Here is a 144179-nt window from a genome sequence, read left to right as displayed (position 1 = left end):
CACACACACACACACACACACACACACACACACACACACCAGTTTCCTGTAGGGTTCCAGCATGGTCTCCCCAGTGAGATGTGTGGGAGAGGAGTGTTTGTTTCCAGCATGGGTCGTAGAGCCACGGTGCAGACCTGGGAAGGGGTCCCTGCGAGCTCCCCGGGGCACAGAGCTATAAGGAAGGGGCCTCAGAAGGCAGGAATCACAAAGCGGGGGGCAGACAGAAGACAGGCACCCAGCTCAGGCAGGGCCTGTGAAGGTGGGACTCTGAAGAACGGGCCAGAGGCCTTGTTCCTGGGCGGCAGAGAGGCAAAGCTGGAAGCGCCAAGTGCAGGATTTGAGTGGACCCCCTAAACCCCCTGGTTCCTCCCAGATCACGTCTCCCCAGCATTTCTCCTCATTGGGCCTCTCTGTCCCTCCTCAGTTACACGTCTCTATGTTCTTCCTCCTCCCCAGGCCCTCAGCCCTTCTTCAGATTGCAGCTCTCTTTCCAGCATCCTCCCTGTCCCAGACCCTCGGCTCCTCCAGCTCTGGGCTCGGCGATGCTGCTTTGTCAGGCCTGTGACCCGAGGGCCACATTAGTGCCCGGCACTTTAGCATGGTGAGGGCACAGGAGCAGTGAGACCGGACACTAGCCGTGAGTCAGCCACTGCCTGAAGCCTGACAGGTCGGCTGTGGAGTCGGGAAACCCTGTCATCTGTGCAGAATATCAGCTCCCTAGGGCTTGAGTGACGTGTCTCCATCTGTCACCCTTCACCACACATCTTGTCACCTTGGCAGCCACCTCATTTGGTCGTTATTCTTCCAACGTCTTTATATGCCAAGCCTTAGAGATACTGACAGTGTATGCCCGCGCGCGCGCGCGCACACACACACACACACACACACACACACACACACGAACACACACACATATGCATGCACACACACTGAGACCGTCTTCTGATGTTGTGTGCCTGCACATGAATGGTGTGCAAAGAGCTGTTTACCATACTGTTTTGCCCTAACTATTAGGGAAAAAAGTTCACATGAGTTTGATACAGGAACAGTTTTAGGGTACATTTTTAATTTAGGGTTGGTTGAATCTGTGGGTACAGACCTGTGAGTGTGGAGAGAGAGGGTTCTGCAGGTAGCTCAGTCCCTGGAAACTGGGGTGAGTGGGCAAAGAACTAATGGCTGATCCCCTGACAGCTGAACGCCATGAGGTTTTGGTGGCATGAAATGTCACCCTTAAGAGAGGAGGGGAAATCAGGCCTCCTTAGGCTCTGAATCCAGCATCCTGTCCTCTGACCCCAGGTTTGGCTCCTCAGTGTAGAGGAATCCTGCTCATGGTGGATTTCAGGAAGTTGGTGAGCTTGTGTGCACTGGACTGGGCTGGCTCGGTGTTGCTGGGAGCCTTTCCCAGAGAGCTCTGCCTGAAACTCAGCCTTGTTTTACCATCCTTCCCCACTCCTGCTGACTACGGGCACAACATTTATCACTGTCACTCGGCAGAGTCATGTTATTGTCCTGTCCCACTAGAGGGGGTTGGAAGTTTCCAGGTGTTTCTTTGAATTGGCTTTCCTTCAAGGATTAAAAGGCTGGAATTACTGACTTCTTCTAATGGCCATTTCAGTGTGGTACTTAGAAAACCTCTATGGGGTCCATTCTGGAACAGTAAACACTGTGGAGTGAGTGATGGTCTGCCCAGGGCCCTGAGTGGAGGAGCTCTGCTCAGCCCACATTAACCCAAGAGGCCAGGGGTTTGAGAATGGTGCCAGAGAACAGTTTGGCTGCATTCCTGGAGCCAGAGGAGCAAGGGGAGAAGGCTCAGGATGCAGGACATTAGAACCAGAATTGGGTGGGAGGATTCCCTGCAGGACCCAGGACGGCCATCAAAAGTTGCTCCTGTCTGGGACGGTCTCAATGACATTGCTCTTACACATCATAGGTACCTTCCAGGCTGTAAAGCCAACTTCCTCTGCTAGTACCATTCTGTCCACTAATATGCTCTAGAATTGGTGGCCTCTCATTTTATCAGGGACCACAGATCCCTGCCAGGGACCACACACCATGGAGACCCTGGTAAGTGGCACAGTCCTACTGTTGTACTGTATGAACACTTAGAGGACCCAGGGCTCATCCACAGTTGCAGGGTCTGAACTCCCACCTTGGCTGATAGCCATTGATTAGCATTGGACAGAGATAGAGCAGCTGAAGAACTGAATACGGTTCAATGCAAGATGGAGAGCCTGTGGTTAGAAACACCCTGAACCCGACAGGGACGGCACCGATGGAGCTGCCCAGACTTGTCTCTCCCTCTCCGTGGTCAGTTACAGTTCCTGCTGCTGCAGAGCCAGTGAGGTACCAAGAACCTGCTCCATGAAGAGCTGGTCACAGCCAAGTGTATTCACTGAGTGTCCACCTCTACTCAGATGTGGGAGGGAAGGAGAGGGGTGCTCTCCTGCTCTGTCAGGTCAGCAGATTTCCTGGCTATGCACTGTGTGGCTAGATGCTCCTTCATGTGGAAAGAGATGGGGTGGATAATGGCTGTGTTTTCAAGGGTTTGTTAATTTGGTGTGGCAAGGTCAGCATACCAAGAGGTCTCTGAGAAGAAATTCTGTACCTCACAGACCTTGGTAGATGGAGGGTCACACGGGGAGGCATGAGGATAGGACACTGGTATATGCTGGCCTTTACTGGTTTCCATGAAGTAATACCTGAGGCAGGTAAGCAGGCTCAGGTCAACTGGTGAGTGGGTTCAATGGTATGGGACTGTATTTAGGTGTCAGGCACTGGCACAGTAACCCAGAATATAACAGCCCATGGAGGAGGTGGTGTGTGGGTGTGTGAAGGGGAACTGGCTAGGTTCTTTAGGGCCTCAGAACTAAGTCGGGAGCATTTAAACACTATATTACATGCAGTTACAGAGGGATTAGAAGACCTGAGTAATTCCTCAAAAGCAGTGTGTGTATAGAAGCTCCTAATAAGGACATAAGACAAAGGACTGGAGAGATGGCTCAGGGGTTAAGAGCACTTTGCTGTTTTTGCAGAGGACCTGGGTTCAGTTCTCAGCACCCACAAGGCAGCTTACAACCATCTGTGACACCAGTTCCATGAGATCTGATGCCTTTTTTCTGGACTCCATGGGCACCAGGCTTGTATGTGGTGTACATACACACAATGCAAAAACAGTTATGCACATAAAATAAAAATAAATATTCTTAAAAAATACATGGCATGTGCACATTTTATAGTTAATGGAACATATTTGCATACTGTATCTTATGCTTGCAAATACACATATCCTGCTGTGACCAATACTGCTACTTTGCAAATCCTTTTGGATTTTAAAGAAATCTCTTTCTAGGAGGGGATCTGTAATCAGGTACCTCCTTGAACACCTCATAATGAAAATTATTCAGCCCCTGCTCTGTAGAGGTGGTGGCCTGGGAAGTAAAGCCAGGCCTTCATGCTTCATACTTTTGAATTAAATAGAAACTTGATAAGCAGAAGAAACCAGGGTGAGAGGCATTTCTGATTCAGTTTAATTTGGGTGTTAGAAAATAAAACAGACTGAAAAAAATTCCTTCTTAAGCCAGGTGGCAGGGGCACATGCTCTTAATCCTAGCACTCGGGAGGCAGAGACCGGTGGATCTCTGTGAGTTCAAGGCCAACCTGGTCTACAAAGTGAGATTCAGGACACACACCAAAACTACACAGAGAAACCCTGTCTCAAAAAAAAAAAAATTCCGTCTTATTAAGCTAGAAACTGACCCCTGGAATTCTAAATCCTATCCTATTGCTTAAAAAATAATGTCACCCCCCAGTCAGGCAACCAGACCACTATCCAGCCAGTCAGCTAACTAGCCAGGCAGCCAGTCGACCAACCAACAAGACAGCCAACTAACCAACCAGCCAACTAGCAAGCCAACCAACCAGCCAAGCAGCCAAGCAACCAGTATCAGCCATATAGGTAGGTACCCAACCAACCAGTGAGCTGGCCTGCCAGCCATGCAGTTATGCAGGCAACCAGTCAGCCAGCCAACTCAATAACCAGAGTGCCAGCCAACCATCCTACCAACCAAGTGGCCAGCCAGCACACAGCCAATCAACCAGGTACTGGTTGAAAGGAATTTCCTTACATGTTGGACCAGGTTTTCCTGTATGTTCTGTCTGTGAGCAGAAGATATGTGTGTTGGAATGGCCACAAGACACAAGCTGGAGTTATTTTAGAAGTGAGAACCTCAACTGAGAAAATGTCCCCATCATAATGGCCTCTGAGCAAGGCTGGGGTGCATTTTTCAGATTGATGATCGATGTGGGAGGGCCCATATCACTGTGGGTGATGCCACTCTTGGGTCAGTGGTCTTGGGTGCCATAAGAAAGCAGGCTGAGGAGGCCAGAAGGGAGCAAGCCAGTAAGCAGCACCCCTCCATGGCCTGTGCATCAGCTCCTGCCTCCAGGTCCCTGCCCTGCTTGAGTTCCTGTCCTGACTCCCTTCATTGAGGAACAGCAGTGCTGAAGCTGACAGACTGGTTCCAGCAGATGTGTGATGGGTGGGTGACAATACATCCCAGGTTCAGAGTCATGATGATGCAGTGACCACAGCAGCACACAGCAGGTGCTGAGCACCTTGCCAGGGCCAGCAGACACCTCCCCACTCCACTGTCAGGATGTCACATCTGGGCCTGAAGGAGCCATCATGTCACATATGAAGCAGGCCTCTATCTCCTTCTGTGGAGCCCACTGTAAATGTCTCTTATCACATATACCACTGGCTGAAACTTCTCCTCTCTAATGCAAACACATCATCATTTGATCACTTCACTGGAAAACTCTAGAATCCAAACCACCCCACAGTTCCCTTTGGCATCCCATGTACAGCCTGATGCCTCACCATGCTGCTGTGGTTTCTAAGATGGCAGAACAATGTGACCTCTTTGGCATCTGGAAGACGGTTGGGCTTCCTCCTGTCCAGGCACAGCACTTGGCCCTCTCAGCTGCTCACTGCTGTGTGTGTTTGCTCTGAACATGTGCCTTTCTGTTATATTCCACAGGCAATCCATCCCTTACTGGCTTATGAACTCCTGTGGTCAAGCAGACTTCTGAGCCTCATCAGAATCAGTATTTATCAATCACAGAAAATAACACTGATTTCAAAGCATCATTGGAGGTAATACTATGTGGTTATAAAAAAACGATTTGAATGTGTTGGTTTCCCTGTTGGTTACAGGGCTAACTAATCAATCTTCCATAAAACACAGCAGAAAATCACATAAAATTCAAAGGTAATGGACAGTGTAAATAAAACCAGTTTAAGATTCTGACAAATTGTTTGTTTTGTTCTGAAAAGCAGCAAAAATTTCAGACTTTGACAAAAATCAGTTGCCATGTGTCTTAGCTCATGCAGAAATGATTATTTCTAGATGGGTTTATACAGAATTGCCAAATGGACCCTATTCTATCATTTTGCCGGCTCTTAACTGAAGGGCCCTGGGTCTGTACCACTGTGGTGCACAGGACTGTGATTGTTAGCAGGGCAGGATGACTTGCCATGTGTGTTGTGCACAGAGCATCTTCTTGTTTTCCTAGTGCAGTGGGGAGTGTGTCTGTTCCTTATCCCACATTCTCAGGAGGTGACCTCTGAATCCTTACGATTTCCAGAGAGGATGCTTTGGTTATTCATATAGCCTCTAGAAATCTTAAGTTTAATAGGGGCTTGTCACACCGAGAGACCAGCCACATGACCTAGGAAGGTGCTCTGTGGTGCAGATTGTCAGCTGGGCTCTCCATGACCACAATGGGATGGGAGCTTTGTCCCAGGTCAGTGGGTTAATGAGGAGTGTCTATCCAGTAAGTATTTGGTGAGGGCGTCTTCGTGGACACACACATGGATGAGCTGGGAGGGAGGGGTCCCTGACTCCAGGAAGAGAGGGGGTTTCAAAGCCCTACTGTAGGACTGTCCTCTTCATTTGGTTTGTGCTGAGCTGTACTTGTGACAAGAAAAGTATAATTGTGAGTTGAGGGTGTTCCTGGGTGTGGAGAGTTGCCTTGGTGAATTGTCAAAGCGAGAAGGTCATGTGACCCACAGTTTATAGATAGTTATTGGAACTGTGGATGAACTGGGACCCTAAGCCTGTGGTCATCATCTGAAGCCAGCCCTGGGCTATTGGTGACCCTGTTCTTTATCCTGGAGTTTGACACTGACCCCAGTACAGTGTGGTCCCCGACAGTCTCAAGTCTTCTAGCAAGAAGACAGACAGTGAGAAGAAAGAGTGTAGGAAACACCCAGGCAGCATATGACAGAGCTGGTATCTGTCTGTCAGCCTTCAGCCTCCATTACAGAACCATGCATTCTGGGAAAGGAGCAACCACCACCTCCAGGCTACGGCATGGCAACGGCACCCAGGAGAGAGACAAAGGTGGATGCCTTCCTGATGCCCGTGACTTCTTTGTGGGTATAGTACACAGGCTGAGTTAAATGGCATTCCCGCTTCCCCCTCAAATAACAAAAACAAAAGAGTCCAGTAGACACAGGAGAGTTCTGAAAGACACCATGGGAGGTGACAAAAGCCACCCCAGTGATATACACTGAAGCATCTGCCTGCTGCAGCCACTTCCTCTGCTGAGGCCTGCTTCTCGGGCTAACCGGGTGGCCGCCAGTGGCTTTTCTTGTGCTGTGTGGAAGGCAAGGTATTTGTTTTTGTGTTTATGTTCATGCATTTCCCATGATCCAAGCAAAGGTGTAAGCTGAGCTTTAACTCAAAAAGGTGCCCATGGACGCCACGATGTGTTTGAACCACGGGCTGCCGAGCAACTGCTGCGGCTGTGTCTGCCCCGTCCTGAACCGCTCATTACAGCCCCAAGAACCTGGTATTAAGCCGCTCTTTGAGCCTTATCCAGGCATAATGTGCTGCTCGGCTGAAAGGCTGGCACTGCGAAGAGGATGCAGAGGGTGTAATCACAGCCATTACCGAGGGCCATCAATGCAGCCAAACCTACACTTTCCGCAGTCAGTAGCAGGCAGCATGCTGAAAAGGAACTATTAGAGGCCCAGCCTGGCCCTCGGTGTGTGATAAGCGGCGGAGAGGAGACCTATTAGAGCCCTGTTTCCACAGGGCAGGGGACATGCTGTCACCCTCTGAGGGGACGAGACCTGTGTGTGTTTAGAAAGGTCAACTTTTCAGGGTAAGCTGACAACGTGGGGATTGGAAAGCCGCCACGCCATCACTGCTACAGCTCATGGCTGCGTTTGTCCTCTGCTGAGCATTCGATCCATCCCTCTCTGGGATCATCTAGTTCATCTGGGTCACTGGCAATGATGCAGGGGCAGTGAGCAAGGCATTGGTATCCTGTCTACTACCCCAAGGTTGGCTTTTTCTGGACTCAGCATGTGTCAATGTGAGCGGGCCAGCATCCTCCAATTACCTGTCTGTCCTGGCCTAGAGTTCCTGGCCTCACTAAAGATGTCCTGAAGAGGCTTCAGGTGATATGTCTGAAGCAGAGGCCAGGTCAGAGGGTACCATAAAGGATGGCTTTCTGCACCCAGGTCAGATGCAGCAGAAGTCCATGTTCCCTGTGACATCCCATCTCTAGACTGGGAACTCTGCTCAGGAACCTGCGTGTGTCCTGTGCCCGTAGGAAGGTACCAGGTAGTGGTGTCTACACCTGGTTTGAAAGGAGAAATTTTGCTGATAAGAACAACAAGCATCCTTACAGCAATGACCCATATCAAGGAGGACTTTGAAGGTTCCATTTGCTAGGATGTCAGGTGATCATATAGCAATTGCCCCCAACTCCACCCTGAATGTGGCCCAGGTGACATCCTAGTCTTTCTTCATTTCTCCCGTGGACCAGGACATGGAGCTCCAGAAGCCTCTATCTTCCAGGATGTCAGACAACCACCCTGGGATGTTCACCCACATCATCCATGGGATCCTTGTGGCTGGGATGTAAAATAAAACCTCTGGCTGCAGGGTGGGATGGCCTTGCATCTCAGAGTTCCCATCTTACAGTGGTAGATCTAAAACATTAAACTTCTAAAACATTAAACTACTGGGGAAAAGGAGCCCTGGGTAGATCAGAGGCCAGTCCCATGATGCCCAAGGACAAAGTGACCTCATAAGAAGACACACATGAAGGGCGCATGTCTAATCTAGCTGCCTCTATGGAAAACAGGTCTCACTGGTCCCAAGTTGTCCAGTTTAGGACTCCCTCTGCCTCCCACTCCAGCCCCCTCAGAGCCTCTTTTCCCTTCTGGAGGCTTCTGAGTTCTCAAAATGTCTCACCTAGGGCATTACCTTTTCGTATTTCTATTCAGTTTTGGGATGTACCTCTGAAGTCATGGTCAGGGCTGGCTCTCAGAAGACAAACTTCAGCATTTTAGAATATATTTCCTGACCTAGCTAAGTGACCTCCCCCACGCTCTGACAGTCCCTAGACCTGGTGGCCGCTGCATTTCAGTGGCGGTCTCAGCGCCACTCACCAGAGCAGACAGGGACTCATGACACAGCCATGGCTGCTGTGGCTGGTCCTGTGGCTTCTGCTGCGTGTTCTTCTGTTTTTAGGAACCCCAGCTCCAATACGTGGCTACTAGGTCTCGGTTTTATTTTAGAAAGTGGAAATCCACCTGAACTCAAACTGAGACCGTACATCATAAAAGCACATGGGAAGTGTGTTGGGGATTTATGGTTGCTTCTCATCCCTCACACTTTCACACAACACACATATACACATGTCAGTCTGCACCCAGATGAGTGTACCCTGAGCATCGCTTCATATGCCCACCGCAAAGGCTCATGATGAGCGCCTGGCCCTCCCCTGTCAGTGACATCCCGCCTAAAACTTAGCCCTTCCCTGTCTTACCATTTCTGCTGACTTTTCTCAGTTTTAAACCATGTCAAAATGGCTACCGCATGTTGGCACCCAGGCCTCCTGGAGCTACAGGACACTGTGCTGCCCTCAGAAGGGGCTTTGAAGCCCAGCTCCTCATTCAGGGTCAGCCTCCTTGCCCACTCCCGACCTCTGAACCCGACCTTTTGAGCCTCTTTTCCCTTCTGGAGGCTCCTGGTTTCTCTACAGTGCTGGCTTCTGATTTGTGGTTGAAAAGTCCATTGCACACAGAGACCAGCTACCTCTACCCCCCACTTCCTCCTGCTCCGGGGACTTCACCACTCGGGTAGTTCCCTCCCCTCAAAGCTGGCTTAAGATTGGGTCCTGACAGGAAAATGGCATACAGCCAAACCCAGGACTCATAGTTAGAAACATTTTCTGCCCGAGTGTTTGCTTCTCTCTAGCCTGAGCTCACTGATGAATTAACACAATGAAGTGACTGAGGGTCAGAAAGTTCCTGATGAGGAGACAATCCGCCCAGGTCTCTCACTGGCAAGGTCCCGACCCCAAGGCGCTTTTCAGAGGACAGCAGCCACCATGGTATACTAGGCTCAGTCCTTTCTGCTCTCCCGGGGGCACAGGGAACATAGGAGAAGCTGTTTCCGGCTGCCTCTCCCAAACACAACACAATTCCTTCTTCTGTGGAGTCCAGGGCTGGAGAGGAGAGAAGCTGAAATGTGGGCCCCTCTACTCCAAACCCCGGCTTCTTGCTCTCCCGGAAGTGAATTGGTACCATTCTTCCTGCTTCTGGACTAACCAAGCCTTCAGCACCACCCTCCCTCTGCCTCCCCCGCCCCCCAGGACTCCAAAGTAGCCCATAAAGCTTCCTCTGACCCCTACAGAAGCCAGGTCACTTGGCCCCAGGGTGACAACTTCCACATGGTCTCAGGGTTCCTGCTTCCTGTTTCCTGGGGGATCACCCTTCTTCTCTCACTGTACCCAGAACTGACTGCCACACCGAACATTCTCCCCCTCACAGTTCCCTCTCTGGACTTGCTGGACTCCCTCAGTGTCAGGAGCCACAGATCCAGGTGTAAGTGCCTCCTGGACCACCACTGCTCTTTAGACCTTTCTCTTTAGCACATGGAGGCAGCACATTTCCCAGTCCCCATCTGAGAAGCTCTGTCAGGGCCAGAACCCTACCAGGCTCCCTCGCCCCTCCTGCAAACCGCCCACTCCCAACCAGTCATACGCCATGTTAATTTTATCTTCTGAACTGCTCTCCCCTGAAGCATCCTATCTGTACCTCCTGTGCTGCAGAGAGATGGGCCACTCCTAGGGTCCCCTCTGCCCAATGCATTGCCCCAGGAATGCCCAGGGTCAGCAGGGGCTCATTCCAGGGAAGGCATATTTCCCCGGCTCTCAGGAAGGTCGTTAGAAAACAAATCACTTACGCAAGAGGCACAACTGTGCAGGAATTGGATCCCTTTGCTGACATGGCTAAAAATAACGTGCCTCGTTAGCACATTCAAACAGTGCGCAAAATTACATAGGACAAGCTAAAGACCAAGTCGGCGCTCGGCATGGGGTCGCCTTCCCTCCCAGGCGACTCCATGGGAATGCTTAAATGCACTTTCTCCCAGCGCACAGAGGGCCTCTGCAGAGAGCAACTTGTTCTTACCCTAATTATGCTGGTAATTAGACCTCAGGTCTTTGAACCCCAACCGGCTCAGGAGCCTCCTCCCCCAGACCCTTGCGGAGGATGAGAGTGGGACCCGGGGCTGCTGCTGGCTCCAGCCAGGCATGAGCTCCATGGTGAAGAGACTTAAGAACAACTCAACCCTCATGTGCTTGTTTGCTGCTTGTTTTTCCTTTCACTGTGCCATAACCCGCTGGCGTCCACAGCGCTATTTTGTGCTCTGTGCGCGCTGAAGCTGAGAGCTAAGAGCATTTCCTCCTGTCCCCGGTGATTTGATGTAACACTGTCATTTCTACTAATGCTTGCGATAGGGGCCACTGATTCCAGGACACAAACACAGGGTGTCCCTGAGTCTGTTCTGTGAGGCTTGCACTTGTATGCACATTTCATGAGGGGACATCTTTGATTTGTTAGTGAATCTCTCTGTATTAAAATTCTCAAAATATAAACAGCCAAATAAGCGGGCTGACCGACAGCCATTTCTATAGAATGATTTACAGCCTTTACTGACTTCAGGGCAAATCCTCTGGAACCTTAGATACATGACATGAAAGAACTAGTCTTTTCTTCAGATGAACAGCTGGCCTCTAACTAAGCCAGGGAAAGACCTGGAACAGGAAGCCCATCTCTTATCTGCCCCCATGAGGGGCATCCTGGGGTGTCTTATGAGATGGCGATACAAGTACTTGTCCTCCATGGCCACCACCCAGTGAAGGTGTCCCTACTACCCTGGAAGTGGGGATTCTAGGAAGCCCATGTCAACTTCAGTGGCCATGGTGTCGCCCAGGCTTGAATCAGGCATAGAGGAGACACCGCCTGTCTCCAGACCCAGCAAGGCTACTGCTGACAGCACAGCAATCTCACGCCACCCAGCTTCCTGTCGTTTAAGATGAGGTCATTATGTCCATCTCTAAGTGTAAAGAGCTGGCCCATCCCTTTGTTCCCTCAAGAGACACGAAAGCTTCTTGATGGAAGGAATGAACAGAAACCTTCAGCTAGAAAAGGTAACCCTAAAATCAGAACCAGTTCGGTGTTTCGTCTTCCTGAGTGTGGGCACAGACTGAACCTACAGGGCTAAGGAAAACACTGATCCCTGGCTCTCAGTAAAGCTGGGGGACAGGCTGACTCCAAGGGCAGGAGGGGCAGCTTGCTTAACCATTCACGGAGCCCTGATCTAGCTGAGTAGAGACTCAGCCTTCGGCAGCAAGAACTGATGTTACAGGATTAGTGGGGAAGGTCCACCAAGAAACAGGAGCAGGAAGAAACTCTGAGGGAGGGAGGTCAGACTCTCAGAGCTGGTCCAGTGTGTTATACAGGATGTCCACTTGATAACACAGACAATAGAACCATGAGAAACACACAGAGAGACACACATATATACACCGACATAGACACACAGAGACACACACATATATATACACATATAATTACACATAAACACACAGAGAGACACATAGACATACACAGAGACACACGCATATATACATAAACACAGACACAAACACACATATATATACACAGAGACACACACATGTATACACATATATACATACACAGACATAGACACAAAGAGAGACACACATATACACACATGTACATATACATACACACAGACATAGACACACATATACAGACACATAAACATATAGATACATATACACCAGACATGCATAAACACACAGACATACAGGCATACTCATACACACACAGAGACACATACACCTTCACACACACATACACATAGACACACATAGATACACATAAACACTCACACACATATAAACATGAGGAAGTTGTGTTCCCTACACAGAATGGGAACAGCAACTAGAGGAACTCTCCCCAAGGAAGCTGAGACCTGGGATTTTACACACTCCTTAAGTCAGTGTGTGTTCAGCGGCATCCTCCAGTGGGAGGAGAGACAGGAAAGAGAAGGAAGACCAGTCCAAGGGCTTTAAAAAGAACAAGACAAATCCACCGCTGTCTAAAAACACGTGCCTTCCCAGAGGGTAATTCCCTAAAGTGCCACCACACTTCAAGCCTGGAACCCAGCAATTTGCACACAGGCACACACTGCAAGTATGTCTACAGAGAGAATGCAAGAACACGCCACCACACAGAAGATGTCAGAGCAGACACAGGAGTTACTTTAAAAGAACCAACTAGAACCTGGGGCTGAAAAGCACAATGCCTGAAACAAAAATTCAAGAGGAGTTTTCATGAACAGGAGAACAAGAATAGTGGCTTTAGATGCATGGCACAAGGCTGTCCGTTCTAGAAACATCCTAAGTAAGGACACTATAAACAGAACCTCTGAGTAGACCAAGTTCCATGCAATGGAGTCCCAGGACAAGACAGAAAGGGCAGGGGAAAATGTTTGAAGAAAAGGCCAGGAAAACCCTTCCTGGTGGAATGAAAAAATTAGTCTGCACAAGTAAATTAAAGTAGAAAGACTGGGAAAAGATGCACGATACACACAGTAACCAAAAAGAAGTTTCCATGGCCATAGTTCAAATACACTTCAAACTGTCACTATACAAAGTAGGAAATTTGTAAGTAACTTTAGAGCCTAGAGTGCATGAAGTAACAGTGGATAGAAAAGAAGGCAGAAAGGACAAATTAACAGTGGTCAACAAGACCACAACACCTCACTTCACATAACACCACACAGGTTCGTAAAGGAACACCACACAGGTTAGTAAAGGAACAGAACACTGAGAAACTCTGAAGAACCAGTACTGGGCAACAGCCCCAGTGGCATCAGTCAGCAGTGAAACAGGCCCACTCTTCTGAAGTGGGGTGGATCCAGGGCAGGGTGGCATGCAGGAAGAATGTCTTCACACATTTGTGAAGATCAGAGTGATAGAGTGAAATCAGAAATCAGTAACAGAAAAGATGCTGGGAGTACTGAGAATGTTGGGAACGAGTCTCGGTGCCTCTAGGTAATTGATGGGTTGAATTATTTTGGGGATATCACAAGAGAGCTTTGATATGAAGAGCAGCAACAGTGCAGAAACTCACAGGGTGGAGTCAGAAGTGACCAGCAGAGTCCCCCCTCCACCAACATCCACGCTTGACAGAGAAAAAAGGCCGTGGGATGCTGGGAACTGAGGAAAGAGCAATACAAAATGAGCTTGAGGGAAAAGATCTTTAAGCTCAGAGTGGAGCCTGCATGGAGACTGTGTCTGTGTCCCAGCACCAAGGCAATGGAGGAAGAAGGATCACGAGTTCAAGGCCAGCCTGTGCTACCTAAAAATGTTTCTCAATAAAACTAAACAAAGAAGAAGAAAGGTTAATGTAGAGGTGAATAAAATCAAGAGTGAAAACTAAAAAATAATCAGCAAAGGAGAAAATTGCTCATTTAAGAAGGTCAACACTACTGATGGTAAACTTTAGAGTGCTAAGGAATTAAATGAGAGATTTAAATCTCTGTCACCAGCACCAGAAGGGGACAGCACTGTGGACAATTAACAAGTGATTGCTTTAATGATCAAATTTCCTACCAGGACCAAATGATTTTCAGAGTTAATTCTATTGATTCACAGACACAGAGGAGGTAGGGGTATTTAACATTTAGTTTGTTCCATGTGACCACGAGGACTCTAGCACAGTAGCCAGATAAAGACATTGTAGAAAAAAGAAGCTGTAGACATGTTGGTCGATTCACAATACAACACTAAGAGAATAAGAAGAAATACCACACAACCAGGTCAGCGCATGAAGCTTCTAACAAGCTCTCACACCTTCCCTTGACAACAATGCTCAAGAAATTAGAGATGGAAAAGAAAGTTCTCAGCCTGAGAGGTGGAAATCTCAGAAGCAAAGCCCTGAATGATTTTCTCCAAGACCAAAAGCAAGATGAAGGGCAGGATGCTGTCTGCTTTCCACTCAGCACTGCACTGGAGAGGCTAGCCAAAGCCAGTTGGCAAGAAAGATGTTCACATTGTAAAGAAGGAAATAAACTACCCTCCACTCACAGAAGGCCTGATTGTCCTCATATAATCTAAGAGACATACGTACAAATACACGCTAGTACTAGAACTAATGAATGTACCTGTGTTATAAGATACAAGGTTAATATACAAGTACTATCAACCGTGTACAACTAGCAACGAACAATCTAAAAGTGAATTCTAAAACCAATTATGTTTATAATAGCAACAAACAAGTGTCATTTATATGTTGAAAACTACACGTTACCATCAAAAGGAATTGGACAAAACCTAAATAAAATGTGTCTCGTGTTGGCAGACTAGAAGGAACTGTTCAGATTGGAAATGCCACAGGTTCAATGCAGTACTTGCCAACAAACATCCCACGCTGGCTGGGCCTGGTGGCATATGCCTGTAATCCCAGGATTTGAGAGGCTGAAACAGGAGGATTGCTCTGAGCTAAAGACCAGCATGGATTGCACAGTGTGACACTGTCTCAGTTGAAAAAAAATCCAGCTGAATTCTTTCTATCAATGTAAAGGTAAGACACTTCACATGGAAGAGCAAAGGAACTGAGCATCTAGGCTACCTTGAGGAAAAACATTTTGATCTCAAAACTTCCTACAGAACAAAAGCAAATAGCATCCTGTGCTGGAATGCAAACATGAGTCAGAGGAAGGGAAGTGAGGGTCCAGAAACAGATCATCATTCTTACAGAAAGTTGACCCTCAACAAGAGTGCCAAGACAAGTCAATGGGAAAGAACTGTCTTTTCATAATAGTTGAAAACAGGTTGAAACAGTGCTGGACTGATTGAGATCACATGCTAACGAGCACAATGGAGGTCATCTCATACCATACAGGAACTTGATAAAAGACCTCAGTATAGCAGGAATCTTAAAGGTCTTATTAATAAAAACAAACCTGAGCCAGGTACTGGGGTCAACGCTAGAAGATGAGAGAAGCAGAACCGGCCACAGCCACCTCACCTCGCCAGTTCCTCAGCTGATCCTGTTTCCTCAGACTTGATGCCTCTCAGCTGCTCAAGAGCCTAAAAGCTTAAACGACCCTAGTTCCTGGTTTTCACGCTTTACATACCTTTCTGCTTCTTGCCATCACTTCCTGGGATTAAGGGCAAGAGTCACCATGCCTGGCTGTTTCCAGTGTGGCCTTGAACTCACAGAGATCCAGGTGGATCTCGGCCTCTGGAATGCTAGGATTAAAGGCTTATGCTACCACTGTCCAACCTCTATGTTTAATATTGTGGCTGTTCTGTTCTCTGACCCCAGATAAATTTATTAGAGTGCACAATATTTTGGGGAACACAATACCACCACACTTCAGTGAGAGAGATGGATCATTCCTGAGAGAAACTTGCGTATCAACACTTCTCCCTCTCAATTAGCTGCCAGACTCTTAGATGTGGCATAGAAAATACAATCAACAAAAAGAAAAGGTAAATGAAGTGTAAAGGACATCAACAGGAATCCTAATACAGTTTATAGAACAGGAGATTATACATCTGATAAAGGCCTAGCACCTTGACTTTATATATATATATAAAGCATTCTTGCCTTTCAATAATTACAGGACAGATAATCCAGTTGTAAAATGATCAAAGGATTTGAGTAGTAATTCCTCAAAAATATATTCAAAGAATAAGTACACAGAGATGTGTCAATATTCAGAACATCATTGGTCATCAGGGAAATTCAAATCAAAGGCACAGTGAGGTGAGACTTCAAACCCACTGGGTCTTTACCAAAGAAAGCCCTGGCCTGGATACAGAAAACTACAAACTGATTCTTGAAATTCCTGGAATTCTTGAAATCCCAGATAGGTCAGTGACTATGGGAAGCAGCTTGGTAGAGTCAACAAAATTTTAATATAGACTTATATGACCCAGAAAATTTACCCCTATGTGTATAATCCAGAGAATTGGGAAAATGTGTCTATGCAAAAAAACAAAACTATGTACATTTATGTATATCAAAGTCGTGTACAATAACCCAAAATGGAAGCAATCCAATGCCCATAAATTAATGACTAGCTAAGCCAACTGTGGTATGTCCATACAAGTGGAGTATTATGCTGCTATAAAAGGGAATGAAGTATTGATAATCATTACATATGGTGAACTTTATAATAGGTAACTAAAAGAAACCAGATAAAATAATCATCACATATTATAGATTTCCATTTAAATGAAATGTCCAAAACAAGCCAACCTATGCAAACAGAAACTGTATTTATGGAGTGACGTTAGGAGAGTGGGGGAGTAGGGATTGACCTCCAACAACTATGGGTCTCCTTGGGGGACATTGGAAGACATGGTGGAGTCACCCACCTGTGAGTTTATGAACATTGAAAACACTCAGAACGTTGTAACTTGAAAGAGTTAATTGTATAGTCTATGAATTGTATCTACAACAATCATTGTCAAGAAGTGAAAACAATGGGCTAGAATATTGAGCACTATGTGTGTTAAATAACAATGCAGCACATATATGTGGATCACGGTCCAACAATGTACTGCATGCCAAACGGGCTGTCACATTTCTAGTCATTGGTTTATAGAGACAGAGTAGAGTATTTTGAAGGAAACATCATACAGCATGGTTTGATCATTTTCCATTCAGACACCTAATAGACACAACCACAACCAACCAGCCTCTCTCTCTCTCTCTCTCTCTCTCTCTCTTTCTCTCTCTATCTCTCTCCCTCTCTCTCTATCTCTCTATCTCTCTCCCTCTCTCTCTTGCACACACACACACACACACACACCTAATCTTTTTTTTTTTTTTTTTTTTTGAGACAAAGTCTCACTGTGTATCTTTGGCTGGCTTGGAACTGACTATAAAGACCAGGCTACCCTTGAACACATAGAAATCCACCTGCCTCTACTTCTCCTGAATGCCAGGATTAAAGGTGTGTACCCTAACACCCAACCTACTTACCAATCTTTTTAAAAAGGCACTTTTATTTTATTTCATTATATATGTGTATATATATTTGCATTGTGTATGTATAGGAGCCTGTGGAGATCAAAAGAGTACATCAGGTGTCCCCACCCCCCCCCCCCCCCCCCCGGACTGGAGTAACAATTAGTTGTGAGTCACTATGTAGGTGCCGGCAACAGAGCCCAGGTCCTTTGCAAGAGTATCCAGTGCTCTTAACTAATGAACTGTTTCTCTGGCCCCTATTTACTAATCTTTAAAATATCTATATCATTTGGGGAGCTGGAAAGATGGCTCAGTTAATAAGAGCATCACCTTACAAGCATGAGGACCTGGGATGGGACATCTAGAAACCATATCTTAAAAACTGATGTGGTAGCCGGGCAGTGGTGGTGCATGCCTTTAATCCCAGCACTTGGGAGGCAGAACCAGGTGGATCTCTGTGAGTTCGAGGCCAGCCTGGGCTATCAAGTGAGTTCCAGGAAAGGGGCAAAGCTACACAGAGAAACCCTATGTCGAAAAAAACCAAAAAACAAACAAACCAAAACCAAAAAAAAAAAAAAAAAAAAAAAAACCCAAAAACAAAACAAAACAAAAAACCTGATGTGGTGATACTTACCTATAATCCCTCCCAGCAACAGTGAGAGGGGCGTGGAGACAGGAAGCCCCCTGGAGGCTCAAGAGCCTGGTCTGTGTGAGGAAGTTCCCGGCCAGTGAGAGATCCCATTACAAACAAAAGGTAGAAGGCACCTGAGGGTGTCCTCTGGCCTCTACATGCATGTTGTGCAGACATGTGCCCCAACACACTCCTTTTGCTATTTCTGCATGGGGGGGTGGTCTAGGTGGGTAGTCCTGAACTGGAAAAGTGAGTGCTGACAGTGGTGAAGACACAAAGCTTATGTTTCTATTTCTCATCCACTTCTGGGACTTGTTTGACCGAATTCAGCCCTTGACTGGACTTCCTTTCAACTTTCTGCCTGTCTAGTGTCCAACCAGCACAAATGGACGGTCTCAAATCGTGAGTGCTCTTGAAGTGCAGAGACCAAATGTGTCTTGTGATCAAAGAAAGGATGGTGACTGGTATCTACAGACTGGACTGTCCCCAAGACTTGGCTTACTCAGGTAGAGGAGCAGAGCTGAAGGACTCATATCTCCTGACTTCAAGACTCATTAGGAAGAAGGCAGCACTCACCACCATGTGGGTTTTGGTGAAAAGACAGATATGTTGTTTGATATGACGGACTAGATCCAAAGGCAGAGCCACACAGATACAGCTGATGGATACTGGATCAATTCTGCTGTAGTTTCACACACTCCATAGGTTGGCTGCCCTGTGACTTTTATTTCCTAGAGGTCTGTGAGCCATAGACAGGCTTCAGCATCCTTGAGATTGTAGGCTGCCTAACCTGCAGGCTGTGCACCTGTCTTGAAGCCTTTGAAAGTGGTGTGTATGTGTGTGTGTGTGTGTGTGTGTGTGTGTGTGTGTGTGTGTGTGTGTGTGTTTGCTGTTCATGTAGTGTGGGTGTATGTGTACATTTCTGTACATATGTAGTGTGGTATGTGTATGTACTTGTGGAGTGTGTTGTATATGTTTTCACTTGGGCAGTGTATGTATACATTTGTGTACCTTTGTAGTGTGGTTTGTTTGCATGTGTTTGCATATGTTTGTTTTATTTTCCAACATAATATTTTTATTGATTATTTGGGAATTTCACACAATGCTCTCTGATCACACTCACTTCCCATTCCTCCCAGGTCCACCCTCCCACCCTTGTGCCCTCCCCCCCCCCCCCCAAAAAAAAGAAAAAAGAAAAAAATATACACCAAGTCCAATTTGTGTTGCCCATATCTTCACTGGGGCATGGCCAAACTCCCAGTGTCCAGCTTCTCAAAGACAACTGAGTCCCTCCCCATGCCCCAGCCCCCACTCCCAACCAGAAGCCATCAGCTGTGAAAAGCTACACTTCAGCATCTTTATCATAGTTTTTAAGGACGCTCTTTAATGGCTTCCTGTCTGGTCTGTTTCTCCTTTTGGGGGGAGGGGGAGGGAAGGTTGGCACAGAAGCCTTCAATGTCTCTCATTCTTGACTAGGAGTCTACATTCACTGATACCACTGCACAAGAAGCTTCCTTGCCCATAACAGCTGGTGGCAGAATGGATCATGGACTTTATCATGGTTTCCAGTGGCAGCACAGACCATGGACATCAACACAGCCCCTGGCTGTGGCACAGACCATAGGCAGCTGCTGCTTGGATTCTAATGGGTCCCTCGGGGGGGGGGGGTGAGAAGGCACGGTGTCAATGGCACAGACATTGGGAGTCAACTGGGAAGGCAAATAATGAACTCTTTTATCCAATAACGGGGAAGACCTTATATACCCTCCTCCCAGAACCCATTCTGCATGGTTGTCTCTAATTAGTTGCACATGATCAGGAGCTCTGACAGCTCCTGCTGCTAGGCAGGAGACTCAGTTGGCTCCAGGCAGACTCCAGGTTGGCTCCTAAGGAGTATGTTATGTGCATGCCTTGACAACTGGTCTGAGCCAATTTTCTCAACCCCGTGGGCCTGTCTTACTACAGGCATCAACATGCCCCTGTCAGCAGCATGGACCACAGACATCCACGTGGCCTCTGGCATCACCACAGACCAAGGACATTAACCCAGACTGTGGTGGCAGCATGGACCACAGACACCAGGACAGTCCCCAGCTGTAGCACAGATCATGGACACAAACATGGCCTCCAGTGGCAACACAGAGGTTTTTAGAGGAGTTGCAATCCAGAAAATAAACCATTCTCCATCTCAGACCTTCTGTTGCAGCCCAGAGCCAGGTGATTGTGAGGCTGGGCAGCATGTTCAAGGGCATAGCCTGAGTGAGCTCCAGGCTGCTGCACACCACCCTGCCACCCCACTCAGCAATGACATGCTCCCCCATCCACTGCAGCCTTGCGCCCACACCTGTTTCCACTGCCTTATCTCTAGTTCTGTGTCTCTTTGCCATGCAGGCATCCAGCATTCCAGTCCATCTCCTTTCTCACCTGTGGTAGTTTGGATGTGATTGGCCCTCATAAGCTCATAGGAAATTGCACACCTCTCTTCCCTAGGTGCCAGCTGCCCTGCCTGATCACCAGCTATGACCCTTGTGCTTGAAGTCCATGGGCAGCATTGCAGCTCTCTGCTCTCCTCCCTGTATCAGTACTGCAGTAGCTGCGGCTCCATGTTGTAGGCAGGCCAGGTGGGCCAAGGACCAGCTCTACTCAGCAGTGACATGTTCTTGTCCACTGTGGCCAGGCTCCCATACTGTCCCAACACCCATTGCCACCGTGTCTCTTGTTTTGCGGTTCTCCACCATGTGCTCGGCTCTGCTCCACCACCTCTCCTTCCTATTTGATGTTCCACGCTTTAAAAGCATCTTCCTGTAAGACTTACCTTTTTTCAGTTCCAGAGATACTCCAGGCTCTGTAGACTCTGCCAACGAGTCTCTCCACAGAGCCTATGCTCACTAGCAGGTAGGAGAGGAGGGTGTGCTTGCCCAGGCTAGCCCTCTCACATTCTGACGGGGCATGAACTCTGACTAAGGGGTGGGAGACAGGTGCAGACATGGGCCCAGCCTGCAATGTGGAGCCTAGCAGAGTTGGACCCAAACACATCTGACAGTTCCCCTGAGTTGGATGCCGGAGTGGAGGCTGTCAGGGGCACAGTCCCAGGGCAGGCAAGCGGGAGTTAGTGCAGAGGCTGCGGGGTAAGTGCCTTCTCCTCACTTTTTGCCACAGTGGACAGACATTCTGGACTCCTCCACATTAGCCAGAGCACACATGTATGCTGACATTAGCCTGTGTAAACTGTCTTCACAGCAGCATGGAGCTTCACTGTCAATTAAATGACCACGTGCCCCCGCTTACACTTGGTGACACGAGACTGACCATCACAGCCACAATGCACAGTGGCTGCCTGTCAAGTAGCCCAAAGGACATGTGAAACCACCAGTCACGGTGAGGATGGAGTTATTCCCACTTCTGAGTTCCATGGTGGCTTATTATCCAGCCTGAAGGACCACCGGCTAACAGAGCCAGAGGGCAGCCACGCCTGTCAGGAGCTTCATCCCATCTGCTCTGTGCACACAAAGCCAGATACAATAGGCAGAGCGTTGTGAAGCAGAACAAATGGTGTGGACCCGTCACTCCCCAGCACAGTGACAAACAGCCCTTCATAACAATTATCTAGTTAAAACACCATTAACAATTAATGACATACATCACAGAACTTATTGAACCCATTAAAGACTAATTTACTGGCTATAAAAATATGGCATTAAGAATTTATGGATCATTACCTTTTATTCTGGAATGAAATATTGGGGAGAGAAACTCTTAGAAACGGTGGAAAACAATTACTCATTAAAGCCGTGTGAAATGAGACGGCGGGGCTCAGCACCGAAGGAAGAGAGGAAGCCAGGCAAAGTCGGAAGGTGTTTTCTCAAGCAAAAGCACTAACTTTTGTCTGACTTTGAATTGGATGAAGATTTTATTTTCAAACAAGATTAAGATCTACAATTAAAGCGCTCAAACAAAGTTATTTTAATATGCAACAAAATCTTCTTTTGGGAAAAATGTATTAGATTGTGACTGATAAAAATTCCAATCATGATTAATCACAGCGAGGTATTTTGGGACACTATTAAGGAGAGTGTGACAATGTGGAAATTAATTAACTAGTCCCTCTTAAGGGTTTTAAAATATAATACATGTAACAGCTGTTTCAGCTTTAAAAATGATTTTTTTTCTCTTTTCCACTTGCAACCGAAATTTGACAGCCAGAAATCGGCTTCATTTCATTGTACTTTCCAGTTTATTTCTTTGTAAGGGGACCCACTGTGCAGTGAGAAGGTCCTCGTTGTGTAAGAACAAATCTGCAGCAGTGAACTCTGAGGTCTGAGTGCATAGGCTGTGTCTTCTACCAGCTGGGGGGCGTGGGGAGGGGGCAGTGGAGGATGGGGCTGGAGAGATAGTCCTCAGCCATATGCATGAGGAGTTCCTGGGTTCACAGCACATTTGCTCTGAGTTTGAGATTCTAGTTGTACAGAGGTGTTGGTCTGAACCAGCCGCAATGTTCCAGAAACGTTTTGAGCTTAGAATTAATCTTTGCATCTATGAAACTCAGAATTCAGAAACATAAGAGATTAAAAAAAAGAGGACCTTCCAGCCCCTTGTTCCATGGGTCAGCCCACTCACTGGTCATATTGTTGCTGTGATCCAGCACTTGAGAAAAACAACTCATAGGAAGGGTTTTTGTTTTATTTTGCTTGCTTGTTATTTTTTTTGTCTACTGTTTATTTTCTTTTGGTTTTGGCTTACGGTTTCAGAGGATGCAGTCCATAGTCCTTGGCTCCATTGAGGGAGTACCTCATGCCAGCAGAGGTAGAAAAGGAGAGGGAGGAAGTGGGGGGGGATGAAAGGGGGGGGGGAGGGACCTGGGACTGGGTACAACTTTCAAAAGCATGTCCCCAAGTGATCTATTGCCTTCATCTAGACACCACCTCCTAAAGTTTCTACCACCTCTCAAAACAGCGCCACCAACTGGGCGCCAAGCACTTAACACCTGAGCCTATGGGGTGCACACCATAGTCGAACCTTAACCATAAGAACACTGGTGCACAGAGAGGCTGGGCGATCTGTCTGGGGTGACACAGACAAGCACAGCAGAACTAAAGCCACTTCCGGAGCCCTATCCAGGGTCTTCAGATGGCCTACAGGTGGCCACTGACAAGCGCTGTCTCATCTGCTTGCCCCATCAGCTTGCCCCAGGGTGGCCATCCATGGCCTTGTTCAGTTGAGCATTTACATACCATTTAGATTTCTATCCAGTGAAAAACCTGTCGAATGACCACAATACATCCTCTCCCATGAGCTCCCAGGGTTTGGTACGCTGCTCACTTCCACAGCACTCCTAACCCTGCTGATTTCATAAAAAGAAAACAAAACCTTCAACTCGGGCAATTACAACATAGCTTCCTGAAGGGGCCACCCCCACCTCGGCAGGACTGTGGTCCTGTCAAAGCCTCCATGGGGATCTCTGTGAAGCAGCAGTTGTGTCCTACCACACTGGCATCCCGAGGCAGACAATTCTCTCCCAAAGCAGGAAGATGGCAAGGATTTGGGGGTCTTGCCTGCTCCCCAGGACCACTATTCTTTCTTAAACATACAGCTGCTATTTAGTCTGATCCCGGTGGCCCGGAAAGCCTGGTGTCAGTGTGATGACAGGAAGCAGCCACCACATTGCAGCATGCCAGCTCTGGTTTCCGACCAACTGGCTGGAGCACTCTCAATGTTTTCAGACATTAGACATTAGGTGGGAAACAAATGTTCAGTGTGTGGATGGTGCTGGGGCATTCTTACACTTATTCTTCCTCCTCATGTTTGCGACCACATGAGGACAGCGTGTTGAGGGCTGTGAACAATCTATAATTCTTAATGACTCCACGCCAACTGAACAACAAAGAAGTAAATTTTCTTCCAAAGCCATAGCCATTTATTTTCACTTGGCTTTAATTTTTCCTAAACGTAATTATAATTATTAATATACACTCTTGCCTTGAAGTTTATATTCTAATTGCTAAACAAAGTAGGTGCCAGATAATAATAATAAAAAAAAAACAATCCAGTAAATAAAAGACAGATAAATTCATAGTTATTCCAAACTGAATTCTTATATACATGTTATAAATTATAATCTGCTTACAAACTAATTAATACTTGGAAGATTGCTAGCTGTGTTTTTAGTAAAGTAGAGCTCTGAGGCTCAAATGTGTCATCAAGTAACAAGACGTTCCCAGTCCTGGGGCACCTGAGCAAGTGCATGCTTGGGAACTGGTCAACATGACTCATGACTTGGGGGCCAATGCAGGGAATGTGCATTGGAAATGCATGTGCAAGTGTACGGCCATCAGTGACCACAGAGAGACACAGGCAGAGTGCTGCTCAATGGACTGTTGACCGACATGCTAACTTAGTGGGTACGTTACAGTCACTCATGTTAGGAGGTTCTGACAGTTGGTCTGGATGCTTGGGGTGAGCATATCCAGATTCTCAAATGCTATGGTACAAATCACATGCTCCAACATTGGGCACTGCCATTTGTGATTTGAACACACAAAGGTGGGGGGCAGTCAGAGCCACTCAGGAAGCCCCGCTCCCTACCCCTCCGCCTTCATCTCCATCAGCAGCAGGTAGAACTCTCTGTAGCAGCTCAGGTGCAGTATGCTCAAAAAGGGAAGGTCAGGGTGTGGCTCATGAGGCTTCTTGTAGAGTTCTGCCTTACAGTCAGAAGATTAGAACCTATGTTCAAGTAAAGTGCAGCAATGGTCTTTTCCACTTCTCAGAACCACCATGCAGGATTTCCAAAATGCCCCATCCTGCCCTACAGGCTTCTTCCTCTCTCCGTACAGCTGTAGGATGAAGCTAATCCTTCATGCTCAGGCATGCTGAGGCCATCTCATGGCTCCAGACTTCCATGCCCATCCCTCTTTCAGGAGGTTTCTATCCTTTCATCTGGCCAGCTGTGTTTACCGGGTCAGTATCTCAGAAGCAGAACCTCCTGTGTCTGTCCCACCCTTTCCCCAAATCCCTGCTGCAAAGAGAGCTCCGGAGCCTCAGAGCTGAGATTTTCACAAAGGAACGACTGAGGGAACAGGCTATCGGGTGAGCACTGGAGGTCTCTGCAGCATGCTGGACAGAAACATCATGGTGGGGATGCACTAAGTTCTGAGAATGAATGCCTTTATCTTCAGAACTTTTTCTCTTTTCTTAGCCCCGTGCCATTGTTGAGAATCCTGGCAGAGTTTAATCACCTTTGAAGCTTTTGCTCCAAAAGATATTTATGGGCATTTATCTCTGTCATTAGCCTTTGAACAATTAGTCATTGTACAATTAACACACATCAGACTATCTCCCTCTTCAAATCTCCATGCACAAACCATAAATCAAACAGTGCTGGATGCTTTAATCATCCACCTCCCCTCCTATGCCCAACACCCACCCGGCACCTTTCCATTTCTAAGGCTTGTCATAGGAATTTAGGAAGACCCGGAGCCAAAGACACTCAGGTCTGCGGGCTTCTAGCAGGGCTGCTGAGGGGAGAGGCACCATGTCTGACCCCAAGCCTCTCTCATGGGTCACGGGACAGTTCCTTCCGACGGAGCCTTGATGTTCAGGGTTGTTAGAGCACAAAGTGTGTCCATGCGTCCCTCAGGACAGGCTTACACTAGAAACACTCACTACTTATTTAAATTCCAAATTTCACCTGACCTCGGACCTCACACCTGTGTGAGAGGATGCATGTTCTCTGAGGCAGCTGGTGTGTGTGTGTGTGTGGGGGGGGTACTCCCTGTGCCATGAGGCCTCCTGAAGCCATTTTGGTGTAACAGTACCCCTCTCCCAAGAGGTGGAAGCTGCACACAGATGAGCCCCACAGAAGTCTCTTACCCTCCCCATTGACTTTTTAAGGACACTCTTTGGAGGATGCTCTGCCTTCTCGGGAATGCCACCCAAGTGAGAGGAGACAGTGTAAGCATAAAGGTGCTCCACATGGCACCAGTGACAAATGGATGCCCCCCCCACACACACACACACATGGATTCTTTCCCACCTGTCCTGTAAGCTCCCTCTTATCCACTGTGTCTGATACTCTAGATGACCAGGCATCATCCACCTGAGTGAGGCAGGCAGGGACCTGCCTCTGTTGCTCTGTTTGCATCCACAGCATTCCCACTCCTAATGAATCCCAACTGCACCTTCCCCAGTGGCCTGGAAACTACAGGTGGGCAGTACAAAGAGAGAGTGGCCCAGTGCAGAGAGGTGCAATCATCCCAGATCATGCACGGGGCCAGGGGTGTGTCTTGGGTATCCAGGGAGGGCAAGACTAAGTTTCATAGCCACTTAGGTGTGAGATGCTGAAAGCTTGGTGACTACCCCACAGGGCTGTGACAGCTCAGGAGCATCAGGAAGAGCATCTCCAGGAATGAAGCTCAGGATGGGGCTCCCACAGGGCCCGTGGGATGATGCTTCCATAGGAACCACAGGACAACACCCCAGCAGTCATCATGCTGGCCACATCTATCCCCCTTGTCTAGGAACTTGGTGTTTTCCATTACTCCAAGGCAACCCAACCTCCCCGGCAATATGAATTCCAGTGCCACCTCACGAGCTTGCCTGACTGTGGGGGAACACAGATATTTCTGTCCATTGTCTTCAGGTAACAGCTCATTCAAGACTTCATTTACTTTAAAAACATCATATCACTGTTGGCTGGGGAGATGGCTCAGTCAGGAAAGTACTTGGTGCAGAAGACCAAGGACCTGAGTTAAATCCCTAAAACCCAGGTAGAAATTCTGGTGGTGGACTTATAATTCCAAAGCTGGGAAGGCAGACACAGGCACGTCCCCGGGACACACACACACACACACACACACACACACACACACACACACACCACATGCACATCAGTCAAATTTTACAAGGAAATGTGGTGACCTCTGTGATGGAGATTAGGTGGCTGAGGCTCTCTGTCTTCCCAGGGGGTGTTTTCCCCTTTGGCTTGCTACCTGTTTGGAACCTCAGCATCCTCCAATGTCTGGACTGTCCAGACTTCAGGCTCTTTGTTGTGAAATGACCTGCAATCCATTAGCTGGGCTTATTTACATCACAATGGAACAGGCCCCACTCTCCTTGATTGGATTCCAGTGAGCCCCTCCTCCTGAGAAGCTTTTATTTGAAGATGCACTGAGGACTGGACTGAGTTTGGGAGCCCTGTTGATTCCAAGGGTGGGGAAGGACCATTACCCTACCACACGTGAAAACGACCGATAGACAATGGTTGCATCTTGCAGAAAGGAAGAGGACCCGTCACCTGCCATGGAAACCTGTTCATTCTCTACTGACCAGTGTCACTTGGAGGAAGCCAAGCTGCCGTCAATAACAACATGGAGTCAAACACGGTTTCCTAACCGTTGACTCCATGTGACTAAGAGCCCACATCCCAGCAGCCTCTGTAACTTCTGACCCTTTTTCTATCCCAGGGCCAATCACAGAAAGTAAGACACACACAGCCTCACCATCACGTAGGACTAGCACTTCTTGTCATGGACTCCAGTGTGCACATGCCAGTAATAACCCAGGGACATCCCTTTTCCATCATGAGACCTTCCCATCCTCTGACTGCCCTGGAGTCGCTGCCAACCCCACTGTGGGACAAGTGCTTTTGTCTCCTTCATCTGGGTAGTCTTCACTGACGTTCATAGAACTCCTCACTGGAATGTTCTTGTCCTTAGAGGCTGTGGGACCCAAGGTCAACAGCTGCTTTGTGCCTTGCTCTGTGTGGTGTCTACAGGAACTTTCACACATCAGGGCAGAGTTGGATGCAAAGTGCCTCCCTCCCTGAAGGACGGCATCTTGGGCTGTGCTCTTGCCACATTCAAAGTTAAAGCCATTCTTCCATTGACTTCACCACACAGACTTTAATTTCTTTCCACTGGATAGAACTTTTTAGGAATTTGGAGATTCAAGAAAATACCCCCACCCCCTACACACACACACACACACACACACACACACACACACACACACACATACACACACACACAACCTAACGAGCCTGACCACCATGCTGCTCTGTTATGCATGACAAGTAGATGGGACCATGACATTGCAGGCTCACAAGTGCCACGTGCACAATTTTGACATCTAAGATCCCTGGGAAAACAGCAGTCAAGCATACATATTCAAATCGACCACATCTGGCTATCTTTTATACCAGCTGAACTCCTCAAGTGTTCAGCCCTCACGTCAACTCTAATGACTGCAACACTCTGTGCATAGCAATGAAGTCTCTAGCCACAGAATGATTCTGTCAGTCAGGAACCTTCTAGAAATCATCCCGCCCAGCCTACTCTCATACACAAAAGCTAAAACTCTGGGACATAGGCTCCACGCTAGCAGAGCTGTGACTGGACCAATCTTGGGACCTTTCCCTACCATGAAACTTTCTCCACAGTGTAGTCTAAGTATTTATCTGGCGACCTGCCCCTTCTTCCTCTCATTTATACCTTCTTCCACCCACACGTCTCCCATCTTCTCATCTGCTTACACACTTGGCGCTACCCACATCTTTTCTTCTATCCTCACGCAGTTTGCCCTGGAAGGATGCAGAAGGGTCTGATTGGCTTATTGTCGAGAATCCTCATCTCTTCTGAATGCTTGTGTTGAGGGCTGCTCCCTAGCTAGACATTCCTGACTTCTGATCTGCTATAGAATTAAGAGGAATTGTAGAAGACCCTCCTGGAGGAGATTTTAGCAGGAGTGTAGAACTCTCTCAAAGATATTCTGTCTCAGACACGTGACTGGGTTCCTCTGCAAATGTTACATGTTTGGGAAAGTATGTTCATCTGCTAGCTTTCAGCCTCTACTCATGTCTATGAGTGGGCAGTGTCCGTCAGTCAGATAGGTACTGGCATGCTGACCATGAGGTCTCCGCAAGTAGCTGCTCCTTTCCCAGCTGTCCCAACCTGTGTGTGACTGGACCCTTAAGGAGATAACACCTAACAGTCCCTGGAGTGTGCATCTCAGTCCCATTAACTTTAGAGGTCCCTTCACAAAGATCTTGTTTGGGTCCCCCCAGCCAATCTCACCAGCAGAACACAGAACACCGGTTTGCGTGTGTGTGTGTGTGTGTGTGTGTGTGTGTGTGTGTGTGTGTGTGTGTTCATCCCCCCCTTGCTGGTCCTGTCTACTTGTCATGCATAGCAGAGCAGCATGAGGAGAATCCCATGCCCTAGAGACCTCCTTCATAGCTCCTCCTGCTGCAGTATTTGGCTACACAGAGTTTCAGAGTCTCTGAAGCCCCAAGCTGCCTACTGACATACTCATTGGCTAGCCTAACTCGTGTGTGTGCTGAGAGTTCCCATTTTCTTGCCTTGGTGCCTCCATATCAGCAAAAACCTGAAGGCATGGCACACAATCCACTCTGCTTTAACTTGCTGAACCTGCCAGGGTATGGCCCTCAACTCCGGCTACTGAAGAGTAGATAGCACATGGTGCCATGGCATCTTTACTTGTGCTCCCTGAGGGAAGCTGGCTGCTGCGTGCCAGCATCCTATGCAGCTGCTACCCAGTGGAACACCAAACTTGGTTTTGTGAAAAAGGAAAGTATCATACCGTGCAATATGACTCACAGCTGTGTGGCTGGAGTGACAGGATACCACACAGTCTGAAGTCTGACTTGTAGTTCCTGTTCAGAACTCATCACCATTGTGTATCAGGATTGTTGGGTAACATGTTTGAAGACCCAGGGACCAGGCCTGGGGACCGTGGTGCAGAGATGGTACCAGAAATGCAAGCATCCCACTGAGGGCCAGCGATGGGGGTGCCAGAGGGTTCAGACATAGCACACTGGATGGATAGAAGGGAGGCTTGGTGCCCCAAACCCTGCTGAAGGAAAAGAGGTCATGGGCTCCCATTCTCTCCCAGTCTTCTCACCACACAGCCAAGTTTCCAAACAACACATGCTCTTAAAGTACACTGTTGGAAAGCATAATTTTATGAGTGTCTAGAAAAATGTTTGAGGCAATTACTAGGCAATTTATCCAGAGCAAATGTCATCATGCCTGTACTCATAGAGAGGGGTGTGCCATGTTCTCAAGTCCACTTCCTCTGTGGAAGCACAAATCCCTTTGGAAAATGGTGCCAGGAACACATCTTCTCTTGTGCCTTTGTTCATCTGCACGTGACTTATGGTGCCTAACACAATGACGGTGCCCTGTGGATACTGAAGGTGTGGTGTGCAGGGGATGAGAACAGGGTACATGTCCGGTTGTGCTCAGAATCAATGCTATTTTTTTTTCCAGAATATTTCCTCTCATTGGGTGATTAAATGATTGGAGGTTAACCTGCAGATGTTGAAGGCTGGCTGTGTACAGAAGGAAAAAAAAAACAGAACAAAATCATCACATGACATCTATGGAAATATTTTTTCTATACGAAAGGGATAAATAGAATATTCCAGGGAGATTAGCATAGTTTTGCAAAAAGCTTAGCTGTAGGATGAAGGGGAAAATCATGTTCCTGCTTTGAACCCTCTGTGAAACATGAGCCAACATGAGGCCTATGATCTCAAGCTGAAAGCCACAGAGATAAGATCGAAGGCTAGAAATGCAAACTTTTAAATCCTGCTGGACGAAAAGGCAGAATTGCAGAGCACTGAATAAGAGCTGGGGACATGGAAGGAAAAGCTGTCTGAAAGAAGGTGATGGCTCAGAGGAGAGAGAATGAACAGCAGAGGTGGACCTGAGAGTCACAGATCCAAACCCAGAGAGACACAGACTCAACGGTGCTCTCCAGCAAGCGTCTCTGAGTTAAAACCTGAGTCTGTCATTTAAAATGACACATTGTACACCAAAGGAAGTAAGTAACAATGGAAGACATACAATTAAAGATATCCCTGCCAATTTGACTTCTAAGCATAAAACACGTCCACATACACTGAACAGATACTTATAAAAATACTCACAGGAAGACACACCAGGCGGGGTTTGATGTTAAAATATAACAAAGAGCCAGGACAGGACACTGAGATTAAAAGTCAGAGGCCAAGAGTTCATTGTCTAACTGGGATATGTTTTGTAGATAACAGTGACAGAAGGATGTTTGTGTGACTCCAGGAGATTCCTGCACAGGCCACTCCTAACAGCGCTGCAAAGATCACCCAACTACAAGTGAATACAAACCATGAATCAAGACCAAGGAATGGGGGTGATACGGAGGCAGCCATGCATGGAATACACACCAATAATCCATGTGACCATCAACCTCATGAAATGAGTTCACAGGCCAAATGTAAAACTCACTGTGATTTCTACTGCTTTTTTAAAATTTTATTTTAGGGAAACAAGATGCTTCTTGCTTAAAAGACGTTTTTGGAAATTCATAGCAGATATTGTTCTAATAAGGAGGGGCCATACACACCAGCAGCCAGTCACATCAGATTGCTAGAGGTGAAGACATTGAGGGGCTTCCTGGAGAAGTCAAAAGGGGGACCAGAGTGCCTCCTCTTCTTGGTTAAAGGAAACGATGCCACCATTGTTTGAAAAACCATGTCCATGGCAGGAGCATCAGTAACCACGGCAGTCATCAAGTTTTTAGTTCATGGAAAGGATGTGGATCACTTTGGTTTTACTGACGAAAAGGATAAACACATAACAAGAGTGGCTGTCTCCATCGTTTGAAAGTGACTACCAAGCATGTAAAGAGCTTTAAGATGTGAAGAGAACCCAGCCTCACCATGTAGCTGGAGTTGTCCACAGCATCACTAGGACAAGAGGCAGGCAAATGGCAGCTTAGCTATGTAAACAATCTTCACATCACAGAGCTCAGGAGGGATGAGGGGTGTGCAGGTGAGAACTGGAGAGCTCAGGAGGGATGAGGGGGTGTGCAGGTGAGAACTGGAGAGCTCAGGAGGGATGATGGGGGTGTGCAGGTGAGAACTGGAGAGCTCAGGAGGGATGATGGGGTGTGCAGGTGAGAACTGGAGAGCTCAGGAGGGATGAGGGGGTGTGCAGGTGAGAACTGGAGAGCTCAGGAGGGATGAGGGGGTGTGCAGGTGAGAACTGGAGAGCTCAGGAGGGATGAGGGGGTGAGAACTGGAGAGCTCAGGAGGGATGAGGGGGTGTGCAGGTGAGAACTGGAGAGCTCAGGAGGGATGATGGGGTGAGAACTGGAGAGCTCAGGAGGGATGATGGGGGTGTGCAGGTGAGAACTGGAGAGCTCAGGAGGGATGATGGGGGTGTGCAGGTGAGAACTGGAGAGCTCAGGAGGGATGAGGGGGTGTGCAGGTGAGAACTGGAGAGCTCAGGAGGGATGATGGGGTGTGCAGGTGAGAACTGGAGAGCTCAGGAGGGATGAGGGGGGTGTGCAGGTGAGAACTGGAGAGCTCAGGAGGGATGAGGGGGGTGTGCAGGTGAGAACTGGAGAGCTCAGGAGGGATGAGGGGGGTGTGCAGGTGAGAACTGGAGAGCTCAGGAGGGATGAGGGGGGTGTGCAGGTGAGAACTGGAGAGCTCAGGAGGGATGAGGGGGGTGTGCAGGTGAGAACTGGAGAGCTCAGGAGGGATGAGGGGGGTGTGCAGGTGAGAACTGGAGAGCTCAGGAGGGATGAGGGGGGTGTGCAGGTGAGAACTGGAGAGCTCAGGAGGGATGATGGGGGTGTGCAGGTGAGAACTGGAGAGCTCAGGAGGGATGATGGGGGTGTGCAGGTGAGAACTGGAGAGCTCAGGAGGGATGAGGGGGGTGTGCAGGTGAGAACTGGAGAGCTCAGGAGGGATGATGGGGGTGTGCAGGTGAGAACTGGAGAGCTCAGGAGGGATGATGGGGTGAGAACTGGCATAAGCACGTCCTCTGTAGTCTTTACAGAAGACAGCATGATGGTATCACCTTCACAACCAGATTGAACCCATCACTCTCTACTATCACCTTGACACAACCTAGAGTCACCTGTGAAAAGGGAGTCTAGTTGAGGAACTGCCCAGATGGGATTAGCCTGCGGTCGTGTCCATGAGAGGAAATGCCAGGAGGGCCCTCACCAGCTCACGGTGGACCAAAGGGCCGAGACAGAGAAGAAAGCAGGTGTTGCCAAATGCCTCTCCCTCTAGCACAGAAGGAAGAGTATACTGAGTGTTACCATAGCAACACCATACCCCAAACTCAGTTCACATCCTAAGTGTCCTTACCCTTCATCAGCCAACTAGAGGCTCTGCCCTTCCTGAGAGAGAGGAAAAGGGAAAGCAATGTTAGCAATGGTGAATCTATACACACATACAGTAACGCCACCTTATCATGTCTAAGCAGATACAATGTGTAAAATATGAATATGAGGGCAGGTGTAACAAAGATGGGAAAACAGCTGCATATAACTTCAGAAAGGGATCTAATAATTAAAGTAAAAACTCCCCTGATGGGTTGGAAAACCTGTTAGGCCACAGAAGAGAGCCCGTGGGAAGGTGTGTGGCAAGCAGAAAGAGAAACAAAGGTAACAGTGCCAGGGAGGACCTGATGCCACCCCAGAGTGTCTTACAGGGACCTAGGCTTTCCGGAGGAAGGACAGGGTAAGCCTGGACCAATGGGTCTTGAGGGAGAGAGCAGCTGAGAGCTTCCAGAATTGGTGAGAGGTTACAGAATGAGGGACCTGGATGATCTGTAACACAAATTCAAAACAACAGAGGCCAGAAGGACACAGCTGAGGACAAGTCTCATAGCACCACTGAGAAATGGGGGGGGGGGTGCTTTAAGGGAGTGACCACAGCAGGATCTTCTGCCACAGGGACACCAGAGATGGGGAATTGTTGCCTGTATGCTGACAAAGCGTCGCTGAAGACGCTGTGCCCAGTCAGACTATCTCCAAATGTCCAGGGACACAAAGAGGCACTCAGAAACCCCAAGTCAGCACATATGCTCCTCCATGTTCACTGCAGCTCTCTTATCACAATAGCTGAGGAATGGAATCAGTCTAAGTGTTCATCCACAGAGGAACTGATAAGGAGTATGTGCATGTGCACGCTTGCACACACACACACACACACACACACACACACACACACACACACACACAAAGGAGGGGAGGGAGAAGAACAGTAGGATACCATTATAAAACCCACTGACTTGCACTTTGTCAATTGAAGAAAAGCACAGCAGAAGGTTCGCTCTCAAAGAAGGAAGGCAATGCAAGCTGGGTGGTGAGAAATGGATGGAGACAGGATGGAGACAGGGCAGGAACCTAGGAAGAAGAGAGCCAGAGCGGGGGAAGAGGAATGGTCTAGTGTGTACCAACCTGAGGGGTCAGAGGTCAGGGGTCAAGTTCTGAAGGCACTGTGGGAGTAGGGGAGGGGCTCTGCCTGTAGAGCAACAAGTTCATATTCCTATATTAATGTCTGTGTTAACCCCCCAAAGGATGGAAAATTCCTGTGTTAACGCCTATGTTAACCCCCAAAGGATGGAAAATTCCTGTGTTAACGCCTATGTTAACTACCCAAAGGATGGAAAATTCCTGTGTTAACACCTATGTTAACTACCCAAAGGATGGAAAATTCCTGTGTTAACACCTATGTTAACCACCCAAAGGATGGAAAATTCCTGTGTTAACGCCTATGTTAACCCCCAAAGGATGGAAAATTCCTGTGTTAACGCCTATGTTAACCCCCAAAGGATGGAAAATTCCTGTGTTAACACCTATGTTAACTACCCAAAGGATGGAAAATTCCTGTGTTAACACCTATGTTAACTACCCAAAGGATGGAAAATTCCTGTGTTAACGCCTATGTTAACCCCCAAAGGATGGAAAATTCCTGTGTTAACGCCTATGTTAACTACCCAAAGGATGGAAAATTCCTGTATTAACGCCTATGTTAACTACCCAAAGGATGGAAAATTCCTGTGTTAACGCCTATGTTAACCCCCAAAGGATGTTAACCAGCCGATGGGGTCTAGGCTGACAGAAGGAGAAGAAACAAAATGAGAAAGCACCATTGGTCCAAGACCACACAAGAAAGGGAGAGGAAAAAAAATCACAAAGCAGATGAGCAATGTGTAGGATGCGCCTGTGCTCAGCATCGCCAGCCCGAGAGAGTCAGGGCAGCTCCTTGGGGTATAACTGGGCTGCAGCCATGGAATGGGCAGTGGCCTCTGTCCCATTGGAGGCTTGGGCCTGCTCCCAAGGTTGCTAGTTGTTGGAGAAGTTGGTGCCTCAAGACCCAAAGGGCTGTTCATGTTTGAGACCAACAGCCACTTCCCAAAGCTTCACCTACCCTGGCATGTTGGCTATCCTGCCTCTGTACACATGGACAGAGGGCCACAAGGGCCACATCCATGGGACTGGGAACCCTAACTGCAGCTGGATTCTTGCCCTTCACAGGCAGGACACACAAGATGCCCGAAGTAAGAGCCCAGACCCAAGTTCCAAATACCCTCGAGTATCATGACGCCTGCTTACAGGATGAAACACGTTTTCCCCTCTCCTGCTTTCTCCTCAGGATCAGGATCTATGCTGTCCATTCAAGCCACATTGGCCCCTTACGTGTGGTCCTGTGGGGTTTCCATAGCGTTAAAATCCTCAGAGGCACATATGATTTCTCATCTCCCCTCCAAGATTGTCCATTCTCTTCTCCTTTGTGACAAGGGTTTCACCAAGCATGGATATAATAGCTTTCCCTTGGAAGAAATTCCTGAGCATGGAACCATAAGGTCAAAGGTTATAGCATTCAAGAAGTCACATGTCCTTGATCTGAGGATGGCACCAGAGGTGCTGTATCTTCTAAGATACCATGTGTTACCATGTCTACCTCCCTAAAAACTGTTCCCTATGTTTTAGAAGTGTGTCACCCATTGACCTGGAACTAGGGAGACAGTGAGGGGTCATGAGATACCCAGGTTTAACTTCCCACCTTAACTCTGGAAAAGTTGCCTTAGCGACAGCTTCTCCCAGCCCCGCCCCCCCCCCCCCCCCCAACCTTGATGCCTGGCTGCCACCCTGGGCCTCACATCCTCTGAGCATGTAGCATGCAGGGCTTAGGGGTGCATAGGCAAGTTACAGATGAGGGTGCCCAGAGCAATGCTGAAGATGGTCTTCTTAGTGTCTGTCTATTCCAGAAATACGCCCTTTCCCACTCACTAAAAAAAATGGCTTCCACATCATCATACATTCCAAACTGTCTCCTCCACCTCGGACCAAGAAAAAACTAGATTCCCACCAGATCCTCAATCTACTGCAAACGTTTCAAAACACTAACTTGACATAATCCTGAACTTTTCTATCTTCTATGAGCCAGTCTTGCCCAGGATTGGCTCTTTCAGGAGCTTATTTTCCAGTCTATGAGGAAACACAAATGTGAGTCTGCCCTCTCCCCTTGTGAATTAGATTTTCTAGAACATGGTGGAGTCCACCTGAGCCCAGGCCTCCACATCTGGAGAACACAACACAGAGGCAGCCCGCTGTGAACACAACACCACGGTCCTTACAGAAACTAGCATTTTCCAGAACATTCTGTGGCCTGCACATACCATGACCCACTTCCCCGGAGATCACAAGCACCTTACCTGTCAGAAAATGCCATTTTCCATCCTGCAGTCCTCTATGGAGTTCTCTGAAGCAGATCCTGCCTTCCTCTCTGGCTGTGGCAATTTGTAATCCAAATGGGCTCTGATTGGTACCACTCTCCCTGGGCTTGGGCTCCGAAAGGGAAGCAGGTAAAGTCCTGGGTATGGCCACTGGGTGTGGAGCACAGGCCGCCCTCCATGGTTCTCTGCTGTCTGAGACTCCCTCCTTCTTATAGTCTGGATCTTAGCAGAAAAGAAAAAGGCTCCTTGGAGGTCTGGATGTCCGATGGCCAATCAGAGCCCTACTTCTTGGGAAGCAGAGTTCTGACATCCGGGAACACCCCACAACCTTAACCAGAGGGACCAGCCTGAGATACAGAGGAAAACTCTGTCTCGTGTGGGGGATACCTGCTCTCTCACAGACAGGAGCATGTGGAGAGTGGCGGCATGAAGGAGGACTCAGCTGCGCTGAACCTGAAGACACTGGAGTGCTCCCTGTGTCTCTCATTCCATGCCTGGTGCTCCTGCCTTCCCACACCCACAGCTTCGTCTCTCCAGCTACACAATCACGAAGTGGTGACAGTGTGTCTCTGGGTCATTTGTTCCCAGCCACAGTTGCCAGTCAGCTCAGACAGACTCAGGATGTCTCCAAGGAGAGGTCTGCCCCCCATATTGTTTGATTTCCATCTCCAGCCACCCTCTGTGGCCAGTCCAGGTTCTAGAAACTGTCTTCTGTGGCTGCAGCCACTTCCCAGCAGCCTCCTGGGTACACAGCCTCCCGCTGTGTTCAGCTGTCTCAGGATTGCCCAAGCCTAAGCCGCAGAACTTGGTCTTTGCAATCCTCCAGGGACTTGGCTTCCTTCTGCCCGAGGCTTCCATGTTCACAGGAGACTCAAGTATGATGGCTCATTTCAACCTTCAACATCGTAGACTTCCAGTGAGGAACTGTCTAGACCAGGTTAGCCAGTGGACATGTTTATGGGGGATTGTCTTGACTGTCTCAATTGATGTGAGAAGACCCTGCCTCCATCTGGGTGGCAATCATTCTCTGGTTTGGGGCCCTCAATGGAATAAAAGCAGGGAAGTAGTACTATGCACGTATCTCTTGTGTCTCTGCTCTTGCATGTGATATGACTAGCCGCTTCCAATTCCTGCCTGGTGAGGCCTCTCCAGGCAGTGTCTTGACAGTCTTCAGAGAACAGTGGTGGAAACCAAAAGCAGCAATGGCCGACAAACCTTTCCCAGGATGTGCAGAGCTGCTTGTACCATGTGACTCCATCAGGGAACCGGATGTGAGCCTTGCGGTGTGAAGCCCATTCTCAGACTCCCAACCTCAATGGCAGAAGATGGAGCCAATATGGATCAGGAATCAAGACTAGGAACACACACAGAGCAGATGCTATGCCTTCAAGTGGGAATACAAACGTCTTGAGAGTCTGGCTCCCTTCCTCATGGGCACCATGTGAGCTGAGGACCAAAGACATGGAGAAGATCCCACCAGTTCTCGGTAATTTGAGTCTGACAGCCAGTGCCAGGCTCTACGCATGGTGTAGGGTCATGTTAGCAGCTGAGGGCAGCTGGGCTGCTGCCAGCTCAGGTCTACTACACTGGCTGGATGGTCCTGCTTAGCTGCATTGCGACGACCATTGGGCCTGCAGAGCAGAAAAATTATGTTGTAAGTCAGGAAGTAGATTTTGGTGAGCAAACTGAATATTTGTTAAAAACAACAACAACAACAACAACAAAGAAAACCAGCAACACACCACCTCTTCACACCACCCTTCCTACATAGAGAAGAGATTCCTCAATTGTGGAGCAACACCTCATTCTTTAGGTATAAACACATGTTGACAGACATACCATCAGAAATAATGAATGAGCAGACCTCACTGAATTGTTAAGGACAGGTGTGGCCAGTCACCTTTCTTCTTTGGGCTACATTGCCATTACAAAGCTCATACTCAAGGGCCTCTCCAAATAAACAAATAAATAAACATCACAGAGATAATCTATAATGCTTTAAGTAAACTCATGGTTTCGTGTCGGGCCATATGCAGCCTTCAGGCCATGGTTTGGATGTGCCGGTGAGGTTCCCATTGGACCTTGAGGAAGCTGAGGCATGGCCAGCAAAAGTATGGAATCTACGGCCACTCCCAGGGAGGCAGGATCTCTGAAGAACTGAGGAAGTGCAGGGCTGTAAATGGTGGAGAATTGCCATCAGTCTGGGAAGACCTGTCAATCACACCCTAGGGCAGGGGCTTGGAAGTGGAGCCTTCGAATAACACGCAGAAAAAACCCAAGAGGGAGCAGGAAAGACGAATTTATAAGGAAACTAGAGATGCTCCTTAGGGCACAGAGTGAGCTTGAACACATGAAAACTGGAAGGAATGCTGGTAGGGTAATGTGGGAGTCCAGCTCTTACTCTTAATCCATAAATTGAATTATTCTAATGAAAAAGAACACCTTTCTTTTCAGAAATGGGGAAGGATAATCTGACTCACAGAAAAGTAAGCATGAATGACTAGCTAAGAATTATTTTTAGATTTATTTTTATTTATGGGTTTGGGTGTGTATATGTGTAGGTGTATGTGTATGTATGTATGTAAAGGGGTCCAGAAGAGGGCACCAGATCCACTAGAGCTGGAGTTATAGGCAGCTGTGAGCCCCCAGACAGGGTGGTACTTGGGCTCTCACTGAACTTGGGCTCTCTGCTAGAACAGTACATGTTCTTAGCATGTTCTTAGCCATCTCTCCAGAATAAGAATATCATTTTAAAAGAAGAGTGAGATAACCCTTCTCCATGGACAGTGAAACATGTCATATGACCCCACAGATAGACCTGTGACATCTCTGAAAGTCCAGACTAGACACACACGCCTATTGTCATTTAGGATGTGACAAATGGGGTCAGTCCAAACAAGTAAAGGAAAGATGGATGGCTTACAAATGGTGTGAACTGCTGTCAGCCAGATGCCCATCTTTTACTGGCTAATGTCCAAGTAGGTCAACCTCTTAGACACAGTAAGCAAAAATTGCAAGTGCGGAAGAACATACCACATATAGCAGAAAGAATCAGATGGAAGTCGGATTCTTTCTGTTTTTTTTTTTTTTTTTTATATCCCAACCAAAGTTTCCTCTCCCCCCTCTTCCCTATTCTTCCCCTCCTCCTCCTCTCTATCCTCCCTCCCTCCACTGTTCCTTTTCAGATACAGGTAGGCCTCCCATGGACATCAGGCAGCCAGGCTATATCAAGTTGTAGTGAGACTAGCCTCCTCCTCTTCTATTAAGGTTGGGTGAGGTAACCCAGTAGGAGGAATGGGTCCCAAAAGCAGGCATCAGAGTCAGAGACAGCCCCTGCTCCCACTGTTAGGAGTCCTACAAGAGAACCAAGGTTCACAACTGTAATATACATGCAGAGGGCCGAGGTCAGTCCCATGCAGGCTCCCTGGTTGTCAGATCAGTCTCTGTGAGCCCCTGTGAGCCCTGGTTAGCTGGTCCTGTGAGTTTTCTTGTGGTGTCCTTGACCCCTCTGGCTCCTCCCTCCCTCTCTTCTGTAGGATTTCCCTGAGCTCCACCTAATATGTGGCTGTGAGTCTCTGCATCTGTTTCCATCTGTTGCTGGGCGAAGCCTATCAGATGGAAACTGAATGTTGAGATGCTTGGCCCAAAGCTGTCTCTACGCCAATTTACATTTGGTCTAAAGGTTTTCCATGTCCCACAACCCATAACACATGGTAACCCATTGCCAGAAGGAGAAGGCGAGTCTCAGCCAATCACAAGTTAGTAAACCTTGTTCAAGAGAGGTGGGTGCCGGGAAACCAGACAGGCTATGCCATTACAGCTTTGATCAGGGTCTCACCGTGTACCCCCAACTGGATAGAACTTTCTCTGTAGCAGGCTGGCCTCAACTTGAGCAGCTCCTCATGCCCCTGCCTCCTAGTGCTGGGATTACAGGCGTTGGCCATCATACCTTCACTTCCTTTTTGCAAATGTCACTTCCTTTTCCTAAAGTGAGTTCCGGGTGCTTCATCAACGCTGGGGGTTTGCCAAGGGGGCTGTTAGTATGAGAGTGCCAGGAATCTGGTCCCATGTGTAAGAGAAAGTCTGAAATATTGTGTGAGGCCATCTTGCTCCCCTAGCAAAGACCAGTTGTTAAAATGTTAACACTTTTAGGACCTACTCATCCAACTGGGCCATCATTAAAACTCAAGTTCACAAACTTCTGATTAAGTAAACTGCACTGAAAGGGAAGACCATGAGTGCTGTCTTCCTGACTTTTAGATCCACTCACTGCTACCCAGAACTTTGGGGCTCATGTCTTCCAGGCAGGGCTGTTTCTACCCAGTGACATGCTGGCAGCCTGTGCCCACCGGTAGGAACACTCATCTGTGGACCGTGGCAAGTGCTCACGCCCCCTAGCTCAGGCTTCAGGGCCCTGTGGGGGTGAGGAGTGAAGGCTGAAGCCTGAGCTAGGGACTTGAGCGCTTGCCCAAAGTGGCTGCGCCAGCTTCCTTTGGGCCACTAGAGGGGTCTCCTTGTCCCTTGGGCCCAACGCTGTGTCCAGCTGTTCTACTTAAGTCCACTGGGAATATGCTGTTCCTGCAGCGGCAACTCCCCACACTGGGGTGCTTCAGTGGCAACTCCAAGAACCCAGCAAGGGGCTTCCCCTGGGTTCCAGCCCACAGCACCCTTCTGTGGGGTAGGTGGGGTTCCCCCTTCCATTGAAACAGCCTTTATGGCCGTCCCCAAAAGCAACTTTCCTGACCGCCGATTCCTAAGTGATGGATCCCTCCAAATGCCTTCTCATCATGTCTGCCGTCATCTCTTTGGTATGGCCTGGGAGCAGGTCGCGGGTCCAGATGATGGCTGTGATGCAAGGACTAATGGCCACACCTCCCACTCACCCTTCTTCAGTGCAGGAGATCCCGCTTACCCTACATTAATGGCTAGGCTCTTGCTCACGCCCCAACCATTTTCTCCTAAGACTCATCTTCAGGTAACTCCAGTGTAGATGTAACCAGCTTGTTAAATAAGAAACACAGAACAATTGCAGAGTTAAAAACCACGAGGTCAGAGCAATAGCTGAGAGCCTTACCCTTCACTGCTTCTGCTGCCTTTCCTCTCCGCAAGAGACCTACTTCTGTGTGTCCTGTCTTTTTTTATAGACTTTCTGTTCTGTTTTCTCATTGGTTGTAAACCCAGCCACATGACCTCCTTGTCACTGCCTGTCTGTACAGACCTCCAGGTCTTCTATGGTTGGTATTGAGATTAAAGGCGTGTGTCGCCATGCTGGCTGTGTCCTTGAACACACAGAGATCTGCCTAGCTCTGCCTCCCAAGTGCTGGCATTAAAAGTGTGTACCACCACCACCCAGCTTCTGCTCTGGCTTGCTCTGACCTCAGGGCAACTTTATTAACATACAAATAAAATCACATTTCAATACAAATAAAATATCACTGTCCTCCAGATCCACCCACACCTCCTGCTCCTTGGAGTCTGTGAAATGCTCTCCCCTTGTTAGGAATTCCTTCTGGATGGAGGCAGATGTGGCTGTCTAATAGGCACATCCCTCTCCTCAGCCTTAACTGAGCCCGGGTTCTTGACCAGTCAAACTGCTGCAGGCCTCCTTCCACACTGTGTGGCCACGGGACCAAGGTTTCTCAGTGAACTATAAGTAGAACAGGCTGTGTAGATCTGTCAGTCTTTTGAAAGGGCAGCGCTATAACTCCCTTCTACCATCTGTCTTGCTGCTCAGAATATGGATTTGATGGCTGGAGCACCAGCAGCCCTCCTGCACCCTGAGAACCAGGGCCTCAAGCATGGCAGTCAAGACAGGAGTCAGGAGACTGAGGATATGGCAGACGGTGAACTTGGTGTGCCGTTTCTAGGTCCCTCCGTTGTAAAGTCTTCTCTCTCTCTCTCTCTCTCTCTCTCTCTCTCTCTCTCTCTCTCTTGCAGGATTCTAAAACTTGTCACAACTGATCAGGGCTTTTTTCTAATGAACATGTTATTAGCTCCTGCTCCAACACTAATGGTTGACTTTGCACTATTTATTCGGTTATGAATATTTCCATTTCTTTCCAGAGTAAATCCACATCCCTGGACCATGTTGTCTCTTTTTGAAACATGTACGATCATGTCTGACTCCCATAGTGGTTCATGTCACAGGACACCAGGTGGGAGGGTTGTTCTCGGTTCCCTCCCTCCTCACATTGCTAGCCTCCAGCTCCAGGAAGGCTCAGCAACTCACATGCAAGGTCTGATCATTAAATCCCAGTGGGGTGCTGGGGGTTGGCATTGGAAAGACTGGAGATGAATAGAGAGATTCATTCGTGGTACTAAATTTAGACAGGCTCTCTATATTTAGTTTAGATATCAGTTAGGAAAGCGTTCAGCCTGGAGATGTGCAGATAGAGGGAGAAACAGGGCATCTGCTGAAGCCATGGGCTGATGGGCCAAATTCTGGCTTCCAGATTTTATTATGTGATGTCTGCAGTGATGGCCCATTGGCAGAGTGAGTCCTGTGGCCCTCTCCTGTGGGTGGACACCATGTGCCATAGTGATTGGGAGTGCCCACATGAGCAGCACCAATATTTGTGATCCACACTCAACTCAGCATGCTCTGAGGGTATGCCTCTCCCAGACCTTACAGCGCCCTGTCTGAGGATGGAGAGGTAACTCCACGTTACAACATGGAGCACCAAGAGGCTAGTGGTCCACCCAATAGCAGTAGGCAGGGATGGCAGGGCAGCTAGCTCAGGGCTAGCCTGATGTGGCCCTGCCTATCTTTCTTCTCACATCTTCACACTGAGCCGCCTAGGTATGGGATGGGGGCTTCTTCCCACTATGTCTTGGGACTGTGGATCCCCAGGAGACAGTAGGGTGTCCTTGGGCTCCAAGCTTCATGGTGGCCTCAGTGCCTGCTGGGTTTGTTTGGGACTACTGGGGATAGCCAAGAGGGTCATCCAGGCTGGCCCTGACATGGTCCGCTGAGGATACACAGGCCAGACTTTTCAGGTCTCCGTATGCTATGTGTTATGTTAGATCTAGAATTCCTTCAAAGGCCCATATGCTGAAGGCTTGTTCGGTCCTCAACCTCTGATGCTATAGGAAGGTGGTGGAACCTTTAGGAGGCAACCTTCCTAGCAGCAGGAAGTTGGGTCATTGGGCATTTCCTTGAAGGAGACATAGGAAACCTGGCCCTTCTGCTTCTCTCTTGCCTCCTGGGTACCTTGACATACCCACCTTCCTTTACCTCACATGCCTGTCCTGGGGCACTGTGCTACCACAGGCTCGATGTAAGCCTTGGGCAGATACCTCCAAAACTATAAACCAAAGTAAAGTTTTCGTCCTTGTAAGCCAAGCATCTTTGTCCTATCACAGTGATAGAGAGCTGACTGGACACACTCTACCTGCTTAGGTCTCAGCTTCCCCGAGTGTGCTGGGCAGGGCTTCTCCCCGCTGCCACGCCACATTCTGATAGGTGGTTTTGAGGAACTCAGAAAGGAGCTGGCCACTGCCACACTCGGGAAGGCCCTGGATGAAGAGATATGCTGAGTGCCCCCACTAATGGGAACAGGATGGTTTCTGGGCTAGTCCTCCACCATGTCAGTTACTAGAACATTCTGTGTCCTCCACAGATACTTCGGTGCATGCATGCAGGTCCCGCTACCTGTGAGACTGCACGGCAAACTCACATACCACACAGACACAGTGCACCCCAAGTTCCATGAGATAGAACTGTCGGAGTGTTCCTCACTGTGAAGAGAGTGAGTTTTCCTACCACAGGAGCATGACTCTCTTCAGGCTGCTTGCCCAAACCCAGCCTCAAGTCCCTTCCTCTCACGCTCTCTTCTACGGAAACACTTCCAAGTCACTTGGTGACTAGATGGTCAAGGGCCCCTGTATCCTATGAAACAAGAAATTGTAACACCACACCCTGCCTCCTCATGACTGCCATGACCTCTTCTTTTCTGCCTTGAAAGTAGAAAACATGGGGGCTGGAGAGATGACTCAGCACTTAAGAACACTGGCTGCTCCTCCAGAGGACCCAGGTTCAATTCCCAGCACCCACACGGCAGCTCACAACAGTCTGTAACTCCAGGGGATCTGACACCCTCACACAGACAAAACAACAATGTACAGAAAAATAGTATTTTTAAAAATAATAAAAAGAGAACGTAGAAAACATGGATGTGGAGGTCACACCATCTTGTGTCAATATCAGAGCTGATGTGTGAACGGCATCCTCTCCCTTACATGTTCTCTTGTTTGGATTTGATGTTCCTTGCAGGGGAATCTGGCTGGCTGGCACATGCTCATCTCTGCTAACAGGATGGAGGGTGAATGAGATGGGGAGAGCCCTTGCTATTCACAAACTTTCCCTGTCTCTAAGTGACATATTGAACACTGCTTATTTGGCATGAAATTTATCCCCACAGTCTCCCGGGAAGCTTCTGGTGGGTTTGAGAAACCATTCCCTTAGTTTAGCAACAAGCCTGGGCTTAGTCAAAAGATGGTAGACAAAACTCCACAAAGGCCCAGCTCCCTTTAGAGGAAGGAACAGCAGATCTGAATCAGAAAAGATGCTTCTAGCCTCCTGGATGGGAGGCCCTGAGATGTGGGCTGCTTCTTAAAGCCTCAATTTCCCAACCAGTATGGGCTGGTACAGCCATCTCAGGCAGGGTGTAGAAGAAGCCTTTTGTATGGGGCCCATGTGCAGGAGTGTTGGAGCCACTGTTCATTCTGGGTCTTCCTAGCTTCTCTCTCTCTCTCTCTCTCTCTCTCTCTTTTGGTTGTTGTTTTTTGTTTGTTTGTTTGTTTTTGTTGTGTTTTTTTTTTTTTTTTTTTCAAGACAGAGTTTCTCTGTGTAGCTTTGCACCTTTCCTGGAACTCGCTTTGGAGACCAGGCTGGCCTCGAACTCACAAACATCCGCCTGGCTCTGCCTCCCGAGTGCTGGGATTAAAGGCATGCACCGCCGCCACTGCCCGGCTCCCTCTCTCTTCTTACTGGGAAATAATCTCTCTCTACTTCAGGCCCCAGCTTCCCACATGCGAAGGCAAGGCTGAGCCCCGAGTTCCCAGCTGGCACTGAGCAGGAATGACCTGGTCATGGGACATCCTGCATCCTACTCGACCGTACATGGGACTTCTCAACGCCCCCTTAAGTTGTTCCCCTGGAAGTAGGTCACCAAGGCTGGGAACCTTACGGCTAATTCACTTGCCGTATTTTAACCCAAATCACTGCCCCCCAGGCTGGCCCCACGAGAAGGAGTGGAGGAAGCCTGGCTTCTGCTTCACCACAGAGGTGACTTTGGAATGCTGTGGGGCCAAAGCCTCCTCAGCCTGATGGCAACCCTTCTATTTCCACATGAAGATGGGCATACCCAGTGATGGGTGAACCCTGGTGGACAAGGCTTTTCTTCAAACATCCATTAATTTTTCAGGGTCACTCCATCACCTTGTCACACCATGTGTAGAGGCAGATATACTTTCTCTGATGACACCCTGGCTCTGGAGAGCCATCCTGTCAGGGCCTCACCTTAGAGGTCACAGGGGCGACTCAGAAGGAGCTAGTGGTAGGGGGTGTGGTCAGAAGAGAGACCTACAGAAGGCCTTTTTCCCAGAGCAAATAAGGGTCCCCAGGCATCTTCCATGGCCCAGTCTCCCACACAAATAGGGGCTACCCCAGTCTCACCAGCCCAGCTCATCAGGGTTGACCTGGGCTCCATCTGCTCCCTACTAATGGAAAGTGGAGTGGGGAAACACAGATGTGTTTTCAGGGCCAGAGGACTGCCATTGACTGACCACTCTTTATGTCCCTGGCTTTCTGCCGTGGACCCAAGTTGTGTGACTAATACCTGGCCGCATTGTGTGCAAAGGCTGGAGTGCAGCTTGTGTGAGTACCCCATACTCCTGCAAGTGTGGCGGTGGGCATTCACTGGCCTATTTATAAAGATAATTGTTGCCTACAAGGGTTCTAGTCAACCACTTGTCACACTCCAGGGAGAATCGGGGCTCTTTATCACGTCTGGACTTAATAAAGAAGGAATAATGTGGCTGGAGCTCTGGGACAATGGCTGCGCCCTACGGTCCCCCTGCTGATTTTTCTGCTCAGCGTTGTGTGTGCCACAAACTGCTTGGATGTTCATTCATTGCTGCTCTACTTTCCTCTAGGGGACACAAGGAGAAACTGATGAGTTTGTGACACTCCCAAAGAATGGCCTCCTCTCTCCCACCCTCACCAGTTTCAGCATGGGGACTTTCTGTCCTCACCCTCAAATGTCTGGCCGGATGGGGAGTGCCCGACTGTCACATTCAGCATTGAGGCCACAAGACAGAGGTGGTTTCACAGAGAGCTGATGTAGCCTTAAGGGAGATCTGCTGGGGTCAGGAAATGGGGAAATGTTTTCCCCAACACCATATTGGTCCTTGTGGGAATTTAGAGGGTGTTAGCCATAAGAACCCACCCATGCATGGGAACTACCGGTACACAGGACCCCCTTACCAAAAGTGGGAGAAGTTGCCAGTGTCCTTTGCAGCAAAACAGCACCCTCCTCCACAACGGCTGCCCCCGTCCCCTGCCCTGATCTTGGGGAGGAGGAAAAAACCCTCATGGTTGCTATACTTTCATGGGTAAGGAGAAGACAGCTGGCTGGTGAGCTCCTGGTCATCAGCTGGCTCTTGACCAGGCAGTTTGGAGTGAGCTGACTTCCACAGCTCTGTGTATGCCTGTAACACAGAACGAGGCTGCCAAAATGGGAACCTACTGCCCTGACATACACCAAGCAATAATAGTACAGATAAGGAGTTATTAAAGTTATATGTCTTTTTAAAAAGAGCTAATTTCTGAAGAACACACGAAACCACCAGGGTCTCAGAAGTTGGAGTCAATTGATAGCATCCCCATGCAGCTAAACATACTGTGCCTGCTGTGTATGAGCATATGCTTGTGTGTCCAGTATATTTCTGCGTTCCTTTAGGCAGTGAAAGGAGCATCTTTTTGGTTGGGTATTTTCTTGGAGTCAGTAACAGAGGCTTCCCATCTTATGGAGATGCTAAGGGGCAAAGATCAGAGGGAGGAGGCAGAGGCAGCCTAGTGACTTCACATTCACCGTGTACCTGCAGAAGCCTACTCCTCTTGAGTCTTGGGCCGTGCTGTTATCAGGGGGCTGTGGCACACGTTCTGGTGGAGCATTTGCTCTGTGTGTACATCTGTGTCAGCATGCCTGTTGGCTTCCTTACTACTGGTCCCCACTTCTAACCCAGAAGGACAAGTGCCCTTGTATTCTGTGCCCAGATACACATCTAATGAGGGGTAAGTAAGTGAACTAGATAAGAATTAAAGCAACCCAACAGCAAGGAAGGAAATAACTCAGTTTAAAATGGTCAGACTGGGTATGGTGACTCGTGCCTTGTAATCCCAGCACTCAGGAGGCTGAGGCAGGAGGATTGCCATAGTTTGAGGCCAGCTTGAATGTCACAAAGGGAGTACCAACCAACCAAAGCTGTGGAGTGAGACCCTGTTTCAAAAAACTGAAGGGGGAAAATGTCAGAAGATTTACACAAATATATTTCAAAAGAAGAAACAGAAATAGTCAACAGGTATGGACAAAATGTTCAAAGTGACCAACTGCTAGGAAAAAAAAAATCACATTAAAACCAGAATGATCCGCCACCTCACAACTGCTGGAGGAACTGTCACACAAGAGACAGAAGATGGCAGTGCTGGTTGGCACAGAGAAACTGGGCCCCTCATGGTTTGCTAAAGAGAATGGGGACTCCTACAGTCTTCAGGGAAATAGTATGGAGAACCCTCAAAAAGTTATCAATAGAACCACATGTGAATCAGTGGCTCTGCTCCTGAGTTTGCCTGTAGAAAAACTGAAGCCAGTATGTCCAAGAGACTCCTGCACACGCGTCTTTACTGGCAGCCAACAGTGGCACACCAAGTGTGGTGGTCTGCGTGAAAAATGTCCCCATAGACTCAGGTGTTTGAACACTCAGTCTCCATTTGGTGGCTCTGTCTGGGGAAGCTACTGAATCTTTAGTAGGTACAGCCCTGCTGAAGGAAGTGTGCCAATAGGAACAGGCCTTGAGGATTGATAGGTTCACCTGCCTCACTTCCTGTTCTCTTTTCTTTCTTTTATAAAAAAAAAGTATTTATTTTTATGTAGATGGATGTTCTGCCTTCCTGTATGTCTGTGTACCATGCTCATGCAGTCCCCACAGAGGAGAGCCTCAGACCTCTAAGACCGGAAGTGTGGATGGTTGCGAGTCACCATGTGGGTGCTGGGAATTGAACTCTGGTCCTTTGGAAGAGCAGTCAGTGCTCTTAACCACTGTGCCATCTCTCCAGCCCTCTCTTTGCTTTTCATGTACAGAGAAAATGTGAGCAATCAGCTTCCTGCTCTGGCCACCATGCCATGCCTTTTTCAATATAACAGTCTTTCTCCCTCTGGAACCGGAAGACAAAATAAATCCCTCCTTCAGGTGCTTTTATTCACATTGATCTATCACATTGACAGAAAAGTCACCAATACACCAGATGTCCCTCAACTGGTGGTTAGGGATGTGGAAGAGAAAGTAAATCACCAAATAGGACTCAGTTGGTGGAAAGAAGGCCTGTCATTAGTGACAACATGGATGAGCCGGAAGGAAGCCCTGTGAAGTCGGAAAGAAAATACTGCACTATCTCCCTGATACATGGAATGCAAAAAGGTGAAAGAATGAACTCAGAGGAGAGGAGGGGGCAATGGTGTTGCCAGGGGCATGGTGCAGCTGGGGGTGGGCTGCTGGCGAGATGCTGGTGGGTCCACATAAAGGCTTGAGGCTCGATGGGAAAGTCAGTCAGAGGGTAGTTCACTGTGATGATGGCAGTTATCAATGGTGCATTGGAGTCTTGAGAGGTGCCAAAGAGTGGACCTCACGTGTTCATACTATAGAAATAAGGCAAGTAGGTGATATCACCTCTGTGGAGAACAGCTCTAGTATGTTCTAAGACACAATAGTCATGACAAACATACCCAATTTCTAAAGCAAGAAAGAAAATGTTAAATGAACCAAAAGCCAGATTTCAGAAATAAATATTGTCCCCTTGTCCTAGATACTGGGACACCAAAACAGGAAAGGAAACATGAATGAGCTGTTTCTGGCGCAGCCTTCCATTCTGGTCAACAGAGGTGGGGAGGGGGGGCTGTGAGTCTCAGAGCTGGCTAGGTTCTGACTGCGGCTCTGATTCTTGTATTGATGAGGGTGACCTGCCTATTACCTGTTCTCTTGGGCCTCAAGGTCTCAGTAAGCCAGGACAGAAATAAAAATGATGTTTATCCTGAGGAGTAGGCTAGGGGCTAAGTATTTGCAGAAACGTGAAGCTGAGCGTAGAGGCGTCTGCCTGTGGTCCTAGCACTTGGAAGGTTGAGGAAGGAGGATGGTCATAAGCTTGGGGGCAGTCTGGGATGCGTGGTGAGTTCCAGGGTTGATGGAGCTACAGAGTAAGAAAAAAAAGCACCAGCAGCAGTAGCCACCTAGCCGGTGACCACAAATGACAGATGCGTTCTCTGGCAGAATGGAGGGACTGTGATGGACTTACCTAGAACACCTCATAACACTAAATCTAGTTCTGTGATTGATCGACACTGTCATCCTAAAACTCACCTGTATGTCCCTGTCAGGCAGCAACTTGCAAAGCATCAAGCACCACCAAGAAACACACATTGACCAACAGAATAAATAATAAGCAATGCACTAAGCCGAGCAGTATCGCTCACGACTCACTCTCGGCCCAAGCTAAGAAGACCTCTGCATGTAGGGAGAAAGAGGAAGCCTCCAGGCACCTTCATAGGATCCCACAGAAGGCAGCAGGGAGGATAAAGACTCACATAAGAGCAGCAAGAGAACCATAAGGTGCCTGCAGCACAGGGGGCCCTGCCCTTGCCAGCTCCTCCAGTATTCGTGGGCTGGCCCCACTTGCTTGGGACGTCAAGGATCCAAGGATGGCATCCATCTCACCCCTGCAGCACCAGGCCCTGAGGCTGTGTCTGTGGAGGAGCTGCCTCCTCGGGCATCTGCATGTTTTGCATTTGTTTAAGGCTTGCATCTGCTTCACACAATGAGCAGTAATTTTAAACCTGTTTAGCAGGCATTTAACCAGATACTTCTTTTGTGACCGCTTCACTTGCATCTGGGTTCCAGTGCAAAGAAACAAAGGGAGAGCAGAGCGGCGCCAGCCAGCAGCTGTACGGGTGCACGCAGGGGCCCTGAGGAGGGCAGGGACCTGCTCTGAAAGGTACAGGGCCCTGTCACTGGCCTGCAGCCTCCTGAGATGCTCTCACAGTTCAAGGTTATGGGTCCCACTTGGGGAGCAGAGCTCCCTAGTGAGCTGAATAAGATAAGCACCAGGAAGGAAGGAGCTTCTACCTGACCCTGTGGAGACAGCAGGCACATCTCCACCGTCCACAGGAGGCAACACAAACAAATGGCCAAGCTGAAGGGCTGGTACCCAAGCAAAGGACACTGAGGTCTGTGAGGGGACTGTCATCCAATATCTGCCATGTCAATATGTCCCCACCGTGGTTCTGTGCGCTGCTCTAGAGAGGTCACATTGTGTGAGCCTTGGAGTGGTCCCTAGGGCTCTGGCTCCTTATTGTGACCACGGCTGTGGTATCTCACTCAGCCTGTTGTCATGCCAGAACTAAAAATGGAGACACCTTCCAGGGGCTAGAGTCTATTCTGAGCGGGACATGGCATACCCTGGGATACAGGTGAGGGAGCCTGGGAACCTCCAAACAGCTGATAGGTCTCAAATTGAAAACACATTCGGGTAAGTCCGAACTCGCTCTCAAGGCATTAAAAATGACATTTTTTTCTTCTACCAAAGGTAGACACATGCTCCTACATACATACATGCAAAGATAAGCAGACTGCATAAAAAAAGTTTGTGCCACACCATGATTTGTGGGATAATCTCTACTAGAAGTTTGAGTTCTGAGACAGTGGCATCAACAGGCCCTTGTGTTAGAAATGTGCATCATTTCCAAGTGCCGGGTGGTGGCCCCGAACCACTCAGGGTGACACGGGGTGCCACAGATCCGGCTCAGAGGAGTTTGTAATTTTATTTGATGTTGAATGTATCAAATTCATGTTTAAATCTGAAAAGATACGCATGGCTAACAGCAACCCTGTTGGACAGTGACTCAAAACATCTATTGGTACACACCACTTCCCCGCCCTGCAACAGAAAATCCACACAGCAGGGAGCGCACACAGTCACAGTACTGACTCGCAGAAACAATCGATTTTTATAACTTGAAGATTTACTTTTCTTTCATATGATTTGTTTGCCCTTCCACTGACACACATGAAAACCATCTCCAGAAACTTAAGAGAGGAGCAGAGTCTGATGGCTGCCCTTCTGCCTCTGCCACAGTCTCCAGGGACAGACTTTCATCCCGATGTCTTCCATTGCTCTTAAAATGCTGTCTTATGCATTTTGCATTATACATGCAGATTTTTTTTTTGGAAGCCACAGATCGATAAAAAGGCGATTAGCAATGTTTTTAACCTTTAAAAACAGAGCAATAAGCCAGGTCTTTGAAAACAAAAGATTTAAAAATTTGTCTATTACCAAATAAAATTTATTTGGGCCCCAGCGTATGTTCAATCAGTGGCCACAGCCATTTCTACAGAAGCTGGTGCATTTATGGACTGCTTGATGGAGGGCACTTGGCATGAGCCTCTTTCATGAGCAGAGAAAGTATTTGCTGTTACTCCATGGCCTTGTTTGCTTACTGATAACGACACTTGAATCGACTGATTTCTGCAGCCATAAAGTAAATGCAATGATAGGATTTTCTTGGGGATGCTGATGAAATTAAGTAAGGTGACAGAGCTAAATATGGTGGTGCAAATTTAAAATCCCAGGGCAAGGCCAGCTTCAGCTTCATTGTGAGTTCAAAGCCAGCCTGGACGACATGAGATCCTGTTACAATCACACAACCCCCTATAAAGCTGTATTTAAATAACATGTAAGAAGCCTATAAAAGATAATTTATTAGACAGATCACATGGAGAAATGGCTCCTTGGCTTTTTTTGCCCAATCCCTTGGAGTATCTCCTCAGACCTTGTACTTTAGGGTCACAAGGATGTCACCACAGAGTGATGGTAATAAGACACCAGTATCAAAATGCTCAGCAAGAAAGAGTAGCCCCTGTACCTGACATGATGCGTGTTCCCTGGGCCCCTTGCTTTGTAGGCGATGTCCCTGCTTGGGCTAAAGTGCCCTTCAAGGCTGATGGCCTTTTTCCACAATCCAAGAAGCCTTTCAACCACTTTTTAAAAATGGGATTGTTGAATGAATGTGTAATCTTGCCAGGTGCTGGAGTCCAAAAAAAGCTACCTGGCCTCTGTGCAGGGTCACCCCGTGTTCATTCCAATGTTAGCAGGTACTTATTAGTATGCAACACAAGGCCTGGTCTTGGCACACAGTCCCCAAGCTAGCGTTCCCTGGAATGTCCCACGGAGCTTGTGAGCAAAGGGGGCTCATGGAGTTTGTATCTCCTGCTGTATTTTGTAGGGCTCACTGGTTTAGTTAAAGGCCCCTCGGATGAAACTGCCCAATATCACGGTGTCAGGACCTAAGGAAAGAGCTGAGGGAAAGCTAAACCGGACCAGGAAGGAGCCAGCATTGAGAAGGCCTCCTCCAGATCGACCCACAAGCCACAAGCTTCTATTTTTCCCTCGTGCTCTTAAGACAACAATTATTCCTTAAAACTGAAGAATAGGTTTCACAGACTGGCATGAGAGACAAAGAGGCCCTTGTCGGAGATGCTGTTCAATAATAAGCTAATAAAATGTTTGAATGCCGGTGTCATCGAAGGCGGGTAATAACACATCTCCTGTTTCTCTTTATTTTATTTTTATAGGCCAGATAAATTAAATTAAACCGGCTCTCCTGTTTAACGGCTTGAGATGTGCAGTTAATAACAGCTCTCTCTGCTCCCTCCGCGCAGGATGGGCTGCAGGGTGTGGAGGTCATCTTCCAGAAGGAGGCTGTGCATGACGTGGGATGCTGTGATGGAGAGAGGAGGGAAGGAAGTTGCCTGAGTTTGCTCTAACAGGAGAACTGCCCACCGAGCAAATCATAAACTCATCTGCTGTCTGGAGCCCAGGACCTGGGACACCCCCCCCCCCCCAAGCAGCTGGACCTAAGTAAGCTGCAGAGTCCTAGGCACTTTCATCACCAGTTCGAGTACAGCTAGAGCAGATTCGCTTGCAACCCAGCCAAGACTTCAAGTTAACAAACTGTTTAAAGACATCTTCGCCTCTCATTGGTAAACAGCGCGTCTACCGATATATATTGAGAAAATTAGTGTTTTCATGCCGTGTTTTCTGGTACATTACCTAAACTCAATGTGTAACCTACACATGGCGTCTCGCCGCTCGCTAGCGTTGGATCGCAATGTTTCGCTACCAACTATGGGCGTCTCAGCAATAATTTGACAGGTGATTAAAAAAAAAAAAAAAAAAGAACAAGCTCGTGGTGCAATTTTTATAGTCTGTTCTTCCCCATCTCCGTCATTGGAGTGGAAGGAATGAAGACATACAATTTAACCAGTATGTTTACATGCATCTAACTGATACTTTTCTTTGGAAAATTAATTGAATTACACCTATAAATACTTACATTGTATGCTTATCAAGCTGAGGTGATTTTAAACAATTAGAGGAAGATGTTTACATTGCCCATAAAAGATTATTACCTTAGCACAGGGAAAGCTGCCACCCACCCGGAACCTTCTCACTGGCTTTGTGACAGCCCATAGGGAATGTGGAGAAAGACCTGTAGGGTGACGTCCTGGCTGAACATGTGCTGTCCATGGAGTAGGCATGACCCTTGTCAAGGACTCTTCCTGACCATACGTGGATGTTGATATGTGCAGATGATGTCCACGACAGCCTTCTCTTCTGGATGTTTATGGCCTGAGGGCTGCTCCCTACAGAGACTGCTCCTACCAAGATTAGTTAAGTGGGTTCCCTAGATCCAGATCTACACAATAAACCCTGTCTCCTTCTTTATCTGTATGTAAGGATCTCCTCCTTGTCCTGCCGTACGCAAAGACATCATCTCTCTGTTCAACTCTATATCATAAGCACGCTGAGCTTCTGGGATGCTGCAGTTTTTCTAACAGAGAGCCCAGTCCACCCAATCCCAGCTTCCTGTCTATCTGTCTGTCTGTCTGTCTGTATCTGTCACCTCTTCATTCCCTCACTGACCCAGTTGAGTCTGTTCCTGGAGCCATATGGGATGCAGCAACTTCAGATCTCTCACTCTTGTCATCATAGACAAGTCCTCAGACCCTGAACCTGCTCCCTTCCTTATGCTCTGTGGTCCTGAGTAGGGCTCCTTAAAGGAGCCACGTGAGTGGGTTAGGTGGGATGGGAACAGTGGTCGTGTTTGGCAACACGCTTTCGAATAATCAAATGCAACAGGAAACAAGCAGAAAAAAAAAAAAAACAAGATAAAAAGAAAGAAGGATGCTGCTTCCTGAGGCGGAGGCTTTGCCGATTTCCCTGGTGTGAACACTCTTTACAAGATGATTGCAAGGTACCAGGGTGAGGTCCTTGACTATGCCATTGGCAGGGCTTTTCACCTGGCCCTTCCTTCTAGAGCAGACCCAGTGAGGCAGTGTGCACAGTGTCCCTAGAGCATGTCCCCACATGTGTCTTTCCTGTCTCAGCCACAGGAGGCCCTCTCACAGCCAAAGCAGGGTGCTGTTTACTGAGTTAAAGGAGCGTGGCTGTCACAGCTATGGCTGCCAGTGCCATTGTTGGGTCAACTCAAGGCACTAGCAGGGGCATTTCTGCCTCCGGCTTATGTCCCTCAGGCCGTTTTGTAGAAGTAGAGTCTGTTTGGTTAGTGTGACATCAGGGTGTCCATAACCTCTGTACCAGGAGTGTTTCCACCTCTGCCTGCTGTTTTCAGGGTGGGTTACCTGAGTGTTTCACACCAGTATACAGATAGAAGTCCAAAGTCCCCAGAGGTTGGAGGGACAGTGGTGGCAGGTGGGGACAGTGCTATCTCTTATCATTTTCTGCGTCCTCCAGCCTTGTCCACCAAGAACAACCCTGGATAGCTTCTGGGTGGGTCATCCCTTGCCTCACATCAGAACCACATGCCTGCCAGCCTCACATTATAGATGTATCCGGCTTGTTAAATAAGAAACACAGAACCGATTACAGAGTTAAAAACCAAGAGGTCAGAGCAAAAGCAGAAAACCTTACCCTTCACTGCTTCTGCCGTTCTTCCTCTCCGCAAGAGACCTACTTCTCTGCGTCCTATTTAAAGACTTTCTGTTCTGTTTTCTCATTGGTTGTAAACCCAGCCACATGACCTCCTCGTCACTGCCTGTTTGTACAGACCTCCGGGTCTTCTATGGTTGGTATTGAAATTAAAGGCATGTGTCTGCCATACTGGCTGTGTCCTTGAACACACAGAGATCCATCTAGCTCTGCCTCCCAAATGCTGGGATTAAGGGCATGCACCACTATTGCTCGGCTTCTGCTCTGGCTTGCTCTGACCTCAAGGCAACTTTATTGACATACAAATAAAATCACATTTCAATACAAATAAAATATCACTATATCACATGGTACTTCTTGCCATATCCTCAGCTCCACCTCAGAGTACCAACACTAGCAGCTGACCTACAGTGCACAGTTTGCAAATGCTTGGCAACCTTAGGTCTGGTGTGCACATCTGATGAGTGTGGATTGATAATAATGTATAGTGAGTTAAGTCTGAGTTTATGGCAGACAGAAGCTATTCATTGTCCGTTCTGTGTTGGTGTGTAGTGACAGACTCATGCCCTGAGTACCTCTTGGTTGAGGGCCCACTGTATGGGGAGTCCACTGTGTGAGCCTTGCACTCCACAAGGGAACAGAAGCAGGCAAGTCACTATGGTCTGTGTCTGGGATGTTGACGGGAACACAGAAGAGCCAGGCAGGGGAACCATGAGTGGTGTTCAGGTAGCGACTATGGGTGGTCCTTCTGCAGAGGGATGGAATCTGAGCCTAGGCTGTCAGGCAGAAGGGCTGGGTCTACTCTGACTCAATGCAAGGAGGCCTGGTGTGGGTGGGTAGAGCCAGGGCTGGGTACACAAGAGAGAGCTGGGACTATGGAAGAGGGAGGTGGGTGGGGTGAGTAGGTGACCCTGTGGGCCCTGCTGGAGTTTGGGTCCTAATTAAAGTGTCATGTGATAGCTCTGCAGCCTCTGGGATATAGGGAAATGCCACCCAAGTAAAAGGAGGTATGCTGGAGCATCGTGAGAGGGCTGGAGACAGTTCCTCAGAGAGGTTGGTAGTAGAGGTGGAGAGAGAGGAGAGTGGAAGCTCAGAGAAAGTGGGGCAGGGGTAGGGATGAGATACTGTGGGGCTCAGCTTATTCTCCGTCTTGGTACAAACAGCCAGGACAGCTCAGTCTCCAGGGCAGAGCAAGGAGGAAACAGAGCAGGAAGTGCAGGTAAGGGGGAAACAGAGTAGGAAGTGCAGGTGAGGGGGAAGCAGAGCAGGAAGTGTAGGTAAGGGGGAAACAGAGCAGGGAGTGCAGGTAAGGGGGAAGCAGAGCGGGCAGTGCAGGTAAGGGGAAACAGCAGGAAGTGCGGGTAAGGGGAAACAGAGCAGGAAGTGCAGGTAAGGGGGAAGCAGAGCAGGCAGTGCAGTTAAGGGGGAAACAGAGCAGGAAGTGCAGGTAAGGGGAAACAGAGCAGGCAGTGCAGTTAAGGGGGAACGGAGCAGGAAGTGCAGGGAAGGGGGAAACAGAGCAGGAAGTGCAGGCTAGGTGGAAACAGCTGCAAGTGCAGGTGTATGGGCTGGGCTGGGGCCACAGAGCTCAGAAGACTGCTGCTGAGGTCACTGTATGTGGTGGTCAGAGATGGATGGGCCAGGGAGGGTGGAGAATATTCCAGATCTGGGTGAGTTTGGGGGATCATCACAGATTCCAAACAGTAGGGCCTCCTGTCACATGAGGGTAAGGCTCTCACTCCTCCCTGAATGGCCTAGAAGTTTCTCTCATTCACATTAGCAGATAGATCAGGATGGCTTGAGTGTTGGGTTCAGAATGATGGATCTTCAGCCCACTATGACTAAAAGGGATTGCGAAAATAATGTATCAGGGACTGGATCATCCAGTGGTCAGGAGTACTAGCTATTCCACAGATGTAAAGACATGGATTTAACCTTGTGTGGCCACTCATGAGTCTGTTAACAAACTGCAGAACAAAACTATTTCTACTCATTCTGTGGCCTCCCACAGCATATGACATGTTCTGGGTGACAGCTCTGTATTGGATCTGTAGTAGAAGACTAGGCCTTCAGGATACTTAAGGCTCTCCACTCTCTGGAGGACCCTGACATGACCACATCCCCAACCTGTGATCTGAGCTGTTACCAGTTTTCAGACCAAACTGCTACTGGGCCTAGTGTGACTAATCACACAAATGGGTGAGCACATCTAGAAGAAGTACGGCCTAAGAAAATATGGGTGATTCTCCTGACTGTTCTCATCAGCACAGACCTGAGCTCCTCCCTCCCACAGGCCTGTGGGTAAGGGCTGGGAGTGAGACCCAGGTCCTCTGTGTGCCCGGCTCAGCACCCACTGATGGGGCAGCCCCCAGCATCTTCACCTAGATGCCCAGCACTGCCATAGCCTGGGCTGCAGACTTTGGCACTGTGTACCTCTGAGGGGAGTGTGTGCCCGAGAAGCACATCTGCATGAGGGCCATATCTGCACAAGGGTGCTTCATGGGAGCCTTGAGTGCTGCTTCGTGGGCGGCCCTGAGTGAGCACCTGGCACACAGCTCCAGCGGCTTAATTGAAAACACATTCTTTACAAAGGTCCCCATGACCCTGCTGAAGGGCCCTGAGCTACCTTGCAGCAGGAATGAAGAGCAGAGACGAAGGCTCACATTCCCAAGTGAGCAGGGCATCTTGGGGATGCTCCCTCCATTTCCCAGGTGCTGAGATAATCAAAGCCAAGAGGCTGCCTGTATTTAGGCTATTTCTGGACAAATGTGACTCTCCGTCCCACTGCCTTCTGGCTCTACTTCGGCCTGGAAAAGTCCAGGCAGTGGTTTTCAAAGTGGCTTCTGAGCCCCTCAGTGTGAGGGGACTCCTGAGCCCTGCTGGGTCAAAACCTGTGCTGGCTGAGCCTGCAGGGACTAATTTGCCATGTCTGAGGCTAATATGTAGCTGTCTTTTTCAAACCGAAAATCCCTCCTGGAGGGAGAAGGAAGATTCATAAGCCTTAGGAAGCTAGGGAAATGCCCAAGCCTGACAGAAATCTCCAAACTCAGGAGACTCACAAGGTCCCTCCCAAAGCAATATTAATGCTGTAGAGATAAGACTCTCCAAACAGGCCTTGCAAGCCAGGCAGGGAGCTCCAGGGATGCAACTCTCCTGTCACCCAGCATGGACATGGGGCTACCCTTGAGTCATCCATACATAAGTCATCCATGGGTAACCCCAGTAAACTCACTGATTTGCCATGCTGGACTTAGGCAGAACCCTTCCTCGGGTCTGTCATCCGTGTGGCCTATTTGGGGTGACTAGACATCTGCTTACATCTCCCCAGTAAACACCACACAACAGGGTCCCTGGTCTGTGAGTAGGGACAGGGCAGGGCAGTCTTGGCTCCAGGGGAGTCAGTATGATGTTTCCAAAAGAAGAGAATGTTCCACACCCCTGGGATCAAAAGGGTAGGGTGTATGTGTCTTCAGAGACACCCAAACAGAACTGCAGCCCTCATATGTGTATCTTATGCATTGCATGCTTCCCTCTGTTTTGAGTGGAGCCTCAGAGAACATAAACCCCTGGAGAGCAAACCTCCATGTGTTTCCTCTCAGGAGCTAATCAAGTACTCAGTAAATCCTGCCAGGAACCTGTTCCAGGAAGCAAACACCAGGATGGCTCCCTAGGCTCGGATTAAACCGTCTAGGCTCTGGTCTGCATCATCACATTTAGGGGGGTGCTCTAAGACCCCAGGGCCTGACACCTGGCATGGGATGAAGCAGTGATTCCCCTAACCTGCAGCTTCAGTTGTATGGTGGTTTAAATGAGAGCGATTTCCAAGGCTCATGTCTGAACGCTTGGTTCCGAGCTAGTGGAACTGTCTGGGAAGGATGAGTAGGTGTGGCCTTATTGGAGTAGGTGTGGCCTTATTGGAGTAGGTGTGGCCTTTTTGGAGAAGGTGTGTCACTAGGGGTAGGCTTTGAGGTTTCAGAAGCTCAAGCCAGACCCAGTGTCACTCTCTCTTCCTGCTGCCTGGGATCCAGATGTAAGAACTCTCAGCTCCCTCTCCAGCACCATGTCTGCCTGGGTGCTGCCATGCTCCCCACCATGATGATAATGGACTAAACCTCTGATCGTGTAAGCCACTCCCAATTAAATGTTTCCCTTTGCCATGGTCATGGTATCTCTTCACAGCAATAGAACACTGACTAAGGTAAGGTGTTAACAGTTTTCACATCAAACTGCCACTGGACTTTGTTTGAACAAAGATGTCACCATAAGAAGTGGTACTGATTTCTAGGGTCCACAGAGTTACCCCAACCCTGCAAAGAACACTGAGGCACGGGGTCCTGGCCTTTAGAAGGCCCTAAGAGAATTAGTTAAGTGCTGAAGTCTACCTCTAGAGCTGAAACTCCTGGGAAAGATGTCTCACCCCTGATCCTGGGGCTCCTGATGACTCTAGGCTGGCTGCAGGTGTTTTCTCCAGAGCTGTGCCCACATGGCTTGTCAGTGCAGAGAAAGGGAGTCCCTTACATGATGTTGACCCCAGCCCACATGGCATCCTGGGACTCCTTAACTTAGTGTGGTGGATGTCTCTGTGGTACCATCTTAGGAAATGCAGAGCAAAGGCATGTTCCTCTTCCTCTCCATCCTGTATGCCTCCTCCTTTCCCTGACCTAGGCATTTCTCAGCAGCAGCCAATTCCTATAAAATCTGCAGTTTCTAGTCAGAGAGAATCCTATGCTTTTCTCCGTGGAGGAGAGAAAACCAGGGATGTGTACCCTAGTGGATTTCCTATGACTACTGACTCACTGACCCCTTCTAGGACTAGTTAGCCAAATGCCTCTGTACCTGAGATTGGTGCAGCTTTGAGTGCCAGAGGTTCTGGAGGACAGGGACACAGACAGGTGACTTGCCAAGGGCCATGCAGTGACAGTCCTCAGGCTACAGGACCCAGGCTCCATCCCTGTTTCCTAGCATTTGCTGTATGACTTTGGACAAGCTACTTCACTTCTCTGAGTTCTGGGTGGCTGTCTGTCAAGGGACAGAGCTGAGGGGTGGGGAACACTGCTTTGTGCTGTGGGGCCTGAAATAACACTGGGCCCAGGCAGGACTTGCTAAAGGCTCAGTGAAGGCTGAGAGCCTGGCTTCCTGCTGCTGCACATGCTCCCCAGCTCAAAGGTGTAGGCCTCAAACCCCACCATTGTCTTTCCAGGGAGGAGAGACCAACTTTCTGGTTAAATATATATTCAGAGAGCTTTAAATTGAGCATGAATGCCTTAAAATCATTCAGGTGGAAGTTTCACCAGTGCTGTAGCACAGAGGAATGGGGTGCTGGCTGAGACAATTCTCCCTGCTAACTCTTTGAAGCTGGAAACCAAAAGCCAAGCATTGCCAGTAAAGCTGGCCTCCTCTCCCTCATGTGTTACCAAGTCCACAGGCAGTGCAAAGCCCACACAGGTAATTAGGGAATAAGGAATAATTAGATAATGAGGTACAAAAAAAAATCAGTTAATTATTTTTAGCTAATTGCAAATGAAAAACAACCATTTATGGCTCAGAATTTTTCATTCTGGTCAACCATGTGCCAGGGAATGCAAGGAAGGGCCAGAGACCCAGCACAGTTGGCCGCTGTGCTTTTTCTATAGTCATTAACACGGAAAATATATTTTTTTATTCTTTTTTCCAAGCTTCAAAAATGGTTTTACCAGCTCCCACTGGTATAATATAAAAACTCAAACCGACCCGTGAGACTCAGGGCAGAGAGGGCTGCGTTTTGCCCAGCATCTCAGAGACACGACCAGTCTGCAGAGGGCGTCCTTTACCCCCTGCCACTGCCTCTCTTTACCTCCACATTTCTAAGCAACAAGGCTCCCCCCCCCCCCCCCCCCCCCGGCGCACACTTCTTGGCCTTCTAACCTTCATTTCGTCTCTTGTCATGTACAAGAAAAGGAGAACTTGGCTACAGGGGCTGCACCGACTCTCAGGCAGTCCTTTCCTCCCCTGCCATCTGCTGTAGTGTGTGATGCTTTAGTTCAGCTGTGTTTGTTTGTTTATTTATTTGTTTGTTTGTTTATTTTTTGTCAGGTTTGTCTGTCACTCAAACACTGTGAGAATCCTGTCTTCTTTTGCAAGGTAGAGAGTCAGGAAGTCCATGGGTGCCAAGGACAATTTTAAGAGCCATGCCATATTGCCTGCCTGAGTTAATTTTCTGTTGTCTAGTACTGAGCTACTAGCCAGAAACTTTTGACATGCCTGGACAAGTCTTGAGTTATTAGAAAATAACTTAACATTTCCTTATCTTTCTGCTGTAGTGACCATTAGTAACAATGATTTGTGGTTAGGTTGCTTGGTTGGTTGCTTGGCAACTCAACAGTCCTCTGATCTTTTCCCAAAGAAAGTTGGTCTGCTTACTATAAAACCCACCTGAGAGAAATAAAATTTTGCAGCTTGATCAGAATACTGTCTTGCTGTCAATTCTTTGTGTCTCTTGTCCCTTTAATTCACCATTCCCCATTCTAGGGTCTCTGCTGAAGATCCCACCAGCCGGGACACATGGGTGTTACACTGTCCTGTCCTGGGAAGATGCCCTCCTCTGGCCACCTCTTCCTCCACACTTCCTCCACCCTGGCTCCTCTGCTGTCCTCTGGGATGTGTTTACTGACTCTCCTGGGTAGAATTCTGTCCTGCGTGACTGGGTTAAAGTTTTGACCATGAAGCTGTCTTCCTTACGCCATCTTGGAAGCGAGTCTCCAGGTTATTAGCCTCACATGCTCAAAGGAGAAGTCTGGAGAACTCTATTTAATTCTGCTGGACGCTTGCTTTCAAAACTCTAAAAACATTCAGAATCTTAATCACTGGAGCCCCAGTCTCCCCAGAAAGAAATCATCCCCAAACTATGACCTGGGGATAGACATCCTCCTGTAGCTCTGCAACAGTCTGTCCCAGGTCATGCTCTTTCCTTGTTGCCCAGCCTCCCGCTGGACTGGTCGTGGCTGTCTTCCTGGGAAAATGAGCATGGAGGACCAAAGTGCTTCCAAAGCACACTGTGAACCGGCCCATGTCTACTCAGCCCCAAGCCCTAGCCTCCCATCAGGACCCTCCTAGGGATCAGTGGGTGGCTCTGCCTACTGCCGCTCCCTGCCGCCTCAGCCCCCCCCCCCCCCCCCCCCCCCCCCCCCCCCCGCCCGCCACCTTCCTCACTCCCTGTTCTTTCCAGCCTCCCAGGGTCGCTGTTCCTGTCACCACCTACTCAGTTTCCCATCTTGGGCTTACGCCTTTTGAAACAAACAACACGTCACCGGTGCTTTGAAGAGGCCAAGCCTGGCTGTGAGGCCATTTGTGCTCTTCCTGCATGGAAAACCTAAGAAAAACCATGGCCATCCCATACCCCACAGGCAGTGAGGAGGTGGGAGGAACAGACCTTGGCAGTGCCTAGCAGGGACCTGCTTCAGACACTCCAGGTTTATGGGCAGACAGACCATGGGGGATGCAGCCTCCAGAACACATGGCCCTGGTCATCTCCATCTGCTAGCACCCTAGTCCCATGACCTGTGAGGACATTCCCTGCAGGACCTTTCTGGCTCTTCTCTGTAACACTTCCCTAGGATCCCCAGGACCAGCCTTTAGGAAGAGTCCTGTGAATGGGCACAGTCACAGGCCAAGCTATGGCTTGGCCTTGCTCTGGTTCTGTCCTTGGAGACCTACCAGAAGCTGGGCCTGGCTGTGGGATTCAGCAAGTCAAGGAGAAGACAGTCTGGAGGTGGGGGACAAGGAGGAACATGAAGGTATGAGCTGGGACACAGTCCCAGAGAAGGAATCACGAAACCCCCAGGTTTGTTTGATCCCTTTCCCAACCAGAAGTTCCCAAATTGCCAGTGTGACATCACAAGACAGGCCTCCTGGCAAGGAGACTGTGGGCCTGCTGAATTGGCCCAGTCACGTGATGGGCTGGGAGGCAGGGTGCTGACCTCAAAGCTAGAGAGAAGCTGTGATGGTGGATACAGGTGCAGAAAGTCCAGCCCACACCAGCAATAGAAGGCTAACTGTGCAGCGTGCTGTGACCCAGCGTGACCCATGGAGCAGCAACAACAGGCCGGCCTAAGGTACCAAGATCCAATCCAGAGATTTGTCCAGTTAGACAGAGGGTTGGGATTGGCCAATTCAAAATGGGAACACGGCAGAACTTTTCTTGACATTTATCCACAAAGCCTTGGATGCTACCTCATCCTCAAGACTACACTAAGCTTGCAAGATCCAAGCCTTGGGACTTAGCAAGAGTTGGAACACAATGACAGACTGCTGGTCACATTGAAGCTGCTTAAAGATGCTTAGGCTGATATGAAAAGACAGACAAACACAGTCCTCACATTCCAAGCTTGAGATGGCTTCCTCCCGGAGCACAACTCCTGAACCTTACACTAATTCACTGAACATCTTTCCATTTTAAACTTCAAGGCTTAATGACCCGAGGGATAGAAATTGATGAGGAAGAACATGTCACCCCTAATCTTAAAATATAATTGTCATCATGATCATTAATCTAAGATTTTCTCCCTTGGGAAGAAATGCACAATCAAGGACACAGAGGCCCTGCATCCCCGGCTGTCACTCTTAAGTCCCTTGGTGTAGAAACTGACTTCATAGGCAGACGTGGGGCTGAGCAGAGGATGCCCCCAGTGGGTAGTCAAGTAGCGTGTGTGTGAAGCCATCTTGAAGGGAGGGGTGACTCTGAGCCTATCGTCTCTCCAAGGGGACACTGAAGTCAGCAGGGTGGAGCCCGGGCTGAGGCCCTGAGCCTGGCCTGACTGTCCGGGACTCAGGCTTGTTTGGTCCTAGGATGTTGTTCTCCATTTCTCTATCTCCATGTCTGCTGGCTCTACCCACCCCAACCTGCTTCCTGTAGGACTGGAGTGGTAAGTTTACCCTGAGCACTCGGGCTTCACCTGCCCCATTTCCTCTGCTTCATGGGACCCATGGAGCCATGCTGCCCAATCCGGCTTTATTGCAGGGGGTTGGGCCAACCACCTGACATGCCTCCACCTCATTCTGTGTGGTGTCCTGTTTTCATGGACAAAGCCAGCAAGGGTTTGGATGTCAGTGAGGAAAACGCTCTCTAATGATGGCAGACTGTATTGGGAATCTGCTCCTGGTCAGTGTATCCCTCAGGGTTTACAGAATGCCTGCTACATACTCGGCCCCTCTGAAGACTGTTGCCTATGACTGTGAAGGAAACAGATAACTCGGGGACTCAGACCATTGAAAGACTCTTCCCAGACAGGGGACATGCAGACAGCACATGACTGCAGAATGTGAGAGTTCTGTGAGACTCACACCAACTGCAGAAAGTCAGACATGGACTAAGCTGCCCACTTGGCTGCTGACCTCCTGGGTTCTGAGGCAACCCATTTACCTTCTCTATACACCCATTTCCTTATCTGGAAAATGGAATTAGGAATCCATGAGGGAAAATAGTTACAAATTGTGGCCCTGTAAGGTGCCCAGGCATGGCGAGCCCTGCTGTAGGTCCACTTACCTCACACCTCCCCCCATCTCCAAGTATATGTCTGCATGCGCTGTACATCCTCCACAGGGCTCTTGAGAATACAGAGAGGTTTCTGAGGTACCGCTGACCACTGCTGAGAGGCCTGGGGACAGCTCTTAACAGGACCTCAATGCAGCGGAGTCCTCAGAATGAGCCCATTGCTCTCTCAGCTCTGAACCCAGCAGTTCCTATGGTCTTGAGTTGGTGTGGAGACTCTGGGAACAAATGCAGAGTTTCTCACTTCTCCTTTGGCCACTCACACTTGGGACTCCTGACATAATCACAGCCTTGAATGTCTAAAGAAGATCCTGGGTTAGAGGTATAGAGTCTAGGGCTGGGATGGGACACCCACGTGCCTCTGCTCTTGAGCCCAGTAGATTGAGAGTTGGGACAGAAAGGATTCTCATTAGAGAATTAGAGTGGAGGATTCTGGTCAACCCAGGTCTCTGTGGCTCCACCTGTTCCCGTAGGTAGGTGGCAGGTAGGGCAGGAAGAAGAGGTTCTTCAGAGACAAAGAACCCATGCTGCAACCTAGATGTGATGTTCTCTATTTTACAGAACAAAATAGTTCCCACTGGGCACATTCCTTTACACAAAGCAGAGTGGATGGAAGTGTCCACTGAGACCCAGGCTGGCTGGCCTGAACGAGGACACAAAGGTGTGTTCAAATAGAAAGGAAGTAGAGGATCAGCCTCAGGGATAGGGAGAGCCCAGGAGGGAATGAGAGAGTCAGGAGGGGATAGGCAATTTCCAAATACCAGATGAAGCCAGGTACCAGATCAATACGGACCTAGCCAGGAATATTCAGGGACCACAGATAGGAAGGACACGAGAAAAATTCTAAAGACGTTAAGAGGAGAAAGAAAGATTACAATAGGAGAAACATTGGAATGGCTTTAGATTTCTCAACAGCAATAGAATCTGAAAGCTAGAAAATTCCAGAATAATGCATATAGCCTATGCAGGGATGAAGACAGTCCAGGAGTTGTCTCCATGTGCAGTGACCAGTGGGCCGAGGATGTCGCCTATACACAAACACTCAAGCACACAAAACTCTTCCCAGGAGAAGGTACGTGGGAACCCAGTGAGCAGTGGACCCTGGGATCGGCATGCAGAGCAGCATGATGCTAACCTACCTGGGTGTGAGAGACCCAGGTGCTAAGTGGTTCTCCAACTGCAGAGATGCCACAGTGAGTTGGCTGGTGGTCCAGGAGGCAGAGCACTGAGACTGGGTTGTCAGTGAGAGTCAGCGGGGGAGTCAGTGTTGCAGTGCTCCAAGGACCCAAGATGGACCAGAGCCTGCAAGTCATGGCCTCCAGGATGGGGACGGTTCAGGGCCCTCGTGAGAATGCCTGGTATCGTGGTCCTTCAAGAAGTGGTCAGAACCACAAGAGAGTGACCCCCTTGGGGGCAGGGTGTCATTAGCAAAGGTGGCACGTTGCTGACACCCCAGATATGGGAAGAACAGCTGAGACAGCAGTGCCTGCCAAGGCAGCAAACAGGATGAAGGGAAGGGCAGTTACAGGGTAAACAGAGATCCTAAAGCAGCAGGGGACAAGCACTCACTTAGCCCCGTCTCAAACATAGTGCTTATGCAGTCAAAATACAAAGATGCTCACATGGTCAGACGTGGGCTACAAAACAATCTGTGAGCCATGTTCTATGGGCAGCAAACACCATAGAAAAGGCTGAAGGCCAAGGAAGGCACAACAGACCCTGGTCTATAGGAGGCCAAGGGTAGGAAGGACTACAGAACGGCTCTACTACCCTGCACTAGACTCCCCATCCAAAGGAGTTCTGTTTTCAGACGAACCAATAATGTGGACAGCAAGCTCTATCCTGACACCAGTGTGGGAGAGCTTCGGGCGCCGATAGAATGGAGAATGAGCCTGCAACTTCCATTGTGTCTCAGCACAATGAGACATGGGATGAGACTGTTTCTAACACTAATACATGGTTTGAGATAAGGACACAAACTTCCAGGGACTTTTATGTTATGTTCCATGGACTTTTCTACAGACATTGGAATGGACTGAAGGTATGGTTGGTATCCTGCCTCTAGAACTGATGATGGATGGGATGGGGAGTTATCTCATTGGCTCCCCTTAGACCTAAGGTATGTGTTTGTAGAAGCTGGGCCAACTCCATTTTTGCTGGCACCATGGCCCATGAGGAAGAATAGATACTTGTTTTCCAGGGTGAATTTTTCCCCCCAAAGAAAAACATAATCCTCTGAGTCACTTGGGATTTTGGATTCAAAGCAGCCTAATACAAGAGACGAACAGGTATGAAAATGTGTTGCTCTCAGCTCTGGCACTATCAAGGGCATGGAAGATTCAGAGTAGACCCGGAAGAGAGCAATGGGGGTGGGAAAGGCAGGGAGAGGCTGGTCTCCACAGGAGGAAGAGGGTCTGCTCCCTCAGATGCAGGCTGATGGAAACTTTCTGGGGCTCCAGAGATGGCCCCTCCCCATTGAATCCAAGGGTTCTCAACAGGTGTTGAGCTCCAGCTTCTCTGGCCAAGTAAAAACAGAACTAACTTGCCAGACTGGTGGGCGTCGTTAGCAGATGATGATAGTGACCACAGTGACTACACACTAAATGGGATGGTGACTGGAGTCAGGGCCACTGGTAAGAAAGAGCAGGAGCTGCCTGAGCCTGCTGTTCCTTGCAAGGGGCAAGCAGTTCTTTCTGAGGAGAGATGACATCAGACAAAGGAGAAGCTGGGGGTGCAGGAGTCTACACACACACACACACACACACACACACACACACACACACACATATATATACATACACACATCTATATATATACACACACATCTATACATATACACATACATATCTATACATATACACACATGTGTACATACATACATACATACACACATCTATGCATACACACACATACACATATATACCCACACATATAGACATACACACATACACACATATATACATACACACATACACATATATACACACACAGACATACACACACATATATACATATATACATACACACACACACACACACACACACACACACACACACACACACACACACACACACACTGCTCTTGGGCAGGGCTGGCCCATCTTACCCTTGGCAGGTAGCCCCTCTGAGCACCCTCTGTAATAATGCCCCCAGCACCTGCCACTCCCAGTACCCCCAAACAGCACGGTGGCCCTAATTGTTTCCTGGAGGAAACAGTTTGCTATGAAAACTCAGTTTCTAGGCAGAAATAGCCACTTTTTTCAATGTAAGTGACTAACCAACACAGCTCTCAGTGACCTTGGGTTCCCTTCAATGCTACATTATCATAAAGGCATACAAAAAGCAGAGCTAGGCTGGGAGGTGTGTGTGTGTGTGTGTGTGTGTGTGTGTGTGTGTGTGTGTGTGTGTGTGTGTTTGTGTGTGTGTGTGATGTCTGCCCTGTCAGACAAGGGCAGGAGGGTGGAGAGTTTGAGAATAGCCTGAACTACATAGTGAGACACTGTCTCAGTAAAAACCAAAATGAAACACCAAGACCAAACCAACACACACAGAAACAGGCACACAGAAAGCTGATCCTCACACAGCACCTGGTGTAGATTTCTCAGAAGGCATCCCCCCATCTTCCAGAGTTCGCAGCTCATATAAGGGCCACCTCACAGGGCCAATGAGGTTGCTACCTTTCCAGGTAGCTCTCCTGGTGGGATAGCTCCTTTCCTTGGCCCTTCTGATCTTGGCTCTTCCTATATTCATCTTCAAAATGAGACCAAACCCAGCAACTCCATTTCCAAGAAAACAGACAAACAAATAATCAACAGCATGGCGGCCAAGACAAAGGTACGTGGAGGCCAGTGCTGTTTGATGGGGTCACCCAGCCAGGCCACATGCAAGCTCTGAGGACAGTTACCCTCCTGAGGAAGAAGGGTCTTTCCAGAAATAACAAGCCAGCTACAGTTACCGTGTACCATGAGGCATTTGAGCATCAGGCCGGACTTTGTGAGGAACATGGAATGTGGGCTTATTAGATGGCAGGCGGCTGTAGACACAATTATAAAAGTGTAACATAGCTACAGGGAGTGTCTGGGCATGGCTACTGTATGAGTTCCCATGAGGAGAGGGGAAGAGGAGGGCCACGGGAGGCCTGTGAAGCCTGGAGGGCAGCTCTCAGCCAGTGGTGGTGGCTGCGGTTAGTCCTGGTTGTGGAATCATTGACTCAAGAGCCAGACAAAATAAAGAGATACCGGAAACTCACCTGCACTGCTGAGGCTAGGGGGAGGTACAGGCTTGGGCCCCCAAGATTCTCCCACCCAGCCAGTGAGCCCACGTCTCGGAGCTTAGAACCCTGACCTGTGAAATCTGCAGGACAGAAGCAAAGGTCGCTGGGCAGGTGTCCAGCCCGATCTCCACAGGGACAGCCCAGAGGTGGCATTTCAAGGAGCTTTGCTGCGGCCCAAGGCCCAGACTTCAAACAGCAGAGTCAAGACGGGCCCCCGCTTTCAGAAGCTTCTGGGGCGCGTAGAAATTCTCAAATGTCAGCCACCCAGCATGCAGTACGCAGCGCTCTCCAGCCAGGCAAAGCGCTTGCCCCGGCGCTGCGCTGCAGATGAAACGCCCGAGCTACTGTCTAACCCAGGCCCAATCAGAGCAGGAAGCACGCTCCCTGAATTAGCCATCTTGTGTATTATCCTAATAGAGTATTATTTTTAAACCACCACAATATTTTAATTGCATTCTCAGCATGAGTCATTATGTACCTGAGTGAAAAAGCACTTCTAACTGTAATTGCACACTGGAGTCCCACGACAGAGTCAGTGAACTTAACCCAGGGAGAGATTGACAGTGAGATGGCGGCTCTCCCAAGGCCACCCCCATCGAATCAGCCTCTCCTCCCTCCCTTCTTCCCTTCCCTCTGTTCCTTGCCACCCCTTCCCCTGTTCCTTTGTTATCCCTCCTTCCCTCTTAATTCCATTCAATGGTCTTTGCTGAGTACACCCCCACACATACACGTCATTGGTTCTTCTGGCCTCCAGGTCCCCAGCAGAACTCCAGGCCCAGCTTGGAGCTTGGCATCAAGGCCAAGTCTGATACGGTGGATGCAGGAAAACATACAGGATGATGGCTGAGGGCTGGGGCATGGAGGAAGAGGAATCCAGAGTAAACGCCCCATAATGGACTTTGCAGATGCTGCAGAGGTACCAAGTCTCAAGAGGCTCTTGAGGGGGTTTTGAAAAAGGCAAGACAGGACACAGCTTGACCACGGCCCTCACTCAGCTCCCATATCAGTTTTCATTTACCCACTCCAGAGGCACAGAACGTCAGGAGGTGCCCCACTACTGAACAACATACTAGGGGCCTGGGTAGATGGCTCTGTAAGCAATGTCCTTGTTCTGTAAGATTGGGGACCCGAGTTCAGATGTCCAGCAAGTGTGTGAAAAGCTGGGAACAGCCATGAGCCCCTGTAGCCACATAAAAGAAGAAAGCTGGATGTGACTACACATGCTTGTAATACTAGCTGGTGAGGTGGAGAGAGGGGGCCATCTGTCGCCCACTGGCCAGCTAGCACAGCCAAGTCTGTAAGCTCTAGGTTCAGTAAGAGGCCACCTTAGAAGAAAAATTGGAGAGCAAGTGAGGAGGACACCAGGAGTTGGCCTCTGTCCTGCACAAACACATGAGCATTCATGCAAGAGTACACACGTGCGCGCGCATGCGCGCGCGCACACACACACACACACACACACACACACACACACACACACACACACAAATGAACAAGAGAACAATACAAGAAGAAATGATTTCTCAAGGCCTCAGATTCACAGCACCTCATGGTCCTAACACAGGACAACAGAGACTTACAACCAACAGATCATAAGACACCAAGGGCCCCCAGTTAACTCCCAAGCAGAGAACATCAGTGATCAGGAACATGTGTTTGGGGATCACAGGACAGGGTGTGCAAGGCAAAGGTGAATGCTGGCTATGACAGTTATGCTGTGGATGGAGCACCCACTACATCTTACCTCATCTATGGATCTTAAAACGGGCATGACCAGAAGTGTGAGGAATGATGGTAGTCACATAATGACCAAGTTCTGGGAGGGGGGTTGACGTCATGTGTGGTGACCATGGGGGTCCCAGGGCCTGAGTTTTCCACCCCTTCTCCCCGCCCTCCCCTCTGATGCTCTCTGTGATGGGTCGTCATCCTGTGGGGCTGAGGTCAGCACAGTGGCCAGCAAGCTGCATGGATGCGTCATGCCTCACTAATTAGGACCGTGCCTTGGAGAAAGTCCCAAGCAGCTTAGCAAATCTAAGAATATGGAACAGGGTTTATTCCTGTCTTCTCTGTCCCTTTCTTTCTTCCCAGCTCTCCATGTTCAGGAGGACTACTTCCTACCATTCAAAGTGTGTGACATGCCGGAGAGAGGCTCTTGTCCTTGGCATGTTATACCTCAGTACCCACCCCAGGCTAGACGGTACAGGGGAGGGAAAGGAATTACCGCCACACACACACACACAACCCTTACTTTCCTGCCTGCTCCATTTTAGGATCAAGGGCTAGCAAGATCAACTCATGTCCCACTGCTGAATTAGACTCACTCCTTGAATCAGTACTAAGATACCTGGAAAACAGGTATTAAAGCCAAGAACCTGGGGTACCTTGAGCCCTGAAATGTCACATACCAGGTGACTCTGCTAAGGAAATCCTGGCTCTCCATGGCTGCTGCCAATGTCCCCTACCCTCCATCCCAGTTATAAAGACTTGGTCCTCCTTTGAGCACATGGAGATGGTAACAGGCAGATCCCCAGGACTCACTGGCCCACAACCTAGTCTAATTTATCAATGGCAGGCCAGTGAGAACCCTTATTTTAAAAAAATAAATAAATAAATAAAGTAGGCTCCTGAAAAATGCCACCTAAGGTTGTAGTCTGATCTCCCAATAATGTGCACACACATGCACTCCCCACTGCCCCTGCACAAACGATTAGCCCCAAATGTTTTCTCTCCAGGGTCTCACCTCAGAAGAAAGATTTTGATCCATCTTCAGCCACTTGAAGCCAGGGAGCACAGGGCTCTGAGGCTCACGCCACAGCTCTGCCAGCGCCATATTTAAGGGCTTTGAAGTTCTGCCCCACAAAAGTGATGGGACTGTGTGCACATGAGTGTGTTGATTCTAAATTCCTTATGGAAAGGAAAATGAAAGCAATGAAGAAATGACTGAACACCACTCTAAGCTCAAAGATACAATGATGATATTATTGAGGTATTGATATAAAAAGAAGGGAGAGAGAGAGAGAGAGAGAGAGAGAGAGAGAGAGAGAGAGAAGAAAGTTAAGGAATGGTACAGGAACTTCCTATCTGTAGCTGGTAAGTAATATTTCAGAAACCTGTAGAAGAGATTTGTTTTTCAAGACATGTTGGCCCAAATGGAAAAAAAAAATCTAAACTTATGTGTTATACTATATATCCAAATGAATTTCAAGTAGATCAATTTTATATACAAGAAAATATATCTTAATTGTGACAGCTGAGGAGTCTTTGTCTAGGCTTACAAAAAATACTAGAGAAAAAAAGTAGAAATATTTTTCATAACCAGAGTGAGGAAAAAAATGACATGATCTAGAACTCACAAAACAACAGATTGCTAAGGGCCCGTGGGACGGCTCGGTGGTAGAAGGGGCTTGTCGCCAAGTGTCAGGCCCTGAGTTTGATCCCTGGAACCCACATGGCAGAGGGAGAAAACCAGCTCTCTCAAGTGGCCCCACCCCACACAAAACAAACAAATAAATGTAAAACAGCAACGTGTAAAAGATTGCTGTTACACATGGCTTTCCTAGTCTTTGAACAAAATTTCATGAGGGTATACGAGGTATATAGCAACCTCACATATAGCAAATGATTGACAGCCCTAAAAGCCTGTGCACATGTGATAGCGTGACAATCAAGGTGACAGCCTGCCCATCAAACCCGAAGTGCGATCACACCATGTCTGTTAATAAGGCCCAGAGTGCTTTTGTGGCAAATTATTATAAACAGACATACAGTGTACTTTTGTCTCCTCTCTTTTCTATGGCTTGCAACGTTTGAAGAATTGGTCGTGACACTGTGTGCATCGTTCCCCTGTTCCTTGTCTTGCAGAACTGCACTTCACACTGTGGGTTGTCCACATTTCCTATATCCACCCCCCTGCAGACCAGACACCTGAGCACTTCACAGCTTGAGCTCTGCACACCGAGCAGCCACTAGCCTACACTCCCGTTTTTCTCCAGGTATCCCTACCCCCAGGATTCAGAATCCCTGAGCTATATGGTCAGTTTGCTCAACCCTTATAGAGGGTGTCAGGTCAGGTTTCTTCCATCCCCACCCCAAGTTTGGGAGACATTTATCATCTGGATTTTATTTTTTAATAGTGTTGCCATCCAATTGGGCACAAGTATTTTCCTGTAGTTTTTACATCATTTTCCTGTCGATTAAGAATGTTGAATGTCTTTGCAGCTTCATTAGCTGCTGCTAAAACGTCTTTGGTGAGATTCTATTGAAACCTTTTGCCTATTTTTAATTGGGTCATTTGTCTTTTTGTTACTGAGTTTAAGAATTCTTTACGTATTCTAGATGCAAGCCTTTTTCTTTCTTTTTTTCCCCAGTCAGATACACGATCAGCAGACACTTCCTCCTGGCCTGTGTCTGGTCTCTCACTCTCTGTCCCTTTGTAGGACAGAACTTCATAATTCTGGTGACATTCAATTTGTCACTTTTCTTTTGTCTTTTATGGACCATGCTGTCTGTGTCATACTCAAGAAATCTTTGCCTAACCTTACATTAAAAAAAAAAATAGAAAATTTTGAATTACAAGAAGTGGGAACAAAGCGAGAAGACAGATGGCTAACTGAGTCCAAATATTTGAATTCCTCCTGGGAAGTGCTAATTTGTCTAGGAGATAAAGACCTCCAGATCCGTGAGCAAAAGACCAGCCATCCAAGAGAAGTCACCAAGAGATGCAAGTAGACACTCATGGAAAATGAAACTCAAATGCGTCTCACCCAGAAACTCCCAACTTCAACTCACGAAGAGAGATGCAAATTTATACGGACTGACATGCCACTGCTCTCTCAGTTCAGCAGAGGAAAAAAGTTGGGAGGCAGACTAAGCTGGTGTGTGTGGGGGTGGGGAGTGGGGAAGCCACACTCTCATGGGGTCCCTGGTACAGATCTACAGAGAACAGTGCTCAGTCACTGGGGTCTTGGTGACAGGTGCCAAAACAGTCGTCTGGAAGGACTGGGTTCTTGCGCATTTCAGTGCAGCAGGGTGGTTTGAGGTCACAAATCACTTTGTAGTTTATAAAGAACTGTAGTAAAGGAGCTGAAAGGCTAGAAACAGACATAGGTGGTTCCCGAGATCATAGTGTTACTGTTGTTACAGACATATCCATGTACTGAATAATCCGTATGTGTCAGTGAAATCTTCTAAAAATACAAATGCATGTAATCTTGATCTAGAAGTACTTCAAGAAACATATCTTTTAAATCTCCTGACACGTGAGAAATACATGTGTCCAAGGGGACCCACTGCAGCATCAGGCAGAATACGAACAAGTTAATGAAGGAATTGACCACAAAGGCAACCTAAGGCTTGTCCACAGATCAGACAAAGGCTGCTCCCAGGTGAGGCCTTCCTCCACAGCCCAGAGCTCAGGGGGAGCTGAGCTCCTGGCCTAGCTCTCTGTCCAGTCCAGAATGAAAAAACAGGAAGGGCTGAGCTCAGCAACCAGAAAGGCGGAGCCCCAACTGTTCAGGTTTGCTATCTTTTTGTCTCCTGAAATTCGTACTTTCGTTGCTCATTCAAATTAAAAACAAGAAGGGAGACAATGTGGAAATGAGCTTGAGGAAGGTCTTTCCCACCCTGAGCCAGCTTGCTAAAGGAAGCACATAACACATAGAGTACCTACTACATTCTGGTAGACCTACTATGTTCTGGGCTCTTTGTGTCTACCCTGTAGCCATGTGGCTGTGTGAGGTCCAGGATAGTTATCAATATATCCCGATTCAAAATTACAAGACTAACCTAATGAGCCTGAATTTTGTAAGTGACAATGGCATGCTGCAATGTCAAAGGGTGGGACATGCCTAGTGGCCTATCGGGCAACCCTTCAATGTAGCTCTCTACTCTTCTTTGTGGTGTGAGACACCTGCTTGTATCCTCACAGGTGCAAGGGGTCACCATGGAGCTCAGGCATACTACTGAGCTTCCATATACTGGCACCTTCCTGGGAAGTCTTATTCTTGGTAACGAAGAGCACATGTATTCATGCATGCTTCCCCAATGTCTTCTGCAGCCTTCCCCAAACGGTGGCTCTGCAAACTCACAGAGGGCCAAAGTGATCTGGCCACAGTGCTCCTGGGTCTTGTTACCTTGTTTCTGCCACAGACACAGAGGCCCACACAGTTCTCAGGGTAAACTCAGGGCTCACCCACCCTGACAGGAAGATGGGACCATTCTGCCTCTGTGGTTCGCAGGTGGGCTCTCTACCTGCTCATTCTTCTGTTCTGAGTCCAGGCCCCCTGACTTCTGCAGGCCTCTCTCCCTGACACCAGTTATCTGGAGAAGTACAAATAACCAGGACTTTCTGTACACTCAGGCCAGCCAGTTTTCTTCCATGATTGTTCCAGAATGTTCTGTGCCTGCTCCCCCCTCCAGTCAGTGTCACATGTCCTAGGAGCTGTCCTGACTCAGAGTGTGATAGATGAGGATGTTGTCCCCTTGGGCTCTCAGTGACACAACTGCCTGCCATAGACCTGTACAAAACTGGGCCCACTAACATTCCACCCGGAGAGTCAGGGGCATGAGGCCCTAAGCCCCACCCTCTACATACACACTCCAGAATACAAAAGCAGTTACCAGTTACTGAGACATTTTTCTCAGTGATGCAGCAGCTTGTAAGTTGCCCATGTTCCTGTATGTAGCCCTAATTAAACTCGGGGTTCACCAAGCTACACTATAAGTCTGTCCTCGGTAGCCTATCTGCACGCTCCCTGTCCTTCAACGTGTTCCTGCCAGAAGGTGCATGGGAGCTTGCATTGCATCTGGGGTTTGGTAGTCTGAGGTTCTTCCCCTTTCAGGGTGGAGTGCAGGGGAGCACACCCCACAGAAGAGAACCCATGAGCTGGGATGTTGTGTAAGCACACCATTGGGCTGCTTCCCACCTCCTCTCCTGACCCGCATCACCTTGCAACTGCATCCCACCGCTACGCAAAGGCTGCATGCTTGCGTAGAATTGCAATCTTCACACACACCCCCACCCCTCGTTTAACTCTTGGGCTCCTGAGCACCCCATGGGGCACACCTTCCTTCCCACCCCCACAGAGGCCCAAGTGCCTCCTCGCTCCTGATTACACAGCACATGAATCACTTTTTAATGTTTGCTTTAATACATACAGATTCTTTAAACAATAATGAAAAAAAATCAGCAAACAGCATCAGAAACTGGAAATCTCTTTCTTAACATAGAAGCGGGTTTCTTAACGTCACGGGGGAGAACTGAACAGCGAGCCTGACAGCATAATTAGAAGATTGTTACTGGGAAGGGAATGGCATTCTTTATACAGTTCTTGCTCTCTCAATAAGATTATTCTCCCTGAATAGCTAATCAGCTTTTCTCCAGTTCCCCAAATCCGGGGCTTGTGCTGCTCTCCCGGTTCCTCCTACTTACTAAATGGCAAACAGTGACACCTCGGAGGGGAAATTTCAAGTGTTAACGGAATGTGAGCAAACAGCGCGATGGAGGGTGCAGAGAGAGGGAGCTCCGGAAGATTAGCAGCAATTTAGGAAGACGGCATTGTCACACCTGGGTTGACAGCGGCTGACAGGGGCTGTTGATCTCTGCTCCCATCTCAAATTTGAGTGTCACGCTTCAACAGAAAGGAGTGGAGTGAGATGATGCTTCCAGGAGTCAGTGTGGCATGCACAGCCTATGCTCCAGGTACTTACAAAGAGCCAGGGATAGATGGAACAAGGGTCTACCCACCCACGCCACCCATGCACCCAGCTCCCCTCCAGAGGACAAAGCAAGAACTAAGGGTCAGACAGTTACATTTCCCAGAGTAACCATACTCTTCCAGCAACAAGCTGCTTCCAGAAAGGTGGTGGTGTGGGGGTGTGTATGTGTGTGGCAGGGGGGGGGGTGTTTCTCTGCAATAGTTCCCACTCTGGGATCTCACTGAAACTACTCTCCAAAGCTCTTAACTGATGAGCCGCCTGCTCAGTCTCCCTCTTCCAAGTCTGGTTTTAAATATGTAGCTTTCTTCTGGGTTCTTCTGGTGACTCAAGTCATGTTGAAAGACCACAGGACTGGCAAGAAACATTGGGGTGTGGTCAGGACTCCACTGTGGGTGCTGCTGAAGACAGATCTGGGTATCTCTCGTTCCAAGTATGACTAAGTTTGCTCCCAGGGCCACTGCTGAGCAGCTCCACTGTTGACCGCCTGTGTGGGGGAGGGCCAGCAATGACGGAAGCTGCCTGACTCCTGAAGCAGCTTCCACACACACTGGTCCCTCTTACTCCTGAAGGACGAGAGACATCATCACTCTCTGGACCTTGGTGTTTGAAGAGCATCCATTTCGGTTTCAGAGCTGCTCAGGTTTGACTGTGAGCACTCACTTCCCGTGCTTCCGGTCACCACCACTTCCTGTCCAGCATGTCCTAGTGACTGATACTCTCTCCTGGCACTCCAAGTCTTTCTGTTCCTCATCTCAAGGATCTGCCTGCCTGCCTGCTACAGAACAGCTGTGAGCTCACAGCTGGCCTGGCCACAGGCTGGAGTGAGCATCTTTCCCCAGGTTGTTCTGCTTGGTGTTTTCCCTTGGGGAAATTTGATGGCAAAGGCTTGGCTGACACCATGTCTACACTATGTGAATCTATACCACACAAGCTGGCCCTACCCAAGAGTTTGACATGGCTTCCTGGAATCAACTTTCATCTTGTCACTTGCCCACTGGAAGCTCATATTATGTAGGCTCCCAATCTTACCTTGTACCTTTCCTAACTCCTCGATTTTCATGGTGTTCTCAGTGGTCCAAAGGAATCGCTGGTGGAATGCCCTCTGTAGTTCATCAGTGTCTCTTAAACGCAGTCCTTCTGAAGGGTACACTATATCCCATATGGGAGGGACACCCTCACCCAGGAGGCAGTAACCCCAAGCCGGAGGAAACTCCTCACACCCTTTCTCAATTTACCTCTTTCTGCCAGCTGTGACTGATATCAACACTCTAGGCTCAGGAGGCAAAATTCAGGCAGAACCATGTTATGCTCTAAAAAGTTGGCCTACCACTTCCCAGTATGCCTCTGGAGAGCCCTTATCTCAGAACTTCCCTCTGGAGTGACTAAAATCAGCTTCTTGGCCCAAGGTAAAATTCATCCAATTCTGAGACTATATATAATACAAACACTCAGGGAAGGTTGGCCTTGTTCTATGTGTTCATGCAAGTCAACACCATGGTCTACCAAAAAAGTCTCCCTGACTTGGGGCACAAACAAAAACAAACCTAGCTGAGAACAGTCAAACTGAGCATGAAGCCATACTCTGGGAAGTTGGCCACTGCCACAGGATGACTTTGCCAGCTGCATCAGTGGACAGAGGAAATAGTGGCCCCTCAACTGCTTTCTAAGGCTGGGGGTCTCAATGGGTTTAGGTTACCTCTGAGGGTACATAGCAAAGTAGACACTCTTCATACATGCAGGAATTGGGGCTACTTCTGAGTATGCCAGGGCTTGCCTAGGCTGAACCTTGATGGCCCAAAGACCTCAAGGCCTGTGACCCCAGTCTGAACCCTCAATGTCCCTCAGTAACTGCTGAAGGAAGTCTGGCCACTGTCTTCTTTGGAGAAGCCCTAGAAAGGTACCAAGACTTTGGCTCATCCTCAACCTGCAAGGACTCCCCAGTAAAAGTGGTGTCCTCGGCTCCTCCTCACATGTATCAAAACTCGTTTAAACTTTAGCCAAAGGTGATGAAACAGACACATATACTGCCAGGTCTATATGGAATGGGTTCTCGGGACCGAATGGGTAATGGAGAGGATGGGGTACACCCCAGGTGGATTCCTGACTCCCTCCATGACTGAGCATTGGCTAATCGGCAAATTAATTGTTAGGTGTGTTTTGCCCACCATGAGAGCCCCTCAGTTACAACACAGAGGATGACCTGATTTCACACACTTAACACGAATCACCCGGGAACATCTCCTCATCAGCCAGCTCCTCAATTTTAATCAATTGCTTATTATTTCCCCACACCGACTTATTTCCATGATTCCACTGTGTGGAGCAATCATGAGATGCTCCACCGAGTGTGCCTGGCAGGATGTGAAGCCCCATCATTGACTTGAGATGACACCCCGCTAAGAACCCACCACGTCCACCCCCAGACCCAAACCCACACCTGCCAGCAGCCGCAGACATCGCCACCACATCAGGCTGCTTAAGAAAATTATTAGCCGAGGGAGGAAGGTTAAACTGGCAGAGGCTCTGCTCATCATCATGGAGATGGGTAGTAATCAGCTAGAGGTGAGATAGATAATGGCTTGGTCTGTGACAATGTCCCTGTTTCCTACCTCCCTGGCTGGTAACTGCCAAGGAGCTCTAGCCAACACCACAAAGGCTGTGGTTTGGGGATCTAATTACCAAGGCCATACCATGGTTTTGTGCCAAAGTCTTATTATATATGGGGAGCCCCTTATTACAGGCTAAAACAGAGACTCTGAAGACTACTAATAGTCTACAGGACCATTCAGAACAGCTGGAGAGGCCCCTCATAGTGCCAGTGAGGACTTGGTGCAGGGGTAGGCTCCATCCCAAGCCAAGTGAATGCATCCACCCTACCTTGAGCAGAGACAGGCATTGTGACGGCCGGTTTCCCAAAACTCCGTCCGCCATCACAAGATGGCGCTGACTTCCTCCCAGGGCGGAGCCCTGGGTTGTTTACCACATCGGCTCTCCCGTTCAACTCCGCCCAGTAACAGCAATGCACCAATCCCAATCCGCCTAGTGTATCAGGCCAGCAGAGCACGCCCACATCCTGCATAAAAGCCCGTTAACTGCTCTCCCTCAACCAAGCAGCGCTTCAATAAACCATGATTGGAGAAGAATCCCTGTGTCGTGGCTTTCTTCCCCGCTGGCCGGGGCTCGCCACAAGGCATGCCACCCCACCTTGAGCAGAGACAGGCACGCCTCTCCCAGCCGAGAAGGGTAATATCTCTCCCTATTAAAACTGAACTGTCGGCCAGGCAGTGGTGGCACACGCCTTTAATCCCAGCATGCAGGAAGCTGAGGCAGGCGGATCTCTGTGAATTCGAGGCCAGCCTGGTCTACAAAGCAAGTTTCAGGAAAGGCGCAAAGTTACAGAGAAACCCTGTCACGAAAAACAAACAAACAAACAAACAAAAAACTCGATTGTCTTCCCTTGGATAGACTCACTAACGAACTCATCTACAGAGACTCTCAGCATCTTGCCTGGAGACAATGGCTATGAAATCCTAGGCACAGGGGCTAAAGGAGTCATGGTGTGAGGACACAATATTTCCGAATGTCAACAAGTAAAAAAAAAAAAGCTGAGCCACTTCCGAAGCTGCAACCTCTGTGGCAATATTGTGTTCCCTAATTTATTGTGAACACTAATAAACTTATCTGGGACCAGAGAACAGAACAGCCACTAGATAGACATGGAGGCCAGAAAATGGTAGCACACACGCCTTTAATCCTAGCATTCCGAAGGCAGAGATCCGTCTGGATCTCTGTGAGTTCAAAGACACACTGGGAAGAGCCAGACATGGTGACACACGCCTTTAATCCCAGGAAGTGAGGGCAGGAAGCAGAAAGGTAAATAAGGCATGAAAACCAGGAACTAGAGTCGATTAAACATTTAGACTTTAAGCAGCAGTTTAGCTGAGATTCATTCGGGATGAGGACCCAGAGGCTTCCAGTCTGAGGAAACAGGATCAGCTGAGGAATTGGCCAGGTGAGGTGGCTGTGGCTGGTTATGTCTCTCTGATCTTTCAGTGTTCACCCCAATACGTGGCTCTGAGTTTGTTTTTATTAAGAAGACTTTTAAGATTCATGCTACACACCTCCACAAGAGTTCATGCTGTTCTGTGACAGCACACACTGAAGGGAAAAGTGTGAGGGATGACCACAGTCCTCTCCTAAAGGTATGGAGAGATGGCAGCATGCACTTCCTCCAGGCTCCAGTGAAGCCCACATTCTTCCCTTTCCTAAGCTCTTGCTTCCTTTCTCATAGCAAAAAACAAACAAAAAACAAACAAACAAACAAAAAAAAAAAAAAAAAAAAAAAAACGCTCTCCTGAGACCATGTGGATGCCACCAAATCGTCACACAGAGGCTCTCTGTTTATCTGTCTTTTTGGAAAACCCAGGACAAGCCTCTGTTGGAGCATCGCTATCCTTGGGACAGAGGCAGTGACCACCGTGATGGTGAGAATTAAAATAATTTTATGTTTATTTTTTCTCAGTACCAGATTCTAGGGCCTTGTGTATGCTAGACATGAGTCTGAGCCCCTGAGTCCACCTGAAAAGCCCAGGTGTGGTGATGTCTGATTATAGTGCCAAGGAGGTGGGGACAGGTAGAGTCCTACAGCTCACTGGCCAGGCAGACTAGCCTCCTTGTTGAGTTCCAGGACAGTGAGAGACCCTGTCTCATAAAAACAAGTGGATGTGGCTGGCTCCTGAAGTGAACGTCTGTGCTCCAAACCCAGGGCAACTCATGGTGTACACACATATACAAACACACAAACACAACAGAGGCTCGTGGCAAGCTTTTCAGCTCAGCCCCTGATGGAGATTTAATTGATATTTGCTGTACTCTCTGTGGGCCTGAAAAAACTGGGGCGGGTCTTTGGTAAACCAGGCTTTGCAACATTACCCAGCTTGCCATGGTAGAGGAAGGGCTTGGAGTCTTGTGTCTAGTGTGGTTTTCCATTGCACTGCTCACATGAAGGAGACAAGACTGAATTGTCTCCAGGCCACAGGCTCAGCAGGGGACTTGGGTGGGGCTTGTGGTGGACATGTTCCCTGTTCCCACACTGACCATCCACACCTGTCACTTGGAATCCTCACCTACTGGTTCTGCAGGAAGCTACCAGATGCCCAGTCTGCTTAAATCAGAAAAAAAAAAAAAAGGGATTTTCTGACAGTCTGGATAATTAGCCTTAAAAATGACACAACAAAGGTGTTAAAAGCAAGCAGATAAAGATGTACAAAAGACCTTTGTGGAAAACTGGCTCCATGCTATTGTGTGTGTGTGTGTGTGTGTGTGTGTGTGTGTGTGTGTGTGTGTATTTGTGTGTGCATGTGTGGATGAAGATGATGAAGATGAGCAGGCACATTTGTGTGTATGTAGATGGAGGTCATCATCAGGTATGGTATCTTCCTCAATTGCTCTCAATCATTTTGCGGGGGGGGGGGGGGTGGGATGTGTGTGCATGTGTGTGTGTAAGAGAGAGTTGTGTCCTGGTTTGGTTTTTACTGTTGTGATTAAATACTTTCACCAAAAGCAACCAAGGGAGAAACAAGTTTACTTGATCTTACAGCCTAGAGTCCATCATGAAGAAAAGCCAGGGCAGAAACCCAAGGCAGGAACTTGGAGGAGGAAACCACTGAGGACTGATGCTTACTGGCTTGCACCTTATGGCTTACTCAGCCTGATTTCTTATATAGAACCACTATCTAGAGGCGGCACCACCCACAGTGGGCTAGGCCTTACCACATGAGTAGGTGGAGCCCAGAAATCAATGCTACGGAACTTCCTCAATTGCTCCCCATCTTGAGAGAGAGAGAGAGAGAGAGAGCATAGTGCTGGTGTTGTCAGTCAACTTGTTTTCGGAGTTGGTCTTCTCACCAGGCTAGCTGGTCTGTGGGCAACTCTCCTGTGTCTTGCACCCCATCTCATCATAGGAGTGCTGGGATTAGAGGTGTGCACCACAGCATCTGGCTTCTTATCTGGGTTCTGGGGATGTGAACTCAGGCTGCCAGCCTTGTGTTCTAAGCATTTCCACCCACAGCACCTGTCACCAAAGCTGAAGCTCCCTGATTTGGCTGGACTAGCTGTCCAGCAGCCCCAGGGACCTTCCTGCCTCTGACTTTCCAGCTGTGGGACTATAGGTGTGTGCTGCCATGCCTGGCCTGGAGATCTGAAATCGGGCCATCATACTTCACAGTAAGTAGTACTTTATGGACTGAACCATCTCTCCAGCCCTCTCTGACAAGTATTTTTTAAAAACTGTTTGGGGTAGCATAAGTGAATAGGCACTTACAGGCAAAGTCCTTCTCAGGTTCCATACTCAGCAGTGAAACCTAACACCAGACATTGTGAAGACATGAATGTGCCCCGAGGAAGTTATTTAGTACAACTGTATGCGGGGAAGATCTTGGATGTAACTCCACTGTTCATGTAACCAGCCCCAAATCAAAGGTTCCTGGATGTTTTGAGTCACCACGCTGCATGCAGACTCATTGATAAAGGGGTTAAACGCTACCATTTTCCCCATGTACTAGACTGTACATATTAGCATTCAGGCCAGGAACAGCTTAAAATCAGAGAACAGGAAGGCTCCCCAATAGCCCAGCGGGAAGCAGAGGGCAAGTACCTGCCAGTCACCAGAAATGGGCCTTTGTGTGCCCAGACAGCCTGAACAACACCCTGGTGGGGTCCTCATCACTCTCACTCTCTGCAGGACCAGGGCAGTGGCAGGAAGGGAGGAACACAGACCCAGGCACAGAGCAGGCTGTGGGGACAAGGCCCAGGGCCCAGGTCACGCTCCTTCCCAACCGGCAGCCTCCTGCGCTGCTGTGTTCCAGGCAGGTGTGACTTGAAGATTGGAGCAGTGACTGGGGACCCCTCCCTGCTCATCCCAGACAGGACTCCCTGCTCATCCCCAGCCACACATCTAATTTGGAAATACGTAGGGAACACTTACACTAATCCCCTAACTGTCACATGGACTAGGTGCCAACTAAAATAAGATGAAAAGAAAGATCTGTGAGGGAAGTGGCAGGCAGCTGCCCCGCCCTTCAAATGGCAAGATGGTCACACTCTTATGTCCCTAAGCACACACACTTAGTGGTGCCACTGCCTGCTCTATGAGGTACACAACCTCAGCTGAGCCTCTTACATGGGTGAGTCCCCCGCCCACCCCACCCCCACACACACATGAGGGCATGTTTGCTGCCTAGACTCTCTCTAGGTATCATGGTTGGGATGACCCAGACACTGAGGTCTTATCACAAGGTAGATCTTACATTGACAGAGATGTGGATGGTGGATTTTCACCCCCCAATAATAGGCACCATTTCAGCGGGCACACCCTAAGTAGACATGGTGAAATCAGAAACCCCCAGGAAGACAAGCAAATGTTAACAGGGGGGAAGCAAGCCCCTCCCCTCCCTCATGTAGGATCTCTCTGGCATCCCTGCTTCTTGGCCGCTCACAGGCTTTCAAGGTCAGGCCAAAGGGATTTGAGCCATTACCAGGTTCCTTTGCTCAAAGTGAAGTTAATGGGAACTGGCATCAGCGGGAAGGGAGCTGTCAGTCACTGGACACTGTGCTGTAGACGGTGGGCCTAGCGGGTCAAGCAGCCCCTGGCTGCAGCCCCTGTGGGCCTGGCTATGGAGCAGGAAGCCTGGAGAGGCTCTCAAGGGATGCTCACCCAGAAGTGATATATGACTGCAGGTAGCCTGCATCCCACCAAGTGGAGGCTTCAGTATTTCTCTGTAGACTCCTTTTTAACCTAAGACACAGCTATATTCTTCTGGAAGAACATTGGGAGCAGGTGTGGTAGGAAGGAGGCGCGGGATGACTGTGAACTGTTCGGCAGAGGGATGTTCCAGGCCGGGAAGGCACCTCTTCTGGGGATGTACCCAGCTTCCCTTCAGTTGGGAGACACCCGACTGTGACCTGAAACTGTGGTCCTCGAGGGAAGCCATCCCTAGAGTCTCACTGTGGTGATCGTGTTTTGTCTGCAGTAAGAACAACCAACCAGAGAGCTTCCATCAGGTAACGTGGGACAAGGGATCATGGGACACTACCTCAACAGCAAAGCCGTGGAATAAGCCAAGAGCGGCTCCATTTCCACCGGTGGTGTCCTCCGGTGATGTAAGCAGATGATCCACTTCCACCTCTGTGTCCTCCGGTGTTGTAAGCAGATGATCCACTTCCACCTCTGTGTCCTCCAGTGATGTAAGCAGATGATCCACTTCCACCTCTGTGTCCTCCAGTGATGTAAGCAGATGATCCATTTCCACCTCTGTGTCCTCTGGTGATATTCACATACAATGTAATCTGGGGTCATCAGAAAAATCAGGGTACAGTTACCATCTCCCCAGGCACACCTCACACCTGGTCCTGAGTCTCTGCCTCTGCAGTGATGCAGTGAATAGCTGGCTCTCTTGTGGAGGGAGCCTCCCTCTGCGTTATAGTCTGAGCTAGTGTCTGTACCATCAGCAGCCGTTTCTCCCCATTTCAGTACAGAGACCCTCAGGGCTCCCGAAGTTCCTGGTCCACTTGGCCTCCTGCCCTCGACCACCTGGAGGGTCTGTCAGCCCACAGCTGACTGTCAGCACTCTGCTTCCAGCAGGGACTGTTGGCCACAGCAGCATCCCATGTGTACGACCGAGATGACATGTGTGAGTGTTCCTCGAATGTTTAGAATTTTTGAGAAAACTGTGTAGGTTGTTTGAGAACAGCTATTTGACAGAATTTGTCCCTGAATCTTAACATAGCAGCACAGAGCAGTCCTCGGTAATTTGCCAACTGATAACGTGTGGATTGCTTTAGTATGTACATTATAGTTATTTTATCTCAAGTATAGACATAAACACGCCGGCTTTGTGGCTCTAACCTGCGTGGCGGGTAGAAGTCGGCACGGTGCACCTGCTGGCTGCAGGGATGTTGCTCCCACTATTACTGTCATTAGCTCCTTCCCGGTGTCACCAGGAAGACGCAGAGCGCACTCTCAAGCATCCACACACTGGAAAAACCCTGAGGTCAGAGGAGGAGAAGTATGCTAACTTACAGACCAGTGTCGACCTTGGTTCCATTTGTCAAAAAACCTGTTTATGAACATACTATATAGCAGGTGTTCTTACTGAACACACATGTGGCCCACTGGCACAAACCAGCCAATGGTGTCGCCCCTCCCTCCCTGTCAGGAACTGTGTCGTGACATCCACTGAGCGGCAGTGACGGTATCAGCATTCCGCTGTGGCCCTTCTTGCTGTAACGTGGGGAAAATGCTCTCTGGATTCAGCATCTTTCTTCAATACACAAGAAGGTCCAGGGCCTCCTTCAGCCTCCCACATGTGACTTATACTCCTTCCCAGCCCCTTTCCAGTACTGCTGTGCCTCAACCATCAACACATGGACTTCTTCTCCCCATTCAGGTCCAGTTAAGCACTGGTCCTCAAAATGCCCCCATTGTATGCTCCACATAGAAAATCCTACATACCCTTCCCTGGCTACTCCATGTTGTGACCCCACTGCTTCATCCGTTGCATGAACTTACCTCTACACACCCTTGCATGCTTGTCAGTCTGTGGAGGGTGGGACTTTGTGTTGACCTGGGAAGCCAGCATCACCTATGTGGGGAGCAAGGCTGATGCCTAGGAGGTCCCTGATAGGTATTTCCAGAGTGGAGTGGGTGGACCAGAAAGGCAACATGGCCAAGTGCTGTAGGGAAAGGTAGGTGTTGGGAATAGAAAGATGTTCATCTTGAGGAGTCTGGCATATTCTCTCTCAGGCTTCCTCCTTGTGTCCCCAGACATAAAATAACAGTTTCTGTGGCACTGGGGTAAGCATTCTTGTCACTATTGGAAGAGCAGCCCTATCCTGTTGGGGTGGGGGTGAGTACAGGAATGGGGGAGCATGATCATGACTGCAACATTCCTGAATCCTTTGCAGCCCTTTGCGGCCCTAGCTGAGAAGCTCTGGAGTCCTCCAGGGCCTTCATGTCATGGATTATCAAGCCACAGTAGAGACCTGGAGCTCTTCCCCACTGACCAACAGTGACATGTCTACTTTAACTGAGCAATAGGAAGGACATAGGAGGTTAAGGGTTGACAGGAAATTGTTGGCATTGTCATGTTGGTCAGACCCTGGCCTGGGAGCTCCAGCCTCTGGTTTCCTGGGCGGATGCAGCTGGAGGTACAGCTCATTTGTATAGCTCAGTTTGCTCACTCGGCAGTCCTCACAGTTACTATGTCCTTGGTAGCCTGCTCTGACAGGTGAGTTCATGACAGGGCATTTGGAGGTGCTACTAGTATAGCAGGTGCTATGGGAGAGGTGGTGTTTCACAGCTCACAAGAAGACGAGGGGTACCCAAATTTCCCAGAGTGAGTGCAGACACTGTGACATCAGTCAATGTGTGGGCAAGTGGTTATGTAGACACACCTCTGAGATGACACTAATGAGCTGGGTCTGTTAACCCACAGTGTGGTCAGGGCCACAGGTGGGAAGCTGTGCCATCAGTGGTTTTACAAGCTCTCCGTGGCAGTAAGCACAACAACTAGACACAGCCCCTCTTCCTGGACTCTGCATGTCTTCTTCTGTAGATACTGCTGGACACCCTGGGAAAGGCCGTGCGCATGTCAGTGGGGTCGTATGTACAGGCTCCTATGGTCAAGTCACACAACACATTATTCTGGAGCTGATGCAGCCCATGTGCATTCAGAGGCAAGGCATTGGGTCCAGGAGAGAAAGCCAAGGGAGACCCAGCTCTGCAAAGTGAGGACAGATTCCTTCCCCATATCTCCTTGAAGATCACCCTGTATAGTCCAGCTCTAGCAACAAAGACCCTGAATCCTAAAGACTGAAAACCAGAATCATTGGCTGGAATGGTTCCCACCGAAGGCCAAGTTGAAGTCTTACTCTACCCATCAGGAGAACGCGTCCTTTTCTACAGGTGGCAGATAGAATGAAAGGTGTGGCCATGTGAGAAGAATAGGCCCTTAACCCCGCATGACTGCATCCCCATGAGAAGCAGGGGACCAGACACATGACAGCGGAGACGGGGACACCAAGGGGTGTGGGAGTCTCTCCGAGCCTCTGAAGGAAGCAGCCTTGGGAATTCCAGAACCATGACAAAACCTATGTCTGCTGAAGGGTTCTCTGAGCCTCCACGGTGACAGGATAATGCATGTCTCAGAGGCACAGCAGTGCTGGGACAACGCATGCCACAAAGGTGCAGTGACGTCTTCCGTCCTCTCCGGCAACCCTTCACTGTCCTCATCCATGTGAAAGGTTCCGGTCTTTATCTACCTGTCCTTTGGGGAGACAACTTTTGGAGTGGAGAAAGGAACCACTAGAACGCCTCACACAGTAGTGAGAGATGGAGCTGTGAAGGAGTTAGAGGCTCAGATGCCACACATGAAAGTGGAGGACTTGTCCCTCAGAAGTCAGCTGAGGTTCTAGGGCCTGCTTACCTGCGGAACGTGGAAATGCAGAACATGGTAGAGATAATTATGCAGACACTGTCCTCAGAAGGCCTCAACACAAATGGGTTGTCCTGTCAGCATCCCTGACCCATTGACTCAGTTCTTGCTGATACCAGCTTGAACCAGATAAATCCAAGTCAGATGTGCTGACGAAACGTAGGAGAACCTTCTGGAAGCTCCAGAGCTTTCCCACAAAACTTCTGTACATAGTCAGTGAGTCTCACCTACCATGTGCACCCACATCCAGCCCGTGTCCAGGCAGTGACTTGCCAGCAGCCAGCTGGGTGTTCTACTTTTGGTTCTGGTGGCTGTGACTGTAGGGCTGGAAATAGAGCACTATATCACCAGAGCTCTTGTGCCTGCTTATCCTTCAGTTGGTACCCTGCCTCATTTGCTGTATGTCCCATGCTTAACACACACACACACACACACACACACACACAGACACACACACACAGGTACACAGATACCATACATACACAAATATACATAACAAAGACACACATGACAAATGCACCACACATTTGCACTAACAAACACATGCAAGAGTCATGGCTAAATGCACTGGTATACAGGCACATACCCAGACATTCAAATGCATGTGTGTGCTTTTTCTCATCCCCACACATAGAGATCCAACTGTTTCCTGTGGGGTCCCATATGAAGCTCTTCAGATCTGAGAGCCAGCTACCCCGCTTCAACCTCTGCTACAGGTCACAAGATTCTGACCCTTCCCCTCAGAGGACTCAGCTCCACAGTGATAACTGAGTCAATGGCGGGATTACCCAACTGTTCTCTCTAACAAAGATGGTAGGGGGTCGGAGGGCCTGCATTTATAATGAAACTATACTTCAGCTCCCTCAGAAGACAGCTGCTTGCTTTTCCTCAGCCCAGATCATGCGCCTGTCTTTCTCCCCACCTCTCACACCAATAGCAACATACACATCCATACTGTGTACCTGTGCTCACACATGCTCACACACATACCCATACACAGGTTTAGAAAAGCACCATCCAATGGGACTGGGTGCCTTGTCCATTCACCTCAATGCATGGGCCCTCAGTTCCTCGTCACTGGAAGTTTGAATGACATTAAGACTTGAAGATCTCTAGTGACAAGCTCCCAGTCCTAGAGACAAGTCCATAGGGGAAGATAACCTGATTCCAATTAAGAGTAATTGAGAAAGAGCGTCTCAGCACTGGAAGTAATGGGGTCAGTCATGATCCTTGCAATGAAGTTTGAGCACATTCATGAGGGGAAGGAAGCCCATTTGCTTCTCTCATTGTTCCTGCTGGGAAGAATTATTTAATCGCATTTGAACAGCCACAAGGTCAAGACAATGATTATTTTCTGGGAAATCAATAAACTCCTCAATGCACTTACAGCCTCTGCAAGCAATCCAATCACCAGCCATATGCAATGATTCATCTGGTGGTTGTGTCCTAAACGAGGAGGCTTTCCAGGGCACAAAGCCTCTGTGCGATGCAGACATGATTGTCTTGACATCCGGGCTAATTCCAGAGCTCTGTTGTTGCAGCCTTTTTGGAGTCATCTCACAATGTACAGACATAAACATTTAAGATGGAGAAGCACCTTTCTCCTCTGTCTGCGTGCTTCACACCGTGAGTGTGCGCAGTATGTTCATGCATGTGGATCTCTTGCTAATGGTCTGTTACAGGCATACTGTCTGGGAATCATTCACCTCTACGTTGCTGGGGAAGAGACATAGCAAGCTGCAGCAAGAGGCCAAGCACAAACCAGTTGTGCATGTGTGTGCATGTGAGCAAGTGTGCATGCAAATGGAAGCCAGGGGCTGTTGATGCTGGGTGTCTTTCTCAGTCGTCCCCACTGTTCCCTCACCCCCATCCCATAGGTTCTCCACACTCACTGACTCTGCTAGACTGCCTGGCATCCCCTTGTCTCCACCTTTGCAGTATGAGGTAAGGGCACATGGCTGTTTACTTAGGTGCTGGGGATCTGAACTCACGTCCTCACGCTTGCACAGCAAGCCCTGAATCAACTGAGCCAGCTCCCCAGCCTGGAAACCGACTTCTAATTAAGTTCAGGAAGAAGGCACTGGCCAAGACACAGGATATTGTTTTCTTAGAATCGTGGCCATATACTCATAATCATTTTCAAGGCTTAAAAAATGAAAGTGAAGGGAGAAAGAGCTACAACAAGTATGGGCCTTAGGGGCAGACAGACCTCAGAAGGGAAGGTGTAAGGGGCCGTGCGCTGTTTATTTAGATAAAAAGACTCCAGGCCGGTGCGTTTGGAAACAGCCTCCTCCTTCTCCACTCTGACCACTGCTCCGCTTTCCATCCTTGTAGACAAGTGGGAAATGGCTCTTAGTATCTTCTCCTAGCCCTACCAGAGTCACGAGATCTTTGCAGATGATCAACTCGTGGTGTTTTGCTTAAAGGCTGCTTTTAATTAAATGTTAACTGGGTCTTTGCATAAAATAGCATCTTCACCACCACTGTTTACTGCTGCGAATTTCTGAGTTCATTTTCCCGTGGTCAGGACTTGTTCACAGGATGAGGGCAGGATATTTAAATGGGCAACCCTTATTTCCCATCTTCTCTTGTGGTAAAATGTCTGGCTTTCCCACAAATGGCCCCACGGGGTAGGTTTTAGAAATCAATTACAGTTTTAATGGGGTGCGATGTGTAAGCAGGCTCAGAAGCCAGCCACCAGCAGACAGGCCCTCCTCATCTCGGCCCAGAGAGACCCCCTGCATGGAGAATCAAGAGAGGGGCAGCTGAGGCTGGCAGTGCTCTGGGGCCCCTGTGAACCTTGGAGGCCACAGCTCAGCCTCCAGGAGCTGATCCAGCAGTGCCCAAAAGGGTGAGACAATTAAACCTTCCTAAATATGCGGGGCACTTTGAAGATGAAAGCACTATAAAAATGCTAAGTATTAGTACAGGCAAGGAGGGTGGAAGAGATGAATTCTGAGAAAGAAACGCCTATGCGAAATGAAGTGTTGGGGGTAATGTAGAATGAGAAAACTGTGTCAGATTGAAATTTAAAAAGTTAAAAAAAAACACACACACATGAAGGCAGGAAAGGCATGCTTTGAAATGAAAGGAAACCGTGGGCCGGGATGAGCGGCATAATTTAATGCAATGTTGTAGAGCCAGGGTCACCAAGAGACACAGGGACTCTGAGCAGGCTGCTGATAATTAATTCCTAAAATGTCAATTAATATTTCCTCCCATCACACACAAAGGGCAGTAGTGGATAGTGGCAGCATCCCCATTTCCCACAGGAAGAGGCTGGAAGGTGGAGATGATCTGAGGCTTCAACAGGGTGCGTGATTGAAAACAGAGAATGAGTCAATAAGTCAGGACTCCACGGGACTGAGGCAGACCTGCCCACAGACCCCACAGGAAGACCTGAGACAGCCTAGCTGCCAGCGATGGGCAACAGATGACAAGCAGGCTCCACAGTCAGGGCTCTGAAGAGAGATGTGCAGCTCCAGCCGACTGGTGTTAGCTGGCAAAACTGGGTTTCTCTTATCCCACTCCCTAAGGTCAGTGTGCACAGAGAAGCATGTATACACACATCTTTACACACAGAGACATGTATACCCATTCAGAAACATGAGTACTCACACTCAGGCATGCAGATACACATGAGTACACACAGAGATACAGATAGATGAACATACATAGATCTGCACAGAGGCACGCAGAGATACACACATGTATACACACAGACAGACTGTGCACAGATATATGCCCCAGATTGGAGTCAGGCTTCTGTAGCCCACACAGTGGCATTCCTCAGCCTCAACAAGCATTCTAAGTAAACATACCTTTGCCTCCCAACAAGGAACCACAGTGAGGTGGAGACAAGCTTGCAGATCCATTTTATGGTACAGAATACTGTTTACTAAGCAGGTTTTTGGTTGTTTCTTTTCAAAACACGGTCAAGACAAACAGAAGGAATGAACAGCTATGATGTCCACCCACGGCTTTATTAAACACCCAGCTGCCAGCAACCTTGCTTGCTCTGGAAGTAAATGGCATAGGAAAACACTGCTGGGCTGGGAGACTACCAGCCACCGGGAACAGAGCCAAGACCAGAGAGTCACTGTAGGCTAAGGTCAGGGCAAGCCCAGCTCAGAGCCAGACAAAGGTACCCTGGAGGCATTCAGGAGCTGCCCAACAAAGACTAAAGGGGAAGACATGTGTGTATCATTGAAGGGGTGGGTACCATGTGGGATAAGCGGGGAATGCAATTAAGTAAAGAAAAATGAAAGATAATGAGATTGGGGACAAATGACGGGCTGTGGTCACCTTGAGTGAGACACTGGGAGGCAGATAGCGATCAACCTTATCAGCATTTAAAGAAATGAAGCCCTGGCAGCTGGATGGTAAGTAATCCATAGGAGATATCCAGGGACATTACCAGGTGGCGTGGGGACCCATTCCAAGCTGCGCTGGCTGGAGTCCCCCTGCTCTCAAGAGGTCTGTTGGGGAGTGGAGCCACAGAAAGCTGAGTGGCAGAGAAGCCCTCTTGGGAGTACAATTCAGGACACCAGGAGTCCATGTCCCCAGGGAGGAGGGGTTCAGGAGAGGACCGTTAGAGGTGCCGTGACTTTAAACACAAACTCTCTCTTCCTAGGGGTGGGCACTAACCAGAACAACTTCCCCACAAGGCCAGGTGATAGGACAGCGTTTGGGTGGACTTGTCTTTGGAGGGGTCATGACTCCTGTTCTATGTGTCCATTGTCCAGCAGGAGACCTCTGGGGGTCGCAGAGCTGATGGGACTCTGAGCTGACATATGTATACAAGGACATCACATGCAGACACCTGTGCTGGAGACAGGGTCACAAGAACTGAGGCTGGGGGTCACAGCAGGGTTCCAGGAGATATTCAGTACCCATTGTGTCCTGAGGTGGGGACTCTCTCCCCCATTCTCATGCCTTGTGACCTTGAGGCTGTGTCAGAGAAGCCAGGCCTGTCTGACTACAGTATCCCTGCAGCTCTGATACAGCACGGCCGCAGAGGCCAGAGCTCCCTTGTGCTCTTTGTCTTGGGACCGTGCCCCAAGTTTGCAAAGCTCGGGGACAGCACAGCCTTGAGGGACCCATTCCTCACTCAAAAACAAGACTGGCCAGGCCTCCTCACAGTTCAGGAGACCCATCTCTCAGCCTGGGCTAAGGAGTCTCCCAGCAGGCCAGGAGGCCTGCCTCTCAAAATGGCTCTCACAGGTCACGTCTTGCCGATGTTTTTATTTTTCAGGTGGTCATGGACTTTCGCAGCCACCATTTCTTGCCTCCTACCTGCCCACCTTTACCATCAAAGAACAGAGTAGAACACAAAGCCTGCGTTCACACACTGTCAGGAATGAAATGCCGCTGACTTCTCGGAGAACCTGTGAAGTAGCCTTCGCCTGGGCTTCCTGTGTATAGTGCAGACTCAGGACCTCCCTCTCTCCTCAGCAGCTCAATTCCACCTTGGAGGAGGCCTAAGGCAGGTCAGGATGACATGAAGGGAAGATGTCAGATAACTTTCTTCATGCAGGCTGGTGTTCGAGGCTGTGTGGCCAGCCATTTCCCCTTGAGCTAGGGTTAGTCCACAATCCATCCAGCTTATACCAGGGGTCTTGAGAAATTCTCCAAGTCAGATGGAGATACCTCAGTGCAAAAGGGTAGGGGCTGCAGAGTCAGAGAGGGGTCAGCACCTCAGCCCAAGGCTTATTATGATCACTCAGTTACATTCCTGGTGCACACACACCATGGACTTGTGGGAGTCACAAGGGGGATCCTCACTCAGGCTGGACAGGGAGGGGATGGAAAGGGTATCCAGAGGAACTCTAGCTCCGGGCCTAATGGCCACAGAGTTTCTGAAGGCATTTGTCTCATCCCTGGTGAGGGGATTCGTTGCTTGTCTTGTCCTATGAACAAGACAAGACTCAAGCAACTTAGGGCAGGTGGGGCTTAATTCCGCCACCTCACAGGATATAATTATGTCCTGTGACCGTGGAACACTTCCTGCTCACACCCCAGTGGACTGGAAACAGGGAGAGAACGCAGGTGGTTAGCCCGCTTTCTTCTCCCCTTCCCTTCCAGGCCCCTGGACAGGGGATTGAACCACTCACACTCAGGGCAGGTCTCCCCTGTTCAGTCAAACCTTTCTGGAAACATGCTCAGGGACAGGCCCAGAGGGTAGAATGTGGAATCCAGTCAAGTTGACAATGAAATGTAGCCAGCACAAGCGGAAATGTCTAGCCTTGACCATGGCGGGCCTCAGTCTCAGGACTGGGTCCTTCTCACTCCTCTTCCTCTAAACCAGTGGTTCTCAACCTGTGGGTCGAGACTCACGTGGGGTCACATATCAGATATCTACATTACAATTCCTAACAGTAGCAAAATTACAGCTAGGAAGTAGCAGTGAAATAACTGTATGGTTGGGGGTCACCACAGCCTGAGGAACTGTATTAAAGGGTGGCATCATTAGGAAGGTTGAGAACCACAGCTCTAAACAAACACCCCATATCGTAGCACTCTGACACCCCCCTGTCATTGGCCTGTTGCTTCCCAAAGCCCTTGGGGCCACCAGGATGTCCTTGCTCACTTGTAAAGACCCCTGGAGACCCTGCCGTGGAGCAGGCATTGCTGAATGACTCACAGTTCGGTTTCTTCCATAGTACCCACCCCCACCCACTCTGGCAGCATGGGGAGAGATTCTAGGGACACACACACACACACACACACACACACACACACACACACACACGACAGCACTCTACCACTGAGCTATAGCTACAGTTACAGTGTGTTCTTACAAACGGCCACACTAAATTCTGTATTACACAGCCAGGCATCTGAATGACCTTGTGGCGAGCCTCTGGTGGAACAAGTTGCATGGATACATGCCCACAGCCACCAAACACCAAGAGGGCTTTGTCTGATGTCTACAGAGCACCTGCCTAGCCTGGCCTAGCCCTTCTTCCTTGCTCCTGCACATGCAAATGGCCTGGTAGCTCCTTGTGAGTCTCCTCACAGGCAGATCCATTTGTTAACACCCCAAAGCTGAGGTTACAGGCATGTGCACCCCTGTCTTGTTTTTAATGTGGGGGCTAGGGATTCAAAACTCAGGTCCTCATGTTGCACAGCAAGATCTCTTACCCCATGAGCCATCTACCCAGCCTCCACATTTTCCTCATTCATTCATCTGTTGATGGGGTGTCTAAAGGTCATTCTATTTCCTGGCTGCTGTGAACAGTGTGGCAATAAACACGGATGAGCAAATATCTCAGTGGTGTGGACTTAGAGTCCTTTGCCTATGTACCCAACACTATGTGTGTATGTGTGTGTGTGTGTGTGTGTGTGTGTGTGTGTGTGTGTGACTCAGGTAAACTGGGTCAGGTAACAGTCTTGTTTCAATTGTGGCAGACCCTCTCTACTGATTTCCATGGTGGTTGCATAACTGACATTCCCATAGGCCGTGTGTCAGCCCCTTGTCTCCGACACCCTTGACAACATTTGCTTTGTTCTCTAGAAGATAGCCATTGTGACAGAGGGAGGCGGACTCTGCGTGGGTCTAGTTTCCACGTCGTTGGTGGGTCAGGATACCTAGCATTCTTTTTCCGTGAGCTCACGGCTGTGTGTAGTTTTTCACGCAGGACACATCTGTTCAGTTCAGTTCATTGCCCGCATATTGACCGGATGACTTGCTCGAGCGTTTAATTTTTTTAATTCTTCACATATTTCCAGTCTCAGTCCCTTATCAGATGGGTAGCTGGCAGATTTTCCTCCCGTTCTGTGTGTCATCATCTGACTCCTATGTCGTCTTTGCAGTTTTTAATTCTATGCCGTTCCATTTGTCAGTTGTTATTCCCTGAGCGCTAGACCCTGCTCAGAGAGTCCGTGCCTCTAACTACATCATATGTTACTCACTCAGGATACCTGCCTGAGTAGTCTCACAGTTTCCATAGAAGAAGTTACTCAAACAAGCCTGGAAGTTTGCCTCTGCAGTGTGACCCGGGCACGGATGCTGTTTTTCACTCTGCAGTGTGACCCAAACATGGATGCTGTTTTTCACTCTGCAGTGTGACCAGGCACAGATGCTGTTTTTCATCTCTGCAGTGTGACCCGGGCACGGATGCTGTTTTTCACTCTGTAGTGTGACCCAAACATGGATGCTGCTTTTCACTCTGCAGTGTGCCCCGGGCACAGATGCTGTTTTTCACTCTGCAGTGTGACCTGGGCACAGATGCTGCTTTTCACTCTGCAACTATCCCAATACCTAATAATTCAAAGTAGCTGTTAAGACACCAGCAAGCCCTTTCCTTACCATTTGCTACCATGTGGCAACTTGCTGGTTAACACAGGGACACAGGGGTAAAAAACCATATGTGAAGCTGGACAGAATGCAGCATGTGCTCAGGACAGTTAGATGCATGTTCCAGGGGAGCTGAGACAGTAGAAGAAACCGAGCCGTGTTCAAACCTATCATCACACACTTGATGTTAACACAGAACCTTGCGTTGAAACAGGGCCTCACTGTTCAGTAAGATTCTGTAGAGCAGGGCTGTCGAGGCTGGACAGAAACCATTTCCTCTGAATGGAGCCCAGTGCAGCCGTGTCTGGAGGCACCCAGGCACCTGGGCCATCTGGGGCACCCAGGACACAGTGGCAGTGGGAAGGGATATCCAAGTCAGAGTTCAGGGGCTTGTGAGGGTGTGTGCCATCCATATCACGTGTCCCAACATCCTGTCTTTCTTTCCATCTCGACGTCTGCGTGAGATTCAGTCATGTGTGCCACGCCAGAGCTGTGTGTTGCTGTATAACTATCCTCACTTGGCTTTCTGGCTTCCAAATATTTGATGGTTTCTGTTCCAAACCATGTTGGGCAACAGCAATTCCGCAGATGTGGCTCACAACAGATCATTAAATCTTGAGAGAGACAGAAGGCCATTTGAAAGCAGTCGCAGTAATGCCCAAAAAAAGCAAATCTTTCTCTGTTTCATAATATGTAAAGAAGTCTGCCTGTCCTTCCCAAACCCTTGTTGAAATGCACCTGTGATAGGTCAAGAGGGAGGATCTTGAAGAGGGGGTGGGCTTTGGTGGCTCCGCCCTCTAAAGAGATTGATCGTGGTGGTAGCCAACAGGGAGGGCCCTGTTGGCAGACTTCCTGTTAAGCTAGAACGGAAGTTCTATCACATCACTTGCCCTGCCATGGGGACACCAGTGTCGATCATTTTCTTGCAGGAGCGATGGGGAAGCCATGGAAGAAGCCGCAGCAGGCTCTGGTTTGCCGCTCAGAGGTTCTCCTCTGCAGCCCGCTGATGTGACGCTAGAGGTTGGCCTCCCTGAACTTGGCTCCTCCCCAGAGCTTCCTGTTGGGAAATGTTTCCCCAACACATAGGCGTAAGACAATCTGTGTTTGCTCCCTTGCTTTGGAACTAGCTTGACACGGTCAGTGGCCGCGCATCCACACAGCGGTGCGGCCCTGCCAAGGCTCTGGTGTGTGGAGGCTCCCCCTCAAGCCCCACCTCGTGTTCCTTACACAAGGCTGTCCGGCCCTTCCCATCTGTTCTTCCACCTGCCCAGTGTGAAGCACTTGCCTCCTCTCTACTCCTCACTGACACTGTTCTCTGGTGTGTGGGGCGGGTGGAGGGTGAGCTGAGGACAGTGGTCACTGAAGCCTGCAACAGGCAGCTATATGTTGTCTGCGTAGGCAGAGGAGCGTAGGAGAGATGACTGGCAGAATGCGCCTTCTTTGCCCATGGAGTGTCCAGGCAGGCCTCGCTTCTTGGTGAGATGTTTGAGTCGGGGTGCCATGACACCCTTGCTTGTTCAGGATGTGTTAGATGCGGACACACTTGTGACACTCCCTTTATGTCCCATCTGGGGGTGGGGGTGGGGGAAGGCACATCCCTAGTCCCAGAGCTGTGAATTTATCTCCCGCCACGTTCTCTTCACTTAAGGAGAATCCTTAAAGCACACTATCCCTGAGGCTGCTACCTCAGCCAGGAGTCAACGTCCTCAGTGTGGCATCTGGTGGCCAAGCATGTATCCAGTCCAAGCTGGTGTTGAAATGACAGGAGCCCTGACATTTTCCTAGCTCCCTTTCTACTACTGTGATAGAATACCAGGAAAAACAAGTGAAGGAAGGAAGAGGGGTTTGGGTTGGGTTGGGTTGGGTTGGGTTGGGTTGGGTTGAGTTGGGTTGGGTTGGGTTGGGTTGGGTTGGGTTGGGTTGGGTTGGGTTGGGTTTGGGTTGGGTTTTTTCGGTTTTTGGTTTTGGGCTTACAGGTCTAGATTACAGTTCATATAGGGGAAGCCGAGGTATCGGGAGCTTGAGAGAACTGGGCATGTTGCATCCACGGTCTAGAGCAGAGAGTAACGAATTTATGTGTGTTATGCCCTGCTCACCCTCTACATTTAATACAGTCTGGGGAATGGTCCCACCCCCAGTTAAAATGGCTCTTTCCATATCTATTAACATAATCAAGATAATCCCTTGTGAGGACATTCAGAGCCTAAGGCCCTCAGAAGTATGCCCGGAAACCTGTCTCCTCAGTGTCCAGTTGACAATCAATACTGACTGTTCTAGACATTCTCACCTGTGTTGCAACCCCTGCCTTCTGTGAGCTGTGAGCTCGCTCATTGCCCCCAACCTTCTTGAGCCATTGTCAGACAATAAAGAACATCCATGCTCCAACTCAGTTCTCATCCATGTTCTAGGTCCTTCTCAGTTTCGCAAACACAGCGGAATGCATTCCCAGGACTCCTGCAGTTCACCCAGCTACAATCACCCTAGGAGCACCCACTATGGTGAATGGTCTACTCCAGAAACAATGACACCATCTGTCTTCCAGACAGCAGCAGGGTTTGGGCCAACCTGGATCTCACCTCTGTGTACCACAGAGGCCTGACCCCCAGCCTCTAGTCCCATGCATGCAGTCTGCTTTGTGGGTTCTTTCTTTCCCATCCCCTCCTATACTTAGGACTGCCATGAAGACCACTAGCGGCGTTTGCACTGAACGTGGCTCTTCTGGTAGTTACTCTCTGAGAGCAGGGTCTCGTGAAGTCCCCATAATACCTCGTGGTGTGCTCTTCACAGAGAAGTAGTGGGGAGGATTTGGCAGGACTGGGCACACTCATATCATACCCACCAGAGCACATTTGAAATGCGCTTTGCAGAACCTCGAGGTAATTAGCTGTTAACTTGCTGGTGATCCCAGCCCCGAGCACTGAACCAGCCCCTGCTAGATGTTCAGCTCCTCTTATTTCACCTTCCTGGATCTTGGAGCAGCACACAACCTATTATCTACACAGCTCCGCATTGTCTCTGCCTGGGAAGGGAACATTAAGCTGCCTTTGAAATCTTCAGCCTGCCACTATCTGCATGCATTAGCATATCTTATGATTTAAATCTAATTATCAGAGCTTTCCAAGGGATGGAACTGAAAGTAACCATTGTGGAGCAGCACTTTCACACAGACAGAAGAGGCCGAAAAAGAGCCAACAGAAGAGCTTCCGCACGGCCATGCTTAACCTGAGGACAGTCATGAAGGCAGCCTGCTCCGTCACTGGCATTGCCCAGTGCTCACACGGACCTATAGGCCTGCTCCAGTGAGACCATGAGGGTATCACAACAAAGTCATTTTCTCCAAGCAACTGCAACAGGGTGTTCTAAACACTGGCATTTCTGAAAGCAAGCACACTACCAAGATGCATTTCCTGGAGCGCTTGGTATACATTCTTCTGAGATGCCAATTACTTGGCCATGTATTTTTTGCACTGGTGTATGACACCAGTTTGGCTTCAACTGGGTTTCTTGGAATAACCAAAAGCCACCACATTTCTGGAGGCCAGGAGCTAAGGTCAAGATCTCAGAAGGAGGGCAGAACTGGCTGATGCTGCTCACCCCAGCTGCTCCTTGGCTTGCAGATGGCCTCTCTCAGAACTGTCCACCACCTTCCCTTTAGTATACCTGATGTAACTGCTCTCTTCAAAGACCCCAGTGTTCCTAGATGGGGATCTATCCTACTCAGTTCACTTTAGATTGACCATCTCCAAGGACCCTGCTTCCAAAATAAAGTCACACTCCCAGGCACTGGGGAGTTAGGACCTGGGCATTTTATGTAGAAGACAACATAGTTCAACCCACATGGTCTGTCAACCTCGAAGCTAGAGCGTCTGGAAGAGGTCTGTCTAGAGTCTAGTAAGATGGCTGAAATAGAAGGTCTTAGAAAACCTTTCTCAGAAAGTCTGACCAAGGCCTGCCTTTCATTGTAAACTTGAAATAATCTTGTAAGGAGAACGGAAAACTGACAGCCAACCCAGAGCATAAGGAAGGCAAAGTCCTTGTTGTCCACTCTGGATGTCCATCCAGACACAGGCTTTTCAGGTAAGAAAACTGTCCCCTCTAATAAAAGCCCAGGAACAGGCAACTTTAGCATCAGGAACCCGGCGCTGCCAACATTCCCCCCCCCCCCCCCCCCCACACACACACAGCTGGTCAGGGAGATATTTAACTCCTCCAGGGAGAGTCAGGAGGATTGATGAAGTCCTAGACAGGCCTGAAGGGGTAGACTCAGAGAGAATCCTGGAAAGTGAGAGCAGGGCAGGGGTTAGTGGGACCCCAGGGGGGCTCAGCCCAGGAGGCTCTGCTCCTGGACACCATGTGATGAGATTGAGAAGGCCCAGCTCCCTAGAGGAGATGCCAGCTCATCAGATGTATGTGCCACAGGGCTCAACCCCAAACCCCTACCTGTCATCTAAGACCTGTGCCTGGGATGCATCTAAACAACTGGGCACTATGAAATACGACTTTGTCTCAAGATGGGCTTCTTACCCGACTGCGGAAGTGGGACTTCAGGAGACTAACAGAAGCGTGGACAGACAGAGGCATCTCTGCTCAGGACCTGACTATCGACAGCAATGCCTTCCCACAACAGAAACTGTGGGTCGGCCTGTAGCTGCTGTGGCCGGTGCCTGAGCAAGCAACTCCATGCAGAAGGACTTGCTTGCTTCTGCTTTCAGAAGTCTTAGTTGGCCATGGCAGACAGGAAACACACACACACACACACACACACACCACACCACACATCACATACCACACACACACATACAGTATGGGGTGGGGTGCCTTGGTGTGAGCCAATGCTGTAGGTTCTCACTTCCTCCTCTTTATCCACCCTTTCATCCAGGCTCTCTGCCTAAGCGATGATGCCATCCACACTTAGGATAGTGCACCCTGCCCCCAGCTAATCCTCTCTGGAATGCCCTCACAGACACACTATGCTAGCCTCCAAGCTACCTCTCAACCTAATCAAGATTAACCATCACCATAACTGAATTCCCACCTGCAAAACCCTTAGAAAGGTTTAATCACCCACTGCTCCAGTAAAATCCTCGCTCAGTGTGGCCCAGAACCAAATCCACAGGGCATGAATGGTACACAGTTGCTTTCTGAACCTGGCAGCCTCCCTAGTGTGCTCAGTGGGGAAAGGACTATGGGGTACAGGACTGTACGCTCCTGGTCCACACCACTCTCTCCCACCTTGGTTTTCTTCCTCAGATTGTCCTGTTCATCATCACATGTCACAGTATTGCATACATGTCACAGTCACAGTACCGCCTAACATCTAGAGCCCAGCTTTCCCTCTAGCAAGCCTTCTGGGGTCCCTCTCAGGACCCAGAACATTTTCATGGAAATTCTACCAATGTTTCAGCACCCCTTATCCTGTCCCAGCAAGTTCCTGATGGCACCAGAGTCAGTGGGAGCCTCTATAAGGACAGGTCCCTGAGTCTCAGCATCTGGCCTTAGTGGACTCTAGATATAGGTGGATGGAGTGAAGGTCCTCGATCTCAGATTCCAGGCAGGACCTGAGCACTCATATTGGCTGCCTGCTTGCTGTAGCCTGGGCTAGAGCAGCCATATTCGGCTCCTTCTTAAGCCTCGGGGTCAGAGAGGCAGCCAGCTCTGTGTTCTTTGTTTCTTGGAGACCGTAACTCCAGATGATGTGGAGTCAGGAAGGGCACACTCCCCCCACCCCCGGCTTCTGTTTTTAGCCTGGAGCTGCCAGGCTTTTCGATGCCATGGTGATAGGAGTCTTAGAAATAGAGTAGGTGATCAGTTGCCAACACGGCCCTGAGCTCTCTGCTCCCTGCATGTGGAGCCTGCAAGGTCTCCCCTCATACTGTCAGTGTGCCCACCTTTCCATACCACAAGCACACGGCTCTAAGGCTGCACTCAGGCCATCAAGAGGATACAGGGAGGGTCACAATGGCCATCCCTACACTGGTCCATATCCCCTCCACCTCATGGGTCTTCCCTGGGGGGCAATATGGACCACAGGGCAGCCAAGGCCTACAGGGCAGAGGGCTCCGAGGTAGGCAAGGGCTTAGGACAGGACTCCTGACTATAGTTTTCAAGATGCCAAGAGGCTATGGAGCATATTCAAATATTCTTGCATTTTGTGTGACACGTTCCCAAGTACTTTTTCATCCTTTCAGGATGGCCTGGGGTGGGAGACACCATTGTCACCCAGAAAACCATTGCCTCATTAGGGTTGTTGACTCCCCAAATCTCCTCACTGGCCTCTGAACCAAGAGATAGATTCAATGGTGAAGAACTGGCCCCAATCCTTCCCACCAAGGCACTTCAGTTGTACACTCTGACTGTACCGTGCTTTGGAAAGTGTTTTTCTAAAATGCAAAATCTCAGGGAGATATATGCAAACATATTATGCAAATATATGAATAGAATATGGATACATTATTGTTATTGGAAGGCCAGTTGCTTTTTAGGAAATGCAAGTACCCTCAGCATCCATGGGCAGCTGTCTCTAGAACAGGCCCCCAAGGATCCCTAGATCTGCAGATGCTCAAGTCCCTGGTATAAAAAGGTGTGTAGTTGTGATGATGTGTTCACTGTCCACCAAACACTGAGGTGGCAAGTTTCTAGGCACACCTGTGAGGGTTATAGAGAATGAGGTTAGCCTCTGGTATTCATCACTCTTGAGTCTCTTCTCAGGTTCCTGCCATCTTGATTTCCCCTCCATGATGGATCGCAACCCAGAAGGAAATGTACGCTCAAATAAACCCTTTCCTTCTTGAGTTGCTTTAACAGAGTATTTTATCACAGCAAAAGGAAAGAAACCAGGACACCAGTGCAGGCTCCACACATCCTTTCCCCACCTTTCAGTGATTTGTGTGTGACTTACAAACTTCACTGTAAGTGCTGTGCAAACCCAGTGTCCCGATTAGGGAACAGAGACAGGAAAAGGCTGTGTGCTCGGTGTAGACGAAATTTCCTTCTCATATTATTAATCCATGGACTATTGCACCAGCTGATGAGATGTAGAAAGCCCACTGTCCCTGGTCTTCATCACAAGGCTGTGTGATGCCCTACAGTCGAACTCTGAGGGAGATATGCCCAAGGACTTCTCTGAGAGCAGACATTCAGTAGAGACCAGGTTCAAATGAGGGTTCATCTACTTTTAAGGACTAATGTCCTTCACCAAGGGCCATCTCAAACTTTAATCCCTCTGCAGAGCATGCACTTTGTTGGAGACCCAGCTAAAATGGGCAAGCGTTGGAGTAATTCTGGAATTGGTGGGCAGCAGGTCCTGGCTGACCTCACAGAATGCATCCTGGACACCTGCAATGGCAGACAGCAAGCCAAGTTCAGAAAGTCCCCTTCCTGTGAGCTTCAGGGAAGTCTTCATCCTTGTACTCAAACCCTAGGGTGTGGATTCAGAGGGGAAGAAGAGGAAAAGGAGGCCAATGTGTTTTCCTTACATGGCTCTTTGTTTAGAACTTTCTTTTGGAACAAATCCTTCTAGTTGGATACCGTTAAAGTAATCCCGCTACAATGAATGCAGTAATTTGGGGACAATGGCTCGAGGTTTTACAAGGTTACAGGCACCCAGCAGGTTAGGCCACCATGCTATTTGTAGGAGGCATTGGGTTGTACATCCAAACCTGATTATCACGTTCATTAACACAATCAAATGCTGCACTTGGACACAGCCCACTTCGCCTTCTTTTTAAAAACCCATGAATAGAAATACAAACCTGGTCAATTATCACCCACCGAGCCACTCCAGCTTTCTGGATTGGTAAAGCACTTGCTTTCATGGAGCAACGTGGCAGATAACGGCGATAGATTGAACAGCCCCACTATAGACTGCTCATTATCACGGCATTTAACTTCATCTTTACAGCAATGTGCATTCCTCTAGTTTCTAGCCTGAGCCATCCAGTTAGCTGGGCAAGTATCAGAGAGGTGAGCACCCCAGCCAGCATGCTGGGGAAGATGGTGAATGGGTCCTTCCTGGGGCTCAGGCTTCATGACCTTGGCCCATGCACTTCCCTGCTGAGGTGGCCCTCATCACAACTCCATGTGTCTCTTGTTGGAATATCTGAGATAATAAACTTCACATTTCCAGTCCTTCATCTATAACAGGAGTGTCCATCCCGCAGATGTTACGTTATGATGTGGTCATCTTCAGAAGCGTGGTGTGTCATTCATAGCTATCCTGGGATACATGCAAACCACAGGCAGCAGATTGGATATCTCTGAGTCATGGGACAGTGTCTGATCTATCCCCAAAATACACAAGGTAAATTAATAAATGGACTAGAAAGTAGAGTCATCAATGGAGCAAGGACTGAACTGGAACAGCAGGCTGATAACTGTGTCTCCCAAAGACCCAGGGCTGTTTCCAGTGAGCCACACCATAATCAATGGTTAGATAATAAAGTCAGCAGACAAAGATTGCCAACTGCTGACTGCAGCGCCCCCCCCAACTCTGAACCCCATAACACATACATCCCTCACTACAGCTTCCAAGGATGATCACAGCCAGAAGGCTGATGGTACCACAATTCTGCTGCATTCCATCTGATCTGAGCAGACCTCTGGAACGGAAGATAAAATCAGCCAGTTTGACAAATTCTAGCAGCGTGCTGGGACAGTGGACAGCACGCCGTACAGTTTCACTTAGCAACTCTGTGTATGGAGGACCAGCAGGACCACTCTTGAACAAGACCCACGGCAGTAAGTGCTCACAATAAACATGCAGGAGCATCAGGAGCATCCCATTCATCAGCTGACACTCCCCCTACACACACACACACACACACACACACACACACCTGCCTGCCTAGGGGCAAGGAATAACTCCTGGGACTGTTCTTGCTTCTGGCCTTGCCCAGGAGGAGATGGTGCCACCATATGGGGCCTCCTGGATGCTCTTTTGAATGCAGAGGCTGGGGGAGACCCTGTGTAACATGCCTTCCTAACAGAAATGGCAGAAGAGAGCCCTTTCCTGACAAGACTCCTCCCCCTTTACCTGAGCAACAGAAGAGATAAGACTCCTAGATGGGATGGAGGAGGGGTGAGACCCTGTGGTCCCACCAAGCCCCCGATCCTATCTCACTTTGATATATTTTCCACACCAAAGCAATAATCCAGGCCCGAGACCACTCTTAGGATATCTTAGAACAAGATCTGAGCAAAATAGCCTGAGAAACATCTTCGCGTGTGCTTCTCTTCTAAATAAGAACTGAATTACATCACCCGGGAGAGCACCCTTGAGAGAGAGCACTTCTGAGCCTGTCAGGGCTCTCCTCGGGCTATTACACTCATGGGAAAACTTGCCATTTGAACTATTTCTAGATGTAAACACCGAATCCACTCACCCCACCCCACCCCACCCCACTCATCCTAGAACTTTCTCTCTCTCTCTGCCCAGTGAGCCCCGCCACTCAGCTCTCCTTCAGCCCTGGTTACATCCCATTTTACTCTCTGTCTGTGAAATGACTCCTCAAGGGACCATGGAGAAGCAGAGCAGCGCTGGCGTGTCCTTTAGCGGCAGGCTTATTCCACAGTGAATAATGCCCCAAGGTTGAGCCAGGTCCTCAGCTAGGACCACAATGCAGTTCTGCTGGCTGCAGCAGGGTCACACTGTCTTCAGAGATGACTTTCACATGTGGAGTTAAGTAAGTTACAAGTTCTTCAGAAAAACAGAGAAAACATTAGGGGTTGAGTGGGTGTGGGCCCCTTGGTGCCAGATTGTTCTTTCAAGTAGGAGTGCAGCATACGCCAGTGCACCCCGTCACGGGGACACACACCACGACCTCGGTGGCTCCTGAGAGCCTGGGAAGTGGTGAGCCGTGACTATACAGAGATGCTGCCAACCCTGCACCTGTGGTAAAATGTGTCACATAAATCATCAGGGAAGAGGGAAGCAACACCAACAAAATGAGTAATTATAACCCTATCCTTCAATAAGAAGCATTTGAAGCTGGTGAACTATTTCTGGAATTTCCCATTAATCCTTTGTATTAGCACAGACCCATTTACCTACAAACCCAAGGGACGATCCAGTCAAGCCAACACTGTGTGATGATTGTGTGAAGAGGTGTGTGTGTGTGTGATGAGCCAGTGGAACACAGTCATGAGAAACACTGCTCAGAGGAAACAGCAGCGCTCGACTTTGCAGAACAGAGGCAAAGAGGCTGATCAGGAGGGACAGGAAGGGCAGGGAAGGGGCTGGAGCAGGAACCACAAACCTGGAGTGATTGCATAGCGCTACACTGAGGGGCTGCCCAGCTTCTGAAGTCATTTGGTCTTCCTTCTGCTCCAGCAGACACATATTCATCACCTGATAATCCCAGGGTTCCAGCGACTCCACCCTGGCTCAACCTGGTGGGTTCAAACCCTGCCTCATGACTGCGCAGGAAATCCCTAGGATGCAGGAATGCAATATCCTCATAGTAAGATTAATGCAATCATAGTAGGGTGAGAAAATAATCAGTATTTCGCTAAGACAGCTCAGCAGACAACAGTAGCCATACACAGCAGACACTGAACACTCGAGATTTTTCCTCTAGTGGAACAAAGGCTAGGAAGGATGATACAGAGCTCCGGTACTCAGTGACCACTCACAGCCTCTAGGAGAGAGGCCAGGAGGGGCAGGAGCTCAGTCAGAGTGATGCATGTCTCACAGCTCGGAGGGAGACACAGGAGAAAGTATATCCTCCACATACATTCCCCCTATGAAGCTGCAGCAGACTGAACACCCAAGCTGCTGGACTCGGAGCAGGTGAGGAGTATCGCAGGCTGGACACCCCTCCCAGGCCCTCTCAAAGGAGGCCCATGCTCAGAAACAGATGGGTCTGGCTCTGTCCACCTCCTAGGTGAGCCTGGCCTGGATCTAGGGCCTGTGATGCTCTCAGGCAATTGCAGTAACACTAAAACCCACCCAACTGCTTACAGATCGCTGCACACCTCACACTGCAGATCCAGGCAGGCATCTTAGACTGCTCAGCCACTAATAACACTTTGCCGTGCAAGCTGACCTGACTTCAGTCTCCAGGTCCTATGATGGAAAGAAAATCGACTCCTGAAAGTTGTCCTCTAACCTCTATATCTGTGTGGTGGTATGTTCACATCCATACACACACACACACACACACACACACACACACACACACACACACACATCATACATGTACATGCGTGCACAGGCACATGCAATACCAAAGGGGACTTTCAGGAGAGAAATAGCAAATGTAAGTGAAGCCAAATGAAAATGCTAGAAATAAGACACACAAGCAGAAGCTGGCACACATCAGCAATGTTCCCCGGGCTCAAAATCAGCAGGCTTTACACAGGCAGGAAAGAGGCACAACCCTGGAGACGTCTGTCTAATGGAGCTGCTGAGCCAGGAAGGCAGAGGGACAGGACAGGAGAAGAGCCAGAAGTCACAGAGCGGGCAGAGCTGGCTGTGGCTCCAGTCTAGGGCTGGAGATAGGAATATTGGGATGCCAGAAGTAAAGGGGAGAACACAGCTAAAGAAACATCAGACATTATTATAGCTGAGCATCCTCAAAAGGACCAAGGACTACGGCACACCCAAAGCAGACTAAGCTCAGAGAATCTCAGGTAAGGTGAGGTTGAAGTAAATAAAACCAAAACAAAAGCCACACCAGGCTGCAAACAAGTCCTAGAACCTGGGAGGCAGCCACAGCAGGGGGGTACAGGGGGCAGAGCTAGAAACGGGGAACAGCGATGTGATTGGCTGCCAGGGAAGGCAGCTGCAGTGAAGGGGGGTGGGCGCGGTACAGAAGTCAGGACAAGAGGGTGATGAGGAGCAATACCTTTAAACTGTCCAAAGGGGGTCGGGGGAACAGAAACGCCAGCTTATAATTCTGTACCTAGATAGAACATGTTCCAGAAATTAAGAAGAAAATCTGTCTTGGGGAAAAAAAAATTCTTAGAAATGTAAAAACTCAGGAGATAGACTGAAAATGTACAAGGAGACAGGATCCACAGACAGACATGCAGAGACCCAGGCACCAATGGAAAGAATATTGATATAAACCCAGCCTCTCTCTACACACTGGTAGCTTGTTGGAAGCCTGGTGGGAAAGCACAAGCTTGATGACAGTGATCTCTGCTACCCTCCACAAAGTCTAGGAAGAGCACACCCTCCTCACCCTTCACCCTCATCAACACTGGAGCCACAAACTCTCGATGTCCACAGACACCACATGATCTGGGCAGCTTGAGAGCTTCCTAGTGAGCCTTCTACATCCCTGCTCTGGGAAAAAACTTCAGGCTGGTATGTTTTTACAGAACATCTGTTACTTTCATGACCGTGGCCAAAATACCTGGGAAGAATGACGTAAACCAAGGACCTGCTTTGGCACCTTGTCTCAGAGGGTCCAGGTCCTGGTCATGTGGCCCTACATGCTTGGACTGAGCTTTCTCCTCCTTTACCATGAGAAGAAAGCAAGAGAGGAGATCCCAGGATACTACTACCCCCTAGCCCCCCCCACACCTACTTCCTCCAGTAGGCCCCACCTCCTAAAGTTTCCACAATTGCCCCCAAATTGTGCTACCAGCTAGAGACCAAGGGAACCGATACTTGAACTGTGCAGGGGAAGGGGGGATTTCACATGTAGCCATGTCATCCATCCAGTGTATGTAGAAGCAGAGAGTTTTTGATAAAACAGCACCCTGGCAGAAGGAGAGACTGGAGAAAAGAACATTGGAATAATCCATGGGCCGTGATCTCTTGAATCTGGACTGATGTGCAGTTTCAATCCTAAACAACTTTTGGAAGAAACTCTACACAAGGAAGAAGTGACCAGTCAAAAGACAAGGCACAATGACCTCATAAAAGATCCCCAGGGAGCACAGGGACACATGGAAAGGCAGAATGGCACATATTCAGGCAGAGAAAGCAAACACAGGAAGAATTGCATAGTACATGTAGGGATAAGGCCGCCCAGCTAGTTAGAGGGCAATCTAGAAAGCCATGCTTGTTCGGTGTGTGAGAAGAAGTCCTCAGAAGTGACTGTCCTGCTTATATTTCCTGTTGACAAAAGCAGTATAAGGGACATTGAGCTTATAGTCCATCATGGTGGGAAAGTCACAGTAGCAGCTGGTCAAGTCACATTGCATCCACAACCATGAAGCAGAGAGTGAGGAACGTGTGTGCTCATCTTACTGTTTCCTTTTTTTATACTACCCAAGATCTCATCCCAGAGAATGATGCTACCACAGTAGGTAGGACTTCCTACATTAATCCCCCTTAGGAATGTCCAGAGGCTCATCTCCTAGATACTTCTAGATCTCATCAAGCTGACAGTTGAGATTACCCATCACATCTACTGTATCAATAGGCTAGAAACAAGAAATAATATAACCTCTGTCTTAGTTGGCTTTCTGTTGATATGCTAAAACATTATTCAAAGCAGCTTGGCAGAGGAAGGGGTTTATTTGGCTTATAGGTCCATCATGAAGGGAAGCCAATGCAAAAACTCAAGCAGAGGCCGTGGAGGACTTCTGTTTACCACCTCACCCTGAGTACTCAATGGCTTTTCTAGTCTGAAGTCCCAAACGACACAACAATCCTTCCAAAAACAATATGACTAGGTCTGTCACAACAACACCCCACTCCTGGTACCAGTTTCTATTCTAGATTGTTTCTCTGTTGCTTTCATAAAACACTGGCCAAAAGCACCTTAACTTGGTGAGGAAATGGTTTATTCCGTTTACATGTCCATTATTGAGGGAGGTCAGACTCAGCACCGTGGAGAAATTCCACTTGCTGACTTCTTTCAACTGCTTTCTCAGCTTACTTTCATCTACAACTCAGAGTGCCTGCCAGCTGGTGGCACCACCCACGCCAATCATGAATCAAGAAAATACCCTTAGGCCAGTCTGTTGGAGGCAATTCCTCCACTGAAGTTCCTTCTTTCCAGATGACTCTACTCTGTGTCAGGCTGACAAAAAACTAACCAGCATACCTTCTCAGTACAGCCAGAAAAAGCAGCCAGCTATTTTTACCCCAGTGAAGAATGCCAAGGTGCTCAATGTTAATTGTCAACTTGGTAGAATTTAGAATCACCTTGGAGATAGGCCTCTAGGTACACATGTGAGAGGTTATCTGAGATGGGAAGACTTGCCTACAGTGGGTAGCAACATTCCCTAGCCAAGGGATCCCGGATTATGTACGGCTGGAGATAGTAAGCCTAGCACTAGACCCATTCATTCATTGCTCTCTGCTCCCGACTGCAGATGCAAGGTGATCAGTCTTTCTAGCCCTTACCATGTGGCTTCCCTGCTATGATGAACTGTACCTTAACTGTGAGCCAAATAAACCCTTTTCCTCTTACATAGCTTTTGTCAGGGTATTTTATCCAGCACAGGAAAATAAACTAAGAGTAGTTGTCTACAACTAGGCCTACATTGTACTGACGGATGTGCGCAGTGGTGCCTTCCCCTTGGGCTAGGAGCAAGGTAAAGATATTCACTCTGACCACCTACTCAGTGTCACAGGAAGGTCTACACAGCAACAGGAAGGTCAGATAAAGAAAGGACCTATAGCCTTGGGAAGAAAGAAGCAAACCAGGTTTCATTTGCAGGTAACACGACTGTCTTGTAGGAGACACTAATTTAAAGACATACAGAAAACCTCTGGGAACTAAGGGGTAAACTGAGCAAAGTCATGGGTATGACACCTCAAAGGCATTTGTCTTCCAGGACACTAGTGTAGAAGTCCACTTCCGGGCCAGAACCTGTGTTGGGCCTTTTAGCATAGCCTCCCCCCAAGCATTTGAAAGCTCCACCGGGCTTGGTGCTCAGACTCGTACTCTGAATCCAGAGATGTGATTGTAGGTCTCGACCACGCCATGCACTCACATTGCTAGCCCAGGTAGAATCATTGAGTAGAAGAACATGCCTCTCAGAGGCTTTCTCACTAGAAGAGAAGGAAGAGCCGAAAATGTGTCTTCCCATGACTCAGGTTGTGGTATTCCACCCCCTCCGCCCCCACTTCCCCTCCCGACAGAGCCACAGAGCACTCTCCAAGTTCAGGGTGCCATCCCCTTGGCAGTCAGGTGGCCACCACTCTCCCCGTCCTCTAACCCTGTCTGGGGCATTTTATGGGTGAAAATGGGAGAGTAGGGGATACTTGCCACTTGCTTACAGTAGCAGCAGTTTGCAGATACCTTGTGTCTTACTATTGCACCTTGGCTTGCTCCCACAACCCTTACTGGGACCCCTGGCAGCTGGAAATCCTCCAGCTGAGTCCTCCGTACCAACACAATATGAAAATTCAGAGTGACATTAGGGCTGGGCATATAGCTCAGTGGTAGCTGCTTGCCTAATGTGTGGGGCCCTAAGAGCATACATGTGAGGTCCTGGGTGCAGATCTAAGATCTAGCATGTGCTCATGATACATCAAAAGTTCTCTCATAAATGAACAGGGACTCACTGTTGACAAAGGAAGCTCCTGGTTAACACCACCCCAGTGGAATCCAGCCATTACATACATCCCAGCAAGGGTTGTTTCAATATTGACAAGCTGAGATTCTGGTAAGGAACTCATGCCACCCGCTCTAAAGACTTACTATCAGGGTGGTGATCCAGACTGTGTGGTGTAATGGTCAGAGGAGGGAGCAGAGACATCTGGCTGGGTTGCATCCACAGGGTACAGGAACTGGCTGTGTACAAGGGGCAGGCTTTTTCTCATGGTCTGAAATATTGGAAATGTCTGCACAAATAAATATTGACACACCCATCCCACTTCATCCAAAATTCATTCAAAACAGATCTCATGCCCAAATGTAAAATGTGAAACTTGTATAAGAAAATCTGTTGACTCATGGTTCGGTGGGAGTGTTTCTGTCTGAAGTCCATTAAACAGAAACCATGGAGTTGGGTAAAGTGATCACCACGCAATTATGAGGACTGGAGTTCAGATCTCCAGAACCCATGCAAATCTGAGGGGGGTGCAGCGGCTTGCCTATAGTCCCCAGGCTTGGAAGGCAGACACAGAGGACCCCCCAGGCAAGCTGGAAAGTAAGAGTTATAGCAAGCTAGAAGGTCAACCAGAGATGCTGCCCTATCAATAAAGCAGGAAGCAATTGAAGATGCCTACTTTCAACACGGGGCCTCAACACACATGCATGTGCACTCACACTTACATGTCCACACCCAGGAACGCACAGACATATAAACATGCATCACCCACTCACATACATGAAAAGTAAAAGGGGAAAAACAATCATTAGATTTTATTGTAGAAAACCTAGAGACTCATATTCTATTAAAAACACTGATAGCCAGGCCTGGTGGTACATGCCTTTAATCACAGCATTTGGGAAGCAGAGCCTAACCAAGAGATACAGAGCTCCTTTTTCAACAGGCTTCTAGAATAGTTTTTGAATAGCAGGAAAAGGGGCAGCTGTGTTATACCTCCAGTCACAGCACGCACCCTACTTCCCTGTGAGCTCCTAAAGGATGCAATGCTGCTCCCAGCTCTGAGTGTGGGACAGAAGATCGCTGGGCTTTCAACTCGATCTACACACATACAACACAGACATCTATGCGCATATGCGTGCTACTATTTATCAGGTTGACTAAATATCGCCCATCACGCTTTGGGATTCACGTAATGTATCAGGTTAGCAAGAACACAGTTCTGTCAGAGACACTTCACCACGGTGCCTGCCGAGGTCCCAAAGCTCCTTCCCACGCACTTCAACTCCTCGTAAAAGTGCCAGCAGGAAGCCGTGACCAAAGAAAACACGCAGCTGGAGTGCCATGAATGAATAACATAGATGTGTGTTATTGTTATTCTTCAGGAAATCTTATGTGGCTCCATTCAAAAGGGAAAAATGCATGAAAGTATGAAAGTGATATTAGGCAGATGTGAGACTGGGGTTGTCAATCTTGTCTAAGCAGGTGCTAATGTGTTATAATTATCCCTTCCACACTGGATGTTTAGGATTTGGGTTCCCACCTAGTCAATCACGGCTGTAATTGTTAAGCTCCTTCCATGGCTCCTATGCTAGGTAATAACCAGATAGGATTTAATATTTGACATCTACCGTCAGTTGCCTTTCTTCTGACATGCGTTTCCCTACACCAATATCTGTAGCTTGGGCTATCTTGCAGCTTCTGGATAGATCGATAGAGTGCCAGGCATGAGAAAGTGAAGACACAAGGGCATCGTGAGCTCCGTCTCCAACTCTCCCGGGCTCCCATGAGGAGCGCAGCCTCAACACTCCCTCTGGGATACTTGGATGTGAATGTCACACCTGTAAGAGGGGCAGGTTTTAACTCATCCGTGTCTTACTCGCCTTCACTATGGGGAAGGCTACTGCCCTGCCAATGAGAAACTGGGGTGTAGAAGGCTCAAATACACCGGCAAGATTAACCAACTGGTCCATTGGGCAAACTTGCAGCGCACCAGGTCACCTTCCTCTGAGCTAAGGATGGGACTCCTCCCCTCCACCCCAGACCCCCCCCTTCTTTCATATCTACTTTAATCCTAACAACAAATAAAGCAGAACAGGAAATGGGAGGAGAGAGATATCGGCTCCAGAGTCGCTACATAGGCGAGGCTTGAGCCACAGCCTGCAGCTTCCTAGCGATTACAGGTGTCACACTGCCCGGACTGCAGTTTCTTGTTTGTGAAATTGTTTGCTGCAGCAAGAAGCAGGTGACTGAACTTAGCGTTACATCAGCACAGATGAGGAGCCTAAGAAACATCAGCTGACACGGTGTCTTGGTGGCCTTGGTGACATCACTGCAGTGTGCTCAGTAACAGCCCTGTCGTGGGAGCTCTGCATACATACATTCACAAGCATGTATATGCACATATACAAAATACACATGAATGCATATACATATATGTGTATATAGCACATGCATGCATATTCATATTAGTACAAAAACACGTGTGCATACACATATACACAATATACAAACTATATATATATATATATATATATATATATATATATATATATATATGATCACATGCACATCTGATATACACACCACATACATGCACACATGCACTCTCTTCTTGACATTCAGAGATACAGGCAGTTAACTCTGGTATGCAATGATTTGAGGTCACGCCTCTGTCTTCCTCCCCAGAGGGCTCATGGTCACAGGGGTTTTCTATCAGCCTCCTTCACGGCTATCTAAGAGGGTTTGGCTGAGCAGTGGTAATGCTGGCCACTCAAGAGCATGTGTGCCTGTGTGAGGACCTGTCAGTCACAGGCTAGAGAGCTGGAGGCATGACCTAGTCTTCAAATGAAGTTACTATAATTCGGAGGATATTTTCCAAGACTCATGCTGCTTTCAATACTCTTCGTGTGTGTGTCCCTACGGCAGTGCTGCGGATGGCTGTCCTTCAGGCGAGACTCAACTATGAATGCTGCCCATCCCCCCAACTTCTCGGCAGCTGTGATGACTCACGTGAGGCCAGCAGACCTGGTACATTAAAGCACGTCGTGGAAGGAGAGGTGTCACAAGTCCCTGTTCTTCCAAGGACTTATTAGCATCGGTGGTTGCTGACAGGAGGATTTTTCTTCAGTAGTGTAGTTGTCTGCAAGTTTTACATACTTCTGTACATAAATTCAGACCCCTTGGTTCATAAGCTAGACTTAATGGAGCTGATCACATCTCCCCAGAAAAAGTCGTACCAGACAGGATGTCAGGACAAAAGAAAATTATTCCCTTCCAAACAATCTGACAGAAAAGAAGTGTCTATACTAACTCAGACTCAGGTCCTTAATCAGCACTGTTGAGCTTACAGCCCTGTTCACACTTCTGGGCAGGTGCACAGAACCTGCAACAGATCTCCACCAGTTTCTTCACTATTATTCAGGCTCCTCTTTCTCTAAGAAGAGGCCAATCCAAGACTTTCCTGTTTCAAGTCAGAGAAGGCATTGCTCTGACAGCTGAGGGCACCAAGTCCTCAAAGCAAGGAATGGATCAGGACCCAGCCATTTCTCCATAAATAAAGCACACAGTCCAGATCGGGACTCAGCCACTTCTCAGTAAAACACACAGTCTATAATCACGCCCTTTAAAACCACTTGGGACTTTTAAGACGTCAAATAAAATGCTATTATCACAGAGAGATAAACCGTGTAAGCCCAGATGCGCCTGGGGAGATCCCCTGGTGATTTAACACCGGGCCCAGGAAGCTGCGCAGGGGCTAGAAGGGCTAACAAATTTCCAGTCACCTCTTAATGATGACACGGGGACCTTTGGACAGTGCCCTTGCCCGTACCGCCCTCGGATGCCACTCTTTGGGTGGACACGCACCCAAACCAACTCTTGGTGTCAGTTTAGCGGCATAAACAAGTCTAAGGCAGACATTCTGAACACGAGAAATGGCATTTTCAGCTTAGCAAGGAGACCCCAGGTTGGGGTTTTGCCATTGCTGCTGGCTGTCTCTCATTGGCCCCTAGCTTGTAGCCAGGCATGCCTTGATTCTCTGAAGTCCTGTTCTACTCTGCTGCAAGAGTTGGTCATGCCACCCTGGGGACATGTCCTCAACCTGGGCATGATGGGGGGTGAGGTATGGCTAAACATGGCAGAGGGACCATGATGAGTGGAGAACAGACCTCTGAAGGGAGCCTCCATAGACTCTGTGGACATTCTTTTCTCCCAGGGTACAGCAGCTCGGGGAATCTCAGAGTGGTACCTGGGGCTCAGGGTCCCAGGGCTCCTTAGCTGTGGAGCACAGCCTTGCTGACATTCTCTGTACTCTCAGATCTGTCCCCAGGGCACTGCCCATAGCCCTGCAGAAGCAATGCCAACCTGAATTAACCTGGCTGGCTGGAAAGGCCCAGGCACGCATCTCAACAAAACCCTGGCTATGGCTGGTTCTGCTTTCACAAGAACGGAGGAGCTGGGGTGACTGATGCCATGTTGTCTTTCCAGCTGGCAGCGGCTCCCGGCACACCAGCTCCCGGCACACCGGCACATTTTTCTAAGCCAGTGGCTCGTCTGCCTCCTGTTTCTTCCATTGTACTGCAGGCAGCCAGAATAAAATATGCCAAATACTCCTGGCAGAGGGGCCGACAGCTGATGGATGTAACTTCTCCATGCATAATACGTGAGGAGAGGGGTGAGGGCTGTCTTAAAATGGCCATTTTTCCTCACTTTAATGCCAGCGATAAATGAGGCACCTCCCCTGGCGAGCCAAGTCACCACTAGCAAAATACAGGAACTTCCAAATCTGTTTCCCATTTTCCTCAAGTACAAGTATAGCAGGGATCTGGGTTCACTGTCACGGTCCAAAACAACCAACGTCAAATACAAGTAAAACACATCAGCAGTGACTGCTCAAGACGAAGCTGCTGAGGCCATTGTCTCTTTAAATTGGAAAGAAAGGGAGAAAAATATTCTGCAAGTTACAGAACCAAATGTCACATTTGTCTAGACCCCAAATCCCCTCTGTTTAAACAGGGTGATTAATATCGGTTCCTGTAGGAAATTAGATTCAGGGAAGCACAGCAAAGCAGATAGGCAGATTTCTGGGCAGGGCAGCCATCTCCGGGTACAGCGCTGATTAATCTGCATCCCTGGAATACAAAATGAAACATTGGGCTCTCCTGGGCGGCAGGAGAAATGACTTTCCCCTCCTGCAGACAGAGGGAAGCAGCAGACGGGGAGGCCACGGCGTCACGTGCTATGGGGCTGTGTGTGGCAGGGCTCTGGTTTTCAAAACATCATGTCACATTTCCAGATGCAGCAGCCCCTTTCCAGCGGCTGACAGTTCCATCTCAGAAAGTTCTTTTCCTTTTCCCCGTGGATGTGGAGAAGCACCCATCACCCCCTTTCTTAACAGCCCTCATCCTTGACCCTCCTCCCCCAGGTGTATATTAAAGGCACACACCCACTCCTCAAAGCAGTAGCATGGGAACTGAAAAAGCAGTGTGGCCCATCTTGGAGCAGTGAATCTGCACACACACTTTTTTTTTTTAAGTGAAAGGCTAAATAAATGGAGAAATTTGTTAGAATATGGTACCAGAAACTTAATTTGCAAATTCATATGCCTCTCCTCCTAATCCAACCCCCTCACCCATCACTCCAGAATGCCAGTGTGGCCATGGTATTTGGTCTGCAGTGAGCATAAGATTTTGGATCAGTGAATAATTGTGTTATTTATTTAAAAAAATATTTACAGCAAGAATGAACAATGTCACTTCCAGTGGGAATTTTGTAGTTACCAGGAACCTAAGCCTGCTATTCTGAACCATTCAGGGCCTCTCCAATAATTGTATAGAAGTGGGCATTATGCTATATTATTAAGGCTGTAATTTCCTGCTGAATCTGTCTGGATGTTTCTTTTTATCACTTGGCAATTTCTATCTAGTTATAGCATAATTAAGTTTCCTGACCCTTGCTCACTCTTTTAACAGGACGCTTGGAAATACACTAGAATTGCAGATCCCAGGCTGATGTCCTCTCTCCCCACACAGTAATGGAATAAAATTATTAATCCAGTAATTGTACAGCACACATTACTTTGCATTGAATATCTCTCATTCTCATTTTCTGTTAGTGACAATCAGCCAGAGGTACAAATCATTTCTGCAGGGAGCAGGGGCCTTGGGAAAGCCTCCATTCACCCTCAGGGGCCACCTGTGCCGCATGATTATCTGGAGGCAATGTGGAACTGGGCCCCAGCAAACAAAACAAAGTTAATAAAACAGACTAAGGAGCAAGATTTTTTTTTCCTGCCCCCAGCTTATTTGACAAAATTAGAACCAACCACCTAATGATAAACCATCCATCAGATGTGAGGTTGAAAGCCGGCTGGGAGGGCTGGTGAGCCTCCTGGACCACAGGCAGCAGAGACACCGCACAGACAAACACATCACGGTTCTCAGAAGTGCCTGCTCTCTTGTGGAGACTCTGCTTGCTAGAAATAAGAAGTCCCCTGTCCCCACTGTGTGGGCGTGCCCTCAGGGCTCCATAAGTCAGGCTCTACCCTGTTTACACATGTTGGCCAGCTGGGACAACTTTGCTCGGCAGGCAGAGTGCCAGACTCCAAACCCTGCAGAAATGTCCCGAAGAACAGAAGAAAAATGTTCTTCATTTTTCAGGTACCCCTGACTTGTTTCCACCAGACATAGTATGTCCTGAGAAAGCGATACAGTCTTAGAGATCAAAGGGGCACTGGAAAGGAGTGTGCTTACTCCCCCAGGAGTCCTAGGCTGTTAGTGGAACGTGAAACGGCTCTGCATGCTTCCTCAGTGCACAGACAGACATGCTTTTCTGGGCTGACAACCTCAATGCCAGCCAGCTCCACAAAGCCCATAGTTGCTGAAGCCGTCACAGGACCCCAAATAGAACCACCACCCCAGGGCTCTGAGAATAAGTCCCTGTTTATGTGTAATATGCCGCTAACTGTGCATTCAGTGTGTGACAGGCACACCGTGTGTGTAGATGGAACATGTCATCTCACATGCCACAGTGTGCCCTGGGTTTCAGCATGACTTTCAGGTCTTCCCCTGGGGAAGTGTCACAGTGTGCCCAGCTGAGTGTCCTCGACAGACTGTGGAGATTCTCCATGACCTCTCATCTAAATAATCACACAGGACACTTCCCGTTCTGCTGCTGAGTCAGAAACAGAACCGCTAGTTTTAGAAGTATTTGTCCATAATGTTGCAGACGCCATATCCTGAGGAAGTCGGGCCTATGTTCTGTACCCAAAACACATCTGATTCATTACAACTAAACCAGACACCCCAGAAGGGCATGAATGGACACGGTTGAAATGATGCTCCAGAGCATGGACAGTCATGGCCGCTGAGATCAATAGCTTTCCACTGGGGTGAGGGTCCCTGGGGGACACCATGAGTATGTCTGGAGATCTTGGGTTGTTACCTGCAGGGTGGAAGGCCAGTGCAGATGATGTCTAATGTATGCAGCCCTGTCTCTGGTGAGAAATCAGCAACAATGTTGAAGGTGCTGAACCTGTGCCATGCTTCAACTGACTAAAAAGCAGTGGACTAAAAAGCAGTCGCCAGCTGAGCACAGGAGCCCGGCAAGAGCTGAGACAAGCACCCAACTTCTTAACCCCACCCCGGCTTCTCCCCACCCAAACTTAAACCCAAGTAATCATTTCCATCTGTAACATTTTGTTTCCTAGCAAAGAGACAAACTGTAAAAAGCACAGTGGGAACTAAGAGGTTTCCTCCTGTTCGTTCCTGATGATGCCACTGGAAAACTGAAATAAAACAGACACCAAAATTGTCCTTTCTGTCACCAAAATTGTCCTTCCTGTGGATGCACATGGGACTGTGGAGTTTACAGCCCATGTCACCAGCCTGTGCCCACAGAGGCTGTTCTGTGAGTGGGTAACAGCAGCAGCCCATACGTGTGGGAAGAGTGAAGGTTGAAACCACAAGGTTCAGCACCTGAGCCTGGGGAAGAAAACTTCCATTTCCCGGCTTCTTCCATGGAGCTGTCCAAACCTCTTCCAGCTTCCGGTGGTTACAGCCTGAAGACATAGTTGTACTGGCAGCTCAACGCCCTGTCCAGCCTCACCTTTGATTTTCAACTTCTTAATTTCTAAAAGCAGAGGAACCTGGCACTCACTTTTGTTTTACTGGAGAGCCAGACATGGGCCCACTCGATAGATGTGAGCCGCCTCGCTTTCAAAATCCAGCAGGGTTGGAGCCGTTTCAGAGCCTGCTCGCGGCAGCATGAAGCAGCTACTAATAAACACGCATTTGTGCGGTGTGATGGGAGGAACCGTCACTAACTTCCTATTGTTTCATTGATAAAAATGATCTTGGGAGCAGAAGAATGTATTAACTGTCTCCTTTGGTTTTCCATCTAGAAGGCTGAAAGACGTTTCTAGAATAGATCAACTTTCTTTCATTCTGTGGAATAATACATGAATGATTATAACACATGCTCTATCTCCCGTTTTTGCTCCAGCGGTGGAAAAAGCGCCTGACATTGTAATCACAGCTTGTTGGGTCCTCAGTCTGCTGCTGTTCTGGCTTATCATGGTGGTTAAATGTCCATTCTTGTTCGGTGTGATAAATGTTATGGCCATTTCACAGGAACGAAAAAGAGAGACATGTTAAACCAAATATTGCTTCAGATTGTGTCTTTTATTCTCCTTTTATCATCATATCTCAATTTATAGCATAATCATCATTATCAAGACTGTCAGCCTCATTTAACCTCCCTGCTCTCCCGTGATTCTTTGCCGGCAGGTCTGATTGCTGCCTTCTGCTGACTGGTTGATAACGGTTGACTGATTGGCCCTCCCCACGAGGAAGACAATGATATATAGAACAGGGGGACCTGCTCTATATATTAATGAGGAGCTGGCAAAGCTTTGATAAGGCTGCAGAATAATCCATCAGCGCGGGAAGGAGCTTGTAAAACTGGGGAAACGTTTCCTGGGAAGCACCTGGGAAGGAGGTAATGACCCGGCAGCTAAACGCCAGTCAGCTGTCTCCTCTCCGTTGTAATTAACATCAGATAGTGGCGTATGGATAACCCAAGAAGTTTATCAACCCCAAATCCAGTCCCATTCCCCCCATGTTGTGCCCACCACTCACGTCTTTTTACAACATATTTAGCAAGCCAGCAATTAATGGCTCATTTTCTTTGGCGTTAGGAACTGTTTATCTTCAAAACTGGCTCTTATCAGGGGCTGTTACCTATGAAAGGCAAGAGGCATGGCGCTTTGTGCTCCGGCTGTTTCACTTCCTCAGCAGAGGCGGCTTCACCATTAGATACAATGCCTTCAGATGGCTACTTGAGTTTGAATGCTCCGTTATTACAGGCATTATATGAAATTGCTTGTGTTATGTGAAGGGGATTACAGAGGTTCTGGATCAATAACTTCAGTGGGTGTTGGGAGTGATTACAGTACTCTGTCAATTCCTCCATTCGGCCCTCCGTGTTGATTTACAACACACCACCTCCTTATTCACATCAAATCACTCATTTCCTTGGTAAATTCTATATATCTCAATTTACCTTAAGTAGCTGATTTGTGTAAAATAGAACGGCTTCCTCTCCTGTGTGTGCAACAGACCTAATCCTATAGAGTAAGAAAAAGTGTAAACACAAGGAAACGCAAGCGCCTCCTGGAGCACAGCGCCTGCCCGCTAAATAGAATAGCTGTAATTGAAATATCTCCACTGCCTGGGCTTTGTTTAGTGTACTGCATGCCTTCATCCAGCTTCATTTTTTAATTTATGGGAAGGAACCATGGGCCAGTTCTGTCTCCTTAAGTGCAAGATCTGTGAACCAGAGAGCGGATACACTGACTGCTCTGTTCTCGCAGAGCGGGAGGCTCACAGACACCCTAGCCGTGGTACCCCAGGACCAGTGTACGGAACATCCTCACTGAGCTGACCTACAAGCTCCTGCACCACACAGGTTGTCAGAGCATCCCTTTCCCCTCTCCCACTTTGTATGTACGGGCGAGTGCCTGCGAGTGGACATGTGCATTCATGCGTTCATGTGTGCATGTGTGCACTAGTGTACATGAACATGGAGACTAATGATCTATAGATAGGACTCAGGAAGAATGAGCCCCAAAGCGTGCAACAAGTAAAAAGTCAGATATGTAGGAAAGATTTTTAGGACCAGAGTCCAGAATTTCTTCACCACCAGCAGCTGTCTGGCGAATGCCCCTGAGTGGTGATGAGGGCTTGCCCTCCACAACAGTCTGGGGCAGCATTTACTTTGGAAACTGATTTTTGAACCCAAACTTGGCACCTTTTTTCTAGTCATTCCGCGCCCAAAGACACTCTTGGGAAGCTGTGTACTTTTCCACAAACAAATAAAACTTGCATAAACAAAGCATTTACAACCCATCAAAGGCAGTCCCCCAAAGAGCACCCCCCCAATAATTGCCTAGGGCTCAAACAGACAAATAAGGCACTAGATTCACCAATCTATTAATGCACACAATTTCTGGGTACAAAGCTCTCCAAATAATAGACTACAAAGGGGGAAGGGGATACATGTGATTGTCCATCCTGGCATCAAATGTCCTTTGCATAAAAACATACAGATTTCCCAGCACATCTGTGGCTGCAGTTGCTCATCCACTTCTGTATATTTCCGATATATTTGGTCCAAATTATAAAGCCAGCAGAAAATGCAGGATTCTATTAAGAATGCAAAGAAAACAATCTCTATGAACAGTCTATATTCTCTGAAAAGCCTGAATGTCCCAGAGAGCATAGTATTACTTAATATGCAATTGAAATTAAAGATCTACAAACTCTGCCATTCCCTCACCCACCATAAGATAGCATCTTTTTTTATTTGTTTGTTTGTTTTGTTTGTTTTTTGTTTTGTTGTTGTTGTTGTTTGAGACAGGGTTTCTCTGTGTAATGTTGCATCTTTCCTGAGACTCACTCTGTAGCCCAGGCTGGCCTTGAACTCACAGAGATCTGCCTGCCTCTGCCTCCCGAGTGCTGGGATTACAGGTGTGTGCCACCACCACCTGGCTAAGACAGCATCTTTTTATGAGGTGCTAGGTTGATGGTGCTCAGGGGTCTGTGATTGGGGGGGGGGGTGAAGGGAGCATGGACAGATGGACAAGATGCTCTGCTCAGCACCAGTATAGGGACATGATGAGGTAGACAAGGGCAAGGGCCAGCCAACACCCTCAAAGGTAAGGCTGGCACCTTGGTACATACACCCAACAGGGCAGATACCTGTCCAGTTCTTACTTCCTGTTTCCTATGCCAGGGGCTGGACTGGTAGAGCTGGGTCTCTCCTAAGCTTATTCTTCTATATGCCCAGCCACTAAGCAGCTGTCAGGCTCTAACAGGACAGAGCAGAGAAGTCATCTCACTTTTAGAGATAATAAAATAGAGCTCCATGTGCTTTGGGTCAGTGGGTTCCCAAGGAAAGGTTGAGCTAAAATTCTAATCTGTTGTCCTCTAAAATTAGAGATGTTTCAATAGCAGCTCGTAAGGGTGACCCAACTCACATGGGCACAGAGGGAGAGCCAGGCATGTTTGGAACAGGATCCAGGTCCAGGGGTTTGAGGTTACAGCTAGAGAAATGATGTAAAGATTGACAAAAAGTGAAATTGCGATGAAATGTAGGGAATACACTAACAGAGTAAATGCTCTGCCAATCTTCTCTCGTGTTAGCCTTGCAGGCTGTTATCAGGAGAAAAACCTCGTTCTTAGCTGAGACAACAGTGGAACACTGGAGGGTGGGACGCTTGATGCTGGCATGCTTTCCTGAGCACCCTCAAGTCCACACATGCTCTCCTAGAGAACAGGTGGATGTGATGGGAAATTCATGTAGAAATCTGGCACTCTGGCTGATAGACGGCAAGCTACTGTTTGGAAAACTCTAGTTTCAAAGGAGCCATAATTCATTTTAAGTAGCAATCTATAAAAGATGGCAGCATTTAATCTATAAACCCCCAGAGTTATGTCTGACATTATACAAAGGGCATTCATACTGCAGAACCATTTTCCAACAATAATTTTTAAAAATACAAATTAAGAATTTGTATGCAATTCTGAAGCAGACCTCAAATTTACGTAGCGAAACAATATGCTCTGACGAAGTTACCGAAAAGACAAATTCACTCACAGTCAACAAAAAGTCAGTTGCCATTTTAATAACAAGACCGAAACAAAGCATACAACCACAAACCCAATGTCTGGTAAAGTATCAAGGCAAGGACGAAAGAATGAGGAGTCCAAAGCCATAGCTCACATGGCAATCATATAGGAAATGGGACACAGATCTGAGACACACAGGCTTCAAGCCAAAGACACACAACCAGCAGCTTAGAAAGGGCTGGCTAGACACGTACACATGCCCATAGGCTTCTCTAGCCTGCCTGGCTGGAGGCAGCAGGGAGAGACAGGAAGTATGAAACCAACTGCCACCTGTCTGGGTCAATCTCATCCCACAACAGCAGGGCGAGTGTGTGCTCATCAAGGGGTCTCCCCTCATCCAACACACGTGAAGAAGCCACTCAATTGGAAGTCTGCCTCCCAACAGCGTGAACCCCAGAAGCTCAGGGTTAGTTCATGACATCCTTCGCAGCTCCAAAATAAGGACCCAGTATGCCAGTGACCTGAGGAAACCACTCTGGACTTTATGGAGGGGCTTGTCTCAAGACAAGTGTGACTCATACTGGGCAGTGGAGCGCTTGGTGAGTTCCCTGGGGCTCCCAGTTTTCTACAACTAAAGCAAATTCACGATTGCTAGAAAGCTCACCAGTGCATGTGTTCACTGGGAATTCTCTTCAAATAGGGGTTGAGAAGTGGGGTTGGCCTCACCCAGGTGTCATAATTTTCCAGAGAGAAATTAATGTGACTTAGATTGAAATTGTAGAACTGTTAAAATGCCTTGGCTTCGTGCACAGAGCTGGCATCATCTTGATTTGCTATAACCATCCTCACCAGCAAAAAGCCCCCAAGGACATGCCATCCGCCAGGCCTGCTTACCAGGTTGGCCCGAGGCCTTCTGGTCCCCTGAGCTGAGAGGTTTCTACTCAGCTCTGGACTTTCTCTAGATTGCTGTTATTGGGACAGATACGAGGCTAGACAGGGTCCCCACATCCCTAGAGCCTCACACAGACCCCAGGCTGGCTGCGGTTTGGCCTGAAGGGGCCTCTTTCCAACTCTTTGTGCGCACAGCAAATGACACAGGTGATCTGGTCCTGCTTGTTACTTCAATTCTCTGTGTCACAATATGGGATACTGATCAAGACCAAAGAAGAGCAACTATACCAAAAAGACAAGCAGTCTGTTCTTAACACTGACTCCTGACAACAAGTATCAACTGATAAATCTAGTTGTTACTTTTTAAATGTTTGTGTGTGAGAGTGTGTGTGTGTGTGTGTGTGTGTAAGTGCACATGCATGAGTAGATGTGTCTTCAAGCAAAAAGGCAGCTCATACACATACATGCCCGTGTGTGTGTGTGTGTGTGTGTGTGTGTGTGTGTGTGTGTATGCAAGTGCACATGCATGAGTAGATGTGTTTTCAAGCATAAAGGCAGCTCATACACATACTTCCCCTTGTGTGTGTGTGTGTGTGTGTGTGTGTGTGTGTGTGTGTGTGTGTAATCCAGAGATCAATCTTGGGTGTCACTTTCAGAAGCCATCTACTTTGGTCTCTGAAACAGGGTCCCTTACTGGGACTTGGGGCTTCCTGCTTAGGCTTAGACTGGCTGGATTACAAGCTCATACAACACTTCGCTTGTTCCACGAGGGGAGGGATTCAAAAACCAGGTTCTTGTGCATCACAAGCACTTTACTGACAGAGCGCTTTCCCAAGCTCATAGCTGCGACTTTCTAAAGCGAGGGTTTAGTTTTAGCTCACAGAACCTTAGTGATGGGCAGATGGGCAGAGGATAGCTGGGGAGCTAGGGGTAACAATGAACAGTTCAAATGAAACTCACTGAATACTCAGTCTGCCACAAGGCCGGTAGTGACAGAAAGTACGCTGTAGAATATTATTTTAAGGTGTGTTACTTTGGTTATGTTGCATTTGTTTAACTCTGTGAAGCTGTGTTACTGTGCCTGTCTAAAACACCCGATGGTCTAAAAAGAACTGAACGGCCAATAGCAAGGCAGGAGAGAGGGTAGATAGGGCTGGCAGGCAGAGAGGAAAAATAGGAAAACTCTGGGAGAGGAGAGATCTAAAAAAAAGAAGGAGAAGAACATCAGGGGTCAGCCATCCAGCTACACAGCCAGCCATGGAGTAGGAAAGAAAGGTACACAGAAATAAAGAAAGGTAAAAGCCCAGAGGCCAAAGGTAGACAGGAATAATTTAAAGTTAAGGAAAGCTGGCTATAAACTAACCAAGCTAAGGCCGGGCATTTATAATTAGGAATACGCCTCCCTGTGTGAGTTATTTGGGAGCTGGGTGGTGGGCCCCCAAGGAGCAGAAACAAACAATGGAAGTGTCTGTGTGGCAATGCTAAGGTTATGGGGACCGCTCGTGTGAAGTCTGTATTTGAGGCCTGTCTAGTCTGGGCTTCTTCGAGGAAAGACTATGCCTTTTCCTTGAGCAGGAAACACTGTACCCAAGAGTTGAGACAGAAGTAACCACAGACCATGAGAAAAGGGCCACCTGTCACTTGGTAGGGACAGCCAGCAGGATGGGGAGAAATAACTTGCCCGGCTTGCAGGCAACCCAGGAGTCTTTCTAGACTGCACGTTACAAATCATTTTCCCTTGCTTTGTAAAATATCTGACCACATAGGTTCATTCTCCTTCTAGGGTCTTGGTCCTATTAATACATTGAGAAAGATATTGTTTTGGGCTCCAGTTGTGTTTTATAAGCAAAAATGCACTCTCATCCTCTCCAGTGGTGAATCTGGGCTGTAAGTACCACATTGTTTTCTGAGAACAGACACTGTTGAGTTCTGTGATCCTCCAAACCCAGGTTCATGGTAAAATCAGTGGCAGTGGGTGTGGGGTGACTATGATGTAAGGCTGGGGTCCTGAGCAGCACAGGCTACTGCAGTCTGGGTGTCCAGCAGGAGCTGAGTGAGGCCTCCTTCACCTGGTGGTGGTCCCACCATCCCTGGCACAGCCACCTTCCTGGCAAACAGGTCATAACCCAGTTGGCTGGCTTTATTTCTCCTGCCCTGAGTTCTGCATCTCTGAGCCTTGAGATTTCCCTGGGCGGAAGTGGCTGCATGCCTCCTTCCTTTTGTCTCAAGCAGAGGGTTTAATAGCTAAAGTAACTAAAAAGGTCTAACAACAGAAAGGCTCTGGTTTCCAGAGTAACCGTAAAAACAGACCCAGTCTCCATGGCAAAGAGAGAAGCTATTTGCTTCAGCCTTTTCAGAGAGGAGCGAGCTGACAGCTTTCCTATAATCAGCCCCGGTGATTTGTAGCCACTAACTATATTATAATGTTAACTATGGGAGGTCTTCGAAAATACACAGGCAGAAAAAGCGAAATAATGTGGCTGGCTTTTCTCCGCTGTCCCATGAATACATTATCAATTTACGATTTATAAAATAGTCTCTGCTAATGATGGCACCTGAGGCGGGGAGGCAATGTCCATCTTGCAGGTTGCTTTCTGCAGTCCTCTTGGGGTATCTGCATGTCTTTAAAGGTCTAAGTATCTCCACTGCATTCATACCCAGGAAGGGAGTGAAGCATGGATGTGGGTGCATTGGATTTCACCCGCTGTATGCCAAGAGTTCATTATCCAAGACTTGGGGCCACTGCTTCTTTCAAAAAATGTGCCAGAATTATGCTGTGTGTGTGTGTGTGTGTGTGTGTGTGTGTGTGTGTGTGTGTGTGTGTGAAAGAAAGAGAGAGAGAAAGAGAGAGAGAGAGAGAGAGAGAGAGAGAGAGGAACTAAAAAGGTTACTCAGCCAGACATGCCTTTACAGACACTGCCAGGATGCCCTGGTCTTCTGGTTGCTCAGAACGAGAGGCAAACTGGGCTTTGCTCCTTCTGGACTGGAGGCACCACAGCTCTGCAACCTCTCTTCCTCACTGCCCTACACTTGATCATGCGTGGATTTGAATTTATCTCCGTCTTTTATTTAAGAACCCAAATCTTTCTTGTGCATATTTTCTCTTTCTCTGTCTCTGTGTCTCTGTGCCTGTGTTTCCCTCTCTTGTGTGTGTGTGTGTGTGTGTGTGTGTGTGTGTGTGTGTCTGTCTGTCTCTTTCTCCCCCGCCCCTGATTTAATGCTCACATTTAATATCGAATGTAGGGCAGAGGTGACCTCACTATTGAGTCTGACAAGTTAATTTTCGATGAAGCTGCACAGTACCACTAATTCTCTTTGGCTGAGGCTCTGTCTGTCTGTCTCTTCTCTCACACACATCAGATCACACAGACATGTAGCTATGGGTTTACATATTGCAGAGCATAGTTTGGTTATCATACATGCCCAAGAAGAATTCTATCAACACAAGAAGTAATATTGCCTTAATAGAATGGCTAACATTTTAGTTTTAATCTCTGGGAAAATGCAAATATCTTCTCTTTGTGGGATATCACCAGAAAAAAATGAAGTACGAATTAAAAGAACTTTAATTTTTATGTCACATGATAAGGCCTTCAAGAGAAACTGGAAGTTTAAGTTCATTAGTTCAAAGTTTGGAGGGTAAGATTTGGGAAATAAATATCATACCCAGGTAATATTACTTAATAATTACTTAATAATCATTTCAAAATGGTACAATGAAAAGTATTAAAAACTTGACCCCCAAATTAAGATGGGTCCATGCAATTAATCAGGCTCAGGATTTAAATTCCCCAGTAGTGTATTGAAAACAAACATACTTACACTAGCTTACACCTCAGGTGCATAGTCAAGTGAGCTGGTGGCTCTCTCTCAGGCTACTAAACATTTCTAGTGACGGGACAGGAAAGGTACCTACAACAGGCTGGGTGGGCCAGGGAGCCTCTGTCCTACATGTGAGCTGCTGACCAGCCATTCTGACAGACAAAAAAAATCAGCCCCGCAGGCAACAATGTCTCTTCATTTTCAGTTCTGTTCTCTAATCTATTTGAATCAATTGAATGTCTTCTGGAGGTCTGCAAAGGGAGCAGGCTGTTTGGGTGTTTGAGTCACCCCTGCTCATTCTCAGCTGGCCCAAACTTCACTGAGGAAGGAAATGGTTAGGTGAGGGCGTTGATGGGATAAGGGGCAAGTTGATATATGTTCCATGTTGCAACCTAGGAGAAATCAGCAAACACTCCGTGACCTCCCTCCAGGATCACATGGAAAAGCTCCCAAAGTGAAAAGCTATTGCCTCAAATCCCTGAGATATCGCCTCTCCCTGTCTGCAGAGTAACTATTTATCTATCAAGGTGATCTCCCAAGGCACGCCTCACTCCCCGTCCATGCTGGGTTTTATAAATTGCTTAAAGATAAAAAGCCTTACCCTGCTGTATAAAAAAAAAAAAAAGAAGTAAGATATAATATTGAATTTGCACGAAAATGAACATTTTCCGGGTGCCCCTTATATATTTAAAATTGCTGTTTTCTTGCGATGAATATAATTCACTCCGTCTTTCCCAGAGTATAATCCCACAAGGGCTTGACCAAACAAAACTGTTCTAATGATCGCAAATGGCTCAACTATTCTGTCCAGTGAGTTAAGTGATAAAAGTTTCAGCGTTAAGAGAAATAATAAATGGAATTGCATGCATATTACAGTAATTGTGAGAGGCGTCCAATTTACATAGAAATCACGGAAGGAATTCTGGCCACAGCATTTAAGTGAATCATTACAAGAGCCCGGCTGATACACTTAGAAGCCGTGGCATGCCAGGTGTGTCTTTTAGCATAATAAGTCCGTAATGGAGCCTTTAAAAGCTTAAAATGTATACTTAGATTAACCTTTCTGTTTTAGGCCTTTTTCCTTGGGGGGGGGGGGGGGGGCCAGAAGAGAAAGATAGGAAATCTTAAAAGCATAGCCCCTTTCTTTCACCCACCAAAGGTTCCTTCTGGGCCCTTCTTCTTCTGACCAAGGGTTTCTTCTAGCCCCCATTTCACCAGGCACCGGATACATGGCCTGTTGTAGGTGTTTAGTGAAAACTAGCCATGTTTTCTCCCTAGTTAGGATTCAAGACTTTTCACTCAAATTCCTGAACTGAGGGTGATACAATCCTGACATGTCATTTATCTCTTGGCAGTTAGGGAATATTTTCTTTTGTTTTGTTTTTTGTTTTTCAAGACAGGGTTTCTCTGTGTAGCTTTGGTGCCTTTCCTGGATCTTGCTCTTTAGCTCAGGCTGGTCTCAAACTCACAAAGATCCACCTGCCTCTGCCTCCTGTGTGCTGGAATTAAAGGTGTGCATGTCCCACCACCTGGCTAGGGAAGATTTCTTTAGTCAGAAAGATAGAAGCAAACATCTTCTAGAGCCAAAGCATGGAAGGCAGAAGTCAAGTAACCCAGTTCTCCCTCCTTCATTGTCCATGAAGCCCCTCCTCCTGCCCCTCTCCCACCAGCCCCCGTGGGAGCTTTAAAGTTACTACAGTGACAGCGAATTTCAGCCTCATTGTAATAGACCCACGACTGAAGATGAGTCAGCTCCCAGCACCGTGAACAGGCAAGACAGTGTAGACCTGATTCACTCCTTCCAAGTGACTCTGTGGGCAGGTGGGGAGGAGGTTAACTCTTCGGGTACCCCGAACTAAGCATGTTCTGTGCAACCTCCTTACCCAAACCTTCCTCTCCTGCCCATGAGTCATGATTCACCACCCTTCACCCTTCATCCTTCTGCCGCATCTAAACCGTGGCTTTTCATTGTGTGCTCTTCTCCACAGTGTGGACCTGATGGCTATGTGTGTGTGAGCTGGGATAGGTGTCTGTGTGGGTTAACCTCTGTAGGGTAAGGTGCTAGAACAGCCCCGGGGTACTCCTCCACACAAAGAAGCACCGAACTGCATGTGGGGTACCTGAAAATCTCTTCACCCCTCTGTCCCCACCAGGGACTGAACGCTTTTGTTGTTTTCCAGAAAAGCTGAATTCTAGGGGTAGACTAAACTGCAAGTATCAGACATAAGAAAAAATACAACAGAAGTGGTCAGTAAATACAATTCTGAAGTCCCTTTTCCCCCACGGGACTTCAGACTTGTGTGCAAAGGAGCACGGGGGAATGTTCTAGTCCCTGCTTGAAGTGAGAGGGAGCTGTGTGGAGGGAACTGACCTTGGCCAACAAAGACATCTGGCCTTGTTCTGTCTGTTTACAGGAGGTAGCTGTGAAACAGCAGGCAGATCCATGTGCTCTCCACACCTGGCATTGCAAAGGCTAAGATACCTTCACATTCAGCAGTTAGGTGAGACCACAGACGAAAGGCTACATGAGTTCCCTCTTGTTTCAGAAGTGGGATCTTTATTTTCAGAAGTGTATCGTTTATTGTGCAAATTGTATTGAGGGATTTATATTTAAATATACACAGAAGGTGCACATGTTGACATGCGGCTGACTTATCTGACTGCTGTCACACTCCATAGCACTGAGAACTAACAACATGACCATGTTGCATTTACCTCTGACCGCCAGTATCCAGGTTTCCATAGGATGCTGTATATAAATGTTTTACAAGTGGATAGTATAATGGCAGGCCCTGAGCCAGGGTCTAGAGAGGGATAAGCTATGTATGACTCATTCCCTTCCTTCAGGGAGCTTGCTAACGGGTTGGTGGCATGGCCCAGACAGTATGATGACAGTTGATACCCAGGCATCAGTTTGGCAGAGACCGTGGAAGGTAACCAAGGATGGCGGTGTGGATGTGAAATTGAACTGTGTCCCAAGTCACCACCAGAAAGACATTGTAGGGCTTCTTTTAAAGTCCATCTTCAGTGGGACAGACAAAGGGGAGGAGCTGGCGCCATGTTTGGAAAGCTGGGAAGTAGATGGGTTGCTGGTATTAGGTCTGAGAGCTCTGGGATGACAGAGTCTGGCCAGCTGATGGAAAGTAAGGAGGCCTGATACTGCACGTAGGAGGTCTGTCTACCAGCTGGGCGCTATGAATCCTGGGAACAGGTCTATGCCAGCAGAGGCAAAAGCAAGAGCCTCTCTTAATGTCAAACCCCTAGATCTCATCCCAACTCTAGCAGGCAGGTGGACACCCTTCCCTCTGCCAGGAACTCAGCCCTCAAGGAAGCAGAGCCAGGGCTGCTGCTCTGGTCCTGCCTTGGCCCTCAATCTAAGAACTGTTGGGCCTTAAAAGGACAGGCAAGTGTTGAACCATAGATAATGATTTTTTTTTAAAAAAAAAAGGCCTATAGATACCAATACTGAAGTTTCTCAACTTAAAGAAACAGCCCAGCTGTAAGTCATATGCCCATCAAAGATACCATGTGCCTGGGGCTTCCTGACAAGTCCCCCAGCCTTTCAATGCTCCTGTCTCACACACAAGCAAACAGCAGGGTACCTTCAGATAAGTGAGCAATGATAACAGCGTGAAAGACAGAGGAAAACATAGCATGACAAAGATATTTATGTAGTGACATCAGAGACCATATATGAGGTCTTCATAAACCACATTATCTCTGGAGATGTAAGAGATGGCAGGCAAAATGGCTCAGAGGATAGGGATGCTTGTTGCCACGGCATCTAGACGACCTGAGCTCAAGCAGTGGAACAGAACCAATGAAGAAAAGAACTGATTCCCACAAGTTGTGAGATTAAATAAGTGAGGTCAGAAAGAGCCCAGGGGATTAGATACCTGGACCAAAGCCCTCAGAAGGTAGAGCCCAACCCTACAGGAAGAGAAAGCAGAAATAGGAATTTAGAAAATGAGATGAAAGGTGATGTCACATTAGGACACCAGCCCCAAAGGTCCAGTGTTCAAATAACAGGAATTCTAGAAGGACTTTACAGAGAAATCACCAGCAGCTCCAGAAAAGATTCAGGGCGCATGTTCCAAATTAAAGAGGCCCAGCAGGTGCCCAGAACAAAGACTGAGTTGGTGAAGAACACCAGTACTTCAATATTTTATCTGATTTTGCCTGGGATTTTAGATAATTGTGGAGTTGATAGAAGAATAAGGACCTTCCAAATGAGCTCACACTGAAGTAATTCCCATCAGCTAAACCACTCTGTAGCACACGCTTGCTCGTACACACTCATTAAGAAGGGCAGACAGAATCGCAAGAATGCAGAAAAGGCATGAGAAACAACGTTCTGTGTCCCAATGGGGAAGAGGGTCACCTTCAGGGTCATTCTGAAAAAAGGCAGCACAGATCTCTGAATCTGATGGAGACATGAGTGTGGACCTGGCACAGGGAGCCACTGAGGGCAGAGAAGCTACAGGCCCAGTTCCACAGCTAAATATATGAGTGTTCCTGGGGGCTCACATACTATATACAGACACCTGCAATATCATCACCATCTGCTTAACCAGTGCAGGGGAAGCAGTACAAATCATTTCTAGACTCATGTAGTCAAGAGCTCTTGGCACCAACAGAGACCCAGGTTTATGTCAGATCTAAACCCAGCCACCAATGGCACCAATGTTCAAGCCTCTGTTTCAAGCCACTAGAATTTAAAATGCATCTCGTACTTAAAGAGTCCAAAGAAGGGAAAAGGAGATGCTGATGTTGGATCAGAATGTCAGCCAGCCAAGGAAGTCCCAAAGAACAGACATGTCATTTCAAAGCATCACAAAGATTCAGATTTGGTGGCACACACCCATAATTGAAGTACTAGATAGACTGAGGCAGGAAGATGGCCGAGAATTTGAGACTTTCTTGGGATAGTAAGTACCAGGCCACCCTGGGCTATAGAGTGAGACCCTGTCTCAGGAAAACAGAACAAATCAAAACTGCTCAAGGGACTTGGGCTCAACCTGGAGAATCAGCAACTGGCCTTGCCCTAGTGTGATGACATTTACAAAGCTCCAAGTTCACAGGCACTGTCTTTCCCATTGCCTATCGCTGTGTGGGGACCAGGGGAATTGAGGGTAAGAGGACAAGTCAGGATTACTACTAACAGCCAGGTGTCCTCCCTACATTCACAAGGAGCAAACGGCTGTGAATTGTGCTCTCAACTGGTGTTGGGTCAAGCAGGAAAACAATGTCCACACCCCAGCAGCATTGAGGGGGTGCCTCAGGATGACCACAGGACAGGCAAGCACGTAGGAACAAAGATGCTGAGGATGTACCATTATCCACCAATACTCTCCTGAGGAAACATATAACGTAAAAGCCACATAACAGCCCTACCTGCAAACTCATTACATATGTTGCAAAATCACAAGTTCCCCTGCATCATTTAAAATATAAAACAAATTCCTGCTGAAACCCTCTAACAACATAGTTCTGTGAGTTCTGCTGAGTTACATAAACTGGAAGTGGATGTGCACGTGGGTAGAGAGAACCATGGGAGTCTGTGGTTAGGATACAGCAGCAGCATTAGCCCAGCAGTGGCCGGAAAGCAAGACTTTAAGGAACAGACAAAAAGGCAGAAATAGAAGCAAACAACATGATGCTCTTCAACATAATGTAGGAATGTGTTTTCAGTCAGCTGAAAAGGACCACACTGTTCCTCCAGTTCTTCAGGAAAAATTGCTTACATGTAAACATTGACTGTTCTGTGCTCGCCCCAGACGTCCACACAAAGTATACGTGGATCACTGCAACCACAAAGCCAGAAGGACTGGAGAAAAATTTACATACGTAAACATCTGCCATACAGACAGTCTGCAAACATGGAATCGTAGTAGAAACTAAGGAAAATTTTTATATGCCTGAGTACATTTTAAAGTTAAAAACACAGGAGGGCACAACCAGTCTTGGAAAATAGCTAAAGCAGACCATCATACCCAAAAGCTACTTAAAAAAAAAAATCTCAATATGCAAAAAGTACTTGAAGATCAACAGGAAAAAAACTCTCTTTACAGACGATTGGACTGTGGCTATAAATAGACAGTACATGTCAGCAGACACTTAGTCACCTTATGGAAACCATAGTAACACAACTTAAAACCAGATACATTCTCAAAAAGTCAAACGGCAAATAAAACAACACTAAACAACAAAAATCAAACTCAGATTCTTAAGAGCCAGTCTCTTACTTGCTGGTGAGTGTGTCCAACTCCTGTGAATTTTCCACAGTGCAGGTGCCTTGGAAACACAGGTCTCCCTTGGCTCAGAACTTCATTCCCCCTGAGGAAAGAACCAGAAGTCTACACTGAGCTTTGGCCAAACTTCAAATTGCAACTTTTCACTTCAGTTAAACCTGGGGGAGAACACAAATGTTTACCGATGGGAGAGCTTGCATCAAGTCAGCTTAGGATATCTATTTGGTTTTGGTGAATGTCCCAGCTAGTTTTATGTCAACTTGATACAAGCTAGGGAGTGAAAGAAGGAACCTCAGTTGAGAGACTGCCTCCAGAAGATCCAGCTGCAAGGCATTTTCTTAATCAGCGATTGATGAGGGAGGGCCCAGCTCATTGTGGGTGGTGATGGGCTGGTGGTCCTGGGTTCTATAAGAAAGCAGACTGAACAAGCCATGGGGAGCAAGCCAGTAAATAGCACCCCTCTGTGGCCTCTGCATCAGCTCCTGCCTGCAGGTTCCTGCCCTGCTTGAGTTCCTGTCCTGACTTCCTTCAATGATGGACTACAATGTGGAAGTGTAAGTCAAATAAATCCTTTCCTTCCAACTTGCGTTTGGTCATGGTGTTTCATCACAGTAATAATCACTTTAGCCACGACAGTGAAAGACCACAGTATGCAATGCCACTCAAAGTCACTACAGAGTCACTTCATCAAAAAGACAAGAGTCCCCACCTGCCTATGAGATACTCTGGGCTCAGAGCCTCATACATCTCTGCTTCACCTCATAAAACAAACATGGGGTTTTTTTGTAATGCATTTGAATGCATTTGTCTTTCCACCTGGAACAACCATATTGCAAAACTGTGAGGGGGCTTTGCCTGTGTCTGGAAAGAGCACAGCTCTGAGGTGGCGGGGATCTGAATGCAGATGGTGGCTCTTGACACCCTGAGGAAAGTGGGGACTCCCAGTCTCTCTGTGCTGCCTTGCTCTCCAGTGGATGAGTGCCACCTCTGTATCAAAGGAACTGTAGGGATGCCAGGTGGGGACGCATTGTGCACTGCTGCTGTGTCCAGATGAGAAGGCTTTGGACAGTTTGGAGGCGAGGGGGAGGCAGCCTGCCTGGGCAGTGGGTGGTGAGGTCCCTCAGTCCCAGAGATGGCTTCAGTGTGGATACTTCAGCATGGGTCTGTTGCATTGGCTCCAACAGTGGCATCTTTCTACCTTCTCTCGGCCAAGAAAAGCCTAAAGCCCTGTGTGCTCATGGTTTTCTTTCCCCTTATTCTGAAGGGCTCTGCTCAGGAGGTGACAGAAGATTTATGTGTTCCTCCACAGCCTTGGGCATGTATACACAGCCTGTCACACTTAGAGCATGCCATTTGAGTGGCCCCTCTTTCCTGCCCTCACCCCAAACTATTCCTCAGCAGCTTTTCTGGGTGAGCTCTGGTCCAGAGCCCTCTCCACCTGTTCCGAGGGAAAGGTGTGCAGCCTTCAGGTTGGCAGTCAGAGATCCTGCGCCTTCTCCCAGGGAGTGTAATGAATTGGCTCCGACCCTGCATGAGCATTTCCTCATGTTTTTTTGTTTGTTTTGCTCGTTTTGTTTTGTTTTGTTTTTGAGACAGGGTCTCTCTGTGGAGCTCTCCTGTCCTGTAACTCTGTGTAGACCAGGCTGGTCTTGAATCACAGAGATCTTCCTACCTCTGCCTCCCAAGTGCTGGGATTAAAGGCGTGCACCACCACTGCACGGCTCCTCTTGTTTTATATGAGATACAAATTGCTTTCCATACTATTTTCTGGTTTGGGTTTTTGTTTGTTTTGTGTGAGTGAATGTGTGAGTTTTCTTACTACTTTTTAAAAGTTTTTTGGTTTTTTTGTTTTTTTGGTTTTTTGAACATCCAATGCCATATCTGTAGTTAGCTAGTAGCTGTGAGGGCTGTTATCCCCAGGCAATGCTTGCTGTGTGGACTTTTCCCCACACATTCAAGATCTTCCACCACTCTTGGGTCTCTGGGAATTTGGTGGCTGCCCATCAAATCAGCCCAGCTTCGTTTTGTCCTCAGCTGGTTTTATTACAAACATCTCCAAGGACTGCTCTGTCAACTGTGAGGACAAGTCAGCAGAGCTGATCCCTCCACAGGGCAGGGGTGGGACAGGGGGGGGGTAGGGGTGGGGCAGGGTGAGAGAAAAGGGTGCCTGTATCCAACACGCCTATCTACTACCTATCCATTTTCCTTTCTTTCCTATTGGTTTTTTCAAGTATAAGGACAACACAACACATGTGTAGAGAGGAACAGCAAACGATGGGCTGAAGGAGGCAGAGGCAGAAAGCTGCTGAGCACTCTGCAGCTCAGCTGAAACCCAGTGGATCCAAATGTGGGGACAGGAAGCAGAGACCCCAGGACTCACCCAGGAGGACAGTTTCTCAAGTAACACCAAGTGCATCACTCCCCCATGACACCTTTGAAGCTGGGGCCTCTGCGAGGCTCCTTCAAGGGCCAAGGAAGCATCTATTTTATTTATTTTTATTATTTTTCATTATTCAGGCTATATTGCAAAACTTTGTGGCCTCACAAACCTCAGACTTCTAGTAAGGAGAGTCAAGGAATAATTGTAAACCACAGACAGGTTCAAGCAGAATCCAGATCTGTGCAGTGTGAAGTCCCTTTTCTGGCAGAAACGAGTCTCATGTCCATGTTCTTTAGGACACCTGAGCGGCCACTGTGTGGCTCCATCCATAGGGATGCTAGGTGCCTGGCATTTACCAGCACCAGGATTCTGGGACATGTGGTCAGCAGCAGGGAGGACCCGGTGCAGGGCAGACCTCCCCATCCTGTGTCACATGTCTCTTTCTTGGAAGAGAGATGAGGCACTGAATGACCTTCCCACCCCTTTCCATTCCCAGGTACCCACAAGAAGCATCATTTCCTCGTCATCCTTGGCAAGGCTCTTAGCTGCAAAGCCAGGCATGGAAAGGTGTCTCACAGGTGGAGAACTCCTTTCTGTTTTTGTTTTTCTGGTGATTCTCAGTGATGACCTACATGTCTGTCAGAGGGAAAACTAAGCTAGTGTAAGCTAAGACTCGTGTGGTGGTTTGAGTGGAATTGGCCCCCGTAAACTCATAGGGAGTGGCACTATCAGGAGGTGTGGCTTTGTTGGAGGAAGTGTGTCACTGTGGGGGTGGGCTTTGTGATCTCTTTCCGCTCAAGCTTCCCTCAAGTGTGACACACAATTGTGGTGACATTTTATTTTTGCACCCCAATAAAGCTTATCTGGAGATTAGAGGAAAAAGCCAACTACGATACTAAACACAGAGGTCAGGCAGTGGTAGCACATGCCCTTAATCCTAGCATTTGGGAGGCAGAGAGTCATCCAGACCTCTGTGAATTCAAGGCCACACGGGGAACAGAGCCAAGCTTGGTGGCACATGCCTTTAATTCACAGCATTAGTTAACTATTGAGGTCTGGGGGTCTGTACAGACAGACAGGAAGTGATGTAGCTGGGCAGAGAGAGGAAGCGAGATGGCAGGGCACAGAAAGGATATAGGCGTGAATATACAGGAAGTAGCTCTCTCTTTGGCTGAGGGCTTCCTAGCAGTAAGAACGTGGCTGGCTTCTTTCTGCTTCTCTGATCTCTCAGTTTTCACCCCAATATCTGGCTCTGTTTTTTTTTTTTTTAATTAATAAGATGGTTTAGCAATTTGTCTTACACACAATCCATTTCCTGTTGCCTTCTGATCAAGATGTTGCCAGCACCATCTCTGCCTGCACACTGCCATGCTCCCCACCATGATAATGGACTGAACCTCTAAACTGTAAGTGAGCCAACCCAGTTAAATGTTTTCCTTTATAAGAGTTGCTGGGGTCATGGTGTCTCTTCACATCAATAAAAATCCTAACGAAGGCAACTTGACTGCTGTGTGGCTTGTTCCAAAGAGTGCAGCTTTTGGGGTATTGAACTCCAGCTCAGTTTGGGGCATACTGTCGGTATTAAGCACACGATCTACACCATGAGTATTCAATACAAGGTTTTAGAAATGAGGAGGAAACAAGTTGAGGGTTACCAGTACCTGTTACAGTCTGGGAGAGCTAATAATTATCAGCTGGGCATAACCCTGCAGTGATACACGTGGTCAGCATGCCTGAGGCTTTGGACCCCAACCCAGTACCTGTCAGCATCAAGACCTCTGACCTCAGCTACAATGCACCAGGAAGAACCTCAGGAATAGATTTCTAAAATTTAAATTTGAAAAGAAAAATGCACAGATGATCTGGGTGTCTTTGCAATAAGACTGAGGTGAGGTCTGTATGCAGGACACGATGAAAAGCTGAATGCAGACAAGATGCGGGTACAGGGCTGAACCCCACTGGTTGGACTCACAAGATCTCACCACGGGTTTCCCTGGTCCAGGCTCTGTGTGCTGTTCCCTACCCATCTGCAGCTAGAACTCTTCCCAGAACTGGGCAGCGGTGACTGGGTCCCCAAGACCACCACACCCTCCCCAGCCCGGTTTCTGCTTTACTCTGACACTCACTTTGACCATGTATTCCTTTTTTTTAAATAATTACTTCTTATCATGACATCAACTTACTACAATGTAAAACAGGAAAGCGAAAGCAGAAAATTCAAACACTGGCAATCCAGTTCCCGCTCACACAGAAGACCCCCCCCCCCCCCCTGTTTTCTCACTTTACACAGCTGGAATGGGGCTTTACCTAAAATGCTTGTCTTCTTGTCTTTGGCCTGAGAGACGGCTCAGCAGTTGACAGTTCCCAGCACTCACCCTGGGCAGCTCACAACCACCTGTCACTCTAGCACCAGATGATCAGACACCTTCTCTGACCCCCATAGGCACTGTATGCACACAGCACAAGCATGCACCACACACACACACACACACACACACACACACACACACACACACACACACACACACACACACAGAGAGAGAGAGAGAGAGAGAGAGAGATACATACATATAAAAAAGTTTAATGTTTTTCACTTAACATCTATCACTAGAATTTCCAATGCCATAAGAAAAATCACCCACCGCTGTAAACACCTTTTTGCAAGTGTTATTTTGAACAGCATTGTAATACTCTGCCAGCTGTAAAAGTGCTGTGGGAAGATGGTTCAGTGGGTAAGAATACTTGCTGTGTAAGCATGAAGACCTGAGTTCAAATCCCCAGCACCCACATAAAAGAGTTGGGCATGGCCATGTGTGCCTGCAAGCACAGCATTGGGGGCGAGCAGGGTGGAGACAGGCAGATCCTGGGTGCTTGCTGGCCAAACAGCCTCAGTTTCGACAAGGGAACCTGTCTTGGGACAATCAGATAGAGAGTGAAGACACTTGATGTCCTCTTCTGGCCTCTGCATGTTCTGGAGATGTATGTGAGCATCACACACATGACTGGAGAATCCAGACGAGGATGAGACCCTTATGAAAATGCCTGGAAAAGAGATTAGATTTGGGGAAGATAAACAGTAGTCAGCGAGAATGGGTGCCCAGCTGTGACAGGACACAGAGGTGCCACCTTCAAAGGACTGAAGGAAACATAGACATAGACCTGAACCTGTCAATTAGTTAAATGTAATTATCAAAAATCATGACAGAACAAAGCCATTTTAAAAAGCGTTGGTTGGCCATGGTTTGTAGAGTTTTTATAAGGTAAACATCAGGGGGGGAAAATCTCAGAAATATGTATGAGTTTTAAGAAGGAATGTTCATCCCAAAAAACTGCATACATGAAGTCTCAACAAATACTAGCTATGGAAATGACAACCTATAGTTTATGAGTTTAGAACAATACAGAACTTAAAAACATAAGCTATACATGTGTAGTTTATATTGAAGGTACAGTTTTTACATGTTTGTGAAGAAGGGTCAGTGTTGACTGTAGATTTCAGGTCATATGACTCCAGCTTATTGATGTTCCTAGGTAACAAGCACCATCACAGAAGTAGAATGTTCTTCAATGGATGTACATTCCTACATCACAGAATTTCTTCCACGTCAGGCTGGTAAATAAAACGGGGGAGGGGGATCATCTGAGTGTATTGTTAAGGAGAACAGAGCAGAATAAGAAAACTTTGGAAGGACAGAACAGACAGGACACGGGAAATCCACCAGAAGACAGGTCTGCCAGGCTTGCAGCAAGAGTCAGTAGTGAACTCCCAGCTTGATGGGCTGGATTGCAGTCCCAGTCATGTGTTAATTACAAGAGCTGGAAGGTAGAATACATAAGAAAGAGGAAAAGCAGGGTGAGAGAGGAGAGTTGAAGCTGATGTCACAGTGTTAGAAGAACCGCTTTAAGATAGAAGAAATACTACATATTACAGTTACAACAGTTGGGGCTGGCTCAGAGGTTAAGGGCACTGGCTGCTCTTCCAGAGGACCCTGGTTTAGTTTCCAGTACCCACATGGTGGCTCACAACTATCTGTAACCCAGTTCTGGGGATCTGGTGCCCTCTTCTGTCCTCTGTGGGCTTCCTGTGCACAAGCATTTGCGCGCACATACTCACACACACACACACACACACACTGACACACACAAAAAAAATTTAAATGATTTAAAAAAAAACTCCTTTAAAAAGTAAAACGCTAGAAATGAATGAACACAGAACAGCAGAACAGACCTAACACAGTCAAAGAAAAGAAATGGGAAGAACAGAAATAATTCAGTTAAAAATAAAGTATCAACAAAGCCAGAATTTGAATCTTGGAAAAAGATATAAAATTAACCAGTTCCTGGAAAACTATGAGGTAAAACCTCAGCAGAGGAGCAGCCAACACACAATGTATAATGCACCCAATTGGCAGCGGTAAGTGTGCAAGAGACACTGAAAACATCAGAGCCAAACCAGGAAAAGCTTACGACCGTCAACTTGAAGAGAATGCAAGATACAACTCTATCCACAGAGCAAATGATTGAAGAGGAACCAAAGGCTGAGGGACCTGGTAGCCATGAAACAACTGGATCATGATTTAAAATCTGCCTCCAACAGGAATGTAGGCAAATAAACCCTGCCAAGAATTGCAGACTTCACCACACAGCTCTTTTTTTACATTTGGAAACCTGATCTGCCCAAACTGAGTACCCATAAGAAATACTGGTTTTAAAATTTATGCTGTTTTTGTAGGCAAATACTGATGAGGCTGAGACAGGAGGATTTTGAATTTGAGGTCATCCTGGGCTATACTTTTACCTGTGTATGACTCACAACTGCAATCCCATCATGTGAAGGCTGAGGCAGGAGGATTGCTACGAGTTTTGGACTAGCCCGAGTTACAGAGTGAGCCTCACTCTTAAAACAAGAAAACATTAGCTGGGTGGAGGTGGTGCATGTCTTTAATCCCAGCACTTGGGAGGCAGAGGCAGACAGATCTCTGTGAGTTCAAGGCCAGCCTGGGCTACAAAGTGAGTTCCAGAACAGCCAGGGCTGTTATATAGAGAAACCCTGTCTCAAAAAAACAAAAAAAAATAGAGAAAAAAATTAAAAAGTAAAATAAAATTTAGGCTGGGTGTAAAAGAAGGTAAACTTCTGGTGTTTCCCTTCCCTATAAAACACTTGGCCCTCACCATGCCACCATCTATGGAATTCCCTATGAACTCGAGTATTAGAGTTACTTTCTACTTTTAATCCCAAAAGTCATATGCAGGAGACCAAAGACTTCCTAAAACCTGCAAAGATAGTCTGTCACTTATTGTGCTGAATAAGACTGCATTTCGGGGCTGGGTTTTCCTTCTCTCTCCCCAAACGAGACAAAAGCAAGTGAACCAACAGAAGCATGCCTAAAGAGTGGCATTCTGTTCAGTGAACATCTCCAAAGAATACTGATTTTGACAGTGAGCCATGGTGTGGGTGCACAGACACACGGTCAGGTGACAGCAGCCACAGGGAGGTTTGCAGTGGTCAGTGACAATTGGCTTGCTGGCTCAGGGAAAGTTGGTGACATGACAGGATCTGACAGTAATGTAAGCTTTGTTTTTCTGTCAAGAGGGCAAAAGCAACAGGCGGACGTGCCTTCTGAACCTGTGGGGCACGGGCATCCAGTTAAGCATTACAGTGTCATCATTTTCAAAGCATCTGCGAGTCTGCATCTTTGGATGTTCAGCCAGCACGTCGGCAACAAGTAAGCAAGACCCAAGTTCTGAGGAGCTCGGCTGTGCTCAGCGGAGCTGGGAATGCACTACAAGTCTGAAAGCTTCCTAGGACCAGAGATCCCGGGAATGCCTGAGACCTCCCTCTCAGGACAAAGCCACACAGTTCTGGGGGGCTTCTATCCTGATGCAGCACCCTGAGTGTGTATGTACCCTTACAGACCCAGCCAACACCATCCTACCCTGTCTCCCTTCCCCCACTGAGAGCTGCAACACGAGGCCGCTTTGAGATCCAGGGTCACCATCCCCCTTCCACTCACTAGCTGGGCAGCCCTGTGCAGTTTCAAAGCTTTTTCCTTATCAGAGTTTCCTCACATGTATAGTTGCTGTAAATATCGCATGAAATAACATCTGAGAAGAGA

This window comes from Onychomys torridus, chromosome 17 (assembly GCF_903995425.1).
Source record: "Onychomys torridus chromosome 17, mOncTor1.1, whole genome shotgun sequence".
In the NCBI taxonomy this organism is placed as follows: Eukaryota; Metazoa; Chordata; class Mammalia; order Rodentia; family Cricetidae; genus Onychomys; species Onychomys torridus.
The sequence above is the reverse complement of the archived record's forward strand: the minus strand, read 5'-3'. Positions refer to the sequence as shown.